Below are 124,065 nucleotides of genomic sequence, written 5' to 3' on the forward strand. Positions count from 1 at the left end.
TGTTATCATCCATGGTAGCACCACTTAGCCCATATCTCTAAGGAGCCAGCCTCCTGTCTTACATTCTCCACAAAAGAATTGAATGATGTTTAATTGCTTCAGACCTCCTCAGGAAGTGTGCCTTGACGTGCATTATTTTTTAGGCTGGAGTCACATTTGCATAATGATAGAATAAATCCCTCCTTATTTAGGTTGCACAAATGCTATGCACAGTCCGTGAAGCCCTGTACCTTGGGGAAGTTATCAAGTGGTAAAACTGTCCAACCCTGTTTCATGCCTCAGCAGCTGTGTATACTACTATTGCTAATAGTCATTACTGAAGTGTGGAAAAGGGCTTCAATAATCTCCCTAATGCCGTAGTGGACTTCATTGCAGTCTTGTGATGTTCCTTTTGGGTGCCTAGAAAGTCCTTGTGGCAGAATTGTTGAGGACCATGGTAATGTTCATTACCACTGATTGTTGACTATTCTTGTTGGTCTTCATAGGCCAAGTGACAATGCCTCCATGCTAAGTTTGATCAAGTACTCATCCTCCATCATGCTAACATAGCAGACTCTCTTGTGGTTGATCCACAGTATAACGTTAACTTTTTCGACAAGTTGTGCTCTCTCCTGAGCCATCCCCTCCACCTGCTAAATTAGTAAATACCTGACCATGACTGTTGCTTACTTCCTGCAGAGCTGAAAACTCCTCTGTACCAGCTAATGGTGTGGTGATACTTTGAAATCTTTGCTTAACTAACAGCAGTTTAGTTTGTATCCCCTCCCTCTTGTAATTCTGCATAAGTTTCTAATGATTGGCCTTTAACTTGGCATTAATTGTCAGTTTGGCTCAGCTGACAGCACTCTTGAATCTGAATCAGAAGGTTGTGGATTCAAGTCCCACTACAGACTTGACACACAATGTAATCTGACACTGAGGGAGTGCTACATTGTCAGAGGTGCTGACTTTCAGACAAAATGTTAAACCAATGTCTGCCTGTTCAGGTGGGGTTCAAAACCCTATGGCACTATTTGAAGAGAAGGAAGTTCTCCCAGTGTCTTGACCAACATTCCTCTGTCAACCAACATCACCAGAAGCAGATAATGATTTAGATGTAAGAATACTACCAACTGAGCCAAGCTGACAATTCACTGCTTGTGAGGGCCTTGCTGTGCACAAATTGGCTGCCACGTTTGCTTCAAAAAATGTCAGTCACCTGTAAAGTGTTTCAGGATGGATGCCTTGAAGATGTGATGAGATGCTATACAAATACACGTTCTTTGTTTAACATAGTAATGTTTGCTGCAGGGATGACTTAACTTTCCAACCTCTCATCAGGTCCCTTACCTCATTCTAGATCTAATAGCCCTATATCCCCTTTCCTAACAGAAATTCCCAAGTCCTATTTGAAACCTGCCATCATTTTCTGATCTATCTCTTCACTGGTAATCTGTTCCACAATTCTATAACCCTCATACTAAAAAAAGTTGCCTAATTTCCTACTTTCCTTGACACCCGAACTTTAAACTGTTTTCCTGAATCAAATTTCTCCATACCTGTTAAAATTTTAAAGACCTCGATCAAGTTTACATTCATCCTGGACAATCTTTCTCATAACTGAACCATCTAATTTCAGGAGTCTATCACGTAGCCCTCCTCTGGACGCCCCCCTTTAACTCTGTATCTTTTCTGTAATAATAGATACCAAAATCGAACACAGTACTTCAGATGAGGTTTCACCAAGGCTACATACAACTTCAATATCACCTCCTTTGACTTACAAGTCACGCTTCTAACAATGCATCCCAGCATTTTATTTGCTTTCTTCACCACTATGAACACTGAACCAACAATTTTAACCACCTAGCTACAAACATTCCATATCTCTTTCCCGCTCTGTTACCCTGTTGGGTTTTAATAGGATATTATCATATATCCTTACCCTTAATACAATTCAAGGATTAGGAAATACCAAGACAGCGAATTAATATCTTTTATTCATCAAATCAATGATACAACCCATTACATACAGTTCCCAGGAGACTGGTACTGATGGTAACTCATGTGCAACAGACTCATCGGGTGTCGTACGCTCACGCTAGCCTAAGCATAACTAGGTGTAAGTCACTGAGGGGCTCCGGTGAGTTGTATCTTTTGTAGGGTTCAATTATGTCCTCCTAACGTGATACTATTATGTCAACTTATCCTACCTACGTCTAGTTAGTACATAAGTACGCTAACCTATTACATCACCGCGCATGTGACGTTCCTTATGTTTCTCCCTTCAATGGGCCCGATATTAGGAGGGCATCGGGTTCGCAGCGGGGGGTCGACTGGACGCCTGGGTAACGCGCCCAGTGAAATCGGGGTGCTCCGCACAGAATCACAGGCTAATTGGAGCCACTTACCTGTGCTTCCGGGTTTCGCGCTGGAAAGCTGCGCAGCGGGCGGACTGCTCATGCGCAGCATAGGCTGTCAGCTGGAGGAGCCCTATTTAAAGGGGCAGTCTTCCACTGACTGATGCTGCAGGAATTAGGAACAATTACAGCATGGAGCAGCCCAGGGGGAAGGCTGCTCCCAGGTTTAATGATGCCTTACTCCAGGTATTATTGGATGGGTGAGGAGGAGGGGGAGGACAGAGATCTTCCCCCCGGCGGGCGGGAGGAAGCGGCCTGCCTCTGCCACCAAGAAGGCCTGGCTCGAGGTGGCAGAGGAGGTCACCTGCACCACCAACATATCGCGCACCTGCATACAGTGCAGGAAGCGCTTCAGTGACCTAAGTAGGTCAGCTGAAGTGAGTACACTTACTCATTCCCCTACACTCTGTCTGCCACATCACCGCCCCCACCCCACATCTCCTTCTGCACTGCCAACACTACTCTGTCACATCATTCCTCACACCCACTCAAAGCTCATCCTCATCTTACCTGCACTTATTCACCTCGCCAGTACTCATCCCGCCACTACCACTCAACCCAATCCTCATACAATCTCATGGCTCTGTCTCATACTCACCCTCTCATGCATCTCTTTCACGGTCAGCCTCATTCAACCTGCCACTACCTGTGCTGCAGCCACAGGACATGCATCACATATGTGCAGTAGGAAGCGTAAGGCAAACGTGTCATGAGCATGAAGGGGGTGCATATGGGTGTTTGAGGGTTTGTTATGGTTTTTACTTATATTGAATTTCTGATCAACTCACATAACATATTATATTGTCACCACTACTGCCACGTCTTTGCAAATCTTGTCTGGTTTGTGCAATAATGCCCTTTCCTGAGGATCACTATGAAGACCCACAACTGATGCCACCCATTGTGTCACTGCAGACTGAGTGTAGGTGTATTTGCAGGGCTCTTTTGTGCAGACGACTGAGAGATGTCGGCGATGTCCCCGGTGACACCCTGGAAGGATGCGGAGAAGTTGTTGAGGGCAGTGGTGATTTTGACAGTGACAGGTAAGAAGATGGTGCTCGGGGCAGCCGGGAGCAGCTCAGTATGAAGGAGGCTGCAGATGTCCACGACTACATGTCGAGTGACTCTGAGCCTCCGTGTGCACTGCTGCTCAGAGAGGTCCAAGAAGCTGAGCCTCGGTCTGTGGACCCTGTGGCGAGGATAGTGCCTTCTGCGAAGCATCTCTCTCTGCCGTTGCCCTCCCTCCTGCTGTGCAGGTGGATGTGTCACAGCACTGTGTTGTGGGGCTCCACGTGTCAGAGGTGGACGGCGTGGCCGGCGAGGCTGGTGATGCTGTTCGCCCTCCGCGGAGGTCGTGACTGCAGCTACTGCGGCCCCCATCCGGAAGATGTACATTTGAGGGGGTCCTCAAGGTAGGTATATTTGTCTGGACACCGGGGTAAGTGTGCAAGTTGGTGAATTTTATTGTGAGGAGGAGGATGGTGGAGGCCAAACTTTGTCCAAAGTGACAGAGTGGCCTCCTGCAATGAGTAAGGGATCCCCCCCGCCACCTGTCAAATGGACCTTTGCAGCTGCCACAGGCTGATGGTTTCAACACATCCATTTGAACTGGGAGTGTTTCCCCCAGTATGGGAAATAGTCCCAGTTGTTTGCAAAATCCCACCCCTCCTAAAATGTAATGTTAATCAGGTCTCTAAACGACCTGAAATAACTCAATGATTACTTTAAGTGGCACCCCGCCAGCTTTAATTGCCAGCGGAAGTCCCACACGCGGGGGCTGCACGTGCATGTCAGCGTGTCACTGGGGAACCCGGAAGTGGACAGGTTGGAGCTGGGCTCCAGATCCGCCCCGGGAATCCCCGATTTTCGCAGCCCCCCCTGTCACGAACGCACCCGCTTAGGGGTGCGAAAATCGAGCCCAATGTGTCTGTGCAGTACCAATAATGTTGTTAATTATTCCCTTTGCATGGGAAAGCATGGCATGGCCTTTGCTTCTCTATTTCCTTTCAGTACACCTCTATTCAGTATTTGTATTTCATTCTGTCTCTGGACTATCTCGCCTTATGCCCAGTATGTTTCTTATTTGTTCCCATGAACTGTTGGTGAGTAATAAAAACAGAAAATGCTGGAGAAGCTCAGCAAGTCAGGCAGCATCTGTGGAGAAAGAAACAGAGTTAATGCTTCAGGTCGAAGACCTTTCGTCAGAACTGGAAGATGTTAAAAGAGTTAAAGTTTTTAAGCAAGTACAGAGCCAGAGAGAGGGGAGGAAAGGGAGGGAGGGGCCGGGAGGAAAGAACAAAAGGGAAGGTGTAGGGTGGAGGGCAAGAGTGATTAAATGACAAAAGGGATGACGGTGCAAGGTGAGGAAGGTGATAATGGACTAGGTTAAGAAACAAAAGATCGGTCTAGAGTAGCTGTGAATGGCAACAGCAGAACCATTATCAGCACTAGCTGTTCAACAAAATGGGATCAGAGGTTATGATCTGAAGTTATTGAAATCAATGTTGCGTCTAAAAGGTTGTAAAGTGCCTAAACGAAAGATGAAGTGCTGTTCCTCGAGCTTACGTTGAGCTTCATTGGAACAACGTAAGAGGCCAAGGACAGAGAGGTCAAAGTGGGAGTGGGATGGGGAATTAAAATGGCAAGCGACCTGCAGGTCAGGGTCACACTTACAGAGCGGAGGTGTTCAGCAAAGCAATCACCCAATCTGCATTTGGTCTCCCCAATGTAGAGGAGACTGCATTGTGAGCAGTGAATACAGCATACTAAATTGAAATAAGTACAAGTAAACTGCTGTTTCACCTTGAAGGAGTGGTTGGGGCCCTGGATGGTGGGAATGGAGGAGGTGAAGGGGCAGGTGTTGCATCTCCTGTGCTCGCATGGGAAAGTGCCATGGGGAGGAGAGCAGCTGTTGGGGGTGATGGAAGAGTGGACCAGATTGTCGTGGAGGGAGCGGTCCCTTCGGAATGCTAAAAGGGGAGGGGAGGAGAAGATGTGTTTGGTGGTGGGATCGCAATGGAGGTGGCGGAAATGGCGGAGGATGATACGTTAAATGGGGAGGCTGGAGGGATGGAAGGTGAGAACATGGAGGACCCTGTCATGGTTCTGAGAGGGAAGGGAAGAGGTGAGGGCAGAAGTGTAGGAGATAGGTCAGACACGGTCGAAGGCCCCGTCAACTACAGTGGAGGGGAATCCTCAGTTGAGGAAAAAGGAAGACACATCAGAAGCACTGGTGTGGAAGGTAGCATCGTCAGAACAGATACAACGGAGACGGAGAAACTGGGAGAGGGGAATAGAGTCCTTACAGGAAGCAGGATGGGAGGAAATGTAATCAAGGTAGCTGTGGGAGTCGGTGGGCTTATAATAGATATTGGTTGGCTGCCTATCCCCAGAAATGGAGATTGAGAAGTCGAGTAAGGGAAGGGAAGAGTAGGAGATGGACTATGTGAAGGTGAGGGAAGGGTGGAAATTGGAAGCAAAGTTGTTGAAATTTTCCAGCACCGATTCAGTCATCAATGTACCATACAAATAGGTGAGGGAGGGGACCTGAGTAAGACTGGAACAAGGAATGCTCCATGAATCCCATAAAAAGGCAGACATAGCTGGAACTCATACGGTTCCATAGCGACACCTTTTATTTGGAGGAAGCGAGTGGAGTCAAAGGAGAAGTTGTTCAACATAAGAACAAGTTCAGCCCGGCGAAGGAGGGTGGTAGTGGATTAGAGCTATTAGGGTTTTTCTACCTGGCCTACCTATTCTTACATACCTCACACGTTATCATATAACCTACTCCATATTCTCACTACTTCTTCCTAAACTGATTATTTTACACCTTATCTGTGCTGAAGTAATGAGCAAAATAAAAATTCTATTTTCGATGAATTCATTTTATGATGGAAGCAAATTTCAGAGTAGTGGCACTAAGATGAAAAGTCCATGGCTGGTTTCTACCGTTGTATCACCCATGATTATTTTCATCTTTTCCTGTAAAATTAAGAGAGGAAAATATAGCCCAATATCAAATACTTAAGTTTATTTTTGAACTGGGTTTAATAGTTTATTAATTGTTTTAAAACGTGTCAATGAGGTGTAAATTATTCTTCACAGAACAAAGGTAATTTCATACGGGTTAAATATGCAGGTTTTTGAAAGTAGTGGTGAATCAGATATGGCTCTAAAATGAAGGGAAATTGTAGACTCTGAATTATTCCTACTGTGAGAATTCAGCAGGAAAAATGGGAGACAGACAGAGTACGAATGATTAGACCAAAGGGCTAAAGAAGATGAGTACTGTTCCTGAAGTTTGCATTGAGTTTGGCTGGAGTGTTGTAGGAGGTCAAAGATGCAGCTAAACATAGTAGCAATCATTAGCAGGCAACTTTGTGTTAATTGTTGAGTTACAAAAAAAGGATATTCTCTGTGATTAGTCACTATTCACAGAAAACTATGACAATTCTAAAATTTGTAGCATTAATACTTGAACATTACATATTTTTGCATCTGCATTTTATTGAAATACTATTTTAGACAGTTAAGAATCAACAATCCAATAAGCACCTAAAGAAATAACAAACTATGGTCAGCAAAAAACACATTGCAAACATTACAACATTTTCCAGTCAAAATTATTAACTTTCTTGTTTCACAAAGAGGTATTTTTAATGTGCATTTAGTCTTCCTCTATCTTTCCCAATACTAGATGAAAGAGGGATACAATTGTAGCATATCATCAAAATACTATTAACAATTTTAAGATTCAAATTCAAAAAGATCCATTAGAATCAAATTTTGCTTTCTAGCAGCTAAATTAGATTGCTGAAATTGTATAGATTTTTTTTAGAAGTGGCAAGCTAAATAAACTGATCATACGTGGAGCTTTTCCAATTCCTTCAAAAACAGTAAACTATGTTAAAGAATGCTTTTCTGTCATAACTCGACTGATAATGCAAACTTTTGCTAGATGTAAATATAACCATAAAATAAAATGCATAATGTCCGTAAGCCTGATATTAAAAAAAATGAATTAAACTAAAATATTCAGATTACTAGCAGAGAAAGGTTATCAGATCTCTTTAAACTTCCATTATTACAGCACTGAATTTAGATTATTTTTAGTGTAACTAAACCTTCCAAATGATTATGAAGCTCAATTGATTTCACATGTAACATTATTTCAAAAAGAAAGGCAACTATATCAATATCTGAATGTAGACTTATGTTATCATAGATGTATTTCATGGCTGTTTCTGCCAATAGAAGGGTTACACTTCCTCCGATGGGGAGCATTTTATAAGATTGCCTTTACAAAGAAAGCAGAACAGTACTGACTATTTTACAAATTAGCAAACGGTTTTAAAATTCAGACTACATTCACTGTTCAAAAGAAGCATTAGATTGTCAGTATATGCAGCAGTTGCAGCTAACATGACACTATGAACCTTCTATGTGTGCAAAAAGCAAAATAAATTTAAATCAATTCATGTATTAGTTACTGCCAGAAACTAATACCCTTTATTGCAAAATTTATTTGCGCTATTAATGTATAGAACAACGTGCATGTACAAAGAGAATTTTTTGAAAAAGTCAAATTACTGCACATCTAACTAAATAAATAATAATGGTGTGGGGAGACTTTTTATTAATTGTGATGCCCATTCTCTGGCTCACACTGTTACATACAAAAATCCATGAATTGGTTGCTCCTTTTTATTTTTCCTTGTACTGTGTTGGACTGGGCAAAGATAACCACCCTAATTCAATATAAGATACATATAAATAAACAAGTGAATTGTTTGTAGAGACCCAGTGCTGCATTCTGATTAAAGTTATTGTAAAATAAGTACACTACTTAAAGACTGAAAATCAACTATCATTAGACCTTTGTCTTTGAGAGTACAATTTCTTATTAATTTGTGCGTGCTATTAGCTATTTAAAAGAGGGAAGATAAAATTACTTTTGAAAAATCTCTTTATAATTCCAGAAAATTTACAAACTCATTTTTTTCCAGCTTCTTCTTTGTCTTCCTTTGACAAAGATCTCATCATTTCCTCTTTCTTGGCATTGAGGCGTTCTTCACGACGCTTTCTTGCTTCCTTGGTCTTGGACCTGCGAGCTTCTGCTTGATCACTACCAAGCACAAAATTGTTTGTTTTTAATGAGTATTTGTAATGTTAATTTTAAATACCATTAATTATCAAACTAAACCAAAAGTCTAGACTATTAAAACAACACATTAAAATGTGGCTAAAGTTAACTTTGGGATAAACTGAATGATATTTATAAGATATCTATTTCAGAAAAGCATTTCAAATAAAAAACAAATTGAGACAGTCACGTCCACCTTATTTGAGGTAAAGCCAAATGCAGTCGGGATATCTTCAGTGTAACTGTTTATGTTCTGAAGTTGAGTTGATTTGGTGATGGGAAAACATGGTCTGTCTTACTGGTTCAATAACATTATTTCATACTGCAAATTTTCATATTAACATTTTCTCCTCTTTTTCCTGGATTTCCCATCTCAGATACCTTCCCCAGTCAAGACGACAAGCAGGAGAACTGCTTGGCAGTACCAATCTTTAACTGGCTGCTAGGAGGATATCCCTCCTTATGGAGCTAGAAATGGGGTCCAGTCAGTTCTTTTACACAAGGTCAAAATCCAAAACTCAATGTATGAGGAATTGTTGATGTAAATGGGTATGGTAACCCAGTGGTTATGGTACTGGACTAGCAATGCAACACGGCAAGTGTGAAACTGAATTCAATAAATCTAATAATTTGTAGGCTAGCATCAGAAAATAACTGGATTGTCATAAAAACTTAACTGGCTCATTAATGTCCTTCAGGGAAAGGAACCTGCCACCCCTATCTGGTCTGGCATATATGTGACTCCAGTTCCACATTATGTGGCTGACACTTAATGCCCTCTGGGCAACAAGGGATGAGAAATAAATGCTGCCTTGCCAATGTCGCCTACATTCCGAGGACAAATAAAAAAAAACGTTTTATCACAGTATTGGAGTGCCAAAATGCCATACCAGCCTCGACAGTTTTTTAAATTTGTTCTCATGAAGTGGATGACGCTGGCAATGCCGTATTTATATCCCATCTCTAGTTGCTCTGAGAAGGTAGTGATTGACCTTCTCCTTGAAGCAAAGCATTCTTTATGCAGATGATGCACCCACAATGGTTTTAGGAAAGGAGTTCGAGGATGTTGATCCAACGACGAAGAAGGAACAATGAAATATATCCAAGTCAGGATGGAGTGCGACTTGGAGAGGAACTTAAGAGTTGATGGTGTTATCACAACATTGCTGTTCTTATCCTTCTCGGTGGTATAGGTTGCAGCATAAGATGTCGTTGAAGTAACCTTGGTTAGTTGTTGCAGTGCATTCTGCAGATCATACATATTGCAGCCACAGTGTGTTGGTGGTGGAGGGAGTGGATATTGAGTCTAGTAGCAGAGGCACCGATCAAGCAAACTGCTCTGTCCTAGATGGTGTAAAGCCTCTGCAGTATTACATCGAGTCTACAGTACAGAAACAGGCCATTCGGCCCAAATGGTCTACGCTGGCATTTATGCTCCACACAAGCCTCCTCCCTAATTCATCTAATCCTATCAGCATCTATGCTATTTGCCTCAACTACTCCTTGTGGTAACGCGTTCCACATTCTTACCACTCTTTGGGTAAAGAAGTTTCTCCTGAATTCCCTATTGGATTTATTTGTGACTATCTTATATCTATGACCTCTAGTTTTGGATTCCCTGACAAGTGGAAACATTTTCTCCATGTCATTATAAAAATACCTCTATCAGGTCCCCCCTCAGGTTTCGCTTTTCTAGAGAAAACAGCCCAGCCTGTTCAGCCTTTCCTGATAAGTATATCCTCTCAGTCCAGGTATCATCCTTGTGAATCTTTTTTGCACCTTCTCCAATGCCTCTATATCCTTTTTATAATATGGAGACCAGAACTGTGCACAGTACTCCAAGTGTGGTCTAACCAAGGTTCTATGCAAGTTTAACAAAACTTTTCTGCTTTTCAATCCTATCCTTCTAGAAACAAACCCCAGTGCTTGGTTGCCTTTTTAGTGATTTGAGTATCTATACCCCTAGATCCCTTTGCTCCTCTACCCCATTTAGACTCTTATTATGCAAGCAGTATGTGGCCCCCTTATTCTTCCTACCAAAATGCACCACCTCACATTTAGCTATATTGAAATTCATTTGCCAATTACACGCCCATTCTGCAAGTTTATTAACGTCTTCTTGCAATTTGACGCATTCTTCCTTTGTATTAACTACACCCCCCAATTTGGTGTCGTCTGCACATTTTGAAATTGTACTTCCGATTCCCGAGTCCAAATCATTAATGTAAATTGTGAACAACAGTGGTCTCAGTACCAATCCCTGTGGAACACCACTTTCCACCTTTCGCCAGACTGAATAACCAGCCTGCTCCACTCTGTTTTCTGTTTTGTAACCAGCTTGCTATCCATTCTGCTACCTGTCCTCTGAATCCACATGCTTTGACCTTAGTCATGAGTCTACAGTGCAGTACCTTATCGCAGAACTTTTGAAAATCCAGACATATTACATCTACTGCAATTCCTTTGTCTACTCTTTCTGTTACTTCTTCAAAGAAGTTGCTGCGGTTGCACCCATTAAAGGAAGTAGTGAGTATTCAATCACAACCTTGATTTGAGCTTTGCAAATGATGGAGGGGCTTTGAGGGTCAGGACGCAAGCCATCAACGCAGAGTACCCAGCCTCTGCAGCTATGGTGCTGATAAGGCTGGACCAATTAAACTTCTGGTCAATGGTAACCTCCCAGAATATTAATGGTGGGGGCTCGGTGATGGTGGTGCCTCTGAAGATCAGGTAGGTGTTTGGGCCTTCTCTTGTTGGTAATGGTAATTGCTTGGTACTTGTGTGGTGTGAATGTTATTTCCCATTTTGTCAGCTCAACCTTGGATGTTATCCAGGTCCTGCTGTAGGCCAGCATAAGCTGCTTAATTGTCAGAGGAGTAGTGAATGGAGGTGAACGCTGTAGAATCATCAGCAAACAGATCTATTCCTTGCCTTATAGCAGAGGAAAAGTCATTGATAAAGCAGCTGATGATGGCTGGGTCAAGGACACTGCCCTGAGGAACTCCAGCAGCGATGTCCTCGAGCTGAAATGATTGGCTTCTAACAATCAAAACCATCTTCCTTTGTGTCAGGTATAACTCCAGCAATTGGTGGGTTTTCCTATGAACCTCAGTTTTGCTAGGTCTCCTGGTTATGATATGCGGTTGAATGCTGCCTTGACTCTAAGGGCAGCTACTCTCACCTCTCCTCTGACATTCAGCACTTGCATTCATATCTAGATCAAGGTCTGGAGCCATCTGATTCTGGGAGAACCTAAACTAAGCTCAGCAAGCAGGTTATTGGTGAGTAGATGTAACTTGATGACACGATTGATGACTCCTTCCATCACCTTAGTGATGCTGAAGTAATTGGTTGGGTTAGGTTTATCCTGCTTTTTGTAGATAGGACACACTTGGGAAATATTCCATTTTGTTGGGTAGCTGCCAGTGTCATAGTTCAACATAGCTTGGCAAGGGGACTAGCTAGTTCTGGTGCATAAGGCTTCAGCATCATAGCTGGGATGTTGTCATGGCCCATAGCCTTTGCTGCTTCCTATTGTCACATGGAGTGAATGGAATTGGCTGAACACTGTCATCTATGATGGTGGGGATCTTGAGAGGAAGCCAAGAAGAATCATCCATTTGGCACCTTTGGCTGAAGGCACTTTCAAACAATTGAGCTTTTATCTCTTGCGCTCACATGGTTGGTTGTCCATGGAGCATCCTCCTCTCCTTAGTTGCCTAATTGTACATCACCATTCTTGAACTAGATGTAGGTACGGCTACAGTGCTTTGCTCTAATCCTCTGCCTGTAATCTGCTGCTTTTGGTCTTTAGCATGCAGGCAGCCCTTGCTTTATTAGGTTGATGCTTCACTCTAAGGTATGCCTCTTGTTGCTCCTGGCACACTCTTCTTCATTCTCTACTGAACCTCGTAATGTCTTGGCTTGATGGGGGATTGAGAGATGTGCCTGACTATGAGGTTACAGATTGTGGTGGTCTACAATTCTGCTGCTGCTGAAGGCCCACAGTGCTTCACATCTGTCTAGTTTTGGGCTACTAGATCTGTCCTTAGTCAATCCTTTTTTAGTGATAATATCACACTACATCTTCACAAGGATTATGCCTGGTCACTCCTATCAATGCTATTGTAGACAAATATCTCTGTCACAGGTAAGTTGGTGAGGATAAAGTCAAGTTGGTTACTTCCTTGTATTGGTTCCCTCACTACCTGAGGCAGACTGAGTCTGGTAACTATATCCTTCAGGATTCGGCCAGCTCAGTCAATGGTGGTATAACCGGGCCATTTTTGGTAGCAGACATTGAAGTCCCCAACCCAGCGCTTCCTCCAAGTGGAGTACCAATTCATCTGTTGAAGGGATAATCAGCAGGTTTCACCCCATGAGACTTCATGGGGTCCAGTCAATGTTGAGAACTCCCAGGGCCATGTCCACCCAAATGGTAAACAGAAACACAAATTGATGACTTGAGACTAACTCACATCACTTTTTTGGTTAGAATATGAAACATTAAAATATTTTGTCAGGTAACAGAGGTGTTATCTGGAAAGATATTCTCCTCAGTGGAAGGGTTGATAATCAGCTCATGTTCTGATTTTCTTTTCACAAGATGCTCAATTATCACCAGTAAACTATATAATAAACACATTAACTAGAAATTATGCACTAAATTAGAAATATTAGCAATGAAATAAAAAATATTTGGCATACATATATATATTTTTAATCAGGGTTGTATTAGTGCATTCTATGGCTTCAGCCCTATGCTTGTCATATGCATTTTCCCATGATAATTATACTGAAAACTTAGAATGGGCTACTATAGAATACAACATTGTTACTTGCTAATAATCAGAGAAAGAAAATAATCTAATGTACTTACGCCAAAAGCTTCTTACGAGCCTTGTCTGCCTTCAGTTTATGGATATGCTCCATCAGAATACGTTTGTTTTTGAAAACATTACCCTTAACTTTCAGGTACAAGCTGTGATACCTAAAAAAAAACAATCAATGTATGTTTTCTTAATCATAGCTAAAAAAGGATAAGTTTTGGACAAAAATAGCCCTGCTGGACCATTTTATTTGAAAAAATAATTGATGCTTCAGAAAAACCTTAACTATAGAGAAGGATGTAGTACTGGAAAAGTAGGTGGTACTCAAAATGGAAAGGGCACCATGCCTTGATGCATCCTAGAATGCTGAGATAAGTCAGAAAGGAAATAGCAGAGACTCGGACCACCTTTGTGGAGTTTGTGGAGCATGTGGAGCATGATTTCAAAACTTGCATATGATACAAAAATAGGAAGCAAAGTTCATTGTAAAAAAAGGCTGTTAGCAACTTCAGGAAAACATAAGCAGGTTAGTAAATTGAGTGTATAGATGTCAGATGATAACTGTATTTGATAGGGTCGATACGGAGAAATTATTTCCTCTGGTGGGGGGATCCAGAACAAAAGGCATAAATCTTAAAATTAGAGCTAGGCCATTTAGGAGTGAAATCAGGAAGTACTTTTTCACTCAAAGGGTATTGGAAATCTGTAGCTTGCTCCCCCAAAGACTGTGGATTCTGGGTCAATTAAAATTTTGAAGACTAAGATTGATAGATTTTGTTAGGTGACGGTATCATGGGCTATGGAGCCAAGGCGGTTAGAGTTGAGGTACAGATCAGCATGATCTAATTGAATGGTGGAACAGGCTTGGGGGGCTGAATGGCCGACTCCTGTTTATATGTTCCAATGAAATTTAATGTAGAGAAAATTGACGTGATACATTTTGGGAGGAAGAAGAAAGGAGCTATATAACAAACTTTAAAACAGGAAGTGCAGAGAGACTTAGGGGTTATGGGACACAAACCTTTAAAAGTGAGAGGACAAGTTGATAAAGATATTTGTAAATAGTGGCAGAGTTTACAAGAGCAAAGAAGTAACACTAAACATAAACAAATGAATTGAAAGTAAGGGCCTGAGCCTGCATCTGTTCATTAATGTAACTTCCTGGGTAGTGTTCCATTTAGGGAACAGCGATCATAGTATCATAAGGTTTAGAATAGCTATGGAAAAGGACATGGACCACACTAAAGTAAAAAATACTCAATTGGAGGAGGGCCAATTTCAGTTGGATGAGAACAGATCCGGCCCGGGTAAATTAGAATCAAAGATTGACAGGCAAAACTGTAATTGAACAATGGGTGGCCTTTAAGGAGAAGATGGGTTCGGGTATAGTCTAGGTACATTCCCACGAGGGAGAAAGGTAAAACAACTAAAGCCAGAGCTCCCTGGATGACAAAAGAGATAGAGAGTAAGGTGAAGCAGAAAAAAGGGGCGAATGACAGATGTCAGGTTGATAGTACAAGTGAGAATCAGGCTGAGTATAGAAAGTTCAGAGGGGAAGTAAAAAAGGAAATAAGAGGGGCAAAGAGAGAGTATGAGAATAGACTGGCTGCCAACATAAAAGGGAATCCAAAAGTCTTCTACAGGAATGTAAACAGTAAACAGGTAGTAAGAGGAGGGGTGGGGCCGATTAGGGACCAAAAAGGAGACCAACTCATGGAGGCAGAGAGGATGGCCGAAGGTACTTTGTATCTGTCTTTACCAAGGAAGAAGATGCTGCCTGAGTCTCAGTAAAGGAAGATATAGTTAAGATACTGGATGGGCTAAAAATTGATAAAAGGAAGGTACTAGAAAGGCTAGCTGTGCTCAAAGTAGATAAGTCACCCGGTCCAGATGGGGTGCATCCTAAGTTGCTGAGGGAAGTAAGAGTGGGAATTGCAGAGGTACTGGCCATAATCTTCCAAGTATCCTTAGAGACGGGGGTGGTGCCAGAGGACTGGAGAACTGCAAAAGTTACACCCTTGTTCAAAAAAGGGTGTAAGGATAAACCCAGCAACTATAGTTTAACCTCGGTGGTGGGGAAACTTATAGAAACGATAATCCGGGACAGAATTAACAGTCACTTGGACAAGTGTGGATTGATTAGGGAAAGCCAGCACGGATTTGTTAAAGGCAAATCATGTTTAACTAACTTGATAGAGTTTTTTGATGAGGTAACAGAGAGGGTAGATGAGAGCAATGCAGTTGATGTGGTGTATATGGACTTTCAAAAGGCGTTTGATAAAGTGCCGCATAGTATGTTTGTCATCACGATTGAAGCCCATGGAATAAAAGGGGCAGTGGCAGCACGGATACAGAATTGGCTAAGTAACAGGAAGCAGGGAGTAGTGGTGAACGGTTGTTTATCAGACTGGAGGGAGGTGTATAGTGGTGTACCCCAGGGGTCAGTGCTGGGACCACTGCTTTTCTTGATATATATTAATGACTTGGACTTGGGTGTACAGGGCACAATTTCAAAATTTGCAGATGACACAAAATTTGGAAGTATAGTGTACAGTGAGGAGGATAGTGATAGACTTCAAGAGGATATAGACAGGCTGGTGGCATGGGCGGATACGTGGAAGATTACATTTAATGCAGAAAAATGCGATATATTTCGGTAGGAAGAATGAGGACAGGCAATATAAACTAAAGGGCACAATTCTAAAAGGTGTATAGGAACAGAGAGATCTGGGGGTATATGTACACAAATCGTTGAAGGTGGCAGGCCAGATTGAGAAAGCGGTTTAAAAAAACATACGGGATTCTGGGCTTTATAAATAGAGGCATAGAGTACAAAAGCAGGGAAGTCATAATGAACCTTTATAAAACAATGGCTTGGCCACAACTGGAGTATTGTGTCCAATTCTGGGCACCACACTTTACAGAAGATATGAAGGCCTTAAAGAGGGGGCAGAGAGATTTGCTAGAATGATTCCAGGGATGAGGGACTTTAGTTATGTGGAGAGACTGGAGAAGCTGGGGTTGTTCTCCTTGGAACAGAGAAGGTTGAGAGGAGACTTGACAGAGGTATTCAAAATTATGAATGGTCTAGACAGAGTAGATAGAGAGAAACTTTCCCATTGGCAGAAGGATCAAGAACCAGAGGACATAGATTTAAGGTGATTGGCAAAAGAACCAAAGTTGACATGAGGGAAAACTTTTTTACACAGCAAGTGGTTAGGATCTGGAATGCTCTGCCCGAGGGGGTGGTGGAAGTAGATTCAATCATGGCCTTCAAAAGGGAACTGGATAAGTACTTGAAAGGAAAAAATTTGCAGGGGTACGGGGATAGGGCGGGGGAGTGGGACTAGCTGAGTTGCTCTTGCATAGAGTCGGCACAGACTTGATGGGCCGAATAGCCTCCTTCTGTGCTGTAACCGTTCTATGATTTTATAGTTCTAAGCTCTCTGACCTTTTTAGCTCTCCTATTACCTATCCAATATCCATACTTTACATTACAACATTACATCCTACATTACAACAGTGACTACATTGCAAAAGTACTTCATTGGCCATAAAACGCTTTGGTACACCCTTAGGTCGTGAAAGGTGCTATATAAATGCAAGTCTTTTTCTCTTTTACTGGCATTGTTTTCCTCAACACAGTAAATATTTGTATTTATACAAAGAAAGAGCTTGCATTTATACAGCACATCACTTTGTATGTAATATATTAAGCACAACTTGTGGCCACAATTTTTCACAGACTGCCCCAGTGATGGCCTCAAAAAAAAATTTAAATCTGCAATACTGATAATCAAAGGTAAATCCCTCCTTTCAACTAAAAATCTAAAATTTACAGCCCAAGAATTATATAATAGTACCCTGTGAACTTGTCTGGGGTTCTTTCTCCCTCACAGGTACAAAGTTTCCAACTTAAGAGTTTGACCTTCTCACTCCATCCCACTGATTCTGTGGCTGTGTTCCCTCTCACATTTCTCCCTCCTATTGACAACCCCCTAATCAGGGAAAGATCCAAACCTCTTTCGAGAACATTCCAAAAATTAAGTACAACAAAAATGAGTCACTGTTATCCAATAATGACAGTGCCCAATGGAGTCTGTACCCCAATTCAAATCTGCTGTTAACTTTGTTCTGCTGTGTTGCCTTCACACTTGGATGTTTTTTAATTCTTTGCTAATTTTCTACTTGTACAGATCTAAAGTGCTGTAGATCTGGGACGTTCAAACTAAAGCCTGCAAGCCATTTGCGGTTCTGGCTTTTCAGCCCACAAAACACTTCTTTCCACTCTGCTTCTCCGTTGCTGGATGGCTGATCCCGTTGTAGCCAATTGAGTTAGACTGTTAAAGGCAGGAGGAGGCTTGTATCAATCACTCCCTGCATATAAGTGAGTGTCCCTGTTTCATGCATTTTATCTCCTCCAATACTTCTTGCCTGGGAAACCATAGCAACAGCTGAGCAAGGCAAGTGGACTGCTTCTCCTAGTTTCCTATATGATGCGAACATTAATCATCCTCTGCACTAGCTTCTGAATCAGCTAGCTAGCACTCATTTGTGGCTTATTCATAATTTGTTGAACATTTCTGGAGCCTCCTTAAAGAAATGTAAGTATTTTTAAAGCCATTTGAAATGCTAAACAATCAGCCCATTTATGATTGGAATTTGCTTCTTACAGGGTCCTGTAATAATCACATTCAGTATAGAAGCCAAAATAGTTACGGTATTTAATAGAACAAATTCACTCCAACAGGATATTGGAGATTGTGGAGATTTCGATTATATCACCCATTTAGAATTCCAAACACTTGCAATTGGGAGATGCGATAAGAAAATAATACGGTTTGTTCCGTGAAAAATAAATGATAATGGACAGAAGTGGTAAATAAAAAGGGTTAGCACATGATAAAATGTATGTGATAAAAGGAATTGGAACTGTACAAAGAATTGAAAATTAGCAGAAGTGATTATAAGAGATAATAACCCAATTTTGTTGTGCATCATAGTAAAAGCACATCAACTTCTCTTTTTTGTCTGTTTGCTATTAAAAAAAGTTTAAAATAAATGTATTTAAAGAGGTATAACATAGCATTGAAGAAAAGAATAGGTTATTTTGTTTATTGCTCTGAACAAGTATACATATTTCAAATAATTATTCAAAATACGAGTGACTCCCGTGGCATTCCTCACAGAGTTCGAGGTTACACTTGCAAGGAGAGTGCCTATGTGTATGAGTGGCGGAGGAGTGTGCGTAGCCATTGAAAGGATTTGGAAAGGACTCACGAGACGTACTCAGAAACAATCTACAACCAATTTACATATATGATTGCAATTCCAAGCCATTTCTTTGTGGCAAAACAAAACAGCACAGTCCAACCCATACGAAATGGCTGGAGGAGAAATCTAATGACATGCTGAAATGCAGACTAAACACATACACTGATCAGAGCCCCAAGGGCTGAAATTAAAAGTTACTGTTTCTCTTGATTGCCTACTTGTAAGGTTATGTGTTTTGTGTTCAAAAAAAACCTCTTGTAATCTGTCATTCAACAGATAATTATTTCAAATGCACTATATTTTATGGCATCGCAACATTTTGGGCCACAGAAGCATTTTCTTACTCCCTAATAATTATTAATCACTTCCAAGTTTACACACAGTACACAAATGTCATGCAGAGTTTCTCTTACAGTCAGTCAACAACACAAATTAAACCTCGTAACAGGCTCTGTACTGCACGACTCAGACAATTTCTCACACAATTGCGATCCTCCAAAATATTACAAAATCAAGGGCCAATTGAGACCTTTACCTCTTATAACTGGTCTACATTCAAAGAATGGTACCAGAAGTCAGCACTCCTATGGCGCAGCTTGTTGGTGTACTCATAGATTGCACCACAGAGTTGTACGACATAAGTCCAGATCTGGAGTTTCTGGTCTTAGTTGAGCACTAAAAACAAGTCTTTGAGCAAACAAAAAGTTTGCCACAGAGAAAGTAAAAGAAGATAAGACAGGTCAATCCAGGGAAACTTTGCACATTTCCTAGTAGTCTGTTATAAAACAGCACTGGCAGATGTTTTAGAAAAGATTCCGACTTCTCAATAGCAAAATGGGGCAGTGGAGGGACAAAAAATCTAAAATATTCCTTTTAAAAAAAAATTTGGCCTTTGATGCAAAAAGAACAATACGGTTCCTTGGACTATTCATTATATATAAAACCTAATGTCTCAACCCTGCTCTGGTCCACGTGCAGGGAATGTGGAATATCCCGATCTAGTATTTCCTAAAAAAAGTAAGATTTGGGAACTACAGGCATCTGTTGCTGCTGTTTGTTGTTGGCTGTCCAGATGAGATTTCAATAGATTAAAAAAAGTCTAAAGTAATATGAATGAGTTTGATTGGAATTGGGAAATAATAATGTTGAACCTTCTCCTTGAATTGCTGTATCATGATTGTGAATGCGCAGCACCATATCAAACTGCTGAGGTGTTATGTAGCTCCCTATATGTATCTGGTAGTACTTACATCAACTTAAAAAATCTGAAAAAAATAGACTTACATGTGCCGATCAATCTTCTTGGATTCCCTGTATCTGCGGAGCAGACGTCTCAGGATTCTCATTCTCCTCATCCAGGTGTGCTTCTGAGATGTACGTGCATTGGCTGTACCCTTTCTTTTACCTAACAAGATAAAAATACAAAAATTGAACTCTTACCTCTCCAGTGCTTTCTATGATTCAAAGGTAAGAAGGGGTAAATTTGCCTGATTTTATTAACTCAATACAAATTAATAAATGTGTTCTAAGATCCAGGTTTATTTTGCACTGATTTTAGCATGAATGAGTAGGAAATTCAGATCATTTCCTGAAAGCAACAGGATTTCAGTGAGGTCCTCTCTTGACAACAATAAATAATATTTTTCTGCACCTTTTAAAAGTCCCATTAAAAACTTTGTGGAACCCATCAAAAGTATACAATAGTAAGAAGTTAATTGTGATGTAATCTTAATAGACCACAAGTCGCAGAAGCCTCAAAAGCTACATATTGGAATGTTTTTTTCCAGCTTTCACAACATATTCATAAAATAATGATTCAACAGCACCTCCCAGGCCCACGACTTCTGCCACAGAGAAAGAAAAGAGCAGCAAGAGCATGGGAATACCATCACCTCCAATTTCCCCTCCAAGTCACACACCATCCTGACTTCAACATATCCCATCGCTCTTTCATCGCTGCTGGATCCAAGTCCTGGAATTCTCTCACAGCATCGTGGGATCAACATCAGCACAGGGACTGCAGCAATTCAAGGAGAAGTCCCACCATTATTATTTCCCAATTCCAATCAAACTCATTCATATTACTTTAGATTTCTTTTAATCTATTGAAATCTCATCTGGACAGCCAACAACAAACAGCAGCAACGGTTGCCTGTAGTTCCCAAATCTTACTTTTTTTTTTAGCAAATACCAGATCTTCTGATTTATCCATATTTCCTGCACATGGATCAGAGCAGGGTCAAAGCATTACATTCTATATATAATGAACAGTCGAAGGAACAGTATTCTACATACTTAGTCTTTGGGAATCACCATCATTTATCACCTCTTGTTCGAGGCAGCTATCTTAAATTAAGTAACAGCCGTATGGAATTTTGTGAAGGTCAGTACTGGTTTAGCATTTGAAGTTTTCGTAAGGTTTACTCTTTCATGAATCGGTTTCATTAGTTCAAAGCTTTAACTCTTTTTGAACCCTCTTTATTGAAGAATATCTTACAGCTGATTTGGTGTTTTTACAAAATGATCACATTTGGCATGACAATGCTCATGGTGAGTTGGTAGTTATGCTGTTCTGGGGGGGGGGGGGCGCTGAAGTGCTGTGATTATAGGAGGAATGCATACCTTCAGTAAAAGAACCCTGAAATAAATTTCTAAGAGCTCTGCTCAGAATGAGTAAATAATTAGCTTTTTCCTTACCTACCGAATGATAAATATTCATTATATATTAAAAACACTGCACGATGGCAACATCCCAAAGGTAGATGGTGCTATAAGCATAACTTTATTTGACAGGGCCAACTAAAGCAGAGAAGCAACTGTGAAACTATGCAGGGAGAAAAAAAATCTCTTTAAAAAAAACATGGAGCACATTGGAAAAATCTGCAACATTATTGGATTGGAAAACAAAGCAAAAAGTCTTTGAGTAAGCTGAACTGCAAATGCAACCAACCATAGATGAACATGGCATTGCAAAAAAAAGGACCCTAAACTCAACCTTGAAACACCAAGAAACATTAGCACACCTGTTAGAAGATCAGATTTAGAAGGAAAACGTAGTCACAAGACAGACCTGCTTTATTTTATATACATATATGTTTTACCCTTTTGTTGTAAACAATCCCTTAACAGTGTGTGTGTGTGTGTGTGTGTGTGTGTGTGTGTGTGTGCCCGCACGCGCGCGTGCCAGTTTCACAGGGATGCCGGAGATGTATGACTTTATGATGGCTAGGTGTTTTGCCGGCTGATGAATCAACAAGGTGATATTCTCTGCACAGGAAGGAATGTTGTGGAGGTACATCAACATCATTCTGCTGTCTACTTAATGGATAGTGCCATATATCTTAACTATCAATTTAAGAAATGTATAGTTCCAATTAATTCCTGAAACATAACACCCAACCCTGGAATGAAATACAAAGGCCCTGTTAGTTAGAAAAAACAATCCTACATGGCCACACCTGTGGAAGGAATGCAGTTAGGTAAAAAAGGCAATCTCACCATCCCCCCCCACCACAGCTAAGGCAAAAATAGGCCACTGCCTACCGCGCCCCTACCCCGCCACACATTGCTCACTCAAAACTACCCCCCCCCACCGCTGAAGCAAACATCCCCTTGCCTCTTCACTCCGTTCACCCGCCGCCTCCTCTCCACTCCCCTCGCCACCTTCTCCTCTCTATCCTCTCCTTGCACCCTGTACTCTCCTCCCCTCCTCCTTTTCTCCCCTTCTCCTCTCTCTTCTACCCCTTTTCCCACCTCTCCCATTTATCTCTCCAATCTTTTCCATCTTCACTGTTCCTGCATACTCCTCTCCACTTGAACCTTTTTCCCCTCTCCACCTCACCCCTCCTCTTCCCTGTTCCTCTCCCCAGTCACTTTCTCCTTTGTTCCCCCTCTCTTCCCACTCTTTTTGTTCCTCCCTTCCTCTCCCATGAACTTTTTAAAGTTTTTTTTTATTCGTTCATGGGATGTGGGCGTCACTGGCAAGGCCAGCATTTATTGCCCATCCTTAATTGCCCTGAGAAGATGGTGGCTTGCTAGGTCATTTCAGAGGGCAATTAAGAATCAACCATATTGCTGTGGGTCTGGAGTCACATATAGGCCAGACCGGGTAAGGACAGCAGGTTTCTTTCCCTAAAGGACATTAGGGAACCAGATGGGTTTTTATGACAATCCAGTAGAATTTAAATTCTCCAGCTGCCATAGTGGGATTTGAACTCATTACTCCAGATTATTAGTCCAGGCCTCTGGATTACTAGTCCAGTAACATGACCACTATGCTACCGTAGCCGATCTAAAGTTTATTTTTGATTAGCAGCTGTATTTGTGGGGTAAACACTGCTTTGATTCAGGTGAATGGCTGACCACCTAACATAGGTAGGAGAGATATTTTTTTTTAAAAGGAACTTTTATTCCACCATATCTTGAATTGTATACCTGAGGCTGACTTTCCCCCATTGGGGTGTCATTATGAAGCCAGCAGCAATACAGCCAGGCAAGAGATTCCATAATAGTGAACTGCCATGTAAATCAGGGTCTGTGTTTTGATGTTCAGTTTCATGTTGATTTTTAGCATCTTTGTTGTTTTTGATACCGAAAATAGCAAAGTCTATAATTTACTGTAAATCTACTGTTTGTATTTAAAACTTTTCATTTTATCTGTTTACTGCTCAATATATCGGGCTAGTAGTTTGTAGCCTACACCGCAGTCTAATAAGAGTGTTTATTTTTCTACCTTCTTAAGTCAAGGATCTCATGTGAGGTCATGTGGCATATCCAGTAAACATTACGAAGAGACATTTTTTAAAAGCAGAAAGTCTGTATTTTACAGGTGAAGCCTCAGATCTAATATTTGTAAAATCAACATCTTTTTGAAATTCTTAGAAGATGCAAATCCAGTTGTCACAAAAAAGATCCCTTACCTATAACAGCAGCTAAACAAAAACTAAGAATAAATTTATAAATAGTACACTGAAATGTATACTTACCAATTCCCATATGCCTTCCCTTTCTACGAGCCAAGGTGTTTTTTCTGCAACGTGCATGTGAGTGCACAGTCACAGGCTTTCGAATGATCAACCCATCTTTGACAAGCTTTCTAATTTGTTGACCTAGGATAGATACAGGGATAGAAAAAAAATGTCAGCAATGGAAACTCTAAACTCAGTTAGAAATTAGATTCTAAAATTGAAAGAAAGTATGTTTTATCACAGACAGGTGGGGGATGTCTTCTGTTCCAAATACTCTACCTGTCTGGAAAAAACATATTTTATATGTATGCCATTTTAAACACCTGTGATGCAGGCAAGGATGGAGACACGGAGAGAGTAATCTAGAACAACACCATGGCATTGCGGACTAAGGAGTTACTCACGGGGAAGACAAAGATACTAGCCAGGAGAATGTGATGATTCTATAATTATAGGGACAGATAGCTTGATTGTTAGCCATAACCCGGACCCCTGAACAACCTGTTGCCTCCATGGTAAGCAAGATAATAGAGCGACTGGAAAGGCTTCTGCAAAGGCAGAATGATTAGTTCACATGGAGCAAGGCAAGAAATAGGAGGCGAATTTCTGAGGAGTATCACAAGTTGGCTAAACCAGAGAAAGCAAATAGTGGTTGTGAATGGAGCTGTGTCAACAAGGCAAGGGGTCACTTATGGAGTGCTACGGAGATCAGAGCTTAGGCCAATGCTGTTTACAGTGTAGATAATTTGATGTGGAGATGCCGGTGATGGACTGGGGTTGACAATTGTAAACAATTTTACAACACCAAGTTATAGTCCAGCAATTTTATTTTAAATTCACAAGCTTTAATTTGAAGCTGGGGACAGGAACAAAGCTCAAACAATAGAAAACAAGCAAGCTAAATACAAAGGGATCTGGATATGTTGGGAAGGCAGGTCAGTGAGTGGCAAATAGCATTTAATATAAGCAAATGCAAGATAATGAGGCTAAGGAAGATAAATAAACAGTGGGAATATAAACTAAATGACTATAAGTTGCAGGGCACATCAGAGAAAGTGATCTGAGGATATTGGTGAATAGCTCACTGAAACTAACAGTGCAGTGAAAAGCAGCAGTAAAGAAAGCTAATCGGCGTCTTAGGATGTTTAACCATAGAAATACAGCAAAATGCCAGGAGCTATTATTTGCACAAGGCACTGGTGAAAGCCACACCTTGTGTTTTGTGTACAATTCTGGTCTCCGTACAACATTTAGGATATTTAGGCAATGAAGGCAATGTAGAAAATGTCAACCAAACTGCTGCCCAGCTTAAGGCAACTGAGCTGGGAGGTTGAAGAGCCTCTGGAGAAGAGAAGGGTCAGATGAGATACTCAAAATTCTTAGCGGAACAGATAAATTGAACCCCAATAATATTTTTGAGATTGCCACAAACTCCAGAACCAGGAGACATGAGCTTAAGCTTAGAAAAGGGAAGGTGCAGTTTAGATTTCACTACTTTATATACAGAGAGTGGTAAATGGAAGAAGTTGAAATAGAAGGTGTGGAAAATCTAGTATCAAGCAATCGGAGGTAAATAGTTGCACTTACGTGAATTTGCATTTGCAATTTCATTAGTCTCATTTGGATCAAGCCAAACCTTCTTCTTACCACAGCACAAAACACTGGCAGCAAGCCGCTTTTGAAGCCTGAGCATACTGTGGAGTAAAAAGAGCACTGTATTAATGGAGGATTGGGAGAGTTTTAAAAACCAGCAAAGGAGGACCAAAAAATTGATAAAAAGGGAAAAAATAGAATGTGAGAGTAAACTAGCAAGAAATATAAAAACAGATTGTAAGAGCTTCTACAAGTGTGTAAAAAGGAAAAGAGTGGCAAAAGTAAACATTGGTCCCTTAGAGGCTGAGATGGCAGAAATTATAATGATGTGGAGATGCCGGTGATGGACTGGGGTTGACAATTGTAAACAATTTTACAACACCAAGTTATAGTCCAGCAATTTTATTTTAAATTCACAAGCTTTCGGAGGCTTCCTCCTTCCTCAGGTGAACGATGTGAAACACATCGTTCACCTGAGGAAGGAGGAAGCCTCCGAAAGCTTGTGAATTTAAAATAAAATTGCTGGACTATAACTTGGTGTTGTAAAATTGTTTACAGAAATTATAATGGGGAATAAGGAAATGGCAGAGGTGTTAAGCAAATATTTTGCATCTGTCTTCACAGTAGAAGACACAAAAAAACATACCAGAAATAGTGGGGAACCAAGGGTCCAATGAGAGTGAGGAACTTAAAGTAATTAATATCAGTAGAGAAAAAGTACCAGAGAAACTAATGGGACTAAAAGCTGACAAATCCCCTGGACCTGATGGTCTACATCCTCGGGTTCTAAAAGCGGTGGCTGCAGAGATAGTGGATGCATTGGTTGTGATCTTCCAAAATTCTCTAGATTCTAGGACGGTCCCAGCAGATTGGAAGGTAGCAAATGTAACACCACTATTCAAGAAAGGAGGGAGGGAGAAAACAGGGAACTACAGGCCAGTTAGCCTGACATCAGTCATCGGGAAAATGCTGGAATCTATTATTAAGGAAATGGTAACAGTGCACTTAGAAAATCATAATATGATTTTCAACATGGTTTTATGAAAGCGAAATCATGTTTGACAAATTTATTAGAGTTTTTTGAGGATGTAACTAGAAGGGTAAATAAAGGGGAATCAATGGATGCAGTCTTTTTGGATTTTCAAAAGGCATTCAATAAGGTGCCACATAAAAGGTTGTCATGCAAGATAAGGGCTCATGGGATTGGGGGGTAATATATTAGCAAGGATAGAGGATTGGTTAACAGACAGAAAAGAGAGTAGGGATAAACGGGTCATTTTCAGGTTGTAACTAGTGGGGTGCCACAAGGATCAGTGCTTGAGCCTCAGCTATTTACAATCAATATTAATGACCTAGATGAAGGGACCAAGTGTAATGTATCCAAGTTTGCTGAGGACACAAAGCTAGGTGGGAAAGTAAGCTGTGAGGAGGTCACAAAGAGTCTGCAAAGGGATATAGACAGGTTAAGTGAGTGGGCAAGAATGTGGCAGATGGAGTATAATGTGGTGAAATGTGAGGTTATTCACTTTGGTAGGAAGAATAGAAAATCAGAATATTTTTAAATGGTGAGAAACTATTAAATGTTGGTGTTTAGAGAGAGTTGGGTGTCCTTGAACAAGAAACACAGAAAGTTGGCATGCAGGTACAGCAAGCAATTAGGAAGGCAAATGGTATGTTGGCCTTTATTTCAAGGGGGTTGGAGTACAACAGTAAGGAAGTCTTGCTACAATTGTACGGAGCTTTTGTGAGATGCCTGGAGGACTGTGTACTGTTTTGGTCCCCTTATCTAAGGACGGATATACTTGCCTTAGAGGCGGTGCAACGAAGGATAACTAGATTGATTCTTGGGATAAAAGGGTTGTCCTCTGAGGAGAGATTGAGTAGAATGGGACTAAACTCTCTGGAGTTTAGAAGAATGAGAGGTGATCTCATTAAAACATTTAAGATTCTGAGGGGGCTTGACAGGGTACATGCTGAGAGGTTGTTTCCCCTGGCTGGAGAGTCTAGAACTAGGGGGCATAGTCTCAGGATAAGGGGTCGGCCATTTAAAACTGAGATGAGGAGGAATTTCTTCACTCAGAGGGTTGTAACCTTTGGAATTCTCGACCCAAGAGGGCTGTGGATGCTCAGTCGTTGGGTATATTCAAGGCTGAGATAGATAGATTTTTGGATTCTAGGGGAATCAAGGGATATGGCGATCGGGTGGGAAAGTGGAGCTGAGGTCGAAGATCAGCCATGATCTTATTGAATGGCGGAGCAGGCTCAAGGGGCCATATGGCCTACTCCTGCTCCTATTTCTTATGTTCTTATGAAACACTGAAAAATAATAACACTTCTACTGAACAATAAGAATCAGCTACTGTTCAAGTCATCTGACCAGAATATTGGAGAAATATAATTGAGTTTTTCTACCAAACTTCAAAGTACATCACATGACAGTTTATTAAAATATTGTTAGCTTGTAACATGCCAAATCACTAAGTACTTAGTCACAATTTTAATAAGTTAATCCCACCTTTTAAAAAAAAATTAAAGTCACAACATGAATGAAAGTCATAAAACCTAACGGCAGTCAAAAGTGCAGATGGTTGCAAATGGATAGCCCAGGGAAAAATGTGAAGTAAATGATGTGGAAAGATCTATCCCTGACTTAAAATTCTAACTCAGCCAGTTGTTCGAAGTAAATGTTGCCTCTTAACAGATACAAAATCATTGAAGGCAGCATAATAACATAACACGTATCTTGCAAATTTTACATTTTACAGAAGTGTTCTTCTGCCCTCATCAGTGGACAGAGCTGGCTTTTCCACATTGCTGAGCGGCACATGTATGTATGTATGTATGTATCTATATTTCTTATATATGCTTTTTGTGGTATATATTAATGATTTGGACTTAAATGTAGGGGGCATGATTAAGAAGTTTGCAGATGATATAAAAATAGGCCGTGTGGTTGATAGTGAGGAGGAAAGCTGTAGACTGCAGGAAGCTATCAATGAACTGGTCAGGTGGGCAGAAAAATGGCAAATGGAATTCAATCCAGAGAAATGTGAGGTAATGCATTTGGGGAGAGCAAACAAGGCAAGGGAATACACAATAAATGGGAGGATACTGAGAGGTGTAGAGGAAGTGAGGGACATTGGAGTGCATATCCACAGATCCCTGAAGGTAGCAGGACAGGTAGATAAGGTGATTAAGAAGGCATACAGGATACTTTGCTTTATTAGCCAAGGCATAGAATATAAGAGAAGGGAGGTTATGCTGGAACTGTATAAAACACTAGTTAGGCTACAGCTAGAGTACTGTGTACAGTTCTGGTCACCACATTACAGGAAAGATGTGATTGCACTAGAGAGGGTATAGAGGAGATTTACGAGGATGTTGCCAGGACGGGAGAATTTTAGCTATGAGGAAAGATTGGATAGGCTGGGGTTATTTTCCTTGGAACAGAGGCTGAGGGGTGATTTAATTGAGGTGTGCAAAATTATGAGGGGCCTAGATTGATTGCCTAGGAAGGACCTATTTCCCTTAGCAGAGAGGTCTATAATCAGGGGGCATAGATTTAAAGTGATTGGCAGAAGGATTAGAGGGGAGGTGAGGAAATTTTTTTTCACCCAGTGGGTGGTGGGGGTCTGAACTCACTGCTTGAAAGGGTGGTCGAGGCAGAAACCCTCAACTCATTTAAAATGTACCTGGATGTGCACCTGAAGTGCTGTAACTTACATGGCAATGGACCAAGTGCTGGAAAATGGGATTAGGCTGGGTGGCTCATTTTCGGAAGGCGCGGACACGATGGGCCAAATGGCCTTCTGTGCTGTAAATTTTCTACGATTCTATGATTATTAAAAGTCTCATGTATGGCCCACAGTCCTGAAATGACTTTGAATAATGCTTTGTTGATCAACATTTATAAAGAAAACCATATGCAAACAATTGCCTGGCATGATGTATTTGCAGGCTCTGGGCACGAGTTGGCAACGTAGAGCAAATCTTCCAATTGTCTTCAACTTCATCCACCATTTTCTTTTCTTTTCCCTCCTTCCCCATTCATCTCAGTCTTATTACTGGTCTCTGTGGCTCGCCCCACTGCCTTGCTTCTCTTTTCCACTCAGGTTTTGAACCTTGCATGCTCCTGAAATGAACCATGGCGCTAAAAGCTGCTTCAAACACATCAGATGCAATTGCAATAGTGAAAAGCAAACATGGTTCAGAGGAGTGCTCCTGCACCTCAGGCTGCTTCAGAGGATTCCAAGCGCTGCTCCGGAAGGCTAGTGTGCAATAATCCCCAACATTTAATTTCAGTAAATACAAGTACACACCCTGTCAATTTTGTAACATTCTTTTGTGGTATTCCATTCAGTTTATAAAAGATCTAGTCATTTGGTAGCTGCCCAGATGGTTCAGCTGGTAATAAAACCATAGAACTATAGAAGTTTAAAGTAAAGAAGGAGGCCATTCCATCCTTCATGTCTGTGCCGGCTCTTTGCGAGACTAATCTAAAACTAATCCTATTGCACCTCTCTCTCCCCATAGCCTTGTATCTTTCTCTGCTTAAAATGTTTTTTCCAATTTCCCTTAAAGAAGCAATGGTCTCTGCATTAACCACTCTCTGTGATAAAGCATTCCAGGCTTCAACACCTACTGTGTAAGGACTGTTTTCCTAAACTCTCTCTCCTCACTCTCAGTGATATAATTACATAGAATTTACAGCACAGAAACAGGCTATTTGGCCCAAATGGTCTACGATTCCTCCCACTCTACTTCATCTAACACTATCAGCATATCCTTCTAATAATTTCAAACTGATGACGTACTTTAAAAAAAATCATCACTGACTCCCCAACCAGAGAAAATAGACTTTCTCTATGTACTGTCAATACTCACAATTTTAAAAACCTCTTGTTAAATCTCTTAGCCTTTTCTGCTCCAGTGGCTCTTCTTATAATTGTAGTTTCCCATCCCTGGCATTATGCTGGTGAATCTATGCTGTACACGCTCTACGGCTTTAATGTGCTTTCTATAACGGCCTGTCCTAATCTGCACAGTGCTCTAACTGTGGCCTACCCAATGTTTTGTACAAATTTAACAACATGTCTTCACTCTTTGCCCATATTTATAAAACTGAAATCGCTATTGGCTTTTTTATGGTTTTATTTGCTTGTGCTTTTGGGCAATTATGTATTTGAACTCCTAGGTCTCTGCTCGTCCACACCCTTCAGTGTCTTTTCAGTAAATGAATATTCCCATTCCTTGCTTTTTATCCCAAAACGTAATGGCAGGAAGCAGAGGTCATTAAGCCATTGTGGAAAGAGGAGGCACACACCTTCCCAACTTTTTAATCTCTAAAACTGCCTCAAACTCTCGCCGCTGCAAAGTAAGCATCACAGAACTTCAGTTAGGGCATCCAGCACTTCCACAAATTAAATGGAGAACCACCAGTCTTCACACAAAAAAAAAAGTCAACTGGGAAGATGAGCGCTCAAGTGATGGCTTTTCAAGACACGGGTGTACCGACTGAAAACTCCTGCTCCTGCCCTGAAGCAGCATTCCTCAGGGCCCCAGTCAAGATGTGCCTGACCCCTCCCCTCCCCTAAAATCGCTGGACTATAACTTGGTGTTGTAAAATTGTTTACAATTGTCAACCCCAGTCCATCACCGGCATCTCCACATCATCAGCTAACCCAGCAACACTTCCTCAATAAGACAGCCCAGGCCTTTCCTCCTCCGCAGTCATGGTGGCGACCGGTACAGGAATTTGTGCTGAGTAAGCTGATCTCAGGCCTGTCGGTGCTCGGCTGCTGCAATTGGCCGCAGCGGCCCTCAGCGTGGGCACTGGGCTCTGATACCCTGCAAACTCAAATAGCCTGCGGGCGCTCACTGGGCCACTTGGGCGAGAGACCGCCGAACCCTCCCTCCCTCCCGCCCGCCGCCCCAACCCAGAGGTAACCGGGGTTCTTGGGTCACATTTTTTTGTTTGAAATCTTTTGGCCTGTCAGATTCTCTCGAACGAGCTGGAAAGCACACATCAAACAGCCGTTCATAACCGGGATAGGCCGGTCAGAGACGCTCGGCCGTTGGTGTGTTTTGCGGCCCAGTCAGCACGCAGGGCGAGTAAGGGCTCAAGGTAAAACACTGCCCGGGCAGCCCACTGTCCGCTCCGATGTTTACCTCATGATGCCGGGTGAGCTGCTCTTACACACGGAGCCGGAGCTTCACTGGAGCGGACAAAGGTGATTGACAAATCCCGACAGGTCCAGGCCCGTCGCCAGGGGGAGCCCATCACCATAGAAACCGAGAGCTCGCCGCCCGTCGCCAGGGGGAGCCCATCACCATAGAAACCGAGAGCTCGCCGCCCGTCGCCAGGGGGAGCCCATCACCATAGAAACCGAGCGGCCCGCCGCCAGGGGGAGCCCATCACCATAGAAACCGAGAGCTCGCCGCCAGGGGGAGCCCATCACCATAGAAACCGAGCGGCCCGCCGCCAGGGGGAGCCCATCACCATAGAAACCGAGAGCTCGCCGCCAGGGGGAGCCCATCACCATAGAAACCGAGAGCTCACCGCCAGGGGGAGCCCATCACCATAGAAACCGAGAGCTCGCCGCCAGGGGGAGCCCATCACCATAGAAACCGAGCGGCCCGCCGCCAGGGGGAGCCCATCACCATAGAAACCGAGAGCTCACCGCCAGGGGGAGCCCATCACCATAGAAACCGAGAGCTCGCCGCCAGGGGGAGCCCATCACCATAGAAACCGAGCGGCCCGCCGCCAGGGGGAGCCCATCACCATAGAAACCGAGAGCTCACCGCCAGGGGGAGCCCATCACCATAGAAACCGAGAGCTCGCCGCCAGGGGGAGCCCATCACCATAGAAACCGAGAGCTCACCGCCAGGGGGAGCCCATCGCCATAGAAACCGAGCGGCCCGCCGCCAGGGGGAGCCCATCGCCATAGAAACCGAGAGCTCACCGCCAGGGGGAGCCCATCGCCATAGAAACCGAGCGGCCCGCCGCCAGGGGGAGCCCATCGCCATAGAAACCGAGAGCTCACCGCCAGGGGGAGCCCATCGCCATAGAAACCGAGCGGCCCGCCGCCAGGGGGAGCCCATCACCATAGAAACCGAGAGCTCATGGCCCAGGGGGAGCCCATCGCCATAGAAACCGAGCGGCCCGCCGCCAGGGGGAGCCCATCACTATAGAAACTGAGAGCTCATGGCCCAGGGGGAGCCCATCGCCATAGAAACCGAGAGCTCGCCGCCAGGGGGAGCCCATCGCCATAGAAACCGAGAGCTCGCCGCCAAGGGGAGCCCATCGCCATAGAAACCGAGCGGCCCGCCGCCAGGGGGAGCCCATCACTATAGAAACTGAGAGCTCATGGCCCAGGGGGAGCCCATCGCCATAGAAACCGAGAGCTCGCCGCCAGGGGGAGCCCATCGCCATAGAAACCGAGAGCTCGCCGCCAAGGGGAGCCCATCACCATAGAAACCGAGAGCTCACCGCCAGGGGGAGCCCATCACCATAGAAACCGAGCGGCCCGTCGCCAGGGGGAGCCCATCACTATAGAAACTGAGAGCTCGTGGCCCAGGGGAGCCCATCGCCATAGAAACCGAGAGCTCGCCGCCAGGGGAGCCCATCGCCATAGAAACCGAGAGCTCGCCGCCAGGGGAGCCCATTGCCATAGAAACCGAGAGCTCGCCGCCAGGGGGAGCCCATTGCCATAGAAACCGAGTGGCCCGTTACCAGGGGGAGCCCATCGCCATAGAAACATAAGAAATAGGAGCAGGAGTCGGTCATATGGCCCCTCGAGCCTGCTCCACCATTCAATAAGATCATGGCTGATCTTCAACGTCAACTCCACTTTCCTGCCCGATCCCCATTTCCTTTGATTCCTCTAGAGTCCAAAAATCTATCGATCTCAGCGTTGAATATACTCAGCAACTGAGCATCCACAGCCCTCTTGGGTAGAGAATTCCAAAGATTCACAACCCTCTGAGTGAAGAAATTCCTCCTCATCTCAGTCTTAAATAGCTGTCCCCTTATCTTGAGACTGTGTCGCCTAGTTCTAGACTCTCAGTATTTACCCTGTCAAGCCCTCTAGAATCTTATATGTTTCAATGAGATCACCTCTCTTTCTTCTAAACTCCAGAGATTATAGGCCCACTCCACTCAATCTCTCCTCATAGGATAACCCTCTCATTCCAAGAATGAATCTCGTGAACTTTCGTTGCACCGTCCTTCAGGCAAGTATATTCTTCCTTAGGTAAGGAGATGAAAACTGTACACGGTACTCCAGGTACAGTAGCATAGTGGTTATGTTACTGGACTAGTATAAGCGCGGAGTCATGAGTTCAAATCCTGCCACGAGTTCAAATCCTGCCACGGCAGCTGGGGAATTTAAATTGAGTTAATTAAATAAAATCTAGATTAAAAAGCTAGCATCAGTAATGGTGACCGTGAAACTATCGTATTGTCCTAAAAGCCCATCTGGTTCACTAATCTCCTTTAGGGAAGGAAACCTGCCATCCTTACCCAGTCTGCCGATATGTGACTCCAGACCCACAGCAATGTGGTTGATTCTTAACTGCTCTCTGAAATGGCCTAGCAAGCCACTTAGTTGCATTATCTCGCTATAAAAAGTCATAATACGAATAAAACTGGACAGACCACTGGGCACCGAACATGACAAAGGCAAACCAAGTCCAGTCGACCCTGCAAAGTCCTCCTCATTAACATCTGGGGACTTGTGTCAAAAGCTGTCTCACAGACTATTCCAGCAACATTCTGACATAGCCATATTTACAGAATTATACCTTTCAGCCAATGTCCCAGAATCCTTCATCACCATCCCTGGGTATGTCCTGTCCCACCAACAGGACAGAGGGAGTGACCCTGGGAGTCCTCAACATTGACTTCGGACCCCATGAAATATCATGGCATCAGGTCAAACATGGGCAAGGTAAACTTCCTGCTGATTACCACCTACCACCCTCCCTCAGTTGATGAATCAGTACTCCTCCATGCTGAGCACCATTTGGAGGAAGCGCTGAGGGTAGCAAGGGTGCAGAATGTACTCTGGGTGGGGGACTTTAATGTCCATTACCAAGAGTGGCTCGGTAGCACCACTACTGACTGAGTTGGCCACATCTGAAGGACATAGCTGCCAGACTGGGCCTGCGGCAGGTGGTGAGAGAACCAACATGAGGGAAAAACCTACTTGACCTCGTCCTCACCAATCTACCTGTCGCAGATGCATCTGTCCACAACAGTATTGGTAGGAGTGACCACCACACAGTCCTTGTGGAGACGAAGTCCCATCTTCACACTGACGACATTGACCATCGTGTTGTGTGGCATTACCACCGTGTTAAATGGGATAGGTTCATAACAGATTTAGCTGCTCAAAACTGGGCATCCATGAGGCACTGTGGGCCATCAGCCCCAGCAGAATTGTATTCCATCACAATCTGTAACCTCATGGCCCGGTATATTCCTCACTCTACCATTACCAACAAGCCAGGGGATCAACCCTGGTTCAAGGAGGAGGATAGAAGAGCATGCCAGGAGCAGCACCAGGCATACCTAAAAATGAGGTGCCAGCGTGGTGGAGCTACAACACAGGACTACATGCATGCTAAATAGCGGAAGCAGCATGCTATAGACAGAGCTAAGTGATCCCACAACCAATAGTTTCTCACCATTTAAAAAAATATTCTCTTTTTCTATTCTTCCTTCCAAAGAGAGTAACCTCACATTTCCCCACATTATACTCCATCTGCCATATTCTTGCCCACTCACTTAGAACATAAGAACATAAGAACATAACCTGTCTATATCTCTTTGCAGACTCTTTGGGGTGATTTTAAACCCCAAGAACGGGTGTGTTGGGGGCGGGTGGGAGTTGGAAATCGTTTTTTTTGGGTCGCAACCGCAACATTTTCAGACTTTGCATTCCCAGTGGGAAGCCTGTACTTTTACGCACCTACGTTAAACCGGAAATAAAGCCGGGTTGTGGTCACAATCCAAAAAACAACTATTTTCAACTCCCACCCGCCCCTAACACACCCGTTCTTCGGGTTTAAAATCACCCCTTATGTATCTTCCTCACAGCTTACTTTCCCACCGAGCTTTGTATCATCAGCAAACTTGGATACATTACACTCGGTTCCTTCATCTAAGTTATTAATATAGATTGTAAATAGCTGAAGCCCAAGCACTGATGCTTGTGGCATCCCACTAGTTACAGCCTGCCAACCTGAAAATGACCTGTTTATTCCTACTCTCTGTTTTCTGTCCGTTAACCACTCCTCTATCCATCTAATGTTACTCCAACCCCATGAGCCCTTATCTTGCGTAACATCCTTTTGTGTGGCACCTTATCGAATGCCTTTTGAAAATCCAAATATATGACATCCACTGGTTCCCCTTTATCTACCCTGCTAGTTATATCCTCAAAAAACTCTAATAGATTTGTCAAACACCATTTCCGTTTCATAAAACTGTGTTAACTCTGCCTAATCATATTATGATTTTCTAAGTGCCCTGTTCCCAATGCCTTAATAATAAATTCCAGCATTTTCCCGACGACTGATATCAGGCTAACTGGCCTGTAATTCTCTGTTTTCTCTCTCCCTCCTTTCTTGAATAGCGGTTTTATATTTGCTACTTTCCTATTCACTGGGACAGTTCTAGAATCTAGGGAATTTTGGACGATCATAACCAATGCATCCACTATCTCTGCAGCCACTTCTTTTAGAACCCTCGGGTGTAGGCCGTCAGGTCCAGGGGATTTGTCAGCTTTTAGTCCCCTTAATTTCTCCAGTACTTTTTCTTTACTAATATTAATTACTTTAAGTTCCTCACTCTCATTAGACCCTTGGTTCCCCACTATTTCTGGAATGCTTTTTGTGTCTTCTACTGTGGAGACAGATACAAAATATTTGTTTAACATCTCTGCCATTTCCTTATTCCCCATTATAATTTCTTCTATCTCAGCCTCTAAGGGACCCACGTTTGCTTTTGTTACTCTCTTCTTTTTTACATACTTGTAGAAGCTTTTACAATCTGTTTTTATATTTCTTGCTAGCTTACTCTCATATTCTATTTTCTCTCTCTTTATCAAATTTTTGGTCATCCTTTGCTGGTTTCTAAAACTCTCCCAATCCTCAGGCTTACTACTCCTCTTGGCAGCATTATAAGCCTCTTCTTTTAAGTTAATATCATCCTTAACTCCCCTGGAATTTTTATTTCTCAATGGAATGTATGTTCATTGAGAATTATGAAATATTTGCAGTATAATGTGGGGAAATGTGAGGTTATTCACTTTGGTAGGAAGAATAAAAGAAACAGAATTTTTTTACGTGGTGAGAAACTATTACATGTTGGCGTTCAGAGAAATGTGAGTGTCATTGTACAAGAAGCATAGAAAGTTAGCATGCAAGGGATCGAGCGGGAAAGTGGAGATGAGGTCAAAGATCAGCCATGATCTTATTGAATGGTGGAGCAGGCTCAAGGGACCGTATGGCCCACTCCTGCTCCTGTTTCTTATGTTTTTATGTTCTTCTTTAAATGTTTGCCATTGCTTATCTACCGTCATACCTTTTAATCTAATTTCCCAATCTACCTTAGCCAACTCGCGCCTCATACCTATGTAATTGGCTTTATTTAAATTTAAGACTCTAGTTTCTGACTTTAAGTACATCACTCTCGAACTCAACGCAAAATTCTTTCGTATTATGATCGTTCTGCCCCAGAGGATCCCTTACTATGAGATTACTAATTAACCCTGTCTCATTACACAAGACAAGATCTAAAATAGCCTGTTCCCAGGTTGGTTCCACGACGTATTGTTCTAGGAAACTGCTTCGAATGCCCGCCGCCAGGGGGAGTGCACCAATCTCCATAGAAACGGAACGGCCCACCAGTGGGACGCCTGAACCGCCATCTGAAGTGAGCTATTAAAATCTGGCAACTGCTGGAAATTTGAAATAAAAACCAAACCTGCTGGGTGTAAACAGTAGGTTCTGAGGAAAGGTCCACACCTGAAACGTTAACTCCCCAGAGGCGTTGCCTGACCTCATCAGTGTTTCCAGCATTTTCTGTTTCAGATTATCACAATTAAGCAGGTTTTTGCTCTTTGTTTTTCTACATAGAATTTTACAGCTCAGAAACAGGCCATTCGGCCCAATTGTTTTATGCCAGCATTTAGACTCCATACGAGTCTCCTCCCACCTTACTTCATCTCACCTCAACAACATATTCTTCTATTCCTTTCTCCCTCATATGTTAATCTAGCTTCCCCTTAATTGCATCTATGTTAGTCGCCTCAGCTACTCCTTGTGGTAGCAAGTTCCACATTCTAACCACTCTCTGGATAAAGAAGTTGCTCCTGAATTCCCTATTGGATTTATTGGTGACATGTTTATGGCCCCTATTTTTGGACTCCCCTACATGTGGAAACATTTTCTCTACATCTACCATATCAAACCCCTTCATAATTTTAAAGATCTTTATTAGGTCACCCATCGACCTTCTCTTTTATTGTTTATACAGCAAGTTAGTCCCATGTCCTTAACAAAGGGCCTGCATTCAAGCCTCACTGCAGGACCTGATCACATAATCTGGCCTGACACTTCAGTGCAGTAATAAAGGGAGAGACACCAGATAAGTAATCCAGTCATGTTCTAGGCCACAGAATGTCCAAGGATGTTCAGCAACTTCCTGAGACTGTGCTTGTCTGTAATGAACTTTAGATTGAGACTATGGAGTCAATTTTAGGATGGCCGTGCGGGTGCGTTCGTGGAAGGGGGGTTCCTAAAATTGGGGAATCCCAGAGCGGGTCCGGAGCCCGGCTCCAACCTGCCCACTTCCGGGTTCCCCGATGACACGAATCGGTGCGTGCGCGCAGCCCCCGCATGCGGGACTCCCACCGGCAATTAAAGCCAGCGGGATGATAGTTTAGATAGTTAGGGAGGTACTTGAGGTCGTTAATAGACCTCATTGGGATGTAATTTTGGACTCTCCTCAGCGATTTTCCCATGCTGTGGGAAACACTCCCTGTTGTTGCAGACATGTTTCAGTCAGCAGCCATTGGGAGATGCAGAGGATTCCTTGACAGTTGGGGGAAATACCTCATTCATTGCAGCAGGGCACTCTGTCACCTCAGACAAAGTTTTGCTGCCACACCGTCGTCTCCACACTCAAAATTATTACATCATACCCTAAACTTTGCTGTCCAAAAACTTTTACCTACTTTGCGGACCCCCTCACACTCACACCGTCAGGATTGGGGTGGGGTGGGGGGGGGGGTTCCATAGCCGCATTCATCACTCCACTGAAGGATGAGCAACATCACCAGCCTCGCCAGGCACGCCGTCCACCTCCGCCACGTGGAGCTACACAACACAGTGCTGCACAATAGGCACCTGCACAAAGTAGTCGTGCAACTACACATTCACCCACTGTAGGCTGACCCACTGGATGGCATCAAGGGTGTTCATGGGGAACCTCATGAAAGGGCCTTATTGCACAAGCCAGTCAAGAATGGCCAAGACGTGGCAGTAGTGGTGACAATATAATATGTAATGTTAGTTGATCAGAAATCAAATATAAGTAAAAACCATGACAAACCCTCAAACACCCTTGTGCATCCCCTTCATGCTCACGACACGTTTGCCTTTCGCTTCCTACTACACATACATGATGCATGCCCTGTGGCTGCAGCACAGGTAGTGGCAGGTTGGGTGAGGCTGACCGTGAAAGAGATGCATCAGAGGGTATGAGACAGAGCCATGAGATTGTATGAGGATTGGGTTGAGTGGTAGTGGTAGGAGGAGTACTGGGGAGGTGAGGAAATGCAGGTAAGATGAGGGTTCAGTGGGTGTGAGGAGTGATGTGATAGAGTTGTGTTGGCAGTGCAGAAGAAGATGTGGGGTGGGGGCAGTGATGTGGCAGATGGAGTGTAGGGGAATGAGTAAGAGTACTCACTTCGGCTGACCTGGTTGTCATTGAAGCGCCTCCTGCACTATATGCAGGTGCATGATATGTTGGTGGTGCAGGTGACCTCCTCTGCCACCTCGAGCCAGGCCTTCGTGGTGGCAGAGGCAGGCCACTTCCACCCTTCCGCCGGATGGAAGATCTCCCTCCTCCTCACCCCATCCAGCAAGACCTAGAGAGTGAGGCATCATTAAACCTGGGAGCAGCCTTCCCCCTGGGCTGCTCCATACTGTAATTTTGCCTATTTTCTGCAGCATCAGTCAGTGGAGGACTGCCCCTTTAATTTAAATAGGACTCCTCCAGCTGACAGCCTATGATACAGCTGCGCAGTCTGCCCGCTGCGCAGCTTTCCAGCGCGAAACCCGGAAGCCAAGGTAAGTGGCTTCAATTTACTTACGATCGCGTGGTGAACCCACCAATTTTACTGGGCGGGTTACCCACGCGCCCAGTCGACCCCCCGCTGCCAACCCGCCTCCCTCCTAATATCGGGCTCTATCTGGCAGAGTGGAGTAAGTGTTCTGCTGGTGTGGGGTAGCAGTTTGCAGGCCATTCAACCATTAACTTACACTAAGTGATTGAAATAGCTTTTGTTTCTTTTTCTCCCCATCCCATTCTTTTTTCGCTTTTTCCACACAATGGGGCTTTCTTTCCATCTTCAATTCTAATAAAGGGAATGCACCCAAAGCATTAATCTGTCTTTTCTCTTTACAAATGCTGATTGACCTGTGTATTTCTAACACTTTGTTTTTATTTCATGATTCCAGCATTTGCAGTTTTTCTTTTCATTTGGTTTTTCCAAATGTCTGCTTACAAATACTAGGCCCAAACTTACATCACTACTCTAAGCCACATTCAGCTTACTTAGGTAACCCAGAACATCTATATGTTCCACCTCCGATTCTCAATGCAAATAAACTACAAGGGTAAATAAGGTGAAAATAATCGCACTGTTAGCATGGGTTTATGAAAGGGAAATCATGCTTAACAAATCTACAGGAGTTTTTGAGGATGTAACTAGTAGAATAGATAGGGGAGAACCAGTGGATGTGGTGTATTTGGATTTTCAGAGGTCTTTTGATAAGGTCCCACACAAGAGGTTAGTGTGCAAAATTAAAGCACATGGGATTGGGGGGAATATACTGGCATGGATTGAGAATTGGTTGACAGACAGGAAACGGAGAGTAGGAATAAACAGGTCTTTTTCCAGGTGGCAGGCAGTGACCAGTAGGGTACCGCAGGGATCAGTGCTTGGGCTCCAGCTATTCACAATATAGATCAATGATTTGGATGAGGGAACTAAATGTAACATTTCCAAGTTTGCAGACGACACAAAGCTGGGGTGGAATGTGAGCTGTGAGGAGGATGCAAAGAGGCTCCAGTGTGATTTAGACAAGTTGGGTGAGTGGGCAAGAACATGGCAGATGAAGTATAACGTGGATAAATGTGAGGTTATCCACTTTGGTTGTAAAAACAGAATGGCAGATTATCTGAATGGTGATAGATTGGGAAAAGGGGAGGTGCAACGAGACCTGGGTGTCCTTGTACACCAGTCGCTGAAAGCGAGCATTCAGGTGCAGCAAGCAGTTAGGAAGGCGAATGGTATGTTGGCCCTCATTGCAAGAGGATTTGAGTACAGGAGCAGGGATGTCTTACTGCAGTTATACACGGCCTTGGTGAGACCACATCTGAAGTATTGTGTGCAGTTTTGGTCTCCTTATCTGAGGAAGGATTTCCTTGCCATGCAGGGAGTGCAACAAAGGTTTACCAGACTGATTCCTGGGATGGCAGGACTGACGAATGAGGAGAGATTGGGTGGACTAGATCTATATTCACTAGAGTTTAGAAGAATGAGAGGTGATCTCATCGAAACATATAAAATTCTAATAGGATTAGACAGACTAGATGCAGGGAGGATGTTCCCGATGGCTGGGGAGTCGAGAACCAGGGGTCACTGTCTCAGGATATGGGGTATGCCATTTAGAACCGAGGAGAAATTTCTTCACTCAGAGGGTGGTGAACCTGTGGAATTCTCTACCATAGAAGGCAGTGGAGGCCAAGTCATTAGATGTATTCAAGAAGGAGATAGATATACTTTTTAATGCTAAAGGGATCAAGGGATATTGGGAAAAAGCGGGAACAGGGTACTGAGTTGGACGATCAGCCATGATAATTTTGAATGGCGGAGCAGGCCCGATGGGCCGAATGGCCTACTCTTGCTCCTATTTTCTATGTTTCGATGTTAGTGATTATTGAAACTAAGATACCCATCTACCCCAACTGACTACTGCACTTCGATCAACCATCTGCTAATTCACTGTATTCAGCTCTGCCATGCTAAGCTTTGGACGATAATGTTTGGCTGTCTTTGGACAACCAGCTTGATGGCCAGAACCGGGATGCTTAAGTGAAAACATCTTACTATCTCAAAGAGCTGCTTAGCTTAGCAGCATCTTTTTGATACTCGATTCCACAGAAGCATCAGTACAGCCATTATCAAAGGAATCACAGCTTGGCGGTGGGAGAAATTCTGCAGAAAACCACTACTTATCCAAGAAGGAAGAATATTTTACAGCCAAGCTGACCCTGACCTGACAATGTCCTCTTCAAGAAGTTATGGACAGCCAGGAGATCAACCATCAGTGGGATCCAGCTTCAGCAAGTGCTATTGGCAATTTGCAACTCTTCCACTTATGCTCTTTGAGAGACAATGGCCATCTTGATAGAATGGGATAATTACCTGCCAAGAATAGGAAATGCTGGAAATATTCAGCAAAAGTCTGCACCCAAAACGTTAACTTGTCTGTTCTTTTCACAGGTGCTGCCTGACCTGCTAAATGTTTCTAGCATTTTCTGCATTTCTTTCACATTTCCAGCATCTGCTGTTTTTTGCTTTTTTGTTCATCTGCCAAGAATACACAAGTTTCAGATCAGGTGGGTGAGACACAAAGAGGGAACGCACCTGGACCTAGAATTAAGCTAGATGTTGAGAGGCCTAACTAGACAGTTCTTAAAGGGTCCACTGGGAGTTTGCTCCAAAAATGGAGCAGGTAGGTTTTGTTTAGCAATTTTTGTGGGGGAGGGAAGAGCATAATGCTTCTTCTGGCCCAACAAAAATTGACCTGTCCGATGCTGGACCCTCCATAGCTCTCCTCCCAGCCCTTCCCTTCTTTAATATAACTAGACCAACCCGGCTCCATGGAGGAGCTGCCTTGTCTTCTAAGCTTCAGCAGGGAGATGTCACCATGTTGTACTATGTACTGTAGCCCAATCTGCAGACTAAATCCAGCATAGGGATAGTGCTACCTATTGCAAAGTCATGATGTGGAGATGCCGGTGATGGACTGGGGTTGACAATTGTAAACAATTTTACAACACCAAGTTATAGTCCAACAAATTTATTTTAAATTCCACAAGCTTTCGGAGGCTTCCTCCTTAGTCAGGTGAACGGTGTGGAAACCGTTCACCTGAGGAAGGAGGAAGCCTCCGAAAGCTTGTGGAATTTCAAATAAATTTGTTGGACTATAACTTGGTGTTGTAAAATTGTTTACTATTGCAAAGTCAGTACTGCACTGAACTTTTATACTATTGGATCATTTCAAGCTAGCACTGGAAACATTTGCCAGATCAGTCTGACATCCATTACAACACTGCAGCAAACAGGCCACTGCAGCCTTGTTTGCCAAGTGCAATATGTATATGTCACTTCACTCACTTCATCCTTGTGAATTTTTTTTGCACCTTCTCCAATGTCTCTATATCCTTTTTATAATATGGAGACCAGAACTGTGCACATTACTCCAAGTGTGGTCTAACCAAGGTTCTATACAAATTTAACATAACTTCTCTGCTTTTCAATTCTATCCCTCCAGAAATGAACTCCAGTGCTTGGTTTGCCTTTGTTATGGCTGTATTAACCCACGTGATTTGTGTATCTGCACCCCAAGATCTTTTTGCTCCGCTGCCCCATTTAGACTCTTATTATTCAAGTAGTATGTGGCTTTCTTATTCTTCCTACCAAAATGCACCACCTCACACTTATTTATATTGAAATTCATTTGCCAATTACATGCTCAATCTGTAAGTTTATTAATGTCTTCTTGCATTTTGAAGCATTCTTCCTTTGTGTTAACTACACCCCCCAACTCGGTGTTGTCTGCAAATTTTGAATTTGTCCAAATCATAAATGTAAATTGTGAATAACATGGATCCCAGCACTGACTCCTGTGGAACACCACATCCCACCTTTTGCCAGTCTGAATAGCTACCCTTAACCCCCCACTCTGTTTCCTGTTTTATAGCCAGTTTGCTATCCATTCTGCTACCTGTCCCCTGACTCCACAAGCTCTGACCTTAGTCATGAGTCTACAATGCGGTACCTTATCATAGAATGGTTACAGCAAGGAAGGAGGCTATTTGGCCCATCGAGTCCATGCCAGCTCTCTGCAAGAGCAATCCAGTCCCACTTCCCAGCCCTATCCCCATAGCCCTGCAAATTTTTTCCCTTCAAGTACTTATCCAATTCCCTTTTGAAAGACACGATTGAATCTGCCTCCACCACCCCCTCAAACAGTGTATTCCAGATCACAACCATTTGTTGTGTGAAAGTTTTTTCTCATGTCGCCTTTGGTTCTTTTGCCAACCACCTTAAATCTAGGTCCTCTGGTTCTTGACTCCTCTGCCAATGGGAATAGTTTATCACTAACTACTCTGTTGAGACTCTTCATGATTTTGAATACATCTATCAAATCTCCTCTCAACCTTCTCTGCTCTAAGGAGAACAACCCCAGCTTCTTCAGTCTATGTACGTAACTGAAGTCATCCCTGGAATCATTCTAGTAAATCTCTTCTGCACCCTCTCTAAGGCCTTCACAGCCTTTATCGAAGGTCTTTTGAAAATCCATGTATATTACATCTGCTACATTACCCTTGTCTACTCTTTCTGTTACTTCTTCAAAGATTTCAATAAGGTTGGTCAAGCATGACTTTCCCTTCTGAAATCCGTGCTGACTTCTTTATTATATTTTTGTTTTCTAGATGTTTTTCTATTACATCTTTGAATTAAGATTCCATTATCTTTCCTATTACTGTTGTTAAGCTAACTGGTCTATAGTTCTCTGGACTTGTTCCTACATTTAAAAAGGGAGATAGATCAACATTAGTTGTCTGCCAGTCCTCTGGCAGTATTCCCTTTTCTAATGAATTTTTATATATATGCAATAGTGTCTCTGGTATCTCCTCCCAAACTTCTTTTAATATCGCGGATGCAATCCAACCGGACTAGGGATCTTATCCTCCCTAACTTTGATCATACCAGATTATTTTATCAATTATCTCCCCCCTTTCTATCTTAAATGTCTTTATATCTTTTTTGATCTGTTCTTCTAATATCATGCCCACCTCGTTAGTCTCCCTGATAAATACTGAGGCAAAGTAACTATTCAATATTTCAGCCATTTTACTGTCATTAGCTATGAGTTTATCTTGTGCATCCCTTAGTGGCCCTATGCCTAGTCTGATTTTTCTTTTGTTATTTATGTATCTGTAAAATACTTTATTTTTTAATATTCCTTGATAATTTAATGTTTGCTTTCCTAATTTTTTTTTACTTCTTTCCTAACCTCTTCATATTCCTTTTTGTCATCCGCTCCTTTATTGCCTAGGTTTGACGAATTTAATTGGGTTTTTTGAGGATGTAGCTAGCAGGGTAGATAAAGAGGAACCACTGGATGTCATATATTTGGATTTTCAGAAGGCATTCAATAAGGTGTCATTTAAAAGGTTGTTACACAAGATTAGGGCTCATGGAGTTGGGGGTAATATATTAGCATTGATAGAGGATTGGTTAACAGACAGAAAACAGAGTAGGGATAAACGGGTCATTTTCAGGTTGGCAGGCTGTAACTTGTGGGGTGCTGCAAGGACCTATGGTGATAAACTATTCCCATTGGCAGAGGAGTCAAGAACCAGAGGACCTAGATTTAAGGTGGTTGGCAAAAGAACCAAAGGCGACATGAGAAAAAACTTTCACACAACAAATGGTTGTGATCTGGAATGCACTGTTTGAGGGGGTGGTGGAGGCAGATTCAATCGTGTCTTTCAAAAGGGAATTGGATAAGTACTTGAAGGGAAAAAATTTGCAGGGCTACGGGGATAGGGCTGGGAAGTGGGACTGGATTGCTCTTGCAGAGAGCTGGCATGGACTCAATGGGCCAAATAGCCTCCTTCCGTGCTGTAATCATTCTATGGTGGTGCGATGATCAGTGCTTGGGCCTCAGCAATTTACAATCTATATTAATGACTTAGATGAAGGGACCGAGTGTAATGTATCCAAGTTTGCTGAAGATACAAAGTTAGGTGGGAAAGTAAGCTGTGAGGAGGTCACAAAGAGTCTATAAATGGATACAGACAGTTTAAGTGAGTGGGCAAGAAAGTAGCAGATGGAGTATAATGTGGGGAAATGTGAGGTTATTCACTTTGGTAGGAAGAATAGAAAAACAGAATATTTTTTAAGTGGTGAGAAACTAGTAAATGTTGGTGTTCAGAGAGACTTGGGTGTCCTCGTACAAAAAACATAAAAATTTAGCATGTAGGTGCAGCAAGCAATTAGGAAAGCAAATGGCATGTTGGCCTTTATTGCGAGGGGGTTGGAGTACAAGAGTAAGGGAGTCTTACTACAATTGTACAGGGCTTTGGTGAGACCTCAAATGGAGTACTGTGTACAGTTTTGGACTCCTTATCTAAGGAATGATAAACTTGCCTTAGAGGCGGTGCAATGAAAGTTCACTTGATAAATTCCTGAGATGAGAGGGTTGTTCTATAAGGCAAGGTTGAATAGAATGGGTCTGTACTCTCTGGAGTTTAGAAGAATGAGAGGTGATCTCATTGAAACATATAAGATTATGAGGGGGCTTGACAGGGTAGATGCTGAGAGGTTGTTTCCCATGGGTGGAGAGTCTAGAACTAGGGGGCATAGTCGCAGGATAAAGGGTCAGACATTTAAGGCTGAGATGCAGAGGAATTTCTTCAATCAGAGGGTTGTGAATCTTTGGAATTCTCTACCCCAGAGGACTGCTGAGTCATTGAGTATATTCAAGGCTGAGATAGGTAGATTCTTGGACTATAGGGGAATCAAGGGATATGGGGATCGGGCAGGAAAGTGCAGTTGAGGTTGAAGATCAGCCATGATCTGATTGATTGACGGAGCAGGCTCGAGGGGCCGACTCATGCTCCTATTTCTTATGCCTATATACTTAGAGTATGCCTTTTTCTTTAGTTTCAATTTTACCCTTATCTCTTTGTATTCATCCATGGTGTTTCATTATTGGCTACAACAACAACTACGTGCATTTATATAGCACCTTTAACGTAGTAAAACTTCCCAAGGTGCTAGATTGTTCTTGTTTTTTTTTGAGAAGAGGAATATATTTCTCCTGAACTCTATTGATTACTGTTTTAAATATTTCCCACTGCTGTTCTATCTATGTCAACATTTTTTTCCAGTTTACTTTTCCTAGTTCCATTCTATCCCCTCAAAATTAGCTTTTTTCCAATTACTTTGGTCCTTATCTTACTTATGTCTTGCTCAATCATTATTTTAAACCTTATTATGTTATGATCGCTATTGCCTGGATGTTCCCCTACGCTTACTTCTATTATCTGCTCTGGTTCATTTCCCATTACTAGTTCCATCACTGTTACAGCAGAGCCACACCATCCCTTCTACTCTCCGTGTGCAGAGAAGGTATTCACCTGTGTAGAATGGGATTTCTTATTCCCCAATCCTGAGAACGGCCCTTAGGAATGCTTTCAAGACCTTGGTTAAAATTTCACTAAGTGCCCATAAGGTCTAGTGAGCATGGTGTACAGATTGGATGAAAAGAACTCTCTTACCTACATAACCATTCTGAAATCATGTTAACTTTACAACCTCAGTACTCAACCTCTGATAATTTTTAGCCTTTCTTCTAATTCCAGCAATGCATTATTAATCTACTGCAGATTATTAATCTAAACACTTCTGTGCTGCACCGTTGGAGGTGCCGTCTTTCGGATGAGATTTTAAACTGAGGGCCCATCTGCCCTCTCAGGTGAACATAAAAGATCTCATGACACTATTCGAAAAAGAGCAGGGGAGTTCTCCCCGTGTCCTGGTCATTATTTGTCCCTCAACCAAAATCACTAAAACATATTATCTGGCCATTTATCTCATTGCTGTGTGTGGGACCTAACTTTGTGCAAATTGGCTGCTGCATTTCCTTACATTACAACAGTGATGACACTTCAAAACTACTTTATTGGCTGTGAAGCACTTTGGGATGTACTGAGGTTTTGAAAGGCGCAATATAAATGTAAGTTCTTTATTTAAAATCCTGACCCTATGTAATTTACTAGTGGTGTTAAAGTCAGTGAAACACTAAGACAAATACTGCACAAAAAGTAAGTTGCAATCAAGATTCAGCTTGACTATACAGTTTGGGGATATTTGTACATCTTTAATAGTTCGCTTTTTCTTTCATCAGAAGAGAAAATATATTTACGCACATTATTGTTCATCACACTCATCACAGAAATCCTGAGAAAAAAATACTAATTTTCTTTGAACATATAGGAGATTGTTGCTTTTCCTTGTTTAAATTTTTGTCTATAGTGTGCCCATCAATGCTGTCCATTTCTATTAGAAGGCACTTCACGGTGATTCAGACATACGATTTATATTCCCATGAATGATGATCTAATATAAGTGATCAATTTACAAATATTTCACAATTCCCTGTGACATATTCTTTTTATAGCACACATCAAAATTTACTAGGGTAAAGATGCAAAAAAAATTTAAAATTACTGATAAATGAGTGGAAACAATAAAACACTTAAAGTAGTTGATTTATGATGAGGAAACTTCTGCAACACAAGATAATTTGCTTTGATATCATCAAGAAAGTATTATTTTCATGGGGGGGGGTCCATTAAATATCAAAAATTGATCCCTCCAAAGTATCACCATGTATGGTATATGCGCGATTCAACATCCTAAATAAATACAATGGATTGCTTATACTGTGTCGTAAGTTAAATCATTTCCTACCCATAACATTAAAAAAAATCTCCACATGCATTTCAGATCCATCCTTTTAAAACACCACTTCCCTCCTCACCTCAATCCACAACAACTTTAAGAACTCCAAAATTCTACTGTTTCTGCTTCCTATCCAAATTATCAACCTGCAGTTTGGTTGGTTAGGCATATACAGCTGAATCCTAATAAACTTCTGTTTTGGAAAATGTAAGGATTTATATCAGTTCCACATAAAAGTAGCCAATTTTAAAATTGCTGCATCGTACAGAGACCATTAAAGGGGACGTTTAGGGGAATACTTTCCGTTCCAAGAGCTCCTCCATCTGTATCTGAAAATATTATTAAAAAATATATTGTACCTGTATTGTCAAATTCATTGCCTGACAGAGATCCAGTAAATCTCCCTCTCCCCCTCCTTGGTTGCTCCACAGACATCAATTTTGGGGAGGGGCTGTATCTACCTTTTCCACACCATTTATTACCTTATATACTTCTAAATGGTCTCATCACAGATGCCTCCTTTAAAGGATGAAAAGCCCAAGTTTCTCCAGTCTTTCCTAATACCCTTGTCCTTTCTTACCAAGGATCTGCCGTGTGGCACTTCTCTGAACTGTTTTCAGGGCTTGAATGTTGCAGTGACCAGATTTGGGCACTTTATTCAAGCTGTGGTCTGACCAGGGCACTCTAAGATGAAGCATGACTTATGACTTCCTTTAACTTGTATTATAGTGCTGTGGCTTTATAGTTCAGTATTCTATTTGTTTTGTTAATTGCTTCTCGGTAGTGACCAGATGTATTGAACAGCAAGTTTGTTTCAACTTCATCGGTAGCTATTCCAGTACCATTCATTTAGTATTTATGTCATCCATTTTTCTTCCCATGTGCAGTATTTTAAACCTGTCTGTATTAAATTTATTATGCCATAGTTCTTCCCACTTACATATTTTGTCCATCTTGTTTTGTAGTCCCCAACCTATCCTCACAAAATCAATGATCATCTGCAAATTTTGACCAATTTGCATTGAGTTTCTGAATCTAGGTCATTGATGTAAATTTCAATGGAGGGGATTGGGGCCTTTTCTAAGTCACCCAATCTCAGGAAGCTCTGTCCTGACTGAGTATGCAGCAGCTCCTGGCCAAATATGTATTCTTCCAGGTTTGGACAGCTTTGGATCAGTTCCTGGGGCAGTCTAAAGTTTGCAATCCACAATTGCTGGCTTCTGCAACTAAATCACGTCAGTGCAAATAAGCGTAATCAATGTTGAAATAAAGAAACAAGTAGGAAAAAAAAGGCAGCATTTGCTCCAAAATAGGTGCAAGTTTACATTCTCCATTAATATGGTTTAGACAGCCCCAACTGTACTGCTATCTTTTGTCAAACAATTGTATCACAATTGTTTCATTCATATTTACTAATGAAATCTTTTACAGCATTTCCAAATTAACTTAACTCTGGTATTTTTCACTTGCAGCAACTACTCACCAGCAGGCTTTTTTTTAAAAATAGTTTCTCTATTAAATTCAAGTTTAAGTCTGATTATAATCTAATTGTAACAAAAGTGAACAGAATCCCACATGGGTCACATTAATACACAGCACTTTCACATGATTTTAGAGCCACATTTTATCAGTTTCATACAATTGTACTTGATCACAGGGTTGAGAATGTTGCACTGTTCAATTTCTTTTCATTTACTTTCAAAATACTGTAATTGGGTTTGTTGAAACCAAGTTAAATAAATAACATACAACCTTTAATTATATATAGTTCAAAAACACATTATGCACTTTTTGTTGCTATTCCGTTAATAAAAATACATGCACTTAAAAAGGGAACTAGAGAAGTGTAAAGTCGCTTCAGTTACAGTAACATGTCTGGACTACACTACTGCATACAAGATTACATTGACTATTGCTATATATGATACCTAATTTAAATAGCAATATTGATTTCATGAAGATCAGTGAACATTTCAGGTTTGGCTTGCTTTTTCAAAAAGTATGTCCTTTGATGATTCTGCTTAGAACATGTCATTTTAAAAAATTTAAATGTTAAGAAATCTGTTGAAAAGGTCCACCTTGAAAAAGTTACCCCTTAACTAAAGGCAAGTCAAAACTGTTCACATGTCCTTTGTAATTTAGGTCTTTAAATCTCTGCTGTAGCTATCTTAAATGCTCAGAACAGACAAATATTAGCTCTATTTGGTTTATATTGCACATTTGTACAAGAGGTAATAACCTCAGTTTAGCTGCATAAATTAGAAATATAGAATTTATTAAAGTCAGTTACTTAATTAGCACCCATATGCAAATGAGAAAATAACCTTCTATAAACACAATTAAAATGTAAACACTACTCAAATATTAGCTTTCCAGGCCCTATTTTGTTTGCACCAATAATGATTTTTTAAAAATCTTTTCAAAGAGACCTTTCAAGCAAGATGTACACCAACAGTGATGAGAAAAAACATATCCAACCATTCACAGAAATTGCAAACAAGAGCCATCATAGAAAATAAAAATTAGAGCACAGTAAATCAAGTATGTTGGAATTTGTTAAACTGTTATGCACATATTAAACAATAGTGATTCATCATTGAGACAATGGGGTTGACTTTAACCTTACCCACCCAGGCGGGTGGGCAGTTAAATAAGAGGAGGTTACTTACCCGCTCAGATCCCAACTATTTTAGACTTTTTGCGATGTCAACCTGCAGGGTTTTCCAGGCGGATGAGACGCCCGCCTAATGCAGACGGGAACCTCAAAGTTATGCAATTCGAGGTCCTATTACGTCAATAGGACTGTGCTGCAATTTTAATGGGGGCCTGAGCAGGGGAATCTGCTGTGACTTTCCCACTAGGCAGAAGCAGGGCTGCAGCTGGTCTGAAGACAGAAGTCCTTCTGGTACGTTTAAAACTTTCCTTTGTGGAGTTAGGAGCAGAAGTGCTCCTTCAGGTCCCACAAGGAAAGTCGCAGCCTCCCCTACCCCGGACTCCCCTCCTGCGAATCCCTCCCAAAAACCCCTCCCCGTCACTTTTCTGGAAGCAGGTGGGCGGCCAACGGCCGTCTGATCTTCGCCTGTCGGCAGCTGCTCTAAACTCTCTTCACACCTGTTCTAGGTGAGAAATGGACCGGCAATATTTAAATAAGGCCCAGCCGTTGCCTCCTGCTGCCAGCAGGCAATCCAACTGGAAACTGGGGCAGATTTTAAATCTGAGCCGATGTCTAACAACAAGCTAAGGGCAGGGCCACCGTTCTATAGTGATTGAATGGGGGCGATTTTCAACTGCCGGCCACCCGTTTCTCACCACTGACGCCCAAGGCTAGCCTTATGCACTTTTCAGGCAAGCCTGTAGGGGACCAAGCAGAGGCCTTGCCAATGACGCCCACATCCCGAGAATGAATAATAATTTTTAGAAAAGCACGCCCTGTTTCCAGCGGGAGGCTGTTTAAATATGCAAATCGGGGTTGTAGAACCCCTTTTGCAATTTTCAGGTACAAATGTGCAGAACCTTTGCCATACATGTTCAGCCCATTTGTAACAGGCTTTGAGTGGACTAACCAGTTGTCCTTAAAACTGCAAAAATACTGCAGGCTACCGCTGGCCTGTGATCGACCCTCTCAGAGATCAGCTCACCCCCTGGCCCGACCTGCCAACTGGCTCAGTGTGGGAGCCAGCCAATTCCCACTCTCCCACAACCAGCAAGCTGCAACAGGGCACCCATTTGGCAACATTCAAATAAGGCCCGCACTTGAAAATGGTTCAAGCTTCCCAACACTGGATTCGGGAGGCAGCATGGCCACTCCACCGACTGCACCTGTTTCAGGCGGAGGTCGAAAATTTTCCTCAATAAAGTCAAATTCCATTTTGTGGGATTCTGGTATTTCTCCTGGTCATATGAATCCTATGATTCAATCCATTTTTTTGTGACTACCGTAAATCGGTGGCCTTGATTAGCTGCATTTTATGTTGAACTGTAGCATTACATTGTACTACAATACGTAATCTTTAGCTCAGTAGGCAGCAAGCTGTACTACAAGCTTACTGTATAAAATGAGCATGGTATTTATTAATGCACAGCTCAAAAAGCCATCATGATGTTATGAATGACATCAGTCATTTTACATTATTATACTTCACTGTAAATTTAAACTAAGCTTTCAGTTTGTACCTTGCTTGCCATACATTATTTTTAGCTTGTCCTTTCAAAATATGGAACTTGTCCATCATAAAACGATATAAAACAGGGTTTGCTATGAAATTGGCTACATACAGCCATCACAAATAAAATACTGTCATGTAAAAGGCAGAAGATGACAATACTCCATGTGATTCCTTGAAGGGATGAGCTAAATGGGCTGAAAGACTTTTATTCATACCTACTTTCTGATGTTAGATTCAAATTTAGAAACATTTCCAAAAGAATTACAAGATGGCAAAATACACCTTTAAATCTGAGGGCACATAATTGTTACAACAGCATTCACTTCAGGATTTTAAGATAGCAATAAAATCTTGTACTGTTAACAGATAAAGCACTTTGTCTTCTCTAGAAAACAACAAGCTACAGAGAAGTACAGACAATTCAAGGAATAAACCATGCAATGCCAATGTAATGTGTCTAGTTTGATTTGTTTGTAGCAAATTCAAATTTACACTACAACATTTACTTTGTAGTGAATCGAGAACAAAATTTCCAATTTAAACTGTGGTGATGTTCAAAGTCTGGTGCAAAACCAGGATAAAACTCACCTCAAGTGGGATAAAATACATCATGGATCCTAACTTAGTGAAGATTTACTTTGCCATCATTGGCAGCTCCAAAGTTAGTAGCAAACGGGCAAAGTAAACAATTTCTTATACCTACAATGGCAGTGCCACCTCAAATAGCAACACAAGTCCAAAAAGGTGGCCATGGCTTTGGCCCTTGGTGGGCTGAAGTGCTCATATCTGCACCATACAAACCAGGCAAAGCCATTTGCTGTTGCTGGTCTGTATGAAGCTTGCCGTCATCTAATTGGGTACGGCAGTTAAATAGTTGCAAACATGTATAGTTGTTTTAATTTGGATGCAGCGCCTTTAGAAAATGCCCCAAAATATAAAAGGGGCATTGCTATGGCACCAGACCTGCAGCTGGTGTTGCAGAACTGCCTCAGAAAGCAAGTCTGCAATATAAATCTGGGATTGGAAGTTTGCTAAACTGTTTGCTTATGTTTAGTAAATACCTACGGGTGCCTGTTCATTATTATCGGTCATAAAAGCATTTTTCCACATAAAGCACCATCAGCCTTGCTCCACTGTGACTGTAATCTAAAGGGACAGCCCACATCCTCACACCAGGATGGTAGCCAAAGTTGTAATATCAGTCATTCAATCTAGATATTACTGTCAATGGGGTAAAACTGTTATTCTTGTAATACAAAAAAACCCACAGAATTGGTAAGCCAGTCTACAGTCAGCTTCAAGTCTTAGTAACTAATTAAAATAATCTGTAAATACAAAATTGTGGGCTAGCTTTAGTTTCGCTAAATAATCCATACATAACTTCATTATGTTTTGTGCATAGCTGTTTATTTTGGTTCCATGATTCTCGTAACTCAGAATCCTCGAATAGGTCACACTGAGGTTTTGGTTGTTCAGTTTCCAGCCCCTTTTACACATCTAGGCCCTGAGTTTCCACTAGATTGCATTGGCTTTTTCAGCGCAATCCGACTGAATCAGTGCAAAACATCACAGAATTTCGATTTACAATAGGCATAATTTACGGCCAGTATAATTCGAGTTTCCGCAATGTTTTGCGCTGGCTCAAAAAACTGCACTGAAGCCACAAAACTGGCCATGCCCCCCGATCGAAACTACAAGGATGGCGAGTTTCCGCCAATTGTGCCCGCCTGCGGCTGTTCGAGGAGGGTCTTAAGAAAATTAGCTTAATCTTAGGCGCACAAGCACTAGTAGGCACATTTTTAAATATTAAAAAATATTTAACTTACTAAGAAACTGACTAGTGAACGGCAATTAAAGTAGTAAATGCTTCAGTATAGTTTTTTTAAAGTCGTTTCAGTGATTTAAAATCAGGCTACTCACAGATGGAGGACTAGACACACTGATTAAAAATGCTTATTGTTTGTGATAAGCCCATTTTTAGCTGTATTAATAAAACTGCACCAGGTTACCACTCTTAAATACATTAATGAATATTTTTTATTGCAAAAAAAATTACACTCAGTTAAGCTGCCGGATTGCGCTGATTCATAGAAGGGTTTACGTGTGTGATTATGTCAATGCATTTTAGTGGAAACTCGCAATAAAACCCAGCCAGCGCAATTTTCAGACACAATTTGAGCCCAATTGCCGATTGCACCCAAAGCGGAAATTCAGGGCCCTAATTCAGATTCCATTTGGATTACATTGATCTGAATTTAATTTTTTGAATTTTAAACATTTTACACTTATATTGTTATGTCGATAGTTCAGGTAAATGTGTTACGGGTAACAATTCACCCCAAAGTGTGCAAAGCAAGAACATGTCACAGACGTGCCATGATGACATAAAAATCATTTCATCACATTGGACTTTAATTCAAATCCATTCCAGGCTGTTTAATTTGGACACACATTGAAGCAAGTTTTGAATCAATCTGGAATGGTGATGCAGATCATTTCAGTTCCAAATTAACCAAAGTTCAGTAAATTCATAACATTTGCACAGTGCCTTTGATTCAGATCAACTGTCAATTCGGATTGAATCTAAATTTACAGAGTTAGTGTAAATGGGATTTAAACAGTCTAATGATCCTGAGAGAAGCACCATTGTTTCATGACTGGTCTAATCCTCTTTTTCTTTAATCACCTCTCCATGAAGCACCTTCCTCCTTTGACGAAGCATGTGGAAATATAGTTGTGGAAAAACTTGATTGCAAATAAATTTGAGGAAAGAGAGAAATAAAATATTAGATACATGAGATGCAAACTACAGAGATAGTTATAGGTTTTTAAATAAAACTTGATCGCTTTATTATGTTTACTAATGCCCTGGTTATACTTGCATAGAGGTCACACAGGGCACGAAATCTGTGCCAGTGCAAACCATATCCACTTCCGTTGTTGATTTCAGATCAGCACCAATTCAAACATATGCAGTAAGTATGCTAAAGTGACCCATTCCACTTGCCAAATTCCCCATACGACATCTTCTACATTACCAAGTTTATAAGGTAAGCTTCTGCTGCATTATGACAAGCTGTAATTTTTAAAAATTGTTGTTTGTGTGTAAGCACGGCCCCATGCAGATACATGCTGTCATAATGTTTTATAGCCTATTGGGGGTAAGTGAGCTTGGTTGAACCAATTAAAAAGAGTAACAGTCTTTCAGACAGAGGTAGAAGAAGCAGTTAGCATTAACAAAGGAAAGTATCAGATAAGCTGGAATGAGTCCAGAGAGGAAGATAGCAGAAAATAGTTAGGACACTGGCAAATCATTCTTTGCTTATGTTTGGAGTCACAGATCAGTTAGGGATGATATTTGGAAGATAATAAATGCAAACAAAGGTATGACAGGTGAGTTGAATACATAATTTAGGGCCAATTTTAACTCCCGGTGGGAGTCATGCAGGTGGGGGCTGAGATGGACTGCAAACCGTCCGGCCCTCCACAGAATGAGATTTTAACTATCGGGCCTCATATTCGGTCTCCTGCCCAAACCCGGCCGGAACCGCTAGCTGGCTAGTGGGCGGGAGTGGGATTTCAACCAGAAGGTTGCCGAAGACCCGAAGAAACAATCCCTGGCACTTAGGTAAGTGGTAATTGGTTGGGATGGTGATCGAGAGGGCATTGCAATCCGGGGAAGCATTCCTGCTCCTCCTGGTCCAGAAGGAAACTAAAAAAAAATCACTTTCCTTCCTTTGCCTCTTCTGGCCCTGGCTCTTATTGTCACCTAGTTAGCCTGGCGGGGAAGCTACAACATCTTCCCCACACAAGCCTCGGGTTAAAATTGCTATCAGGCCATGAGGAGGGCATTGGAGCCCGATCTGCATTTTTAAAGAAGGACCCCACTGCTTTCTGGGCAGGTGATCCTTTTCGGCAGGTTAAAATTGCAACCCATGGGAAGGCAGTGGGATTGGTGGGGGTAAGTTGCTGCAGCTATTTTAACTGCCCACCAGTGTGGCCTGATAGGCAGGCAGGGTTAAAATTGGCTCTTTTTTAAAATCTGTTTTTAACTATGAAGAGGTAGGTTCTGGCCCTTGCCTAGCAGATAGGACCAAATACCAGATTGGTTGCTTGCAGATCACAAGACAATTTGAGCTCATTTCTTGAATAGTTAACCGAAGCATCTTACAGGAATTCTAAGACAAATTGAAACATTTTGACCCAAACTGGATCTTTTAACCAAATTTCAGCTGGTTCAGATGTATACTCAGTAGTGTGCCCTATAATTTATACATGCAATATCCATGCTTCTATTCATTAGCTTTATAAGGAAAAAAGATAAACATCAACTTATGCTGGGATCTAAATCAATCAGGGCAGGCACTATTCATCAATACTATCAGTGTATCTCATATTTCTATACAAAATATGTACTTGTATTAATATCCCCAGCAGAGTAAAATCAAAATTAGAAAGTTTGTTGTGCTTAGAAACCTATGCTGCTTTAAATAAACTTAGAATTTGACACAAGATACCAATCGCATTAAAACAAGGATTTTAAGTATTTTTTTTATTTGATTATGCACATGGACAGTCCTGGGTTCTGCCTCGATCCTAACCGTCCTTGAAAACTCAAGTAAGGACATCTCGACACAACTGAGGATGTCATCACAAGACATGCTGCATCTCTCTGCACTAACTAGATTTTTTAAATCAGCATTCTCATAAAAATATAAACACAAACAGGGCAATTTTAATGTAACCGGCATGGCGGGAACTAAACGGGTTTCAATGACCACCCATTTTACACTCCACTCGATTTTACCCGCCATTAAAGTAAATGCAGGGTAAAATCGGGCTGAGTGTAAAACAGGTGGCAGACTTGAACTCACCCCTTTCTCGCTGGGCGGGTTAGGTTAAAATTACCCTCCAAGTATTGCAGTAGGAACTGAAAATGTGCCAGCCAACTGAAGACAAAAGACAAACTAATTCAGTTCTCCAATACAGCACACACATGCGCAAACGGATAGAGATGAAAATTTGCTCAGAACTAACATTTCTGAATGTTTAGTGCTGATTTTTTTTTTTAATTTAAAATTACAATTCAAACCTATAAAATAAATTTTTTTAAAACTTACGTGGTATATAGGATATCATCACAATGATAAGACAAGTATAGTAGTCGAATGAGACATTGTACTTGTTCGGAAGTCTCAGAGAATATATGCCAGATTTCTTTACAAAAGGCAGGGCACCATAAATTGTAAGGAGTTCACCAACCACACCAATTGGGTACAAGATGATAAAGAAGTTATATCTGCAAACAGTAATAATCATTTATTAAAATTTAGCATTGATATTGAATACACTAGACAAACATGCCAAAATTCACTGGAGTTAAAAGACTCAAAATTCTAGGTCTCCATAGTCTACAAATAGAGCCTATTAGAAAGTTTAATCAGAGATGTTTTCATCATCTCTGTCTTATCAAATTGAGAGAAACTTATGAATAAAACAAATTTTGAATTGTCATGTTCAGTTTAATTATAGGTTTTCAAAGTACATAATAATCAAAATTAGAATTGGAGGTCCAGGTACATACATCATTAAAAGGTAGCTTGCTGGAACAGGGTGGTCTACTGGGTTTGATAGCAGCCTCTCAGGTCTGGGACCTGGGTTCAATTCCATCCCAGACTGATGGGATGAAAGTCTGTTGGCTGTAAGATCCTATGCGAAATGAGTTTTGGTCGTCTCAATCTAGTTCCTAGCTGGTATGTACTTATAGCACAAAACTGCCTCTAATTCAGCAGTAATTAGCAATGTCATTCAGGCTGGCCTAAGGATAGACAGAGTGGAAACAGAAAAATGTAGTAGGAGATCCTACAGCTGGGGCTGAGTCACATTGTTGGAGAAAAGTAGAGGGAGCTTTACTCTGTATGTAGCTGTGTTATGATTAACCCAAGTGTGCTTGATGCTATAGTGGGTGCCTGAAGTGAAAAATGTTCCATTCCCAAGCACTAACTTCCTTCACTTTGAGAAACATTTAAAAAAGCCAGCTTATAGGTGCAAAAGTGATCAAAAAAGCTAATGGGATGCCGGGCTTCACAAGAATCTTCGAAGTTGAGACGGCTGTTAAAAAAGCATATGGGATCCTGGGCTTTATTAATGGAGGCATAGAGTACAAAAGCAAGGGAAGTTATGCTAAACATTCACAGAACACTGCTTAGGCCTCAGCTAGAGTATTGTGTTCAATTCTGGGCACCACACTTTAGGAAGAATATCAAGGTCCTAGAGAGGGTGCAGAAGAGATTTACTAGAATGGTACCAGGGATGAGGGACTTCAGTTATGTGGAGAGACTGGAGAAGCTGGGGTTGTTCTCCTTAGAACAGAGAAGGTTAAGGGGAGATTTGACAGGGGTGTTCAAAGTCATGAAGGGTTTTGATAGAGTAAATAAGGAAAAGCTGTTTCCAGTGGCAGAAGGGTCAGTAACCAAAGGACACAAATTTATGGTGCTTGGCGAAAGAGCCAGAGGCGATATGAGGAAACATTTTTTTAAGCAGCAAGTTGTAATGATCTGGAATGCACTGCTTGAAAGGGTAGTGGAAGCAGATACACTAATTACATTCTAAAGGGAATTAGATAAATACTTGAAAGGAAAAAAATTACAGGGCTATGGGAAAAGGGCAGGGGAACGGGACTAATTGGACAGCTCTTTCAAAGAGATGGCAAAGGCATGATGGGCCGAATGGCCCCCTCCTGTGGTGTACCTACTATGATACAACCAAGGAATTACTACTGCAAGTATAGAGAGTGCTAGTCAGACCTCACTTGGAATACTGTATTCAGTTTTGGGTGCCCAACTTAAGGAGGATGCACTGCCCTTGGAGAAAGTCCAGGAAGGTGATAACTAACTTGAATGTAAACAAAAATGATTAACTCCAGTTAGGTATCGCCAAAAAGCTTGTATCATACAACACATTCCACAATGTATTTCAATGTGCAACATTTAATAAATAGACTATAAAACCACTGAGAATGGATTAGAGTGTTTTCACTTATGAAACTGACATGCCATAATGTTAGGAGTGACTTATGGGTTGGTTGCACTCACAAAGGAATTCCCATAATGCAAACTCCATAGTGCAATATCCTATGCCACAGATTTTGAAAGTTGTAAAGTATGGCCCCGCTATTCAAGAAAGGAGAGAGAGAGAAAACAGGGAACTACAGGCCAGTTAGCCTGACATCAGTCATTGGGAAAATGCTGGTATCCAATATTAAGGAAGTGGTAACAGGGCACTTAGAAAATCATAATATGATTAGGCAGAGTCAACATGGTTTTATGAAAGGGAAATCATGTTTGACAAATCTATGAGAGTTTTTTGAGGATGTAAGTAGCAGGGTAGATAAAGGGGAACCAGTGGTTGTAGTATATTTGGATTTTCAAAAGGCTTTTGATAAGGTGCCACATAAAAGGTTGTTACACAAGGTAAGGGCTCATGGAGTTGGGGGTAATATATTAACATGGATAAAGGATTGGTTAAAGGACAGAAAACAGAAAATAGGGATAGATGGGTCATTCTCAGGTTGGCAGGCTGTAACTACTGGGGTGCCACAAGGATTGGTGCTTGGGCCTCAGCTATTTACAATCTATATTAATGAATCAGATGAAGGGACTGAGTGTAATGTATCCAGGTTTGCTGACGATCCAAAGCTAGGTGAGAAAGTAACCTGTGAGGTCACAAAGAGCCTGCAAAGGGATATAGACAGGTTAAATGAGTGGGCAATAAGGTGGCAGATGGAGTATAATGTGGGGAAATATGAGGTTATTCACTTTGGTACGAAGAACAGAAAAACAGAATATTTTTTAAATGGTGAGAAACTAGTAAATGTTGGTGTTCAGAGAGACTCGTGTGTCCTCGTACAAGAAACATAAAAAGTTAGTATGCAGGTGCAGCAGGCAATTAGGAGAACAAATGGCATGTTGGCCTTTATTGCAACGGGGTTGGAGTACAAGAGTAAGGATGTCTTACTACAGTTGTACAAGGCTTTGGTGAGACCTCACCTGGAGTACTGCGTACAGTTTTGGTCTCCTTATCTAGGGAAAGATATACTTGCCTTGGAGGAGGTACAATGAAGGTTCACTAGATTAATTCCTGGGATGAGAGGGTTGTCCTATGAGGAGAGGTTGAGTAGAATGGGTCTGTTCTCTCTGGAGTTTAGAAGGATGAGAGGTGATTTCATTGAAACATAAGATAATTAGGGGGCTTGACAGGGTAGATGCTAAGAGATTATTTCCCCTGGCTAGACAGTCTGGAACTACGGGGCTTAGTCGCAGGATAAGTGGTCGGCCATTCAAGCCTGAGATGAAGAGGAATTTCTTAACGCAGAGGGTTCTGAATCTTTGGAATTCTCTACCCTAGAGGGTTGTGGATGCTGAGTCATTGAATATATTCAAGGCTGAGATGGATAGATTTTTGGACTCTAAGGGAATCAAGGGATATGGGGATCGGGGGGGGGGTGGGGGGGAAAGGGAGATGAGGTCGAAGATCAGCCATGATCTGACTGAATGGCGGAGCAGGCTCGAGGGGCTGTATGGCCTACTCCTGCTCCTATTTCTTATGTTCTTAAGGCATTTGTTAAGGAATAATTTGATTAACTTTCCAATTGTTCTAATTTAGAATAGCATTATTTGTAGGCATTTCCAACAAAAATGATGAAATTTCATTCTGACAAATTGTATTTAACAAAAATGAAAACCCTCAGTGGGACTAAAACTAGAGAAGTTAAAAACTTTAAAACAAAAATCATTTCACCAAATATTTTATTTCTTGACAAACTTTTAAGCCATTTTGCAACCACAAGTACATTTCAGAATAATTAAAATATGCATGTCTTGAACAGCAGGCACTTTATTATAGTTAATAAAAACAGCATTCCATAGTTAGAACAATTGTTAAAATTGTATATAATTTATTTCAATTACAGTTAAACACAGTAGCATAAGCCAATAACAAATAGATATTGCACTCCCATTAGTCTGAAAAGGTACTTAAAGGACACACAAGCTGTTTGTGTCTGATATTAGGATCATAAGATTTTGTGAAAATGCTCTAATTCTCAGTCTCGCATCAAAAGCACATCCTTTTCCACATTGGTTTTCTTACAAATTGCTTTTGCATTTTAAATGTTATCTTCCATTTTGTAGAGTAAACTTAAAGAATTCCAACTTGCATGTGTATTTGTTAAAAAAAAAAATTGTAATTCATATCTGTAATCTAACATTATCAGTGATCTAATAAAAACCTTAACTCGCTCTTCTAATCCTAACATAAAATACACTATAGGAATCCTGAAATATGCATGCTTCATGCAGTTTGTTCCTTATCCCATTCTGATAAAATTAATACACTGATTCTGCATGGTATATGCATTTACCAAAAAAAAACAATTGACCATCAGTACTGTCTTCAATCCAGATCACTAACCCCTCCGTATTTCTTGCATACTTTTGCTATCTTTTTTACGCATACACGAGTGAAATACACAATCGCAGTCTGCCTGAAATTCTTCTTCCCAATTCATACCTTTGAAATCCTCCCTTTTTCGCTTCCCCTTTCATTCTCTGCTCATTTACAAACTCTTCCACCTGCCAATCCATACATACTTCTACTTTTCCGTCCATCTTCTTAGCCACCCCCTCTTATCCTCACAGTCAGAACAGTACAAGACGCATGTTGGTGACAAAGCTATTCATGTACTCAGCATCAGTGCAGTCTATTCCCTTCATTGGCTGCCACAGCAATGGGAATAGCAGCATTAATAGGCACAGAGGGAAAGAGGCCAGCTCCTAGAGGGAATATTATAGGCACAAATCAAGAATGAGGGGGAATTGGGAAAGAAATCACAACACCTTGGCACTGCCAATCAGTTAATGTAATGTCAAACCAGACCAACAGAATTTTTCCACTGATATTTCTTCATGGAAGTGTTATAAAAATAAAGTTCCACAGTTCAAACTATATTTTTAAATATTAACAAGCAGTTAGAATAAATGTTCTCTTACAATAAAAACATTACATATCAACTAAAGACTGGAAGCATGCTAAATATCACACATTAAACAATATTTTACAAATATTTCATACCAACTAAAATATGCAGATGTAATCATTTACACTGAAAGCCTGGTGTAACAGTAATACTTCAGACTACCTCAGAGGATCTGAAGAAATGTATGAAGTGCATTCCATGACCAAAACAGATGGTCTTTAAAATGGCAGCAGCTGAACATGAACCTCTATGGACTGCTGTTTCAAGAACTAATTACCAGAACCACAAAGCTTGCGCAGCTCCATGTTACTTTTATTTTTTACACATACAAATCCAATTCAAATAAAAGACATACTAATTATTATACCACAACTACACACTCAAATCTTTAGAGTGACTTCATAATTCAGTTGGTTCTGCTTAGCTTAGCTAAATATGTCCCAGCCATTCTGCACACATGGAAATGTCTTTGGTGAGGAATGTAATACAGTCACTGTCAGAAATGATTTATATACAGTGAGATGTTTATTTTAAAAGGGTGACATACAATCATTTAATTGAATTACAATACATCAATCACTTCATTTCTATATAACTGTTCCAGCATTAGGGTATACAACAGCCTGCTTAAAGGGGCAATTGCCTTCATAAAAAAATGTGCATGGCAAACCTTGCTTAAATTCGGAAAAAGATTTCATCATGATGAACTCCCATTCGTGATGCGATGATGTATTTTAACACAATTTACCTCAATGTACATATTTACTCCAATCCATCTCCGTCTAAACGTTTCATTCTCTGTTCAAAATTCCAACCATGACATGATTATAAACCTTGCAGACAAGGTTGGCACTGATGTGCGCTTCAAAGACCTCTACTTGGCCGAGATCAAATGGTAACCGTCCGACTCCCATTTATGTTTCCCACTTGAACTTGACCCTACTACTGAACACCAAGCCATCATCTCCCATACCATCACTGATCTTATCTGTTCTGGATACCCCCCAACATTCCCGCCCCCAACATTGCAGTGCTCTTTTCTACCTTCCCCCAAACATTCAAACAGGATTGTTTGACCAGATCAATTGTTTCTGCTTGCATCTGTCCCACAAAACTTGTTTTCTCTTATCCTATCTCCATTCTGTCTCCCTTTATTCTGTACCTACCTATATCTGTGATTCGTGACACTCTCCATTGCTTTGATGAATGTAGACTCTCTGGTTCTAATCATCTCCTCTTTAAATAGATTTACAATCATTCTACACCTCCATCTCACACCAAGAACGGTCTCAAGATCCTTCACTTTTTCCTTGAGTGCCATCCTGCTCCAATTGACCAGTTTCCTTCCACCAGCAACCTCCTCTGCTTGGCTTAACTTACTCTTACCCTTAATAACTACTTATTTAACTTTGCAAACTTTCTCTGAATCAAAAGTATTTGTTATGAGATCCGCACAAGCCCCAGATATGCTTGTCTTTTCATAGTATGCACAAATCATTGCTTATTCCAATCCTGCTTTGTGGCAGGTTAGCTTGAGGGGCTGGGTGGAAGCACTCCTGGCCCACAAGCAGTGCTCTAAAAAGCACTTACCTACTGGATCCAGCCGTTCTCACCTGCCTTCAGCTGCCAAGTGTTCCCGAGCCCTGGGAAACCCAGCACATTTCCATTAAATGTAAAACTTTGGTAAAATTTGAGGCACGCAGCCTCATTAACATATTTAAATAACTGACCCGCCTCTCGAGAGCAGGTTAGTTGCCTGTCCGCCAACCCACCTGTTAAAACCGGAAATGGGTGCATTGGGGTCAGGGTTCAGATTTTTGAAATTTTTCTCTGCATTATGTCCTGGGTACAGCTATTTCTCAGGTGTAAAGCAGAAGGAAAAGGGGTGGAATCCATTTTGCTGGCTTCCCCAAGAGGGAAATGACATGGTAATGAGATGGGAGCAACTTCGACATGCCACTCACCTCATTTTCTTGTGTTTCCACTTTGCAGACACCAAGATGCCAGCTCACCCATTGCAAGTGGCCCTTTGAAGTTGCACCCAGCCCCCTCAGATTAAAAGATTTGAGAATAAGCTGCCAGCAATCTCCTCCCACCTCCAAATAGCTCTTTTTTTTTCTAGGGATTGCAAGAACTATCAATAGCGCTGGAAGACTTCTGGCTATTGGTTTTGGACAGCAGCCAACAGGCTCTGCAGCCTACGGCCATTACCATTGCTATCTATTTCTCCTGTTTTTGAGTGCAAGCCCCTCCCAAAGGGAGTTCCTGGGGAATATTGGTTCCATGGTAATGACCTGAACCCGGAAATATGGATGGGTTGACGTCCCTCAAGGTGGAACGTACTTCGGGTGTACACCACCAGACTTGTGCTCAGGCACAATGAGGGAGGTGAAAAATCTGTCCCAGTATCTCATCTACCTCGGTCTGAAAAAGGATTTTAGCAACTTTAGCTTTCCCCATTTTCCTGCCATTTCCTTCCATGTTTTCTTCCATTTTTCAGTTTCATTCACTTTTTATCTTTTTAATTTATTTTAACATGACCAACACATTTTTTTCAGCTTTAAAAAAAAATCTGTTTACAGCTATTAAAAACCATATTAGCTTCCTCTTTGTATTAGTACTCATAACCTTTACCCATTGTTCCTCTATCCTCTCTTGTTTTGGTCTGTCCAGCAAAAAACAACAAACAACAACTTGCATTTGTATAGATGAAAAGCAAAATACTGCGGATGCTGGAAATACTCAGCCAGTCAGACAGCATCTGTGGAGAAAGAAGCAGAGTTAACGGGCGTCATTTTAGCACCCGCTATCGGGTGCGTTCCTGGCCGGGGGGCTCCGAAAATCGGAGAATCCCGGCGTGGTACCGGAGCCCGCCCCGAACCCACGCACTTCCGGGTTCCCCGCTGACGTGCCGGCGTGCACGCACAGCCCCCGCTGGTGGGAATCCCGCAGGCAATTAAAGCCAGCGGGGTTCCACTTGAAGGTATTTATTTAGGTATTTCAGGTCATTAACTGACCTGATTAAAGGATTATGTGGGATCTTAGAGCAATCTGGGACTGTTTCCCACACTGGGGGAAACACTCCCAGTTCAAATGGACGTGTTGCAGCTGTCAGCCTGTGGCAGCTGCAAAGGTCCATTTGACAGGGTGGGGTGGAGACCCTCACCCATTGCAGGAGGCCACTCTGTCACTTGGGACAAAGTTTGGCCTCCACCACCCTCCTCCTGACAGTCAAAGTCACCAACCTGCACACTTACCCCGGGGTCCGGAGACATGTACCTACCTTGCGGACCCCCTCAGATGTACATCTTGCGGATGGGGGCCGCCGTAGCTGCAGTCATGACCTCCTCGGAGGGCGAACAGCATCACCAGCCTCGCCGTCCACCTCTGACACGTGGAGCTCCACAACACAGTGCTGTGACACATCCACCTGTACAGCAGGAGGGAGGGCTACCGCAGAGAGAGATGTGTTGCAGAGGGCACTACCCTCGCCACAGGGTCCACAGACCGAGGCTCAGCCTCCTGGACCTCTCTGAGCAGCAGTGCACACGGAGGCTCAGAGTCACCCGACATGTAGTCGTGGACATCTGCAGCCTCTTTCATGCCGAGCTGCTCCTGGCTGGCCCAAGCACCATCTTCTTACTTGTCCCCGTCATCGTCACCACTGCCCTCAACAACTTCTCCTCCGCATCCTTCCAGGGTGCAACCGGGGACATCGCCGATGTCTCTCAGTCGTCTGCGCAAAAGAGCCCTGCAAATACACCTACACCCACTCTGCAGTGACACAATGGGTGGCATCAATTGTGGGTCCTCATAGTGATCCTCAGGAGAGGGCATTATTGCACAAACCAGACAAGATTCGCAAAGACGTGGCAGTAGTGGTGCCAATATATGTAATGTGAGTTGGTCAGAAATTCAATATAAGTAACACCCATGACAAACCCTCAAAAACCCTTGTGCATCCCCTTCATGCTCACGACACGTTTGCCTTACGCTGCCTACTGCACATATGTGATGCATGCCCTGTGGCTGCAGCACAGGTAGTGGCAGGTTGAGTGAGGCTGGCCGTGAAAGAGATGCACGAGAGGGTGAGTATGAGATAGAGCCATGAGATTGTATGAGGATTGGGTTGAGTGGTAGTGGCGGGATGAGTACTGGCGAGGTGAGTAGGTGCAGGTAAGATGAGGATGAGGTTTGAGTGGGTATGAGGGGTGATGTGACAGAGTAGTGTTGGCAGTGCTGAAGGAGATGTGGGGTGGGGGCAGTGATGTGGCAGACGGAGTGTAGGGGAAAGACTACGTGTACTTCCTTTGGCTGACCTACTGAGGTCACTGGAGCGCCTCCTGCACTGTATGCAGGTGGGCGATATGTTGGTTGTGCTGGTGACCTCCTCTGCCACCTCGAGCCAGGCCTTCCTGGTGGCAGAGGCAGGCCGCTTCCTCCCGCCCGCTGGGAGGAAGATCTCTGTCCTCCCCCTCCTCCTCACCCCATGTATTGATACCTGGAGTGAGGCATCATTAAACTGGGAGCAGCCTTCCCCCTGGGCTGCTCCATGCTGTAATTTTTTCTATTTGTTGCAGCATCTGTCAGTGGAGGACTGCCCCTTTAAATAGAGCGCCTCCAGCTGACAGATCGTACTGCGCATGCGCAGCCCGCCCGACGCGCAGATCAGCGGTGGGGAACCCGGAAGACAAGGTAAGTGGATCCAATTCGTGGATTGTCTGCTACAATCGCGCGGGAAGCTGACTAATTTCACCGGGCGCGTTACCCACGCGCCCGATAGCCCCCCCGCCGAGAACCCACAGCCCTGCTAACATCGGGCCCAACGTTTCAGGTCGATGACCCTTCATCAGAACTGGAAGAAGTTGACGATTAAACAGCTTTTAAGCAATTACTGAGCCAGGGAAAGGGAAGGAAAGAACAAAAGGGAAGGTCTCTGATAGGGTGGAGGGCAGGAGTGTTTCCATCCTATTTCTCCACAGATACTGCCTGACTTGCTGAGTATTTCCAGCATTTTCTGTTTTTATTGCCTTTAGCATAGTAAAACGTCCCAAGGCGCTTCACAGAAGCGATCAAACAAAATTTGACACCAAGCCACATAAAGAGATATTAGGACAAGTGACTAAAAGCTTGATCAAAGAGGTAGGTTTTACAGAGCATCTTAAAGGAGGAGAGGTAGAGGTGAAGAAGTTTAGGGAAGGAATTCCAGAGCTTAGGGCCTAGGCAGCTGAAGGTACAGCTGCCGCCAATGGTTTTGCGATTAAAATCGGGGATGCGCAAGAGGCAAGAATTGGAGAAGCGCAGAAATCTCAGAGGGTTGTAGGGCTGGAGGAGTTACAGAGATATGGAGGGGCGAGGCCATGGAGGGATTTGAAAACAAGGATGAAAATTTTAAAAATTGAGGTGTTCCTGGACTGAGAGCACAGACATGATAGCCTGAATGGCCTCCTTCAGTATGGTAACCTTCTATAGTTCTAGAAAGGTCACTCTGAATCAGAAGGTTATGTTCAAGCCACACTTCAATGCAGTACTGCGGGAGTGCTCCATCGTTGGGAATGCTGTCTTTCAGATCAGACATTAAACTGAGGTCCTAAAAGCCTACCTAGTTGAACACAAAAGATCCCATAGCAATATTCAAAGAGGAAAAGGGAATTCAACGAATGTCCTGGCCAACTTTCATCCTTTAGTTAATACCACCAATACAGATTAACTGGTTATTTATCTTTTTTTTTGAGGGACCTTGCTCTGTGAAAATTATCTGCACCTTTGCCTACATAACAATGACTTTATTTCAACCGTAATTCATTGGTTGTGAAGTAATTTGGGGTCACGAAGATATGAAATGTGCTATATAAATGCAAGTTCTTTCTTCTTCACTTGCTTTCTTGTGTCACTTCCGATGCATGTACTCCATCTGGAACATTAACCCTTTTTTCTGTCCAGTATTTACTATTTTACTTCAGTGCGTTGTGTGATTGTAATGAAGAAAAGTCCTGCAGAAACCTTTTGTGAAGATGGTTTCACTTCAATAATGATATTTTTTCCATTTAAAGCACCACAACTGCCATTTAACCTGAAGTTCATGTGTAAACACACCTAAATCTGTTCATGGCTATTCTCGTTAGGAGATCCAGCCATTCTATGATTAGTTTAATGAATCAAAACCACATTAATATACGTGCTTGAGTAGATAAATAGTCCTCTTCTTCATATCAGTTTATTTTATTTGGCGACACTGGCATCCTCATATCTTTTAATCCAGTTTTGTTCATTCTTTCCAATATGTTCCTTTTTTCCTATTCAGTTTCCCCTATTCAAGGTTGAGTATGGCCCTCTAGTACCTCACCCAAATTCTTCATGTGTGACTGAGTGGAAACATACTAGTTGAATATAAGGAGCCCAAGCCAATCTGTCCTATCCTCACACTCCCCATACAAGTGTAATTGCAACAGAGTTATATTCAGGAACAGAAACCTCGACTCATTTTACCACTCACTAGCCCAAGAACAGAAATCAATTTTTGTACGTTGATCACCACCGCAACTGTAATATCTTAACTTAGCACCTTTCCTCTTTTCAAAGAGAGTTTTGGTCTCTCTTCATAGATTCTCTCATTTTAGGTCAGTCCATCTATTTATTGTTTCAGCCCATTCTTGCCCCATGGAACTGATTTCTTCCTATCTCGACTATTTTTTCCCCCTAGTTCAGTCTCTTCTGACCTACATCTGTGGCTCTTCCGACGCCCTCCGCCATTTTAACAGTTTTCAGTTTCCCGGCCCTAACCATCTCCTTTTCACTATGGACATTCAGTCCCTCTACATCTTCATCCCCCATCAGGACGGACTGCGGAACCTCCGCTTCTTCCTTGAATGGAGGCCCAACAAGTCCCCATCCACCACCACCCTCCTCCGCCTGGCTGAACTTGTTCTTACATTGAACAACTGCTCCTTTGACTCCACTCACTTCCTCCAAATAAAAGGTGTCGCTATGGGAACCCATATGGGTCCTAGCTACGCCTGGCTTTTTGTAGGATACATGGAAAATTCTTTGTTCCAGACCTACTCAGGTCCCCTCCTTCACCTTTTTCTGGTACATTGATGACTGCATCTGTGCTGCTTCCTGTTCTCGCCCTGAACTGGAAAATTTCATCAACTTTGCTTCCAATTTCCACCCTTCCCTCGCCTTCATGTGGTCCATCTCCGACTCTTCCATTCCTCTGCTTCTCTATCTCCACTTCTGGGGATAGGCTGTCAACCAATATTTACTATAAGCCCACCGACTCCCACAGCTACCTTGATTACACTTCCTCCCACCCCGCTTCCTGTAAGGACTCTATTCCATTCTCTCAGTTCCTCTGTCTCCGTTGCATCTGTTCTGACAATGCCACCTTCCACACCAGTGCTTCCGATATGTCTTCCTTTTTCCTCAACCCAGGATTCCCCTCCACTGTAGTTGCAGGGCCTTTGACTGTGTCGGTCCCATTTCCCACACTTTTGCCCTCACCCCTTTCCCTCCCTTCCAGAACCATGATAGATTCCCCTTGTCCTCACCTTCCACCCCACCGGCCCCCACATTCAGCAAATCATCCTCCGCCATTTCAGCTACTTCCAGCGCAATGCCACCACCAAACACATCCTCCCTTCCCCTCCCAGCATTCCGAAGGGACCGTTCCCTACATGACACACTGGTCCACGCTTCCATCACCTCCAACACCCGCTCCCCTTCCTACGACACCTTCCTGTGCAAGTGCAGGAGATGCAACACCTGCCCTTTCACCTTCTCCCTTCCCACCGTCCAGGGCCCCAAACACTCCTTCCAGGTGAAACAGCGATTTACTTATACTTCTTTCAATTTGGTATACTGTATTCGCTGCTCACAATACAGTCCCCTCGACACCGGGGAGACCAAACGCAGATTAGGCAATCGCTTTGCTGAACACCTCCGCTCAATCTGCAAGTATGACCCTGACCTTCCAGTCACTTGCCATTTTAATTCCCCTTCCCACTCCTATTCTGTCCTCGGCCTCCTACACTATTCCATTGAAGCCCAACGTAAGCTTGAGGAACAGCACCTCATCTTTTGATTGAGGCACTTTACAACCTTCCGGACTCAACATTGATTTAATAACTTCAGATCATAACCACTGCTCCCATTTTTTCAGATGGTAGGTGCTGGTAATGTTCTGCTGTGGCCATTTGCAGCTACTCTAGAACCATCTTTTGTTTCTTTACTTGTCCCATTACCACCCTCCTTGCCTTGCACATCAACCTTTTTGTCATTTAGTCACAGATCTTCCCTTTTGTTCTTTCCTCTCCCCCACCTCCCCTGGCTCTGTACTTGCTTAAAAACTGTTAAATCTTCAACTTCTTCCAGTTCTGATGAAAGGTCTTCGACCTGAAACATTAACTGTGCTTCTTTCTCCACAGATGCTGCCTGACTTGCTGAGCTTCTCCAGCATTTTCTGTTTTTATTTCAGATTTCCAGCATCCGCAGTATTTTGGTTTTGATTTCATCTTTTTATCTATCCTGCTTGTTTCCATCATATACTTGATCACTTACATACAATTACTAGATCCCATTCAATCTCTACCTCCTTCCCTCCCATCTGCAAGACTTCTTTTGAAACTTTTCCTTACTTTCTTCCCATTCATGATCATAGATTAAACTCCTGCCAGCTATACCCTATCGATGGGTTAACCTGGCAGTATATTTGAGAACATTTTTGTTATAGTGATCTTTAGCAATGCTATGTTCTTCAATAATTTCAAATTTACTAATAGCTGTTGTCTAAATCTCCAACTGGGTAAGGGACTTCTGCAAACTAATTGGCAAATCTACTACCTGGTTAATGTCACAAGCATTTCACCTCTACTCAAATATTATCAGTAACAATCTGATTAATGGTCTTAATAAAATTCGGGGATGGGGAAAGTCTGATTGTGTCAGTCAAAGCTAGAATTCTAAATTGAATCTTACAGGCCTTACGCGTTACTAAACCTCTATCAGTGTACTGCTCAATGGCCAATTCTGCTTCTAATGTGTTCCTCTTTTTTTCTGAAACTGCTACCTCATTCTAGAGTACAATTCCACAGCAGGTTGCAGTGATTCAGTACTTTGCCCAAAGCCATTCTTGTGTGAACCTAAATGATGAGAGATCATTGGATAGTAATCTAGTCAGAAAGTACTGACAACAACTGCACTGTTTCTACTACTGCTCTGGCTCAGATGACAACACTCGAATAGATCAGCGATTGAGCCAGAGTTTCCTGGTCTGCAGTAACACATCGGGTGGCGTGTTTACCCACTGAATCATGATTAAGAAATTGGACCCAGGGCTCAATCAGGAAAGGACCACCACATCTGTCAAAGGTGAAGTGTCTACTTGCACTCTGATTTCTTTACTGCAATAGATTACAATTATTGCAATGCAAAAAATAATCATGGATTTTACATTGAATCATAGCATTTAGTGTTTTTATCCTCAGTAAAACAGGATTCCAAGTACAAAAGAGATACAAAAATAAGTTCTTACTGCATGGCAGAATAATTTTTTATTGCTCCCCAACATTCTAAGGTTGTCAGCAAAGTAACTAGCGTCCACAGCACATCCAGCCAGTTTGGAAGAAATATAGCTATTTATATATTAAAAATCTTGCATCTGCACTCACTTGTTTGTCACACCTATTTCCCACATTAGAATTATGTCACACGTGGGTCATGTCTGGTGTCAAAGATTTCTCGCACTTTTGTCCCAGCAGGAATAATGCCTTATTTTAAAATGTGTAGAAATGCTTTGCAGCGCATTTTAACTGCCAGCATCTTTCTGGCAGGAAACCATAGAGTTAGTTTCCCACCCGCCCGTGGCAGTATGAGGCCATTGTGATTTTAAACCCCCACCCCTGCCGTTAATTACTTAACTTGCTGCTTCCTAAGGCTAGGTGGTGATCTTGCTGCTCCAAGGTCCACCTGCCAAGTAAGTTTGTTAGTAGGATTGCAGTGCTTCCCCTCTTAACATTTTAAATTTTATTTTAATATCTAAAATTTCAAACTAAATTTGATACATGCTTGGTCTTGCTGGTATTCATCCACTCCAGACACCATCTCTGATCCTAATCCCTGTGGCTTCCATTGGAATATGTAATATCCATGATTGATTTTTTGTATTGCAATAATTGTAATCTTTGTAGTCAAAGACTGGCTCGATGTCCCTCTGACCTTTAGCGGCCCCAGTCCCTCTTGCTGCCCCGACCTCCAATTGTCATTAACCTTACTCCCCTGGCCCAATGCTCCAACTAGCATCCGCGTATTAGTCTCATCTCTGTGAAGTCTTGTATTCTCTTCTATTTTTGATGCTGTTCTTTAAAGCATTTGAACAAATTTGTTCTTTAAAGTATTTGGGGTCAGTATGCTGGGGGATAGTAGTTCGGCAGATATATGGGACGGGGTGATGAGGCAGAGATGACACAACAGTGTGATAGAGAGTGGGTGTTCAGCTGGGAGCTTAGCTGATGAGAAGGGAATGAGGTGGGGGTGAGGCAGTTGTACAAAGCATGTGACAGCAGCAAGTGGTGGAATATGGAGGCAGTGTTGGTAACAGGAAAGAGCAGGAGAAACAATAGGGCCAATTTTTAAGTAGCGCCCAAAATGGGCGCAAAATTAACAGAGCTACTGTCCCATCCGCCTGTTGGTGCTGGCATGAGGCACGAGCCATTTTGAAACCCAGGCTTCATTAACATGCCGCCAGTGAGCTCCAGGTGCCAAATGGACACCCCGATTCATCTCGTTGGTTGTGGGAGGGTGGGAAATCGGCCGGCTTGAGCCGGCTGGCAATTCAGGTCTGGGAGTTGGGGAGGAGGGGGAAGGCGATTCCCGGGCAGCACGACACACGCTCTGCCCATTTGCATCAGACAGTTGCAATCGGAGTCCTACAACCGACTTATGATCCTGACTTGCATATTTAAACAGCCTCCTGCTCGTTTGAGGCGGGCGAACTGCTGAGCCATTTGCAGGCCCACCTGAAAATTGCATCAGATGGGCCTTAGGCATAAATGGGGCAGCCAATGTATGATCCACGTACTTTAAGTTGGTTTTGCTTTCATTCTTCCTTATGCTTCAAAAAATTGCTGACTTTGACACAATCCACACATGCATAATTCACACGATTTATTGTTAATTTCTCTTTCATCCATTACTCTCTCTGTGGAAAAGAAAATTGTTGACTTCGGCATGATACAAAATCGTTGATATTGGGGTTTGGAGAGTGATGAGAGAATGGAAGGTAGATGAAGAGGGAACATGGATGAAGAAACAAGATATGGGGGAAGAAAGAAAGGGAGGGTAGCAGATGAGGAGAGAAGAAAAGCTGAGAAGAGGAGTGGAAGAGGACATAAAAGGTGAGCGATGAGCACAATGTGATGGAACAGGAAGGAGAGGTACAGTATGTTTGTTTCATCTGTTTCTGTGTGAACTTTCATAGACATAATATTCTGCATATATATTGTTCTATTTATACAGATATATAATAATGCGAATATAACACATTTTATCCTATTGTATCTATATAGTTTATCTTAAAAATGAACTATATACATACAATAGGATAAATGTTATATGGGAACATAGGAACAGGAGTAGGCCATTTAGCCCCTAGAGCCTGTTCCGTCATTCAATGAGATCATGGCTGATCTGTGACCTAACTCCATATACCCACCTTAGCCCCATAACCCTTAATACCTATGGTTAACAAAAATCTATCAATCTCAGATTTAAAATTAACAATTGAGCTAACATCACCTGCCATTTGAAGAAGAGTTCCAAACTTCTACCACCCTTTGTGTGTAGAAGTGTTTCCTAACTTCACTTCTGAAAGTCCTGGCTCTAATCTTTAGGCTATGTCCCCTAGTCCTAGACTCCCCAACCAGCAGAAATAGTTTCTGTCTATCTACCTTATCAGTTCTCCTAATATCTTGAAAACTTCGATCAAATCACCCCTCAATCTTCTAAATTCTAGGGAATGCAACCCTAGTTTGTGTAATCTCTCCTTGTAATTTAACTCTTGGAGTTCAGGTATCATTCTAGTAAATCTACGCTGCACTCCCTCCAAGGCCAATATATCCTTCCTAAGGTGCAGTGCCCAGAACTGAACACTACTCCAAATGTGGTCTAATCAGGGCATTGTTATGCTGTAGCATAACTTCTACCCCTTTGTATTCTAGTCCTCTACATTTAAAGGCCAGCATTCCATTAGCCTTTTTGACATTTTAATGATCTATGTACACAGACCCCTAAGTCTCTTTGGACCTCCACTGTTTCGAGCTTTTCAGCATTTAGAAAGTACTCTGATCTATCCTTTTTAGGTCCAAAGTGGATGACCTCACACTTGCCTACATTGAAATCCATTTGCCACAGTTTTGCCCATTCACTTAATCTATTAGTATCTCTGTAATTTTATGCTTCCATCTACACTGCTTACAATGCTGCCTATCTTTGTGTCATGGCAAACTTGGATATGTGGCTCTCTATCCTGTCATCTAAGTCGTTAATAAATACAGTGAATAGTTGAGACCCCAACACAGATCCCTGTGAGACACCACTAGTCATATCTTGTCAATTTGAGTACCTGCCCATCATCCTTACTCTGTCTCCTGCCGGTCAGCCAATTTCCTAACCAGGTCAATAATTTTCCCTCAATTCCATGAGCTAAATAAAATATGGAATATCATTTATAAATATATATATTTACATAGGATAATACTCCTATCGTTATAAACAGAATATCACCTGATTTACTGTAAGCAATGCCACAGGATATCTCTATTTTAATTTGAAACTTTGTGCTGGATTTTGGCCAATTTACCACTTGAAATCCAGTACTACCTAACTACCTTCGCTCATCCTAGGGTAGGAGGAGAACGATCATTTTACGCTAATTCTCTGATCAACAGGCTGCTTTATAAATAATCTATACAACATTACTTTACACTGTAATATTCTTGCAAAACCTTAAGAGCTAACACTAAATTTAAATTCAAACCAAGTAAAACCCCTATTCTCATTTATCCTAATAAAATAAAATGTAAACTGATTCATATTTCTGGCTCCAATTCATGCTCATCCCTTATGATTCAAGATCCTGACATAAATTGTACCGAATATGGACAAAAGCTCTATTCCTTTTTATAACTGGATAAGTAAAGCAGCTGTTAAGCATAAACTGCATAATCTGTCTTCAGATGACTGAAGGGTTACTTAAGCAACTGTAATAACCACAAACAATATCCACAATTATTAAGAAATGCAGACTTGATAGCCCCACATTAGTTCACTTCATAAATTTTAGCTGCATCTTCGCACAGATCCAACCTTTTCTTTAGTAACTTCAAATAATGTGATAAATCTCCTTATTGTTGAAATAGTTTAAGAGTCTCAAAACTACATCAGGGATATCAAGACTGTATAGACATCTAGGTCGCTCAGTCAACTCAATCATAAAGCAGCCTTACCAAATAGCAATTTCAGTAAAGTATTCCTTGATTAAATCCCTTAGACAATAAAGACTATCTAATAATTAATAAGGTGAAGATTATGCAATTAGCTGCTTCCTTCCATTTTGGTGCAGCTACGGCTCCATTAGTAACTGCAGCACCCAGTGTTAGCACAGCATGCAAAACTTCACCGCACAGATCATAAAGCAGCTGCATATCATCACATTCTCCCACCTGGCCCATTTAATGAAGTAAGGCAAATGGTTGAGCAGATTGAATGTGTAAAAGGAATATCGGGTAATCTCTGTCACTGCCCAGGTGACCAGGAAAAGAACGACGCTCTCCTCATTCTGTATCTGCAGATTGTTTCATGAAAAAAAAAGTTCAGCTGTAAATCATGTAAATGATAAAGGTTTTAAATCCCAGATTCAGAAATGCATTTGAATCCCCCTTCCTTCTGTATATACTATTTTTAGAGAAATACCTGAACACAAATTAGACCACCACAAATATTTTGCAACTTGACAAACTACAATAACATTCAATACATCAGTATTATGCTTATGACCTTTCCACATGAATACCATCAAGTATTGCTCCATAGAAGTAACATCAAGTGCTGCTGTATCAGTTATAGGTAAAAGCAACAAATTTGAATTTATATTGCAGAATTCAGATTTATTATAAGCTAAAAACACAAAAGCCAATTGATAAAACCAGTGGGCATTTTTACGAGTAGTTACACATATATATGCCAATCTCAACTACTGCATCAAGACACATATAGTAAGTGTTAGTGGAAGCTACGTTCATCGTGTATATGGGTTCCAACTACACTGTACATGTAGGTCTGGGCTTTCAAACTGGACATGGGTGCCTATTAGTTTACTTTTTTTGAGTTTCATTGCAGATTCTGTTTACAAGATCCTGCTGTGGTTCATCAGTCCAGACAGTTGTCAAATGTACCATATGGCCCTTGAAATACAGTAGCACAGGTGATTTTTTTTTTTAAGTGATGTAATGCTCAGTTTTCAACTAGAATGTACCCTGGAGCAAATTCTTAATTCCTGACTACAAATTTACAAGCTGCAGAAATATTTAAAATTTTTGTTTTCTGGCAATGCTAATTGATTGTTTCCTAACGTTAGTCATTACGTGTCATGTCTCATCCTTTTCTCTATTCTGGCAGGCAACCTGTTTACAGGCTTCTGCCTATGTGATGGTAGAGCAGACTGACTCTCCCTCCAAGCACCCCCTGTTGAAATTCCTATGCAACTGAGATCAGGAACTCAACACACTGAACTACAGTAAGCTTGTATCCTACCATTTCAGTGCACAGGATATCACTGTTCCAACACACTCCACATTTACACTTATTTAATTCAAACAATCAGATTAAATCAGAATTTAGTTCAACCCTGTGCTTTCATTTTTCTATTTTCTCCAAAAGGAAAGAGACGTTTTCTTTGCAAACTTCGAGGAACTGTCAAAACGATAATACACAGCTTATTGATGGTAGTGAAATAAATAGTGCTAAAGTTTAATCAGTACATATTTAGTAGTCATGTGAATCAGGTCATTTTCTAGATTAGTAACATGCACTAAACTCCTATTTTACAGAAGTATCAGCTTGCTCAATTGGTAAAACTTTCACCTCTGAATCAAAGCTGCCATTTCAGTGTAGTATTAAAGGAGTTCTGCATTATCTTTCAGATGACAGGTTGAACCAAAGCCCCATCTGCTTGTTTAGGTGGATATAAATGATCCCATGGAACTATTTGAAGAGCAGCAGGGGAAATCTCCCAGTGTTCCAGCCAAACTTCCTCCCTCAACCAACACCACTAAAAAAATTCATTGAGTTGGTCTTTGTGGGCTTGTTTTATGAAAATTGGTTGCTACATTTGCCTAACATAACAACAGTGACTTCACTTCAAAAGTAATCCATTAGCTGTAAAGCATTTGGAATGCCCTGAAGATGCAATAAAAAGGCAAGTTCTTTCTTTTATAACTGACCAAGTTGCCTTAAGAATATTAAAGCCAATATATGGTGTTTCTGATGTTATGGACAAGCTCATCTAAAATGATTCTGTTCAATAAAATTTTTAATTTGCAGAAATTTTTGAAGTCATGCACAAATTGTCTGAAACCTGCATTATTTGCCAAATATACCATATGACTGCACAGAGTCGTTATGCCCATGCATTCCACAGTATAGTGAGGACTTAAAACACACCCAAAGCATTAGATTAACATTGTGAATGCACTCTGCATTTCATAAACAACAAGACAGCATTGTTACCTGTGCCATACACTTACAATCACCATTTTGTTTAAACATTCAGGTCTCTTAACTCTTGTCACTATTTGTAAGCTTAAACAACGGGTAATGGGACAAATTGTACAGATAGTGGCAATCAGCAGCAGCGTTGCCACCAGAGTTACCAGGTAGCTGTATGAAAAATTTGTTGGGGCCAAAGTTACAATTTGCACACTCTGTCAGCAGAAATTGGATTATACTGCCAGAGATTGGGAAAGGGGAGAGTCGGCTAGTCTGAAAAGAAAATATGTACCACTAATATTACTTATCTGACATTCAGTTTTATCCCCCTGTATAATACCAATGCTACCAGCAGCAGAAATAAGACCAGTGGGGGCTGGCCCTACCCATACCACAATATTTTAATGTAATATCCCTGACTTTTCTTGCAGTTTATATGGCTGCATCCTCTCATCAGTGGGTAGGACTCTCATTGTGGATCTCAATAGAAACTAAAGGAAAAGTGGTGTGGGGGGTGGGGGGGAAAGAAAATTCAAAGCAAACCAGACTAAACCACAAGCGCTCAGACTACCTGTTCTCTGACTTCACACCATCAACAGCAAAACAAAGAGAACATGTATGCATGTATCACAAATATTTAAATATTTAGATTTTGAATTGTTACCCTAAAGAGGAAATAGGGATTTTCTGTTTACACCACCAGCAGTAAGCCAAAATCAAACAGAAATAATGCTTCAAGGACAACAGTTGCTTTTTGGTTCAAAAATGTACATGGTTGCTATATTTTAAGCACACTTAATACTTTAATATCATTTTGTTCTGTATATTTTTTAATTAATTGATCTTTAGTGATTTGTAGATAATCATTTTTCTATATCACACGACCAAAATTGAAGCTTAAAATGTTAATAATGACTAACTATAGATCAATGCAAGAACTATATTTTATGTTATCAATCTCATTCATTAGAATGTCACAACATTAGAAGGTTTGTAGCAACAGTATACAACAGAAAGTTGAGTTAAACTTACCGGTCTTATACTGTGGATAACAAACCACACCATGAAAATTCTGGACAAGACTTGGACCCCAGTCACGAGCACCGAAGTTCGTACTATCCCTTAAACAAAAAGAAAAGTTACTTTGCGATTAAAAATAAATTCCACATTTAACACCTTCATCAAATCCACTAATTACTCACCAACAGCACAGTGGATAATCTGTGGAGTATTAAAAGAAAGGAAAAATGAGGGGATTACCATTGTAAATAAAGTTAAAATCTGTATTGCATATTATATAACCAGCAGTTTACACAAACAATACTGTAATAATAACTTGTCAGTCTTTTTACCTCTAGCAATGCAAATGTCTGGAAAAATTTGAGTGTCTTTTGTATGTTTCTGTACAGTCCTTTGTGCGTTCCTTTCTGGTAAGAAAATCGTATCATAGCCACAGCCAGTACCAGCCATCTTGAGACAGAAAGATTATGTAAATATAAAATATAGAGGCAAGGTGAAGATAAAAAGAAAATGCAGTAACTTTATAATAAAGAAACAGCAGTCAACAGTGAAAGGTGATTCAACTCTGAAAAAAGTAATATCACATTGCAAAAATATTTTGTTGTCTTTATCTTGTAATAAGTTGAGTAATAAGTCACAAAATAAAAACAGAAAATGTTGAAAACACATGGCAGGTTGATGAGCAGATTAATATATTGTGTGTAACCCCCATTCAGGGTGATGTCAGGAAGCACTGCTTTACACTAAGGGTAATGGAAATCTGGAACTCTTTCACCCCCCCACCCCTGAAAAAGCCGTTGAGGCTAGGTCAAATTAAAATTTCAAAACTGAGATTGATAAATGATTGTTAGGTAAGGGTATTAAGGGATATGGAACCAAGGCAGGTAAATAGAATTAAGGTACAAATCAGCCACGATCTAACTGAATAGCGGAACAGGCTTGAGGGGCTGAATGGCCTACTCTTGTTCCTATTCCAATGTAATTCTTTAAAGTGAATAAGAACTCACTACGTGGCCATGAACAAAACACAGCTCTCTGTTCCTATTTATAAAGGGACCTGATAACTATTGTCTATGCTCAGAATAACTTTTTCAGAAAACTCTATTGTAAATAGCTACTTGGCCAAAATACTTTTATTAAAGTAGCAAGCTGTTTAATGTTAACTTATACAACACAATCAATACAATATTAGCTTCCTCTCCTCAAATAACAAAGAACTGTTGAATATTGCTTGCAGTTTATTATTAATCTAGCAATTATTCACAAGTACTGATCCCCAATCTGCTACCAGATTAGTGTGATGCTTAAGCTGGCACTGTGGGGTGTGTTCATACTGCCGTTTCAACATCACCTCCTCATACCAAATTTTAACAGGAGCAAGATGATTATAAATACATACCATTATACATTTGTGTAGTCATAATATTTGAAATATAACACTTCCATGGAAAATTTCAATTGATAAGAATACAAAAGTGACAGTGGAAGTGCATCATTATACTGTCTTCAACTGAAAGTAGGCTAAAGACTGCAGGCTAAGCCATATGTACTTCAAAATCTGTCACACAAATCCAGTCAATACTATACTTTTTAAAAGAAGTATTTTTACCAATTTTCCAATGTGCTTTCAGTGGTTTGACATAACTCTCCTCCTGCTTACAGTTGAATTTTTAAATGAGATTGAGAAATCCTAATTGAAGGCACATTGTCCCCACTACACAAGATGAATATGGAAAGATGTCAGGTTTAAGGTTCTGGGAGATATTTTAAAATGAAAAAAAAAATCCTTATTTTATGAAACAGGAAATATTTACTGCACAAGAATTTCCAGAAGAATTTACTCCTAAGAACCATTTGATGTTAAACACCATCCTTTCACCTTTGGACTGGGTTTGAAAGCAGCCCAAATTTAGGTATAAAATCCTCCATTTTCTCTTCCTGTTGGCTGCGAGGTTTCTGTATGAAAGAAGTTTGAGAAATCTTAACCTAGTTGCAAATAAGCACAGACAGGCTCATGTTTAAAAAAAAGACAGCAGAAATTGCCAATCTTACACAAAGTAAAATGATGCCTGATATGGGAAGACAAAAGATTCACAGCAGTGTAGTCTGGGGTGCTGTTCAGAGATTAGAATTGAGGTACATTCCTGGGGCATCTTCATTTTGGTATCAATCAAAGCCCAAGGGAAGACAGACAATTGTTACAAATTGAAGTTTTTTTGTCCTCATGCAGCAAAGCCCCTTGCATAATCATTTAAATTGAACATTCCTTTGCTGCAAATTAATTATCCTACAAAATGTCATGAGAATAATATGCTACTTTTTATTAGATTTCTTCACAAAATATTTAATAACTGACAGTAAATGAATATAAAATTCTGACTATTTATACCTGAATGCTGTATGGGATCTTAACACTAATGTGACTCCAAGGTATCATAAATGGAGCAAATTTACTAAACTCTATCTATTTTATATGAAGTAATTTACTTTCAAACCTAGCTGGGCAGCATGGAAATCAGAAACAATTGATTTTAAGCATATAACTATTATGAAATTTAAAGTCTCAAATGCTATAATTCCTAGCTGATCATAATTTGATTTTCTATTTTCTTAATTCCATGAATTGTTAAAAAAACTAATATTGTTTCTATAATGGCTGACAGCAAACTGGAACAATCAACTGAGGTTGTGTGTCCACTCCAATAACTGTCCATGATACTAAGTTCAGGCCAAACAGTCCCACATTGAATCACTTTTTAAAAATATGACTATTCACATTCAGCCACTCCTCTGTACCAATTAGCATTTGGCTTTGAATTGTATTGGCAGAGGACTGGGAAATGTCACCTGTCTACACTCTTAGCGAGGGTTGGTATCTTCAAAAAGAGTCACAAGTAAAAAGTACATCATTTTATTTTTCAGAAAATGTAAATATTTTATCCTTAAATAATTGAAGTTGTGTTCCAGCCAGTAAGTTTGTGATGGTCAAAGTAGGTATAACTGAACATAGTTACAGAACAGTCTTCAGGGAAACAATTATAAAAGTAAATTATGACATTGAGTTTTGATCAATTTCTTTTTATATTTTAGATATACATTCTGTAAAGCCAACGAAAGAAGCTGCATTTACCATAAACAGCTAAGTAAACCATGCAAAAAAATTATCCATTAAAATGTTTACTATGTAACAGCAAGTTGAAACATAAAATCCTTATTGATACAGAAATGTTAATACATTAACATTTATTGAGGCATAGATATTGTTCTGGAAGACAGAAGAATGTGGCTTTTTATCCAACCTGGTTTCTATATTGAACACCAATTTCAACAAGCTTTCAAAACACTTGGACAGTCAGCAGAATATCTTATAAAACATGTTTGGAGGACTTCAAATCTCCTACACAAATATATTCAGATATTTCTTTAGTCCTTCCATCAACAAGATGATCCATTTATGCACAACTATTAAATCCACTGGAATTCTGATGCCATAGTCGAGACAACAGATGCTTTGCTCCCATAGTTCTGCCAATGTTTCTGCTTAGCTCAAAGAGGCACCCAATAGGACATCCCAATCTAATTTTCCTTACCCTCAGTATATGAGGGTATCAATACACACAGGTGCCACTGCTCAGACTGGGCACAGAGCAGAGTGGAGGGTAAAACTTGCATCCTCCTACTTCACTGTCAGAACATTAGAACTCCGATGCTGAGTCTTCAGCAGAATCTCACTTTAAAACTAATTTCACACTTCATATATTTGCAGCAACAGGAGCTGCTGTTCAGCCTCATTCAACCAGAAGATTCTGTCACAATTCCACAGGGGTTCATCCATTTCCAGTAAGATAAAGTATCATAGAAAGGTTACAGCACGAAGGAGGCCATTCAGCCCGTTGAGTCCGCACCAGCTCAATGCAAGAGCAATCCAGCTAGTCCCACTCCCCCGCCCTATCCCCGTAGCCCTGCAGTTTTTTTTACTTTCAAGTACTTAGCCAGTTCACTTTTGAAGGCCATGATTGAATCTGCCTCCACCACCTCAGGCAGAGCATTCCAGATCCTAACCGCTCGCCGTGTAAAAAAGTTTTTCCTCATGTCACCTTTGGTTCTTTTGCCAATCACCTTAAATCTATGCCCTCTGGTTCTTGGCCCTTCTGCCAGTGGGAACAGTTTCTCTCTATCTACACTGTCTAGAACCTACTAATTGCCAAATTTTAAAAAAACATTCTGTCAGAATATTCTACCAGTGTCAGAGCAGCGGGAGGCATTCAAGGGGTTCAGAGTAAACATGTTTCCACAAAGAAAAAGGGTAGGACTCCTAAATCTAGAGCCCCCTGGATGTCAAGAAGTATATAGCATAAGATAAGGCAAAAAAGGGAAGCTTATGTCAGACACAGAGAGCTCAACACTGCAGAAAGCCTAGAGGAGAATAGAAAGTGCAGGGGCAAAATTAAAAAGGAAATTAGGAAAGCAAAGAGAGGGCATGAAAAAATACTGGCAAGTAAAATTAAGGAAAACCCCAAAATGTTTTATAAATACATAAAGAGCAAGAGGATAACTAAGGAAAGAGTAGGGCCTATTAGAGACCAAAAAGGTAACCTACATGGGGAGGCAGAAGATATGGGTATGGTTCTTAGTGAATACTTTGCATCTGTCTTCACAAAAGGAGGGGGACGATGCAGAGATTGTAGTTAAGGAGGAGGACTGTGAAATATTGGATGGGATAAACATAGTGAGAGGAAGTATTAAGGGGTTTAGCATCTTTGAAAGTAGATAAATCGCCAGGCCCGGATGAAATGTATCCCAGGCTGCTAAGAGAAGCGAGGAGGAAATAGCAGAGGCTCTGACCATAATTTTCCAAGCATCCCTGGCTACAGGCGTGATGCTGGAGGATTGGAGAACTGCTAATGTTGTACCGTTGTTTAAAAAGGGAGAATGAGATACATTGAGTAATTATAGGCCAGTCAGTCTAACCTCGGTGGTGGGCAAATTATTGGAATCAATTCTGAAGGACAGCATAAATCGTCATTTAAGCACGGGTTAATCAAGGACAGTCAACATGGATTTGTTAAGGGAAGGTTGTGTCTGACTAAATTATAATCACAGAATCATAGAAAGGTTACAGCACGGAAGGAGGGCATTCGGCCCATCGAGTCCGCACCGGCTCTATGCAAGAGCAATCCAGCTCATCCCACTCCCCCACCCTTTCCCCGTAGCCCTGCAAATTTTTTCCTTTCAAGTACTTATCCAGTTCCCTTTTGAAGGTCATAATTGAATCGGCCTCCATCACCCCCCTCAGGCAGTGCATTCCAGATTCGAACCACTCGCTGTATAAAAAAGTTTTTCCCTCATGTCACCTTTGGTTCTTTAGCCAATCACTTTAAATCTATGTCCTCTGGTTCTTGACACTTCCGCCAATGGGAACAGTTTCTCTCTATTTACTCTGTCCAGACTCTTCATGATTTTGAACACCTCTATCAAATCTCCTTGCAACCGTCTCTGTTCTAAGGAGAACAACCCTAGCTTCTCCAGTCTATCCACGTTACTAAAGTCCCTCATCCCTGGAATCATTCTAGTAAATCTCTTCTCCACCCTCTCTAAGGCCTTCACATCTTTCCTGAAGTGCAGTGACCAGAACTGGACACAATACTCCAGTTGTAGCCGAACCAGTACTTTAAAAGGGCTCATCATGACTTCCATACTTTTGTACTCTATGCCTCTATTTATAAAGCCCAGGATCCTGTATGCTTTTTTAACTGCTTTCTCAACCTGCCCTGTCGCCTTCAATGATTTGTGCATATATACCTCCAGATCTCTCTGTTCCTGTACCCCTTTTAGAGTTGTGCCCTCTAGTTTATATTACCTCTCCTCGTTCTTCCTACCAAAACGTATCACTTTGCATTTTTCTGTGTTAAATTTCATTTGCCACGTGTCCGCCCACGCCACCAGCCTGTCTATATCCTCTTGAAATCTATCACTATCCTCCTCACTGTTTACTACCCTTCCAAGTTTTGTGTCATCTGGAAATTATGCCCTATACACCCAAGTCCAAGTCATTAATATATATCAAGAAAAACAGTGGTCTCAGCACTGACCCCTGGGGAACACCACTGTATACCTCCCTCCAGTCTGAAAAACAACCATTCACCACTACTCTTTGTTTCCTGTCACTTACCCAATTCTATATCCATGTTGCTACTGCCCCCTTTATTCCATGGGCCGCAATCTTGATGACAAGCCTACCATGCGGCACTTTATCAAACACCTTTTGAAAGTCCAGATACACCACATCAACTGCACTGCCTTCATCTACCCTCTCTGTTACCTCATCAAAAAACTCTATCAAGTTAGTTGAACATGATTTGCCTTTAACAAATCCACGTTGGCTTTCCATAATCAATCCACCCTCATCCAAGCGACTGTTAATTCTGTCTCGGATTATTGATTCTAAAAGTTTCCCTACCACTGAGGTTAAACTGCCTGGCCTATAGGTGCTGGGTTTATCGTTACAACCTTTTTTGAACAAGGGTGTGACATTTGCAGTTCTCCAGTCCTCTGGCACCACCTCCGTATCTAAGGAGGATTGGAAGATTATGGCCAGTACCTCCGCAATTTCCACCCTTACTTCCCTCAGCAACCTAGGATGCATCCCTTCTGGATCGGGTGACTTATCTACTTTATGTACAGCTAGCCTTCCAAGTATCTCTTTATCAATTTTTAGCCCATCCAGTATCTCAACTATATCTTCCTTTACTGAGACTCTGGCCTTGGTAAAGATAGATGCAAAGTACTCATTTAGTACCTCGGCCATCCCCTTGATTGAATTTTTTGAGGCGGTAACAAGGAGGGTCGATGAGGGTAATGCATTTGATGTAGTCTACATGGATTTTAGCAAGGCTTTTGACAAGGTCCCACATGGCAGACTGGTCAAAAAAGTAAAAGCCCATGGGATTGAAGGGAAAGTGGCTAGTTGGATCCAAAATTGGCTCAGTGGCAGGAAGCAAAGGGTAATGGTTGACAGGTGTTTTTGCGATTGGAAGGCTGTTGCCAGTGGGGTTCCGCAAGCCTCAGTACTAGGCCCCTTGCTTTTTGTAGTATATATTAATGATTGGAATTGAATGTGGGGGACTTGATCAAGAAGTTTTCAGATGATACAAAAATTGGCCATGTGGTTGATAGTGAGGAAGAAAGTTGTAGACTGCAGGAAGATATCAATGGACTGGTCAGGTCAGCAGAAAACTGGCAAATGGATTTCAATCCAGAGAAGTGTGAGGTAATGCATTTGGGGAGGGCAAACAAAGGAAGGGAATACACAATAAAGGGGAGGATATCGAGAAGTGTAGAGGAAGTGAGGGACCTTGGAGTGCATGTCCACAGATCCCTGAAGGTAGCAGGACAGGTAGATAAGGTAGTTAAGGCGGCATATGGGATACTTTCCTTTATTAGTCGAGGCACAGAATGTAAGTGCGGGGAGGTTATGCTAGAACTGTATAAAACATTGGTTAGGCCACAGCTTGAGTACTGCGTACAGTTCTGGTCACCACATTACAGGAAAGACGTGATTGCACTAGTGAGGGTACAGAGGAGATTTATGAGAATGTTGCCAGGGCTGGAGAATTTTAGCTATGAGAAAAGATTGGATAGGCTGGTGTTGTTTTCTTTGGAACAAAGGAGGCTGAGGGGAGATTTAATCAAGGTATATATAATGATGACAGGACTAGATAGAGTGGATAGGAAGGACCTATTTCCCTTATCAGAGGGGTCAGTGACTGGGGGCATAGATTTAAAGTATTGGTAGAAGGATTAGAGGGGAGCTGAGGAGAAATGTTTTTCACCCAGAGGGTGATGGGTGTCTGAAACTCACTGACTGTAAGGGTGGTAGAGGAAGAAACCCTCAACTCATTTAAGATGGACTTGGATAAGCACTTGGAGTGCTGTAACCTATGGACTAAGTGCTGGAAAGTGGGATTTAGCTGAATAGCTCTTTTTCGGATGGCACGGACACGATGGGTCGAATGGCCTCCTTCTGTGTTGTAACTTTCTTTGATTCTATGATACCAAACTATTGGTCACCTGAGAACTGCTGGAACTTGCTCCATCAAGTTGTATGTGAATGCAAGTGAACTAAAGCCTTAGGACTTAAGCCTGTGGAACAAGTCAAACTTTGTACTGATTTTTTATTTTGTAATGTATTCTAACTGACTAAAGCATTTATGTGCATATGTATTGATGTTATATATGGAGAGAAAAGACAAAAACATGCCTCCTTCCCTGCTTCTGGGAACATATAACATATAACAGTTTAATCTTAATTTTAAGCATTTGTTTCAGATAACCCTTGGGGTCTTTTATTCACTCTCCTTTTGTTAAAATCATTATTTTTTAAAAACTTAACTGCTTCTGACCTCCAGCTGTCCTGCTCAACCTCCAATGATGTATGTTTCTTCCATGCCTGCAGCCAGCATTACACTACTCATAATTGCTTAGGTTTTTTCAGTGAAATGCTCTTCCAGCACTTCAAAATGTAAACCGCAGCATACTAAACAAAGCCGAGCAACAGTCCTGGTGGCGTCAGGTAGCTTTGCCTGACCTACACTGGGGAACTGCACGTCCCAATTCAGTGCCTGCTACTGAACACACCAACCTGCGCAGACTGTTCGACAGTGTCTCCCCCTCATATACTGAAAACAGACACTTCGCAACTAGGATGCTGCAGCAATCAATAGTGGCATGGTGCTGGGGACCAGAATCATAGCTCAGCATAACCCCCACCCATGCAATAAAGAAACCAGGGTTTGAGATAGGTAGGGTATCTCTCACCCCCACCGGTGAGAAGAAAATACAGGCATCGGTAGCTTACCACCACCCTGTTCCGCACCCCCCCCCACCCCCGAACCCACCCCCACGTTGTCTACAAACAGCAGGGCAAGGATGGAATACCTAAACCGTAGAATTAGGATTGGTGGAGAGGAGAGTGCCCCACCCTGCTGCCATACCCCCCCATGTAAGTAGTCTCTCTGTATTTGTTTCCCTAGCCCCAACTACCATTCTCACCCTCTCATCTACCCCTTCCTCATTCTGTTCCCCCCTCTCTCCCCATCCCTACCCACTTTCTCCCATCCACTTTCCCTCTCTCCCCACCCCTTCCCATCCTTTATTTTCTTCCACTTTCCCCTCCTCTCTATCCTCCCACCTTCCATGTATCTGCTTCCCCCTCCCCTACCTGGGTCCAACATTTTCTGTTTTTATTTCAAATTTCAAAAGCTTTACTGAGGTAAAATTTATATTCAGTGTTTTTAAGAGGCTCTGTGCGTGTTTGTGTGTATGATAAATAAAGACAAAAAATGGCAGTGTTCTGCTTACACAGCTGCTGTACCTTTGTATTTTATAAACTTTAGAAAGTGTATTAAGCTGAGAAAGAGACACATAGACACTAGGGGTGAGCGGTGAGAGCGGGAGGGGAAGAGAGAGTGGGAGGGGCAGAGTGGGAAGTTACAATGAATTACAATGAAACTAGAGCACAGAAACAGGCCATTCAGCCCAACTGGTCTGTTCCAACGTTTATGCTCCACACGAGCCTCCTACCTCCCTATTTCTTCTAACCCGAACAGGATACCCTTTTATTCCTTTCTCACTCATGTGCTTATCTAGCTTCCACTTAAATGCCTCTATGCTATTTTTCTCAACTCATCCTTGTGATAGCACGTTCCACATTCTTACCACTCTTTGAGTAAAGAAGTTTCTCCTGAATTCCCTAATAGATTTATTAGCAACTATTTTATATTTATGAACTCTAGTTTTGGACTCCCCCACAAGTGGAAACATTTTTTCTACGTCTACTCTTTCAAACCCTGTCATTATCTTAAAGACCTCTATCAGGTCACTCCTCAGCCTTCTCTTTTTTAAAAAAAAAGAGAAAAGAGCCCTAGCCTGTTCAGCCTTCCCGGATATGGGTATCCTCTCAGTTCTGGTGTCATCCTTCAGAATCATTTTTGCACCCTCTCCAATGCCTTTATATCCTTTCTATAAAATGGAGACCAGAACTGTGCACAATACTTCAAGTGTGGACTAACCAAGGTTCTATACAAGTTTAATGTATCCCAGGCTGCTAAGAGAAGCAAGGGAGGAAATAGCGGAGGCTCTGACTATCATTTTCCAATCCTCTCTGGCTACAGGCGTGCTGCTGGAGGACTGGAGGAATGCTAATGTTGTATCATTATTTAAAAAGGGAGAAAGGGAGAAATTACAGGCCAGTCGGCCTAACCTAGGTAGAGGGCAAATTATTGGAAAAAATTCTGAGGGGCAGTATTAATTGTCATTTAGAAAGGCACAGATTAATCAAGGACAATCAGCATGGAATTTTTATGGGAAGGTCGTGTCTGACTAACTTGATTGAATTTTTTGAGGAGGTAACAAGGAGGGTTGATGAGGATGTTTGATGTAGTCTACGTGGATTTTAGCAAGGCTTTTGACAAGGTACCACATGGCAGACTGGTCAGAAAAGTAAAAGCCCATGGGATCCAAGGGAAAGTGGCAAGTTGGATCCAAAATTGGCTCAGTGGCAGGAGGCAAAGGGTAATGGTCGACGGGTATTTGTGTGACTGGAAGGCTGTTTCCAGTGAGGTTCCGCAGGGCTCGGTACTGGGTCCCTTGCTTTTTGTGGTATATATTAATGATTTAGACTTCAATGTAGGGGGCATGATTAAGAAGTTTGCAGATGATACAAAAATTGTCTGTGTGGTTGATAGTGAGCAAGAAAGCTGTAGACTGCAGGAAGACATTAATGGACTGGTCACATGGGCAGAAAAGTGGCAAACCGGAGAAGTGAGAGGTAATGCATTTGGGGAGGGCAAACAATGCAAGAGAGTGCACAATAAATGGTAGGATACTGAGAGGTGTAGAGGAACAGAGTGCATGTCCACAAATCCCTGAAGGTAACAGGGCAGGTAGATAATGTGGTTAAGGCGGCATACAGGATATTTTCCTTTATTTCCCGGGGCATAGAACATAAAAGCAGGGAGGTTATGCTAGAACTGTATAAAACACTAGTTAGGCTACAGCTAGAGTACTGCGTACAATTCTGGTCACCACATTACTGGAAAGATGTGATTGCACTAGAAAGGGTACAGAGGAGATTTACGAGGATGTTGCCAGGACTGAAGAATTTTAGCTAGGAGGAAAGATTAGATAGGCCAGGGTTATTTTCTTTGGAACAGAGGAGGCTGAGGGGAGATTTAATTGAGGAGTATAAAATTATGAGGGGCCTAGATAGAGTGGATAGGAAAGACCTATTTCCCTTAGCAGAGAGGTCAATAACCAGGGGGCATAGATTTAAAGTAATTGGTAGAAGGATTAGAAGACAGGGCACTTAGAAAATCATAACATGATTAGGCAGAGTCAACACGGTTTTATGAAAGGGAAATCGTGTTTGACTATTACAGATTTTTGATGATGTAACTAGCAGGGTAGATAAAGGGGAACCAATGGATATTTGGATTTTTAAAAGGCATTCGATAAGGTGCCACATAAAAGATTGTTACACAAAATAAAGGCTCATGGAGGTTGGGGGTAACATATTAGTATGGATAGAGGATTGGTTAACAGACAGAAAACAGAGAGTAGGGATAAATAGGTCATTTTCAGGCTGGAACTAGTGGGGTGCCCCAAGGATCGGTGCTTGGGCCTCAACTATTTACAATCTACATTACTGACTTAGATGAAGGGACCGAGTGTAATGTATCCAAGTTTGCTGACGATACAAAGCTAGGTGGGAAAGTAAGCTGTGAGGAGGACACAAGAGCCTGCAAAGAGATATAGACAGGTTAAGTGAGTGGACAAGAAGATGGCAGATGGAGTATAATGTGGGGAAATATGAGGTTATTCACTTTGGTAGGAAGAATAGAAAAACAGAATATTTTTTAAATGGTGAGAAACTAGTAAATGTTGGTGTTCAGAAAGACTTGGGTGTCCTCGTACAAGAAACACAAAAAGTTAGCATGTAGGTGCAGCAGGCAATTAGGAAAGCAAATGGAATGTTGGCCTTTATTGCAAGGGGGTTGGAGTACAAAAGTAAGGAAGTCTTACTACAATTGTACAGGGCTTTGGTGAGACCTCACATGGAGTACTGTGTACAGTTTTGGTCTCCTTATCTAAGGAAGGATATACTTGCCTTAGAAGCAGTGCAGTGAAGGTTCACTAGATTAATTCTTGGGCTGAGAGGTTGAGTAGAATGCACCTATACTCTCTGGAGTTTAGAAGAGCGAGAGGTGATCTCATTGAAATGTATAAGATTCTGAGGGGGCTTGACAGGGTAGATGCTGAGAGGTTGTTTCCCATGGCTGGAGAGTCTAGAACTAGGGGACAAAATTGTAGGATAAGGGGTCAGCCATTTAAGACTGAGATGAGGAGGAATTTATTCACTCAGAGGGTTGTGAATCTTTGGAATTCTCTACCCCAGAGTGCTGTGGACGATGAATTGTTGAATATATTCAAGGCTGAGATAGACAGATTTCTGGACTCTAGGGGAATCAAGGGATATGGAGATCAGGCAGGAAAGTAGAGTTGAGGTCCAAGATCAGCCATGATCTGATTGAATGGCAGAGCAGGCTTGAGGGGCCATGTGGCCTACTCCTGCTCATATTTCTTATGTTCTTATTAGAGGGGAGTTGAGGAGAAAGGTTTTCACCCAGAGGGTGGTGGGAATCTGGAACTCACTGCCTGAAAGGGTGGTAGAGGCAGAAACCCTCCTCACATTTAAAAAGTACTTGGATATGCACTTGAAGTACAAGGCTACGGACCAAGAGCTGGAAAATGGAATTAGGCTGGATAGCTCTTTTTTGGCCGGCACAGACACGATGGGCTGAATGGCCTCCTTCTGCGCTGTAAATTTCTATGATTCTAAAATAATTTCTTTGCTTTTTCAATTCTATCCCTTTAGAAATGAACCCCAATTCTTGATTTGCCTTTTTTATGGCCTTATTAATCTGTGTTGCTACTTTCAGTGATTTGTGTATCTGTACCCCGAGCTCCCTTTGCTCCTCTATCCCATTTAGACTCTTATTATCCAAGCAGTACATGGCCTCCTTATTCTCCCTACCGAAATGGACCACCTCACACTTATGTATATTGAAATTCATGTCAATTACCCACCCATTCTGCAAGCTTATTAATGTCCTCTTGCATTTTGACGCATTCTTCCTTTGTATTAACTAGACCCCCCCCAATTTGGTGTCATCCGCAAATTTTGAAATTGTACTTCTGATTCCAGAGTCTAAATCGTTCATGTATTCTGTGAACAACAGTCGTCCCAACACCAATCCCTGTGGAACACCACTTCCCACCTTTTGACAGTGTGAGTAGCTAACCTTAACCCATACTCTCGGTTTCCTATTTTGTAGCCAACTTGCTATCCATTCTGCTACCTGTCCCCTGACTCCACATGCTCTGACCTTAGTCATGAGTCTACAGTGTGGTACCTTATCGAAGGCCTTTCGGAAATCCAAATAGATTACATCTACTGCATTACCCATTTCTACTCTTTTCATTACTTTTTCAAAGATTTCAATAAGGTTGATCAAGCATGACTTTCCCTTCTGAAATCCGTGTTGACTATTCTTTATTATATTTTCGTTCTCTAGATGTCTTTCTATTACATCTTTGAGTAAAGATTCCATTATCTTCCCTACCACCGATGTTAAGCTAACTGGTCTACAGTTCCCTGGACTTGTTCTAACTCCCTTTATAAATATAGCTGTCTGCCAGTCCTCTAGCACTATTTCCCTTTCTAGTGAATTTTTATATATATATGTAATAGTACCTCTGCCATCTCCTCCCCAACTTCTTTTTATGTTCATGGATGCAATCCATCTGGACCAGGGGACTTATCCTCCTTAAGTTTGATTAGTTTATCAATTATCTCTCCCCTTTCTATCTTAAATGTTTTAATATCTTTTTCGACCTCTTCTTCTAATGTCCTGCCCATCTTATTAGTCTCCTTGGTAAATACGGAGGCAAAGTAACGATTCAGTACTTCTGCCATTTTGCTGTCGTTACCTGTGAGTTCATCGTGTGCATCCCTTAGTGGCCCTATTCCTATTCTGATTTTTCTTTCGTTATATATGAGTCCGTAGAATACTTCATTATTTCTTTTTATATTCCTCGATAATTTAATCTCGTAGTTCCTTTTTGCTTTCCTAATTTTTTTTTAAAAAACTTATTTCTTAACCTCCATGTTCCCTTCTGTCATCCTCTCCTTTATTATGTACTTAAAGTATGCCTTTTTCTTTAGTTTCAATTTTATCCTTTTCTTTGTTCATCCATGGTGTTTCATTATTGGCTAGTTTGTTCTTGCTTTTTAGAGGAATATGCTTCTCCTGTACTCGATTGCTCACCGTTTTAAATATTACCCACTGCAGTTCTATTTCTTTGTCTGTTAAAATTTTTTTCCAGTTTACCTGCCCTAGATCCATTCTCACCGCCTCAAAATTACCTTTTTTCCAATCTATTACTTAGGTCTTTGTCTTACTTATGTCTCTCAATCATTATTTTAAACCTTATTATGTTATGATTGCTATTGCCTAGATGTTTCCCTACGCTTATTTTTCTTATTTGTTCTGGTTCATTTCTATTATTAGATCCAGCAGTGATTCCTTTCTCGTTGGGCTTTTCACATACTGGGTAAGAAAGGAGTTATGTACACATTGTAAAAACTCTATTCTGACTGATGGATTCTGTCCCTCTTTTGATAAAAGACAGATCAATCATTAGTTCATTGCACTGCCGATCTTGTTTCCACATATTTCTGTCTCCTTACAGCATGTTTTTCGATTCAGTAATTCAAAATTGTTTTGAAGTGGCTAACTCATTCACTTCCCCATTATAAAAGTCAAACATAGTAGAAGAATGGGTTTCCTCATCTGTATTTATGTTGAGATTATCAAATGCTGATTTTCCAGAGTCAATTATAAAACTGTTGTGCTGGTACTCTATTTCAATGTTGCTGGTTTCTTTTCAAATGGTCATTTTTATGAAGTTATCAAATTCAGTCTGTCAAATCAGAAATAGCAAAGGCATATTTGCCTTAACTACTCCTTATGATAGCACGTTCCACATTCTTAAGAACATAAAAAATAGGAGGAGTAGGCCATATGGCAGCCCGAGCCTGCTCCGCCATTCAATAAGAACATAAGAAATACGAGCAGGAGTAGGCCATTTGGCACCCCAAGCCTGTTCTGCCATTCAATAAGATTATAAGAACATAAGAAATAGGAGCAGGAGTAGGCCATACGGCCCCTCGAGTCTGCTCCACCATTCAATCAGATCATGGCTGATCTTCAACCTCAACTCCACTTTCCTGCCTGATTCCATTATTCCTTGATTCGCCTAGAGTCCAAAAATCTATCTACCTCAGCCTTGAATATACTCAATGACTCAGCATCCACAGCCCTCTGGGGTAGAGAATTCCAAACCTTCACAACCTTCTGAATGAAGAAACTTTTCCTCATCTCAGTCATAAATGGCCGACTCCTTGTCTTAAGATTATGACCCCTAGTTCTAGACTCTCCAGCCAGGGGACACAGCCTCTCAGCATCTAACCTCTCAAGCTCTCCAAGAATGTCATATGTTTTAATGAGATCACCTCTCATTCTTCTAAACTCCAGAGAATATAGGCCTATTCTACTCAATCTCTCCTCATAGGACAACCCTCTCATCCCAGGAATCAATCAAATGAACCTTCGTTGCACCCCCTCTAAGGCAAATATATCCTTCCTTAGGTAAGGAGACCAAAACTATACACAGTGCTCCGGGTGTGGTCTCACCAGAGCCCTATATAATTGCAGCAAGACCTCCTTACTCTTAAAATAGAATCATCGAATGGTTACAGCACAGAAGGAGGCCATTTGGCCCATTGAGCCCTTGCCAGCTCATTGCAAGAGCAATCCAATTAGATCCATTCTCCCACTCTTTCACTGTAGCCCTGCAAATTCCCCCCCCCCCTTCAGGTATTTATCTAATTCCTTTTTGAAAGCCACAATTGAATCTGCTTCCACCATCCTTTCAGGCAGCGCATTCTAGATCATAACTACTCACTGCGTAAAAAAGTTTTTCCTCATGTCACCTTTGGTTCTTTTGCCAATCACCTTAAATCTGTGTCCACTGGTTCTCGACCCTTCCACCAATGGGAACAGTTTCTCTTTATTTATTTTATCTAAACCCTTCATGATTTTGAACAAATCTATCAAATCTCCTCTTTAACTTCTCTGCTCTAAGGAGAATAACCCCAGCTTCTCCAGTCTATCCACATAACTGAAGTCTCTCATCCCTGGAACCATTCTAGTAAATCTTTTCTGCACCCTCTCTAAGGCCTTCACATCCTTCCTAAAGTGCGGTGCCCAGAATTGGACACAATACTCCAGTTATAAAGGTTCAACATAACTTCCTTGCTTTTGTATTCTATGCCTCTATTTATAAATCCCGTATGCTTCCTTTAACCACTTTCTCAAACTGTCCTGCCACCTTCAAAGTTTTGTGTACATATACCTCAAGGTCTCTCTCTTTCTGCACCCCCTTTAGAATTGTATTCCAACCCTCTTGCAATAAAGACCAACATATCATTTGCCTTCCTAATTGCTTGCTGTACCTGCATGTTAATTTTCTGTGATTCGTGGACAAGGGCACCCGAATCTCTCTGATTATCAACATTTCTTAGTCTCTCACCTTTTAAAAAAATATTCTGTTTTTCTATTAGAACCATAGAAAAGATACAGCACAGAAGGGGGCCATTCAGCCCATCGTGTCCACGCCGGCTCAAAGAACAACCAGGTGCCCATTCTAATCCCACCTCCCAGCACCCGGTCCATAGCCCTGCAGCTTACAGCACTTTAAAAATAGTACCTGGACCTGCACCTGAAGAGTTGAGGGTCCCTGCCTCTACCACCAATTCTGGCAGCGAATTCCATACACCCACCACCCTCTGGGTAAAAAAGTTTTTCCTCATGTCCCCTCTAATCCTTCCGCCAATCAGCTTAAACCTATGTCCTCTAGTTCTTGAACTCTCCACTAGAGGAAACAGGTATGTTCTGTCTAGTCTATCTAGGCCCCTCATGATTGAGGTGTACAAAATTAAGTCTCCCCTCAGCCTCCTCTGCTCCAAGGAAAACAACCCCAGCCTATCCAATCTCTCCTCGTAGCTGCAATTTTCAAGCCCCGGCAACATTTTTGTAAATCTTCTCCACACTCTCTCCAAAGCAATTACATCCTTCCTGTAATGTGGTGACCAGAACTGTGCACAATACTCCAGCTGTGGCCGTACCAGCGTTTTATACAGTTCCATCATTACATCCCTGCTTTTGTATTATAGAATCATAGAAGTTACAACATGGAAACAGGCCCTTCGGCCCAACATGTCCATGTCGCCCAGTTTATACCACTAAGCTAGTCCCAATTGCCTGCACTTGGCCCATATTCCTCTATACCCATCTTACCCATGTAACTGTCCAAATGCTTTTTAAAAGACAAAATTGTACCCGCCTCTACTACTGCCTCTGGCAGCTCGTTCCAGACACTCACCACCCTTTGAGTGAAAAAATTGCCCCTCTGGACCTTTTTGTATCTCTCCCCTCTCACCTTAAATCTATGCCCCCTCGTTATAGACTCCCCTACCTTTGGGAAAAGATTTTGACTATCTACCTTATCTATGCCCCTCATTATTTTATAGACTTCTATAAGATCACCCCTTAACCTCCTACTCTCCAGGGAAAAAAGTCCCAGTCTATCTAACCTCTCCCTATAAGTCAAACCATCAAGTCCCGGTAGCATCCTAGTAAATCTTTTCTGCACTCTTTCTAGTTTAATAATATCCTTTCTATAATAGGGTGACCAGAACTGTACACAGTATTCCAAGTGTGGCCTTACTAATGTCTTGTACAACTTCAACAAGACATCCCAACTCCTGTATTCAATGTTCTGACCAATGAAACCAAGCATGCTGAATGCCTTCTTCACCACCCTATCCACCTGTGACTCCACTTTCAAGGAGCTATGAACCTGTACTCCTAGATCTCTTTGTTCTATAACTCTCCCCAACGCCCTACCATTAACGGAGTAGGTCCTGGCCCGATTCGATCTACCAAAATGCATCACCTCACATTTATCTAAATTAAACTCCATCTGGCATTCATCGGCCCACTGGCCCGAATTCTATACCTCGGCTAATAACGGAGAGCATTCCGTATGCCTTCTTCACAACCTTATCTACCTGTACTGCCACCTTCAGGGACCTGTGCACTTGCACTCCAAGGTCTCTCACTTCCTCTACCCCTCTCAATATATTCCCATTTACTGCGTATTCCCTTTTACTGTTTGCCCTCCCTAAGTGCATTACCTCACACTTCTCCGGGTTGAACTCCATTTGCCACTTTTCCGCCCACTCCACCAACCCATTGATATCTTCTTGGAGTCTACAGCTATCCTCTTCACTATCAACTACACAGCAAATTTTTGTGTCGTCTGCAAATTTGCCAATCATGTCCCCTACATTCAAGTCTAAATCATTCATATATACCACAAACAGCAAGGGACCCAACACTGAGCCCTGTGGCACACCACTGGAAATGGTGGTATTCTTCCTACCAAAGTGGATAATTTCACATTTCCCCACATTATACTCCATCTGCCACCTTCTTGCCTGCTCACTTATCCTGTCTATATCCCTTTGCAGCCACTTCGCGTCCTCCTCAGAGCTTACTTTCCCACCTAGCTTTGTATCATGAGCAAACTTAAGTCATTGATATATAGTAAACAGTTGAGGCCCAAGCACTGATCCTTGCGGTATCCCCTACAACCTGCCAACCCAAAAATGGCTCATTGATTCCTACTCTGTTTTCTGTCCGTTAACCAAGCCTCAATCCATGCTAATATATTACCCCCAATCCAGTGAGCCCTAATCTTGTGCAACAACCTCTTGTGTGACGCCTTATTGAATGCCTTTTGAAAATATTTAGATAATTATCCTACATCCATTGGTTCCCCCTTATCTACCATGCTAGTTGTTAATTGTATCCATGTGATTTATATCAATTAGTGTTTTTTAAAAAATTGTTCATGGGATGTGGGCGTTGGTGGCAAGGCCAACATTTATTTCCCATCCCTAATTGCCCTTGAGAAGGTGATGATCAGCCGCAGTCCATGTGGTGAAGGTTCTCCCGCAGTGCTGTTAGGTAGAGAGTTCCAGGATTTTGACCCAGTGACAATGAAGAAACGGTGATATATTTCCAAGTGTTGATTGTATTCAGGTGGTGCGTATCAATTGGGAACTCTCGTATCCATTTATAAGAGAACTGATCTAGGGTGTGGTGTGTGTAATGTGGAGCTCTGTGAATAAAGGCTTGGAAGCAACTGAAGACCAGGCTCTAGTATTCTATCCTTCACTACCGGGTTATCCAGCTTAAAACACTTGTTGCACCCTCAAAAACTCTAATAGATTTGTCAAACACGATTTCTCTTTCATAAAACAGTGTTGATTCTGCCTAATCATATTATGATTCTTTGGGTAAAGAAATTTCTTCTGAATTCCCTATTGAATTTATTGGCAACTATTTGATATTTACGACCTCAGATGAGAATTCGGACCTGGAGCACAGGGGTGATTGGTGAAATGGACATGATGCGAGTTCGTATATGGGCGGCAGAGTTTTGGACGACCTCAAGTACAAGGAGGGTGCAAGGTGGGAGGCCGGCCAGGGGGCATTGGAATAGTAGAGGTAACAAAGGGATCGGTGAGGGTTTCAGCAGCAGATGAGCTGAGGCAGGGGCAGAGACGGGCGATGTCAGAGAGGTGGAAATAGGTGGTCTTAGTGATGGAGAGAATATGTGGTCAGAAGCTCAGCTCTGGGTCATATAGGACGCCAAGGTTGCAAACGGTCTGGTTCAGCCAAAGACAGTGGCCAGGGAGAGGGATGGAGTTTGTGGCTAGGGAATGGACTTTGTGGCAGGGGCCAATAACAATGGCTTCAGTCTTCCCTATATTTAGTTGGAGGAAATTTCTGCTCATCCAATACTGGATATCGGACAAGCAGCATGACAAATCAGAGACAGTGGAGGGGTTGAGAGAGGTGGTGGTGAGGTAGAGCTGGATGTTGTCAGCGTATATATGGAACCTGACGTGTTTTCAGATGATGTCGCCAAGGGGCAGCATGTAGATGAGAAATAGGAGTGGGCCAAGGATAGATCCTTTGGGTAACTCCGAAGGTTACAGTGCGGGAGCGGGAAGAGAAGCCATTGCAGGTGATTCTCTGGCTATGACTGGATAGATAGGAATGGAACCAGGCAAAGAAGTCCCACTCTGCTGGATAGCGGAGGAGAGGTGTTGGAGGAGCAAAGTGTGGTCAACTGTGTCAAAGGCTACAGACAGGTCCAGAAGGATGAGGAAGGGTAGTATGCATTAAGTTCCATTTCATATGAACACATCAGCAACAAAACCTGACAAGTCTGTGGCTGCCAATTTTTGAGTATAATCCAGCTCCAACTTGAAATCTATCCACATGTTTAACACTCCTTTCTGTTTGTAAAATCTGATCCCTTTTCCTGATCTCTCTGCCAACTTTAGAACAGACCCTAGACAGTGACTTCTGACTGATGGATTCTGTCCCTTTTGATAAAAGACAGATTGATCATTAGTTCATTGCACTGCCTGTCGTGTTTTCACATATTTCTCTCTCTTTAAAATAATTTTAAATTACTGAAAAGAAAAACATGTTGTAAAGTGGGATAACTCATTCACTCCCCCATTATAAAAGTCAAACATAAATCAAAAATATTTCTTCTGAGAGACTGAATTTGATAACTTCACAAGACTGGCCATTTGAAAAGATACCTGCAAAATTTAAATGCAGTACCAGCACAAGTTTTAAAATTGACTTTGGAAAAAATCAGCATTTGATAAAGTCAAGATAAATACAGTTGAGGATACTCATTCAGCACAATTTAGCCTAGCCATCCAGAATATACCTAACATTTTTCATCATAGCCCAACTTTATTACAGCAGTCAACTGATTTATTTTCCACATGCAATCATTTTTCCCCAGATAAGTTCATAAAAAGTTTAAGAAATGAAAATACATGCATATATTTTTCAACATCACTGTACAGTTTTGTTTCTGGGTTACATACAGGAGAATATATTGTAACTTTTAGGATTATTGGATGGTTGTGTGCACATTGCAAACTACACATTGTTTAGGGGTCAGGGTGATTTGTTGAGCCAAGTTAATGCCAAGGATCCTGCCCTTGTACAGCCTTAAGAGACAGGTTTTGCTACCTCATGAAGCCTGTTATGCTCTCCCTGGCTTCCCAGAATGATTTAATGGGGCTGGGGGGAGGGGGCATGACCAGAATGTGTATATGTCCTCTGGCCATCTTCTTCTGAGCTTATAATGGGGAAGAATCAATATGAATTTTCAAGGAGACATTTTTTCCCCAAGCTGACAATGCTGTTATTATAGAGCGTTTCTGGACCCCAATTGTTTTTTTTTTCCTGAGAGGTTTATGAAGGACAGGCTATGTAGTGGAGCTGGCTGAGAGACCCTGGTCCCCGTCCCTAGTCATGAGTTGTAGGGCCATACCAGATTCCAATCCATGCTTCCATGAAGTTGAGCTATGCAGTAGTAATGCCTGAGATTGGAAAGGTGGAGTCCTCATACATGTTTGGAGAGCAGTCACAACTTCTTGTCTGCCCGTAGGAACTTGGCAATGCAATTGTTGAGGTCTCCAAATTGTTAGCATGGAGCCCTGACTTGTAGAATCTGAAAGAGGTAAAGACAGCAGGGAAGTACATTTATTTTTATTGTTTGCCCTCCCCAGCAGTGATATGGGCAGGTTTTTCCATCAGCCTATTCCATTTGTCTGTGTCTGCTTATATGTTGGCCAGTTTTTTTATACAGGCCATCAAGTTTGGGGGCTATAGTTAGTGCTAATATTGGAAACCTGATGATGACCACGCAAAGGGTTTGGACTCATGGATGTGTGGGGGGTGTTCTGTGCCACTGTTACAGTATCCTAAGTGGATGTAGTCCTTGATCATTTGGAAGATGTTAGGCAGTAATGTAGGCAGGGTTAGTTATGTAGAAAGAGGGCTGGATTAGTGCAGCAGAGAAAAAAAAAAAATCAGGCAGGGAGGAATGCTGCCAGATTCCGCACTGGATTTCTTTCCCTTCCCTGCTGCAGGGAAATAGATTGCCCGAGTCCAGACTGCCGTGCTGCACGTAAATAACAACAGGGAAGTGGAGCCCAGATATCTGGCCAATTTCCCTCTCCACTGCCACTGCTACCACCAATCACCGAGAGGAGAGTGGTGGTGGATGAAGGGACAGCAGCAACACGTCTGCTTCAGTGAATTCTGGAGGGAGAGGGCCTAGTAATGGACTCTTCTCCCATCCCCAAGGCCACTATACCTCTCATCAGCTAATGGAGAGCCATTGGAATTCTAAAAATAAATCTTTGGGGCTCTTCAGTCCCTTTAATCCATTTCATGAATGTCATACCAAAGGCTATGTGTACAAGTATAGTGGGAAAGAATTTCTACTCGACCGAGTTCAACACCTTCACTACATCCAGGAAGTGTACCAGGGCAGAGGGGTCAGTGTTGTTGTAGTGTTTCACCAAACTGAATAGTTGTTAGCTATTGTCTCCTGTCTAATAACCCTGTTTGGGCAGTATTCTGGCTGGGATCGAGGCAAGAATTTTATCATCTGTGTTCAGCAGGGATATAGATCTATAAGCAGAGGGTGGAGTCTGACATTTTTGAATACCCATGAGATTGTGGCTGTCCTGAAAGTTTCCAGGAAGATACCAGTTTCTTCAACATAGTGGAACAGTTTCAGCAGTGTTAGTTTGGGGAGTAGGGCTTTATAGAATTCTGCTAAGTAGTCCCTGGGACCAGGAGCCTTCCAGAGGCATTGTATTTCTCTTTGGATCTTCTTAGCCATGATTGGGGACCATGTCTCCTCTTCAAGTTGGGAGATAGAGAGGTTGGCAAATTAGTAGCATGTTTCCTGTGTGCTGGCCTGGGATGAGGTGTATAGTGAGTCATAGAAGTTTGCAAATTCCCTGTTGATCACAGTTGCTTTTTTTTGAATTGATGCAACTGTTCCATTCAGTGAATAAAAAGCAAAAAAAAAACTACAAATGCTAGAAATCAACAACTGGTCAATCAATAGCTGGAACCTGTTTCAAGTAGAACCTTGATGCGTATTTCCAAAATGTTATGTTCTGCACTTGTTTTTGCAAGGTATACAATAGGAGTTTCCCTGCCTCCTGCTTATAATAATTAGCTCTTGCTGACAATAGGTACTGCTGAGTTTACCTCTGGCTTGCATCACAGCTCGCCCATTGCTTTCCAATCAGCACCTTTTATGGCAGGCTTCTAATTCTGATATCCTTTATTCAAAGTCTTTCTGGCTTTGCAATGCTTTGCACTTCTTAGCAGAAAGGCAATAATATGGCCACTGAGAACTACCTTAGTGGGTTGGTAGAGTCGAAAGAGAGTTGGGGAAGTGCTTGATTTCCCCTTTTCAGATATGCAGTGGGCAAGCTGTGCCCACTAGGAAAAATGAATTCTGGGGAACCGAGGATTATGAGATTTAGGCGCCAGTATTGGAGTGCAATGGGAGGTTGAGGGTAAATTGGAGACTAATACACAATCATAGATGACTATGGATCCTATTTGGCAGTTCTTCACTTGGAAGAGGTGTTACAAGAAAGAGAGTAAATTCTGGAGTATCTTTTATGTGAGGTTGAAGAGGTGTTGAAAAGGGAACTGGGTGGTGCAGTGGGTTAGACCCCGGCCTTTTACCTCTAGGATTTGGGTTGAAAAACCAGACCTGATTGATGAATTTCTCTATCTGTAAGGGTTGTATGTGAAATGAATTTGGGCAGTCTCACTCCATTTCCTAGTGGGCATGGGCTTCTAGCACAAAACTGTCCCTATTTTGACAATAATTGGTAATCTTACTCAGAGGCCAGAGGATGATTGGTGTCTGGAATAGAAAAGTGTTTCACAGGTTTATTATGGGGTGTTCTTCCAAGGTTGGGGCTGAGACATGTTGTGCAGAGTAGAGGCAGCTTTACTCTGCATCGGATTATACTTGACCTAAGGAAAATTATTGGAAAAAATTCTGAAGGACAAAATTAGTCTCCACTTGGAGAAGCAAGGATTAATCAGGGATAGTCAACATGGCTTTGTCAAGGGAAGATCATTTCTGACTAATTTGATTGAATTTTTTGAGGGGGTGACTAGGCGTGTGGATGAGGGTAACGCAGTGGATGTGGTATACATGGATTTCAGTAAGGCCTTCGATAAAGTCCCCCACAGGAGACTGGTCAAGAAGGTACGAGCCCATGGAATCCAGGGTGCCTTGGCACTTTGGATACAAAACTGGCTTAGTGGCAGAAGGCAGAGGGTGATGGTCGAAAGTTGTTTTTGTGACTGGAAGCCTGTGGCCAGTGGGGTACCACAGGGATCGGTGCTGGGTCCCTTGCTGTTTGTGGTCTACATTAATGACTTGGATATGAATGTAAAAGGTATGATCAGTAAGTTCGCTGATGATACAAAAATTGGTAGGGTGGTAAATAGTGAGGAGGATAGCCTCAGTCTGCAGGACGATATAGATGGGTTGGTCAGATGGGCGGAACAGTGGCAAATGGAATTTAACCCGGAAAAGTGCGAGGTGATGCACTTTGGAGGGACTAACAAGGCAAGGGAATACACAATGAATGGGAGGACCCTAGGCAAGACAGAGGGTCAGAGGGATCTTGGTGTGCAAGTTCACAGATCCCTGAAGGCGGCGGAACAGGTAGATAAGGTGGTAAAGAAGGCATATGGGATACTTGCCTTTATTAGCCGAGGCATAGAATATAAGAGCAAGGAGGTTATGATGGAGCTGTATAAAACACTGGTTAGGCCACAGCTGGAGTACTGTGTGCAGTTCTGGTCGCCACACTACAGGAAGGATGTGATCGCTTTGGAGAGGGTGCAGAGGAGATTCACCAGGATGTTACCAGGGCTGGAGCGCTTCAGCTATGAAGAGAGACTGGGAAGATTGGGTTTGTTTTCCTTGGAGCAGAGGAGGCTGAGGGGGGACATGATTGAGGTGTACAAAATTATGAGGGGCACAGATAGGATGGATACTAAGGAGCTTTTTCCCTTCGTTGAGGGTTCTATAACAAGGGGACATAGATTCAAGGTAAAAGGTGGGAGGTTTAGAGGGGATTTGAGAAAGAACTTTTTCACCCAGAGGGTGGTTGGAGTCTGGAACTCACTGCCTGAAAGGGTTGTGGAGGCAGGAACCCTCACAACATTCAAGAAGCATTTGGATGAGCACTTGAAATGCCATAGCATACAAGGCTACGGACCAAATGCTGGAATATGGGATTAGAGTAGACAGGGCTGATGGCCGGCGCGGACACGATGGGCCGAAGGGCCTCTATCCGTGCTGTATGACTCTATGACTCTCTAAGAGTGTCTGATGCAGTGCCTAAAAGAACAGTTCCTTTCCCCAGAACCAACATAGAGTACAAAACTTAAAACAAGAAAATTAAGGTGAATCCCTGGTGCTGTGTGCATCATACATTTGCCTGGCCTAAATCATGTAATCCTCTGGTTGTTCTGTCTGTTAACCTTGAGTACAGATCAAAAAGGAGGCATACAAAGATATATCCTTGGGAAGCTTGAGAGGTGACTGCAGGCAAAGGAAGAGACGCCATTGCTGAAGATGTGCAGACTGTGATTGCACAGGTAGGAATGGAAGAGAAGTCTCAGAGATGGCTGACATGGGAGAGACATTGGAAGAGGATGGCATAATCAACCAATATCGAATGGTGAAAATAGGTCCAGCAGGACAAGATGGAATAATGCACCATGATCGCAGTCATGAAGGATGTCATTCAGGACATAGGCAAGGGCCACTTCAACGCTGAAAGAGAAGCAGAATCAAGACTGGAAGTGTCCAAACAAGGAATTCCAGGATAGATGGATATAGAGCAGGGAACTGACACTGAGTTAATGGACCTTGGAGAGGAAGGGGAGGTTTTAGATGGGCAGTAAATGGTGAGGACAGGTAGGTCAAGAGTGAGTTGCTTTTTTTTTTGAGGATTGGGATGATGAAGGCAGTTCTGAAAGCGAGGACAACGTCTGAGGAAAAAGTCAGTAAGCATGAAAAAGAAAAGGAAGTTGAGTGGGAACGAGGATCAAGAGACAGGTCTCATGAATGAGAAGTTTGGAGAGGGCGGGGGAAGATAGGGGAGAAAATGCAAAAACGCATCAGCGCAGGGATGCATTGGATTTCTGGAGCATATTTTTAAAAAAATTTTTTTTGAGAGTGAGGGATTGTTTTGAGAAATGAACCACAGATTCCTCATTGGTAGGTTTGTTGGTTGTTCATAACTGATAATGATAAGTATCATAGTTAGGAAAACCTAGGTAATTCAGCTTGAATAACCAAATACTAGCTACTTACACCAACAAAAACTTTGATGTATATACGTATTTGGTGTTAAGTAATTATAAAAAGGCTTATCTTTCTGAAAATCAAACTTAACATATCATAGAATCATAGAAAGGTTACAGCATAGAAGGCGGTCATTCGGCCCATCGAGTCCAGGCAGCTCTATGCAAGAGCAATCCAGCTAGTCCCACTCCCCCACCCTATCCCCGTAGCCCTGCACATTTTTTCCTTTCAAGTACTCATCCAGTTCCCTTTTGAAAGCCACGATTGAATCTGCCTCTACCACCCCTCCTGGCAGTGCATTCCAGATCATAACCACTCGCTGCGCAAAAAAGATTTTCCTCATGTCACCTTTGGTTCTTTTGCCAATCACCTTAAATCTATGTCCTCTGGTTCTTGACCCTTCCGCCAATGAGAACACTACTCTGTCTAGACCCTTCATGATTTTAAATACCTCTATCAAATCGCCTCTCAATCTTCCCTTCCAAGGAGAACAACCCCAGCTTCTCCAGTCTATCCACATAACTAAAGTCCCTCATCCCTGGAATCTTTTCTGCACCCTCTCTAAGGCCTTCACATCTTTCCTAAAGTGCGATGCCCAGAACTGGACACAATACTCCAGTTGTGGTCGAACCAGTGTTTTATAAAGGTTCATCATGACTTCCTTGCTTTTGTACTCTCTGCCTCTATTTATAAAGCCCAGGATCCCTTATGCTTTTTTAACAGCTTTCTCAACCTGCCCTGCCACCTTCAACGATTACCCAGATCTCTCTGTTCCTGTACTCCTTTTTGAATTGTGCCCTCTAGTATATATTGCCTCTCATTCTTCCTACCAAAATGTATTACTTTGCATTTTTCTGTTAAAATTTCATCTGCCACGTATCTGGCCATTTCACCAGCCTGTCCATATCCTCTTGAAGTCTATCACTATCCTCCTCACTGTTTACTACACTTCCAAGTTTTGTGTCATCTGCAAATTTGGAAATTGTGCCCTGTACAACCAAGTCCAAGTCATTAATATATATCAAGAAAAGTAGTGGTCCTAGTACCAACCCTGGGGAATATCACTGTACACCTCCCTCCAGTCTGAAAAACAACCGTTCACCACTACTGTCTACTTACTGTTACTTAGCCAATTTTGTATCCATGCAGCTACAGCCCCCTTTATTCCATGGGCTTCAATCTTGATGACAAGCCTATTATGCAGCACTTTATTAAATGCCTTTTGAAAGTCCATATACACCACATCAACCGCATTGCCCTCATCTACCCTCTCTGTTACCTCATCAAAAAACTCAACCAAGTTAGTTAAACACGATTTGCCTTTAACAAATCAATGCTGGCTTTCCCTAATCAATCAACACTTGTCCAAGTGATTGTAATTCCCCGGATTATCATTTCTAAAAGTTTCCCCACCACCGAGGTGAAACTGACTGGCCTGTGTAGTTGCTGGGTTTATCCTTACACCCTTTTTTTGAACAAGGGTGTAACATTTGCAATTCTCCAGTCCTCTAGCACCACCCCCATATCTGAGGATGTTTGGACGATTATGGCCAGTACCTCCGCAATTTCCACTCTTACTTCCCCCTGAAAAGTTGTCACAATTTGGAAATCTTCTCACTCACTCATCAATTAACAATGTTATTTGCTAAATAACTGCAGCCACACCACCATTAGGGCAGGAATAACTTTTTAAAATTTAAGTTGCAGGAAATGACATAGACCACCAATGACTCAATATGTAAATACAACAAAATATACAACTGCACCATTCTGACCAGGTAAGTCTTTCAAGTTTGATTCCATTTCTGTGCAGTTAGCCAATCTTAGCCAGGATGTCAATGGGAAAATTACAATTAGCCTACATTATATAAATGCAAATAGTTGTTAACTCCAAATAAATTCACCACATAATTAAATACAATTTGCAGTGCCCACCCATAACTGGCAAAATGTTTTTTAGTCCATGAGCACAGAAGGTTTACTGCCATAATAAACCTATGTCAAAATATATAAACTAGTGTATAATACATTTAGTGTCTATACACCTAGGTAGTCATTATCTACATACTTATATTACAAGATTGTAAAATCACCCCCTTGGAACTCAGACTCAATGTGAAAAGCTTTGAATGTAATGATTTTTTCTATTGATTTTATCAATTGTACTCTCTTTCTCTAACAAACATTGCCAAGACATGTTTTCATGTCTGAAGCCAAAAACACACACAAGGTCACTTGTGCAAACCTCAAACAAACTGCTATGGTTTTCAACTGCAATCATCTGCATGAAATAAAGCAATGCAGTTCAAAACATTTAAACAGCTCATAAAGAACTATACAGACTTCATTTCAAAACAAACATAAAATAGAATTATAATTTCAGGCTAAATAGCTGACAACCCCAATTTATAATTAAAAGGTACGCAATTCACTTTAATAACATATTTCTCTGTTATATGTTATGACAGAATAAGTGAATCTGGGTAAGTGTTTTTTCTTAAACAACGGTTTGATTTAGGTACCTGATATCCAAGCATGCAAAAATAATACATCCCTGTAATTTGTAACATCTACCGAAAAAACAGCCCTGTAACCATTAGACGAATGGTAAATGGATTCATATTTAGTGCCTTTTTTTAGATCTTGTAAGCAAATTAGTGTCCTGCTCCCCTGAGAAGTGTACTCTAAACAACTCAGGGAAATCTGCCTAGGAAAGCAGAACGACCTCCCTTATGGCATTCCTCTCTCGATAGTGTCAATCTATACTTAACAACAGTTGCGAAGAAAGATGACGCAGCTTCTGTAATCAACCTAATAAGGAAATGCAGGACTAACCAAGCACTCCTCCATTCAAGACACACCAACAATATTTGTCACATAAAATTATTTTTATTAGAACTGAATGAAAAAAAAATCACTGAAATAAAACACGTTAATCACGTCTTTGGAAGAAAGTTTGCACACATTCTTAAATTTTAATAAGCACGTTGAGAGGAATTTATTTGGAAAGAAGGTTACTCCAAAATAGCAGAGCAGAGCTAAGCTTTGCAAAAGGAAAACGCGCATAACGTTTTTACACCGTGCAGAAATGAACAGACTCCTACCCAGCTGTCATGGTAATGTTGTAGAATGTGAGCCAAGCGGTAGCGAACGGACTGAGGGTCTTTTTCTTGTTGTTTTCTTTCTCTTCCACCGAGCCATCCTCCTCACTGGACGCCATGGTACCGGATGACTAAATTAAGAAAGTTTGGACAGGTTAGAGAGGAGCGAACAGCTGAAGCCGGGCGGCGGCGCGCCTCACCCTCGCGGGATCGACGGATGGCGGCGGCGGCGCGCCTCACCCTCGCGGGATCGACGGATGGCGGCGGCGCGCCTCACCCTCGCGGGATCGACGGATGGCGGCGGCGGCGCGCCTCACCCTCGCGGGATCGACGGATGGCGGCGGCGGCGCGCCTCACCCTCGCGGGATCGACGGATGGCGGCGGCGCGCCTCACCCTCGCGGGATCGACGGATGGCGGCGGCGGCGGCGCGCCTCACCCTCGCGGGATCGACGGATGGCGGCGGCGCGCCTCACCCTCGCGGGATCGACGGATGGCGGCGGCGGCGGCGCGCCTCACCCTCGCGGGATCGACGGATGGCGGCGGCGCGCCTCACCCTCGCGGGATCGACGGATGGCGGCGGCGGCGGCGCGCCTCACCCTCGCGGGATCGACGGATGGCGGCGGCGGCGGCGCGCCTCACCCTCGCGGGATCGACGGCCGCGCTCCAAACTTTAATAACCAAGCAATTCTCATTTTTATTCGGCAAACAATAGTTAACGCCGCTCCTCCTTGCAGTCGCTGAGATTTTGTTATATGTATTTACTTGTAAAATATATAATAAATTATATGTTTGGTGATAGTGATGAGTAAAACCATTAATGATTATCTGAGTCACAACAAAATAACAGGTAAATAATTAAAACAAGTTCTAGCCAGGACATAAAAAGTGGAAAAATTAAGAGTGCTCGGCCTATAACGTGCGCTGCGCCCCATTTAATCGGGGTCCAGACAGCACGTAATATTCGAGCCGGCTCTACCTGTGCATTCCACTGGCTGCACGCACATGATGGGGGCGGGGCGGCGGAACCGGGCCACTTAAAGGCAGTCTGCACCTCTGACAGGGTGCGTGCAGTCTGTTTGCTGAGTGTACAAGTAGTTGATATGATGACTGAAGAAGGATGTGAGAGAGATTTTTATGATACTGCTCTAATTGAGTTGGTACAAGTTATGGTGTACACACACACACACACACACACACCACACCATTCACCCCAGGTGTAGGAAGCTCTCCCGGCACACTGCTCACTGGCACTGAGAGGAGGTGGCTAGGGCTGTAAGTACGAGGAAGCCTGGCACTACGGACCTGGTTACAAACACCTGCCCTTAATTGCAATCAATCACTGCACTACCCTCCACCACTTCACTCACTCCACACAAACATCTCTCAACAGTAATCTCCATTGAAGCCCCACAACAATCGAGGGAAAAGGACATTGGCATCACTCAATCTGACTCTCTTGAACACCAGCTCAGATACTGGCACTACGTGGATTTTAGATACTAGGTTTGAGGAGGCGTCTCCATGTGGTGACTCACTGGGCACAAGTGTGTAGTTGCTAAAGTAGGGTCAGAAGATGCCACAGGAACCAGCTCGCTGGCTCTGCTGCAGAGGACTCAGATGCAGATGTTGAAGGGCCAGGCTACAGACGAAGGCTAATGAGCATCTACAGGTAAATGTTTGGAGCACTGGGCAGCCTGCCAGAGCGCATTCGCACAATGTTGTGGAGCATGGAGGAGTCCAGCTCCAACTTGTCGCAAGGCTTTGCGTGGAGCATTGAGACTATTCTGACCACCATGGAGAGAACGGTCACACCCATCAACACCACAGTGGCACCCACCAACATGGAGTGTCTCCTGGAGGCTCTGGCAACTTCCATGGCAGCACAGGTGGCTGCTTTAGATGGTCAGACAGCCCTTGTGGCAGCTCAAAGTGCTGCAATGGCAACTCTCACCACTGCCTTCGAAGCACAAATGGCTACCACCTTGGATATGTAGTCCACTATGGACAGGGGCTTCCAGTGCATCCCTCCACTTCTGCACTCTGTTCTACAACAGCATTGGGACTGCAGAGGCATTGTGCCGGAAGAGTGAGAGTGGCATTGGCACTGGCACCATGGAACAGACACTTGCTGCCCTCTCGGGATAGCAGCATGCCTGCTCACCTGCCAGTCACTCTGCCAGTGCCCTTGACAGTGCCACACAGCCAGCTGGCCCAGACTGAAGTGTCTGCAATGCAAGATGAGCAACCTTCCACCTTCCAAGCTGTACTAACTGGGGAAGCATGCGTAGGAGTGCAAGGATAGGCAAAGGAGCATATAAGACAGGCACTAAGGGATGGCACAAGGGTGAATAGTTATTTGTCTTGTTTTGAACACACAATGTAAAGATTATTTTTGCATAAATCTGTTTTCTGTTCTAGAATTGTTGCTACTGTTAATCTTTGAGGTGAGGTGATGGAAATGGGCATAAGGCTGGACCAAAGAAATTAAATCGGATGGTGGTTTTAAGGATTGTGGGACTGTTAGTGTAGTGGGAAAGGGAGCGATGAGCTGGTCTCTGAGAGCTCTGGCACCTCTCCTCCTCATTCTCTGCTCCTCCTTGACGACGACAAATCAGGAGATGCGTTCAGGGGTATATTCTAAAGATCCCCCTGAACGGTCTAAGCAGTGAAAACGTTGCTTGAGCATGGTGACTGTCTGCAAGCATTGCATGGTGCAATTTCTAAGACCTCATGTTTTTCTTACGCACGCACATATGCTAGTCAAGCTCCGCTGGCGTTGCTCATGGGTAGTTGGACTGTATGTTGTTTGATAGTTAGGAGATTTATATAGTGTGTGACATAAAATTACACGGAAATTACAACACTGAAATGGTCTGTTCAGCTCAACCAGTCCATTTTGGTATTAATGGAAAATGTATAATTTAAAGCCAGATAGCAATCACAATAAACTGAACTGCAAGCAAGATCCTTGCCATCCACTAACTTGTGAATGATTGCATTGACATTGTGGTCTTAATGGATACTTGTCTTTTTTTTAATATTTGTTCATGGGATCTGGGCGTCGCTGGCGAGGCCGGCATTTATTGCCCATCCCTAATTGCCCTTGAGAAGGTGGTGGTGAGCCGCTTTCTTGAACCGCTGCAGTCCGTGTGGTGAAGGTTCTCCCACAGTGCTGTTAGGAAGGGAGTTCCAGGATTTTGACCCAGCGATGATGAAGGAACGGCGATATATTTCCAAGTCGGGATGGTGTGTGACTTGGAGGGGAACGTGTAGGTGGTGTTTTTCCCATGTGCCTGCTGTTCTTGTCCTTCCAGGTGGTAGAGGTCGCGGGTTTGGGAGTTGCTGTCGAAGAAGCCTTGGCGAGTTGCTGCAGTGCATCCTTTGGATGGTACACACTGCAGCCACTGTGCGCCGGTGGTGAAGGGAGTGAATGTTTAGGGTGGTGGATGGGGTGTCAATCAAGCGGGCTGCTTTGTCCTGGATGGTGTCGAGCTTCTTGAGTGTTGTTGGAGCTGCACTCATCCAGGCAAGTGGAGAGTATTCCATCACACTCCTGACTTGTGCCTTGTAGATGGTGGAAAGGCTTTGAGGAGTCAGGAGGTGAGTCACTCGCCGCAGAATACCCAGCCTCTGACCTGCTCTTGTAGCCACAGTATTTATATGGCTGGTCCAGTTAAGTTTTTGGTCAATGGTGACCCCCTGGATGTTGATGGTGGGGGATTCCGCGATGGTAATGCCGTTGAATGTCAAGGGGAGGTGGTTAGACTCTCTGTTGGAGATGGTCATTGTCTGGCACTTGTCTGGCACGAATGTTACTTGTCACTTATCAGCCCAAGCCTGGATGTTGTCCAGGTCTTGTTGCATGCGGGCTTGGACTGCTTCATTATTTGAAGGGTTGCGAATGGAACTGAACACTGTGCAATCATCAGCGAACATCCCCATTTCTGTCCTTATGATGGAGGGAAGGTCGTTGATGAAGCAGCTGAAGATGGTTGAGCCTAGGACACTGCCCTGAGGAACTCCTGCAGCAAGGTCCTGGGGCTGAGATGATTGGCCTCCAACAACCACTACCATCTTCCTTTGTGCTAGGTATGACTCCAGCCACTGGAGAGTTTTCCCCCTGATTCCCATTGACTTCAATTTTACTAGGGCTCCTTGGTGCCACACTTGGTCAAATGCTGCCTTGATGTCAAGGGCAGTCACTCTCACCTCACCTCTGGAATTCAGCTCTTTTGTCCATGTTTGGACCAAGGCGGTAATGAGGTCTGGAGCCGAGTGGTCCTGGCGGAACCCAAACTGAGCATCGGTGAGCAGGTTATTGGTGAGTAAGTGCCGCTTGATTGCACTGTCAACGACACCTTCCATCACTTTGCTGATGATTGAGAGTAGACTGATGGGGCGGTAATTGGCCGGATTGGATTTGTCCTGCTTTTTGTGGACAGGACAGGACACCTTGCCCCTTATAAAGCCACCCCGCCTAGCTATACTTTCCACCACCTGCCCTGCCCAAACTGCTGTGGTGGCTGTGTGGCCCATATCACCAAATCTTACCTTGGTCTTTTCCCCCAACTCATCTGGCACCTTCTCATCCTTTGAGCACCTCACCTTGTTCCATCCTTCTCGCCACTCCTTTTAAGATCCTCATTCTCTACTGCCCACTCTAACCCCAGCCCTGGTTTCCCACCTAGATATCCTCACTCCTTTCCTCCCTCAGCTTCTGCATGAAGCGATTGCTCATCTTCAATGATTTCAACCTCCATCTCAACTCACCTTGCCCTTTCCTCTGAATTCATTGCCCTCCTGTCCTCCCTTACCCTCTCCCTCCATATAAACTCTCCTACCTATCTTTCAGACCATCTGCTCAACCTTGCCATCTCACATGACCTCTCCATTGCCATTGTCTCAATCACAGACAAGGCCATCTCTGATCACTTCCTTGTATCCGCCACCACTCACATCCCCCTTCCAACCCACTTCCTTCTGCGCCGTCCTGAAAAAACTCTTCTCCCGTGATACTTCATTCTCCGTGATACTTCAACAGCTGTCAATCTGCTCAGTCACTCCCTCACCTCCACCTTTGATGCCCTTGTCCTCAAAATGGTTGTCCCCTGACTCTCTCCAATCCTAGTCATTCCCCCTGGTACGGACCCCATCTTCGCTCCCTCAAGTCCAAGGTCTGCAGATCTAAATGTACACTGGTTTAAGTCATTCATTGCCAGAGCTGGCTGGACTACATCAAGCACTAATGCCCTGCTCTCCTTTGCCAAAACTTCCAGGATCATCCTGGAATGCAAAGATACCCCAGCTGCTTTTTCCCACTACCAGCCATCTCCGCAAACCCTCCACCCTCACCTCCAACATCAAGTGTGAGGAGCTCATGGACTTATTTATCACGAAGACTGAGAATCATCCGTTCAGCTGCTTCTGCCACATCTCCCTTTCCCTTAGCCCACCAAGCCAAACTTCCCCCAAGGTTCCCCCCGGCTTAGGCTTGAACCCGCATCTTTCTCTAGATTCTCTCCTATCTCCCTTCAAGCCCTGACCAAGCTCATCTTGTCCATAAGACCAACCTCTTGCTCTCTCGATCTTATTTCCATTAAACTGCTGACCACCCAAATTCCGTTCCTGCTCCCCATGCTAGCGGACGTTGTAAACCATTCCCTCTCGTCCGGTATTGTCTCCCATTCAAAACAGCCATCATCATCCCCCTCCACAAAAAACCACCCTTGACCCCTCTGTCCTTGCAAACTGCTGCCCCATCTCCAAACTTCCCTTCCTCTCAAGTCCTTAATCGTGTTGTCGCCTCCCAAATTTGTGCCCATCTTTCCTTTAACTCCCATGTTTGAACCTCTCCAATTTGGTTTCTACCCCTGCCACAGCACTAAAACGGCAGGATTCAAAGTCACAAATGGCATCCTCTGTGGCTTTGACCATGGTGCACTATCCCTTCTCATCCATCTCAACCTCTCTGCATCCTTTGATACGGTTGACCACACCATCCTCCTCCAAGCCTTTTCCCCATTGTTCAGCTGAGTGGGACTGCCCTCGCCTGGCTCCACTGTTAGCTATCCAACTGTCGACAGAACCGTCTACAGCAGTGGATTATCTTTCCAACCCTTCACCGTTACCTCTGGAAATTCCCAAGGATCTGTCCAGCTTGTCTGACATTCAGTCCTAGATGAACTGCAATTTCCTCCATATAAAGAATGGGAAGACAGAGCTCTGGTTAGACCCCCATCTGGAGTACAGCATTCAGTTCTGGGCACTCCACCTCAGGAAGGATATATTGGCCTTGAAGGGGGTGCAGTTCAGATTCACCATAATGCTAAAAGGGTTAAATTATGAGGACAGGTTGCATAGACTAGGCTTGTATTTCCTTGGATATAATAGATTAAGGGGTGATCTAATTGAGGTGTTTAAGATGACTAAAGGATTTGATAAGGTAGATTAAAAAGAAATTATTTCCTCTGTTGGAGTCTAAAACAAGGGGGCATAACCTTAAATTATGATCTAGGCCATTCAGGGGTGATGTCAGAAACCACTCCTTTACACAAAGGATAGTAGAAATCTGAAAAAACTCTGCCAAAAAGCTGTTGCGGCTCGGTCAATTGAAAATTTCAAAATTAAGATTGATAAAGTTTTGTTAGGCAAGGGTATTAAGGGTTACAGAACCAAGGTGGGTAGTTGGAGGTCAGATACAGATCAGTCATGATCTAATTGAATGGCAGAACAGGCTCGAGGGGCTGAATGACCTACTCCTATTCCTATGTTCCTGAGGCATTGACTAAGCCCTGCTGTAACTGCCCCCCTCTTTGGCTGCCCTTTTTCCCTCTGCTGGAATTCTTCTTATTTCTGCGCTGCCCCCTATGTCTGTGCCGCTCCCATCACTGCACCCCCCGCCCCCCACCACCACCACATCCCATACTCCCACTGAGACTGCCACCTACCCTTCTCCATTCTGTTGCCCTGTGGCTGCCCCTCAATGCCAGCACTGCCCTTGTCATGTAATTACACCCTCCTGCTGGTGGTATGACTGCAGCGTCTCCATTGGAGTAGGGTTTAATTACAGCCTGGCAAATTTTATATAGGCAATACCATTACAAATGTCAACTTTGGAATTTATAATGGAAAGTATTGACAGGATGCAGATGTAAGTTTTTAAATATATTAAATAGATAGAGATAAGTAAAGGAACATATATTAACTTGTAACAATCGTTCAGAAGGGAATTAGATAAGTATTTGAAAAGGAACAATATAAAGGGCAGGGAAACAGGATTAGATTTACAGCACTTATTAACTAGTATCACCTCTGCTGGTAATAATCTTAAATATATGCCCTCTAGTTGCCAATTCACCAGTGGAAATATTTTTTTTCCCATTGACCTTTTCAAAACCCCTCCTGACTTTGAATGCTATCAATTCTCTTAACCTTTCTGTGTTTTTGTGAAAAAAGCCCCAGTTTCCCTACAGTGCTGAGGTGAATTTTGAAGAGCTGTGGTGACTGAAAAGTATCCAAACATCAAGATCGCTGCCCTTTGTCTGATATCTATATTCAGTTCCACCTAATGTGCAAATCTGTTTTTTTTTTCTCTACGCTTCAACGTGGAATCTGCTGTGGCTGGTGCTCAGTTTCTGGAGTTGTTACATTCATACACAACTGAGTAGAAACCAGATTTCAAGAAAACGGTGAGAAGAAAAGCAGGTCAGAAGTCACATTGGCAATGTGGAATTCAAGCCTATTATTGTTTTAGTTACAGTGAGAAAAATATAATTATACTGATACAGCTGGTGTCAGAAATAATTTTAATTCTCATTGTTAGTTGCTCGTATTACTTTTTGGAAACATAAACTTTAATTTAAAAAGAATGATGGCTGGAATCTTGTTATCATAACTCTACAAACAAAGTGCTACGTTACACTGAAAATATCCACGCTGGTATAACTAGTAGAATATTTTAACTTAAAACACTTTTATTGTAATGGAGTGCCGTGGACTGTGGATGAATGGTTTTCACATTGTTAAAGACACTCCTGAATATAAATAACCCAACTTCTGTGGAACCTACGGCAGTGGAAACCAACGTTTGGTGTTGAGGGTGGTGAACCTATGGAATTAGAGGGTGGTGAACCTGTGGAATTCTCTACCACAGAAGGCAGTGGAGGCCAAGTCATTAGATGTATTCAAGGAGGAGAAAGATATATTTCTTAATGCTAAAGGGATCAAGGGATATGGGGGAAAAAGCGGGTACAGTGTACTGAGTTAGACGATCAGCCATGATCATTTTGAATGGCAGAGCAGGCCCGAAGGGCCGAATGGCCTACTCTTGCTCCTATTTTCCATGTTTCTTCCCTAAGATGTGAGCTGTGATGTAAAAGGCCTAAACACTTGTGGCTCTTAGTCAGAAAAATTAATCTTTTTCCAATTCTAGAGTTTGCAAAGTTCGGCCTCCTTCTGCCCTATTGGAAGGAGTAAATGTGGAAATTTCCTGAGAGGTTGTCTCTTAGGATATACTTACATTTTCATTGGCTGCCTATCTATCTGATACAGACCCAGACAGTCCTGTCTTTGTGCCAGGAATAGCCTGGTCTTCAACACAGTGTCCCCATGTTAATTTAAGATTTACTCAGAAAAGTTCCAAACCCAGCTGATGCAATTAATAGCATGAAACAAGCAACCTGAAGAACTAAACGGGGACTTGTTAATCAGTTTTAAAAAATTATGATTAATTTTAATATCTTTTTAAAACAATTTTTGAATATATTTATTTAAATACAGTATGCTGATTTTTTTGGAATTGATTTCGATCAGGTATGAATGTTAATAATATAATGAATGTAGTCATTAACCCAGAGTGCTTCAGTATTTGTGCAATTTCAACTGTGTCTGTCACAACAGTTAATTACTACCCAAGGTTTATTATGTGGAATGCTTCTATATCTTCAGTGATACATCAGGTTCATTATAGATATTCAAGCATGTACATTGTGTCTGGCATCTAAACATTTGCATTTTGTCACTGCATCTTCAACAATTTTTACTTCTATTTAGCTCAACGAAAGTTCATTAGATTAATTCCTGGGATGAGAGGGTTGTCCTATGAGGAGAGGTTGAGTAGAATGGGCTTATACTCTCTGGAGTTTAGAAGAATGAGAGGTGATCTCATTGAAACATATAAGATTCTGAGGGGGCTTGACAGGATAGAGGCTGAGAGGTTGTTTCCCCTGGCTGGAGAGTCTAGAACTAGAGGGCATAGTCACAAGATAAGGGATTGGCCATTTAAGAGTGAGATGAGGCATTTCTTCACTCAGAGGGTTGTGAATCTTTGGAATTCTCTATCCCATAGGGCTGTGGATGCTGAGTCATTGAATATATTCAAGGCTAAGATTGATAAATTTTTGGACTCTGGGGAATCAAGGGATATGGGGATCGGGTGGGAAAGTGGAGTTGAGGTTGAAGATCAACCATGATCTGATTGAATGGTGGAGCAGGCTCGAGGGGCTGTATGGCCTACTCTTGCTCCTATTTCTTATGTTCTTAGAAGCATTGAGCATTATTAACAGTGAATGTTGCAAGGATCTATAAGGGCACTCAATTTGTAGGAAACACTTACAAGTTGTTGTGGACCAAGGTATGAAGGCACAATGCAGCAGAACTGGTAGTGAGGTGGATAGCAAGTCTCTTCTCTTCCAGTGGAATCCACTGCTTCAGTGTCAGCTGTGGCTCAGTGGTAGCACTCTTGCCTCTGAGTCAGAGAGTTGTGGGTTCAAGTCCCAGTCCAGAGTCTTGAGCGCATGTTGGAGGTGAAGTCTTTTGGATGAGACGTTAAACTGAGACCCCGTTTACCCTCTCAGGCGGACATAAAAGATCCTATGGCACTATTCGAAGAAGAGCAGGGAAGTTTCTCACAATGTCCTGGTTGACATTCATTTCTCAACCAACACCCAAAACAGATGATCTGGTCATTTATTTCATTACTGTTTGTGGCAGCTTGTTGTGCGCAAAGTGGCTGTTGCATTTCCTACATTACAACAGTGACTACACTTCAAAATACTTCATTGATTGTAAAGCGCTTTGGGACGTCCTGAGCTCATGAAAGGTACTATATAAATGCAAGTCTGTCTTTCTTTCCTCTTGACCTGTAGTTCCTTTGCTAACTGCGATTGTGGAGACTATTTAGAGTACGTGCGCAGAAATGTTTGGGGTTTTGAGATGCAGAAAGATTGGGACCCCATCCTAATTGTTTGAGGTCTAAATTGTAACAGTTCTGTATTTAGTTATTACCTTACCATCTAGCTGAGGTGCTGAGTTGATTTGTTAAATTATAAAATTTGAGCAGCAGCAATTTGGTTGGCCAGAGAAACATTACAATGCATAGGCAGCTGGGATCAAGTGGATCCCTTGAAGAGTATAGAGATTGCCGGAGTAGAGTTAAGAGAGAAATCAGGAGGGCAAAAAGGGGATATGAGATTGCTTTGGCAGATCAGGCAAAGGTGAATCCAAAGAGCTTCTACAAATACATAAAGGGCAAAAGGGTAACAAGGGAGAGAGTAGGGCCTCTTAAGGATCAACAAGGTCATCTATGTGCGGAACCACAAGAGATGGGTGAGATCCTGAATGAATATTTCACATCGGTATTTACGGTTGAGAAAGGCATGGATGTTAGGGAACTTGGGGAAATAAATAGTGATGTCTTGAGGAGTGTACATATTACAGAGAGGGAGGTGCTGGAAGTCTTAACGCGCATCAAGGTAGATAAATCTCCGGGACCTGATGAAATGTATCCCAGGACGTTATGGGAGGTTAGGGAGGAAATTGCGGGTCCCCTAGCAGAGATATTTGAATCATCCACCGCTACAGGTGAGGTGCCTGAAGATTGGAGGGTAGCAAATGTTGTGCCTTTGTTTAAGAAGGGCGGCAGGGAAAAGCCTGGGAACTACAGACCAGTGAGCCTGACATCTGTAGTGGGTAAGTTGTTAGAGGGTATTCTGAGGGACAGAATCTACAGGCATTTGGAGAGGCAGGGACTAATTAGGAACAGTCAGCATGGTTTTGTGAGAGGAAAATCATGTCTCACGAATTTGATTGAGTTTTTTGAAGGGGTAACCAAGAAGATAGATGAGGGCTGTGCAGTAGACGTGGTCTACATGGACTTCAGCAAAGCATTTGACAAGGTACCGCATGGTAGGTTGTTACATAAGGTTAAATCTCATGGGATCCAAGGTGAGGTAGCCAATTGGATACAAAATTGGCTTGACGACAGAAGACAGAGGGTGGTTGTCGAGGGTTGTTTTTCAAACTGGATGCCTGTGTCCAGCGGTGTGCCTCAGGGATCGGTGCTGGGTCCGCTGTTATTTGTTATTTATATTAATGATTTGGATGAGAATTTAGGAGGCATGGTTAGTAAGTTTGCAGATGACACCAAGATTGGTGGCATTGTGGACAGTGAAGAAGGTTATCTAGGATTGCAACGGGATCTTGATAAATTGGGCCAGTGGGCCGATGAATGGCAGATGGAGTTTAATTTAGATAAATGTGAGGTGATGCATTTTGGTAGATCGAATCGGGCCAGGACCTACTCCGTTAATGGTAGGGCGTTGGGGAGAGTTATAGAACAAAGAGATCTGGGAGTACAGATTCATAGCTCCTTGAAAGTGGAGTCACAGGTGGATAGGGTGGTGAAGAAGGCATTCAGCATGCTTGGTTTCATTGGTCAGAACATTGAATGCAGGAGTTGGGATGTCTTGTTGAAGTTGTACAGGGCATTGGTGAGGCCACACTTGGAGTACTGTGTACAGTTCTGGTCACCCTATTATAGAAAGGATATTATTAAACTAGAAAGAGTGCAGAAAAGATTTACTAGGATGCTACCGGGACTTGATGGTTTGACTTACAGGGAGAGGTTAGACAGACTGGGACTTTATTCCCTGGAGAGTAGGAGGTTAAGGGGTGATCTTATAGAAGTCTATAAAATAATGAGGGGCATAGATAAGGTCGATAGTCAAAATCTTTTCCCAAAGGTAGGGGAGTCTATAACGAGGGGGCACAGATTTGAGGGGAGAGATACAAAAGGATCCAGAGGGGCAATTTTTTCACTCAAAGGGTGGTGAGTGTCTGGAACGAGCTGCCAGAGGCAGTAGTAGAGGCGGGTACAATTTTGTCTTTTAAAAAGCATTTGGACAGTTACATGGGGAAGATGGGTATCGAGGGATATGGGCCAAGTGCAGGCAATTGGGACTAGCTTAGTGGTATAAACTGGGCGACATGGACATGTTGGGCCGAAGGGCCTGTTTCCATGTTGTAACTTCTATGATTCTATGATTCTATAATGCAATTTTGGGTAACTATTCCATTGCAACTTAGTGAAGAGGAATGCATAGTTGATAATATGGACACCCCAAATGTTGATCTTTTCTCTGCCATTTGCTTCAGTTGGATGAGACACTGATGTTACCCATGTTAGCAATCTTCATATTGTCCTTATTACTAATTTCCTCAATAAGGACTCTTTGTAGTGTACAAAGGACAGGCTGTCCTCTCTTATTAAAATGAGTGCTAAAGTCACTGAAATCATGGCAAACAGACTAGAAATACTGCTGCCAATCATAATGATAAAGTGACACTTGAATGTAAAATATTCTAATCCATTGTGCTATCCAGCTCCAAAAGTTGAAACACTGTAAAAGATCCTAGAGTACCTGTGCCACAGAGCCTAACAAATATTTGAGAAAAATGATAGGTTGTGCTAACCAGTTGCAAACTAAATTAAAATGCTCACTAAGTTGAGAAAGCTTTTGCTTACAATTCTTTGTGAACACATAGCTCATAAAACCATAAAAATATTTCAGACACCTGACACCACCACACTGATTGCTTTTTCTGAGTGTGAATTCACCATTCACTTTGCCTGAAGATAGAATGATAGTATAAATAAATCTTAATGATGAAAATCCATCTTTTATTCCAGTATGTTGTTTATACATTGTATTCTGCTCAATTGGTGAAGCTGTAAGGTCTGTTTAAGGATGCTTTAATTTATGACCTATCTGAAGTTGCAGCAGGCACCACAATATTATGGTTGTCTGCTTAAAAATAAGTTACTGTTGATATTTTATTTAAAAAATAATGAAGCACTTAATGAAAAATTGGCCAATATTCAAAACACCACAAATTAATGGATCAAGACATGAACAAATAAACTGTATTGACACACAGGTAGTTAGGCCTATCCCAAATTGAGTTGAACTAAATTAGAAATTAGCATGATCTATAGTGATATCATGTAGGAGTATTTACAATCCTGGTTATAGTTTTGTTTAATTCGGCTTGATTGTTGTGCAAATCAACTACAGGAATGACACACGAGCATGAAGGCAAAGTATCTGATCTTAGCCAGAACAGCAGTAGGATCGCTATAACTTGCACCAAAGGTGAGAGGGGAGGGATTTCAGAGCGCTGAGTGCAGCTGAGAGGAGCCGAGCCGAGCGGAGGGAGCGTCCGATAAAAGGCGGGATTTCAGAGCGCTGAGAGGAGCCGAGCCGAGCGGAGGGAGCGTCCGATAAAAGGCGGGATTTCAGAGCGCTGAGAGGAGCCGAGCGGAGCGGAGGGAGCGTCCGATAAAAGGCGGGATTTCAGAGCGCTGAGAACAGCTGAGAGGAGCCGAGCGGAGGGAGCGTCCCATAAAAGGCGGGATTTCAGAGCGCTGAGAGGAGCCGAGCCGAGCGGAGGGAGCGTCCGATAAAAGGCGGGATTTCAGAGCGCTGAGAACAGCTGAGAGGAGCCGAGCCGAGCGGAGGGAGCGTCCGATAAAAGGCGGGATTTCAGAGCGCTGAGAACAGCTGAGAGGAGCCGAGCCGAGCGGAGGGAGCGTCCGATAAAAGGCGGGATTTCAGAGCGCTGAGAGGAGCCGAGCCGAGCGGAGGGAGCGTCCGATAAAAGGCGGGATTTCAGAGCGCTGAGAACAGCTGAGAGGAGCCGAGCCGAGCGGAGGGAGCGTCCGATAAAAGGCGGGATTTCAGAGCGCTGAGAGGAGCCGAGCCGAGCGGAGGGAGCGTCCGATAAAAGGCGGGATTTCAGAGCGCTGAGAGGAGCCGAGCGGAGCGGAGGGAGCGTCCGATAAAAGGCGGGATTTCAGAGCGCTGAGAACAGCTGAGAGGAGCCGAGCGGAGGGAGCGTCCCATAAAAGGCGGGATTTCAGAGCGCTGAGAGGAGCCGAGCCGAGCGGAGGGAGCGTCCGATAAAAGGCGGGATTTCAGAGCGCTGAGAACAGCTGAGAGGAGCCGAGCCGAGCGGAGGGAGCGTCCGATAAAAGGCGGGATTTCAGAGAGCTGAGAACAGCTGAGAGGAGCCGAGCCGAGCGGAGGGAGCGTCCGATAAAAGGCGGGATTTCAGAGCGCTGAGAGGAGCCGAGCCGAGCGGAGGGAGCGTCCGATAAAAGGCGGGATTTCAGAGCGCTGAGAACAGCTGAGAGGAGCCGAGCCGAGCGGAGGGAGCGTCCGATAAAAGGCGGGATTTCAGAGCGCTGAGAACAGCTGAGAGGAGCCGAGCCGAGCGGAGGGAGCGTCCGATAAAAGGCGGGATTTCAGAGCGCTGAGAGGAGCCGAGCCGAGCGGAGGGAGCGTCCGATAAAAGACGGGATTTCAGAGCGCTGAGAGGAGCCGAGCGGAGCTGCGACCGAGTTCGAAGTGACGTCAGGAATCAGATCGGGACGCGACACAGGGGAGGCACCTGATTGGTGAGTAGGTTCAGGTGAGTATTTCTCCTTATCTACAGTAACTGAAGTAAAAGGAAAGGGAAGGTCTGCAGGTCTTATAGGAAGTAGCGTTTATTTTTTAGTGAATCAAGGTCCCTAGTGTAGTTAACATTCTCTAAATTGAGAACAATTTAAAGGAGTAAACTCCTTAAAGGGAGTGGTAAGTAGTTTTTCTTTCCTTTTTTTTTTCTCTTGACATTGTAGTTGTTCTTAAGCTAATTTAAGGGTTAAGTCATGGCAGGAGATCCCAGCGCCGTGTCATGTTCCTCTTGTGGGATGTGGGAATTCAGGGCTCCTTCCTGTATCCCTGATTCCTTCACCTGCGGGAAGTGTGTCCAGCTGCAGCTATTGTTTGACCGCTTGACGGCTCTGGAGCTGCGGATGGACTCACTTTGGAGCATCCGCGATGCTGAGAAAGTCGTGGATAGCACGTTCAGTGAGTTGGTCACACCGCAGATAAA

General features: G+C 42.5%; 2 protein-coding genes across 4 annotated transcripts; both read right to left on the minus strand.

Moving 5' to 3' along the window:
- Positions 1-6,888: 6,888 nt before the first annotated feature.
- Positions 6,889-31,484, minus strand: LOC137334293 (large ribosomal subunit protein eL19-like). Its single transcript, XM_067998971.1, has 6 exons — positions 31,376-31,484; positions 25,202-25,308; positions 23,633-23,755; positions 19,932-20,052; positions 13,424-13,534; positions 6,889-8,526 (listed from the first exon to the last, which is right to left on the minus strand). The coding sequence occupies exons 1-6, from the start codon at positions 31,378-31,380 to the stop codon at positions 8,394-8,396; spliced, it is 600 nt and encodes a 199-aa protein (XP_067855072.1). The 5' UTR covers positions 31,381-31,484; the 3' UTR covers positions 6,889-8,393.
- A 22,334-nt stretch (positions 31,485-53,818) lies between these two features.
- Positions 53,819-109,294, minus strand: hacd1 (3-hydroxyacyl-CoA dehydratase 1). Of its 3 annotated transcripts, none has more exons than XM_068007078.1 (8): positions 109,246-109,294; positions 108,855-108,982; positions 79,584-79,701; positions 79,434-79,452; positions 79,264-79,352; positions 76,188-76,309; positions 57,554-57,732; positions 53,819-55,178 (listed from the first exon to the last, which is right to left on the minus strand). In XM_068007078.1, the coding sequence occupies exons 2-8, from the start codon at positions 108,968-108,970 to the stop codon at positions 55,096-55,098; spliced, it is 726 nt and encodes a 241-aa protein (XP_067863179.1). In that variant the 5' UTR covers positions 108,971-108,982; positions 109,246-109,294; the 3' UTR covers positions 53,819-55,095. The 3 variants fall into 3 exon arrangements, with proteins under 3 accessions (XP_067863179.1, XP_067863178.1, XP_067863180.1); XM_068007077.1 differs by lacking the exon at positions 109,246-109,294 and adding an exon at positions 109,052-109,173; XM_068007079.1 differs by lacking the exon at positions 109,246-109,294 and having other exon boundaries at positions 79,264-79,346; positions 108,855-109,177.
- Between the last annotated feature and the right edge of the window lie 14,771 nt (positions 109,295-124,065).

This window comes from Heptranchias perlo, chromosome 2, assembly GCF_035084215.1.
Source record: "Heptranchias perlo isolate sHepPer1 chromosome 2, sHepPer1.hap1, whole genome shotgun sequence".
NCBI lineage: Eukaryota > Metazoa > Chordata > Chondrichthyes > Hexanchiformes > Hexanchidae > Heptranchias > Heptranchias perlo.

Bases quoted from the DNA above. Each gene is read 5' to 3' on its own strand.
- LOC137334293 (XM_067998971.1), bottom strand. The intron at 23,756-25,201 runs GTAAGTGCAACT...TATCTATCCTAG, and splicing joins AATTGCAAATGCAAATTCAC to GTCAACAAATTAGAAAGCTT. The intron at 20,053-23,632 runs GTAAGTATACAT...TTATCTTGTTAG, and splicing joins GGGAAGGCATATGGGAATTG to GTAAAAGAAAGGGTACAGCC.
- hacd1 (XM_068007078.1), bottom strand. From the start codon at position 108,970: ATGGCGTCCAGTGAGGAGGATGGCTCGGTGGAAGAGAAAGAAAACAAC. The intron at 79,702-108,854 runs GTAGGAGTCTGT...TTCTGTCTCAAG, and splicing joins AACATTACCATGACAGCTGG to ATGGCTGGTACTGGCTGTGG. The intron at 76,310-79,263 runs GTAAGTTTAACT...AACAATCTGCAG, and splicing joins TTATCCACAGTATAAGACCG to ATACAGAATGAGGAGAGCGT.